General features: G+C 39.8%; 9 protein-coding genes across 10 annotated transcripts; 3 read left to right on the top strand and 6 right to left on the bottom strand.

Annotated features, from left to right (window-relative positions):
* Positions 1-608: 608 nt before the first annotated feature.
* On the bottom strand, positions 609-18,979 carry USP42 (ubiquitin specific peptidase 42). Its single transcript, XM_030958288.1, is given in 18 exon segments — positions 609-1,709; positions 3,951-4,243; positions 4,718-6,071; positions 6,074-6,213; positions 6,841-6,926; positions 7,289-8,017; positions 8,679-8,817; positions 9,240-9,340; positions 9,548-9,688; positions 10,073-10,184; positions 11,483-11,565; positions 12,109-12,179; positions 12,343-12,410; positions 12,577-12,679; positions 12,843-12,953; positions 14,038-14,238; positions 15,009-15,246; positions 18,811-18,979. Coding segments are annotated over 17 exon segments (4,002 nt in total). The 5' UTR covers positions 15,238-15,246; positions 18,811-18,979; the 3' UTR covers positions 609-1,668.
* A 99-nt stretch (positions 18,980-19,078) lies between these two features.
* On the top strand, positions 19,079-32,238 carry EIF2AK1 (eukaryotic translation initiation factor 2 alpha kinase 1). The gene is made up of 15 exons (XM_030958205.1): positions 19,079-19,463; positions 19,899-20,057; positions 21,279-21,415; positions 22,045-22,076; positions 22,537-22,636; positions 23,325-23,405; positions 23,779-23,878; positions 25,501-25,552; positions 25,841-26,228; positions 27,294-27,405; positions 28,866-28,972; positions 30,654-30,774; positions 30,889-30,968; positions 31,326-31,559; positions 32,033-32,238. The coding sequence occupies exons 1-15, from the start codon at positions 19,379-19,381 to the stop codon at positions 32,153-32,155; spliced, it is 1,911 nt and encodes a 636-aa protein (XP_030814065.1). The 5' UTR covers positions 19,079-19,378; the 3' UTR covers positions 32,156-32,238.
* Positions 32,239-32,411: 173 nt separating this feature from the next.
* On the bottom strand, positions 32,412-35,900 carry AIMP2 (aminoacyl tRNA synthetase complex interacting multifunctional protein 2). Its single transcript, XM_030958206.1, has 4 exons — positions 35,743-35,900; positions 33,974-34,180; positions 33,419-33,650; positions 32,412-32,934 (listed from the first exon to the last, which is right to left on the bottom strand). The coding sequence occupies exons 1-4, from the start codon at positions 35,863-35,865 to the stop codon at positions 32,549-32,551; spliced, it is 948 nt and encodes a 315-aa protein (XP_030814066.1). The 5' UTR covers positions 35,866-35,900; the 3' UTR covers positions 32,412-32,548.
* Positions 35,901-36,029: 129 nt separating this feature from the next.
* PMS2 (PMS1 homolog 2, mismatch repair system component) lies at positions 36,030-47,115 on the top strand. The gene is made up of 15 exons (XM_030958004.1): positions 36,030-36,168; positions 36,395-36,534; positions 37,138-37,224; positions 38,278-38,380; positions 39,052-39,235; positions 39,697-39,864; positions 41,156-41,253; positions 41,559-41,658; positions 41,914-41,998; positions 42,393-42,545; positions 43,560-44,454; positions 45,212-45,379; positions 45,844-45,944; positions 46,146-46,315; positions 46,700-47,115. Exons 1-15 carry the CDS (start codon positions 36,149-36,151, stop codon positions 46,841-46,843), a joined length of 2,616 nt encoding a protein of 871 aa, XP_030813864.1. The 5' UTR covers positions 36,030-36,148; the 3' UTR covers positions 46,844-47,115.
* An 849-nt stretch (positions 47,116-47,964) lies between these two features.
* On the top strand, positions 47,965-63,656 carry LOC115909136 (radial spoke head 10 homolog B2-like). The gene is made up of 19 exons (XM_030958232.1): positions 47,965-48,113; positions 49,078-49,379; positions 50,039-50,114; positions 50,337-50,405; positions 50,612-50,785; positions 51,297-51,382; positions 52,002-52,122; positions 52,810-52,989; positions 54,229-54,350; positions 54,899-54,999; positions 55,690-55,798; positions 55,883-55,962; positions 56,059-56,207; positions 57,011-57,118; positions 58,241-58,414; positions 59,629-59,680; positions 60,188-60,298; positions 61,365-61,560; positions 61,982-63,656. Exons 2-19 carry the CDS (start codon positions 49,111-49,113, stop codon positions 62,226-62,228), a joined length of 2,424 nt encoding a protein of 807 aa, XP_030814092.1. The 5' UTR covers positions 47,965-48,113; positions 49,078-49,110; the 3' UTR covers positions 62,229-63,656.
* Positions 62,462-74,823, bottom strand: CCZ1 (CCZ1 homolog, vacuolar protein trafficking and biogenesis associated). The gene is made up of 15 exons (XM_030958233.1): positions 74,618-74,823; positions 72,919-73,016; positions 72,703-72,796; positions 72,531-72,605; positions 71,452-71,499; positions 71,103-71,186; positions 68,987-69,162; positions 68,678-68,759; positions 68,481-68,542; positions 67,865-67,976; positions 67,253-67,286; positions 66,786-66,903; positions 65,102-65,260; positions 63,919-64,046; positions 62,462-62,807 (listed from the first exon to the last, which is right to left on the bottom strand). The coding sequence occupies exons 1-15, from the start codon at positions 74,714-74,716 to the stop codon at positions 62,752-62,754; spliced, it is 1,425 nt and encodes a 474-aa protein (XP_030814093.1). The 5' UTR covers positions 74,717-74,823; the 3' UTR covers positions 62,462-62,751.
* A 5,384-nt stretch (positions 74,824-80,207) lies between these two features.
* Positions 80,208-85,243, bottom strand: LOC115909119 (parvalbumin, thymic CPV3). Of its 2 annotated transcripts, none has more exons than XM_030958208.1 (5): positions 85,192-85,243; positions 83,038-83,105; positions 82,538-82,670; positions 82,008-82,117; positions 80,208-80,466 (listed from the first exon to the last, which is right to left on the bottom strand). In XM_030958208.1, exons 2-5 carry the CDS (start codon positions 83,096-83,098, stop codon positions 80,441-80,443), a joined length of 330 nt encoding a protein of 109 aa, XP_030814068.1. In that variant the 5' UTR covers positions 83,099-83,105; positions 85,192-85,243; the 3' UTR covers positions 80,208-80,440. The 2 variants fall into 2 exon arrangements, with proteins under 2 accessions (XP_030814068.1, XP_030814067.1); XM_030958207.1 differs by lacking the exon at positions 85,192-85,243 and adding an exon at positions 83,695-83,747.
* Positions 85,244-90,943: 5,700 nt separating this feature from the next.
* On the bottom strand, positions 90,944-93,079 carry LOC115909135 (parvalbumin beta-like). Its single transcript, XM_030958231.1, has 4 exons — positions 93,019-93,079; positions 92,283-92,415; positions 91,444-91,553; positions 90,944-90,969 (listed from the first exon to the last, which is right to left on the bottom strand). The coding sequence occupies exons 1-4, from the start codon at positions 93,077-93,079 to the stop codon at positions 90,944-90,946; spliced, it is 330 nt and encodes a 109-aa protein (XP_030814091.1).
* A 3,732-nt stretch (positions 93,080-96,811) lies between these two features.
* On the bottom strand, positions 96,812-103,764 carry LOC115908997 (parvalbumin, thymic). The gene is made up of 5 exons (XM_030958003.1): positions 103,690-103,764; positions 101,942-102,009; positions 101,029-101,161; positions 100,702-100,811; positions 96,812-99,478 (listed from the first exon to the last, which is right to left on the bottom strand). The coding sequence occupies exons 2-5, from the start codon at positions 102,000-102,002 to the stop codon at positions 99,453-99,455; spliced, it is 330 nt and encodes a 109-aa protein (XP_030813863.1). The 5' UTR covers positions 102,003-102,009; positions 103,690-103,764; the 3' UTR covers positions 96,812-99,452.
* Positions 103,765-117,620: the final 13,856 nt, after the last annotated feature.

Genomic DNA, 117,620 nt, shown 5'->3' with positions numbered 1-117,620 from the left:
GTGGGGCTCTGAAGGGAGGCACAGCAACAACACAAACTCCTTTTAGACACTTCTGCTGGAGTTACTCACCAGACAAAGGACAGGACACCAAACCTTGGAGCCAGAGGACAAAAGAGGAAAAAAAAGCCAGATACAGGACAGGAATGTTGGTTACTTTGCCATGTCACTTTATGTAAGTCACATAACTGTTGCCATAGGAACATTATGCAGGTACATTAGGCTTTGGCTTGATGGTGTTCTCCATGTACCAAAAGATTACTTTTAAGTATTTAGTGAGATATTAACCTTGCTCTTTTTTTTTCCTGTTTTGGTTTTGTGGTTTGTTTTTTTTTTTTGTCATACACAATACCAAGCTCCTGCTGAGCTCCCAGCCTGGTGCCTGGCTGTGGAAGCTTTAAGTTCAGAGGAGAAGCCTTCAGCATCCTTGTCCAGGCAGCTGCAGTCCCAGTTACTGATTTTCTTCTGTGGCTCACACCAACAGCATCTTCTCCCCTACACTGAGAGGAAGATGTGACTTCTCCAGTGGCAAACACACTCTGACAGCTGTCAGCTCCCATGACACAGTGCATGTTAAATAACTCAAGTAAAACTCAAGTAAAAATCCATTTTGACTTTGCTGTATTTATATACTATATAAATTTTACATGCTATATATTTACAGTGGGGCAAGTGCTTTTTATCTTTAAAAAAACAAAGATCAAACTTTAGACATCTCTGAACAACACAGCTTGTATAAACCAGACAGATTATTCAGATGAACTGTATTTAATACAGGTTCCCCACTCATCTCCTGATGCAGGACCAGTGAATAATAAGTGCATCACAGTTTGATAGCATTTAATAATAAAAATAAAAATCACAGTATGAATTTGTCTGTAACTAGACACTTTAGAGAGACAAAACAGACAACTGAGACTTAAGACAAATGACAGTATATTAAGAAAATGTAATAAAAACATATGGAACAATATACAAATAGTCTTGAGAGATACATTCAGAACTGCATATTTGTTGTTTCACAATGTCGAAAACCAGAAGATTTTCTTCAGATCTTGAATATAACTCAAATGTGAAGTAAATTAGTTTCTAGTGTCAGACCACAGAAAAAAAAAATGAAGCTCTTGCAAAACTTGTGAAGTTTTAAATAAGTCTTTAAATTAAATATACAGACTGTCAGTTGCAACTTTTATAATTCCTGGTCGCTCTTGCACCAGATGTCTTAACTTGGAGTAACATTACATGAATAACATAAAGTCAACCTGAGTCTGTAATTAAGCAGCATTTGAGATGGTCTATTCCAGGGCATTATCTCAGCTCAGTGAGATATTTATGTGGTAATTTACAATGTTCAGCAGTTGTAAAAAGTTTTCACCCTTTTGGATTAGAAGTATATTTTAAAAAAGAAAGTCTCAAGTTAAAAACTAAAAAAAAGTTCTTATATGGTAAAATTCTGTACAGAAATGTTAAGCACCACTTATGACTGGATTTTGTCTTGATGGTAATTGATAATAAATCTTAAGTTTTGATGGTCACTATTGGTAATGTCAGGTTTGAAGGTAAGAAGTCATTGAAGGTAAGGAGTCGTTGGTTTTGATGATAAGTTGTTGGTTTTGAAGGTGAAGGGTTGTTGGGGGTGGTGGTCAGAAGTCCTTGGGGTTGGTGGTGGGTTCAGTCTGAGTATTGAAGGCTTTCATCAGTCAGCTCCACATCTGAAAGGCAAAAGGAAACAAGGTCAGTCCTGCTGTGACATTTAACATTAAACTGTCTCAGGGGTTTGATTTCTAAAAGACAAGGCTCAAAGCTGCCCCAGCTCCATCTGCTCCCTCAGGACAGGATCCAACTGCTCCCCAGTTCTAGGCTAAAGCTGCAGAACTGTACAGAGCCTTAGGACAGAGCCACCTGCTTTAACAGCAAGTGCTGGACCTTGGCTGGATCAAATGCAATTGAAGTTTTGCCTAGAAAGCAGCATTGTTTTAGTAACAATCTTGTGGTCAGGCTGACCATATTGTACCCACAAGGGCAGAGCCTTCAGAAACTTGCTGGAGAGAACATGTAGGAAAGAACTGATTCAAAGCTGCTCCTTCCCTCCTCCTGTATAAACTTTGCTGAAAAAACAACTTCTCACTAGCTGTTTTCATCCTTATTAATTTATTCAAAATAACAGGAGTTGGGTGAAAAGGCACAACCTCACAATTCCTCAGTGGTTCCTTGCCTGTCCCTACCTTGAGACATTCAGTAATCTAAAAACACAACCAAAGCAGCTTCCATCCAACAGAGAATACTACTTGAGACCCACTTAAAAAAAAAAAAAACCAAACCCTGACATTCCAGAAGATGGAGCTAATTAACATCCACAGACTTGAGGAAATATTAAAATTCTCAAGAGTTAAACTGCTTCTTCCTGCCCTGGTGTCCCCCTGGTGTTGTTCAGCAATGAACAAACAGCTCCTTCTCCTTCTCCCCTGCACAGCCCAGCAGCCTCAGTGCCCTGCCCTAAGCAAGGAGATGCAGAACACGGAATTCCTCACCAAACCTGCTTTGGAAAACCCGAGTTTGCCACCTGCTGGCCACAGAATCACCAAGGCCAAACCACGACTGAGCATGAGCATTTTACTCTGTTTAGTGCCTGATTTATCAGCTAGAACAGACCCTTTTCGTGCAATAAGTGTTATTTTGGACATGAGTATCATAAAAGAAGTCTCCTTTTACACCATTAGGATTTGAAAGACCTCAATTCAGTTCTGAATTTTTTCTCATGAAAGAATAATGGGTGAACAATCAGCTTTCCCTCCACTCTATTTTTAGAATAGAACTTTTGGTCATCTGTGTCTTAAAATACAATCAGTTTTCCACAAATGCACTTCTTCTTTGCCTTGAGCAAACTTTTCAGTGCATGAATTCAGTGCACTAATTGTGGCAATTTGCCTAAGTGTGGAAACCCTTGAAAGGGATTTTGATTTTCCAGAATTTCAAGATCAAACTTGTATTTTTTTTCTATGTTGACAGTTTCAACATGACCAGAAATGAACAGGACTGTCACTGACCATTAACCCAATTCTTAAACTGTAGGTATAAAATGTAGACAATTTAACAATTAAACTTGCTTTTGGATAGTGAGCTGTCTTCTTCACTTATCTTTGAGTAAAACAGTTAGAGGATTGTTTTGGTTTTCTATTAAAATAGATCAGTAACTGGAACTGGTTTATGTCAGATAAAAGGCATTTAATAAGGTATTATTTCTATAATAAACACTTCTGTTCAGCAAAAATTTCATGGGAAATGTTGTCAAGTTTGATTTTAGATGTTGAATTTGTTGCAGTGTGCAATCATCTTCACTGCATAATTTTAGAGCTAATTAATTTAAACTAATTAATTTATCCACTGCGAGCCCAAGTTGAGATTATGACAAGCAACAGCTGAGAGCTCAGTGTAAATTTAGTCAGGCACACAAATTCATATTTGGGTTTTTTGTAAGAAGCACCAGACAGACTTTTTCAAATACCAAAAATGGGGAAAGAGCTGTTTCCTCAGCCCACTTCTATGTGTTGTTAAGTCTACACTAACAGAAAAACCCCACAACTGAATAAAACAATAGCAGGAATTTAACACTCTCCAGGTGTTAAATTGTGAAGTGTCCTCTGGAGGTTTGACAGCTGTGCTTAGGAGAAGGCAGAGCTACACGTGGACCAACAATATTTCAGTATTATCACCAACTCCTGTTATTCTGAGTGAGCAACCTCCACTGTTTCTATGCTATGAACAACTGAATGTAGTATTTTATTTAAATTATAGAATGGTTTGGATTGGAAGGGATCTTAAAGATCATCTATTTCCAACCCCCTGCCATGATGCTGTTTGGAAGCTGTGCTAAGACCCAGGGATTTCATCAGCCCAGCATTTAAAGATGGTTATGAAGAGCCAGGAGTCCTGCCACCATCCCAGGGCCTTACCTCTGACATACTCAGTGGATGCCATGGAGCTGTATTTCTTGCTGTCACCTGCACCAGAAGGCTTCTCTTCCTTGTAGGGTTGTTTACTGCCCTGGTTTCTGTATTGCTCACATAAATGGTCATCTGGAGGACGGGATTCTTCCTTCTTCTCCCATGTTTTCTTCTGGAAACGAGGATCTAAATATTCCAATAAGTCTTTCAGTTTCCTGTCGTGCTTCTTCTTTTTCTTCTTTTTCTTATGTTTGCGATTGTCATTGTCAAAGTGGAGCACAGAGCAATCCAAATCATAAAGTCTGAAGGAAACATGCAAGTTAAAAATAGAAAAACAGATGTGGCACTTGATGTATATATGAAATGTTATTTATTTACCACAGGTGACGACTTGCAGAGTGTCTCCTACTTTGTGGTACTTTCTGCATATCTAAGTTAATTTAGATGCAGCAATCTTAAGCCCTCAGAATGAAGGACAAGAGGTCGTGGTTTGTACACAAATTGTTAACAGGCATATGGGGGATTAAAAAAAAAATTAAAATTGTAACCTAATCAAGAACGGTGTGCAGATGTTATTCTGTCTACATTGTCCAGCTCTAGTGTTCTAACACAATTCAGCAACATCTTTCCTATCTTCTCTTGGCCAACCTAATAACATGATCCCGTCACATTATGACAGATAAGTTACTTAGAAACAATGAAAAAAAGGCAGACATGAGAAATACCCAGAAAATAATTAGGAAAAAATTGCTGATTATGCTGGAATCCTTGCTTACTTGTAATCCTTCTCTCGATGTTTATCTTTGGACTTCTTTTTCTTCTTGACCTTCTTATACTTTTTGATTCTTTGGTCATCTGTCTTTCGGCATTTCTTTTCTACGTCACTTCCACTTTCTTCATGGTGGGAGTATTTTCTTTTGCCATTTCTTAGTTTTTCTTTTTCGTTTTCCCGGGAAGAGTCCTCAAAACTGGAGTGAGCTGAGCCTGCTGGAAGCCCGTGCCTCTCACGGGAGTATTTTTCCGAGTGCTGCTGAGGTACTGAACAATGGTGGAAGTTTGCTCTGTGGCTGCTGAAGTGATGCACATCCTCCTCTCGGGAGAGTGTGCTGTGAGCCCATCTGCTTTTGCAGTGATAATCCTTGTGTGACCTGCTGTAAGCTTGGCTCAATTTGTCATAGTCTTTATCACAATGAGAGGACCTCCTCTCCCTACCATCCCTTGTTCCATGGGAGGAATAATAATCATTGTAGTACCTGCATTTGTCCCATCTCCGTGGTTCATCTTGATAGTATCTTTCTCTAATCCAAGGTCTGTCTCCTTTGGAATAATAATACCTATTCCTGTCTGTGTCTGTCCTTTCTCTGCTTCGGGATCTGTAGCGAGAATATTTTCCTGAGCTCCTGCCATTACTGGGACTGTTCCTTTCATTGTGGGAGGATCTGTACTTGCTCTCACTGCAATATTCCTGCTTGTGACGGCTTTGCTTGTTTGTTTCCATGCTGTGAGAGCTCCTCCTCCTGTGGGAATGATCATCTGGTTTGTTTCTGGTTTGCCTCTCCTTCTCCTCAGTGTCCGAGCTTTCTCTCTTCCTCCGGTAGTGCTCTTTGTCAGTTCTTTTAGAGTCATGGATTTTTTTCTTATTTTTTTTCATATGTTTATCATCATCTTCACATATTTTATTACTCAGTCCCTCATCTGCTCTAGAAAATTGACTTTCCAATACTTTATCCAGCTTTGTAATAGAAGAGTCATTAACAGGTGGTACCTCTACATAGTTATTAGAAATGTCCTTTGTATCTTGGCATTTATCTGTAATATCTAGAGATGCAAGTTTTTTAGAACTACATTCAATGTCAGGCTTTATAGAGGAAATTTGCCCTAATTTCTCTTTGCTCTCAGGAGATCCTTTGATGTACAAAGGATTTTCTTTTGAAATGAGTTCAGGTTCTTTTGATCTTCTTAGTTTGTCTTTATCTCTGATGTCTTCAGACTCAGACTGCCCAAGGAATTCACCTTCAGTATCCAAGGATTTTTTCCTAACCTTGTGCTGACCATTGATATTGAGATGTGCATTATCAGCTTTTGTTATAATACTTTCAGCAACTTCTTCTTTGGTAAAAATGGTTTCGAATCTGATTGAGTAAAAAGTTTCTCAACCTCACAGCTAAAGTTGGAAGGAACCTTCCTGGATTCTTCATAGGCAAACAGTGCTTCCATCACTACAGTATTTGTAACTCCATCATTGTCAGAAGACTTCTGAGGTCCAGAGACACTGCACAAAAATAAAAACATATTTTTAACTTGAAAAAGTCCATCTAAAAGATGTTAGGAGTAAAATTTCCTAAAAAAACAAAAGTAGCTAATGCAAAGCTCTGAAAGACATTGACTTTAGAAAACCATTCTTCCACCTCCCTCAGCCCCCATGGAGAGTTTTTCTTCTCTCAGTTCTGCAGGTCTTGCCTTAAAAACCCCATCCCCAACATATGCAACCCTCTCCACTTGCAGCTCTGAATCTCATCAATAGCCAGAACCACTGTATTTGCTTTTCCCCCAGTTAGAAAAAAGGTAAACACACAGATTTCCCACTCTCCCAAGTGGGAGAGCAGACTGTGGGAATTTACATTCACTCATCCCAGGATGCAAAAAAGTGAAAGAGAAATAGAAAAAGTATTCCTGACAATGGAAGAAAAATGTAAAAACATCCTGTGAAAGTTTTATAGGAGGCATCTGCCTGTATTTAGTATCAGGATAATGTGTGCCCAGTGCTGATGCTTGCAATACCAGATGTACAGTGCGGAATTCTTTGTACTGATGTAAATCTTTTAAGTATTACTAGTAGATGGGTAAAATAGTAATAAATTTGTATGAAATCTTGTTTTAATCAGTATAGTCATTTTACCTCTTTTCCTCTGACAAGCTGTTCAACTGGCTGTACGTAAGAGATTCTAAGATACCTTGAGGATCTGGTGACAAAGCTTTAGGCATCTACAATTAAAACACAGAAGTTAACAAATAGAAAAGAAAGCAATTTTTAGTAGAAAACTACTGCTGACAAACTTCCAACATTAGATGTTACACAAGATCACAGACACCTGCACTCTTCCCACTTGACATGTCAGCCCCCCCTCCCAAAAATGTATTTTATGAAACTTATGAAGTATTATCTCCCTGAACTTCTCTTATGACATATGTCATTTGTTAACTCAGCTCTGCAAATTCAGTGGGATAATAGCACAAAGGGTTAGAATAAAATCTGTGGTGTGTTTTCTTGGTATTCCACATTGTAGTGCCCATGAATATTGAATATCCCATAGGTGAGAAAGTGCAGCTGAACAAATGTAACTCACCGCTTCAAGCACTCCGTTTGCTTTATAGAAGAAAATCTCAGAAGGTTTAACGGGTTGGACTTGGCAAGTGGAATCATCAAGTTTCAGTCCATTTTCTTTATATTCATTATCTAAACTAATAGCACCATTTAGGGAATCAATTTTTGGCAGCTCATGCTGGGATCTTTCTTCAGCATTCTGACAGGATGAATGGGAATTATGCAATGTACGGACCACCTTCCCAATCAGAATCCCATTGGAAGAGATGACGTTGCAATGCCTTTTGAACAAGCCCTTTGACTCCTCGGATTTTCCTGAAGGCTCTGCACCGTAAGGGACCATGTTATCAGAACACAGCTTAGGGTTTCCATTCACTGCTGGCTCAACAAAGATTTCATCAGCAACCTCCTGCTTGGAGACATTAGTAGCAACTGACACTGTGGAGAGGTTTGAGGTAGGCTCTGCTGCAGAAGAGTTTGTAATTGTGGCTGAAGGAAGGGGCTTCAGATCCTCCTCCTCCACAGCGCTGCTGGGACACTCGGCCTGCGGCACCGCCGGCCGGGGGGGCAGCTTGTTGTGAATACTGATGGTGATCTTCTGGGCTTTGGAAGGGTCTGCCATTGAAGGCCTGGAAATGGCCCAGTTCTGAACACAAGCTGTTGGTGGAGCTGAAGACGGCCTTTTTACAGCAACACCAACAGTACTGGGATCCTCTTTCAAGGGTCCATTTCCATTTAAACGACTTGAACTCTGGATTTGAAGAGATTGTAAGATGGATATGTTCAAACACAGAGCACAGGAAGTTTTACAACATTAAATTCTCATACTAAATAATTCTACAGATTGCCTCAATACCTAAGAAGAAATTTCACCTTCCTCCCAATATACATGCATGTCCAACAGGTGTGTGTAAATCCTGCCTTTGGTATCAAATGAGCATCAGTTTGACACCCACCCAAACAACTTAACATTCACTAAAGCTATTAAAAAAATATTTATTTTCCTCCCCGACAACACTGGAATATTTCTGCTAGTACTCAGGAACAAGACAATTTGTAGTCTATCACTGTCTTTACTAAAGTGACACTGACGGGGACAGGGCAGATATTTACTTTTTAAATTTAAATTACTTAGGCATGAATAGACTACTTTTTGAAATTAAATTGTTTAGGCATTAATAGGCAACTTTAATTGTCTCAAGAGCACAGCTCCCAGGTTTTAGAAAGATGAGCTGGAAGCGTAAAGTAACAAAGTGTCATGGCTGCACAATTAAGGATTAGCCACTGTTTGAGTAATTCTGGCTCTAGCATGAGGGCTGTGAAGAAACCTGCAGTGTGGAAGGGAAACTAAAACTCAAAAAACCCCACCCTACACCGAAACCTGGTGCTATTACCTGCCCCCCTTGAATTACCTTGATCATGTGGGGAGGCAGCCGGGGTCCCATGAACGCAGGCTGCTTGCTGCTGGCCCCGCGCTGGCCCAGGAAGGAGCGTGGGTAGGAGGGCGCGGGCAGGTAGAACGCTCGCTCCCCCAGCGTCAGGTCATAGCGCCTGGGGACAGAGGGACACCCGAGCTCAGAGCTATTCCTTCAGCCAATTCTGGATTAAACCCATCCCATAATCTCAGCAACAGTGAATACGACACAAAAGATACATCTGGTACACTTAGGCAGGACTACAAACCGAAGATTAGATAATGGTTTTCCTACAACGACTGTCCTTTCCAGAGCAATGGTTCAGCCTCACACCATCTATGGTCATGATTTCACCTCTTTTCTAAACTGGCCAGCTACAGTGAGCACATGGAAAGCAGTGTACCCAAATGTAGAAGCTTAAGGTCAAGCAATGAAAGGTAATAAATGACATGCGGAATTTCCACTTAGACAGAAATATACAAATAAAAAAACTCCAAAACAAGAAAAGTATCAGCAACCTGACAATAAAAATGGTCTGAGGACATCTGGTGTTATTACCTGATATAAAAAAGTACATAAGCTTGCTGATTGAGAACTGTTTTGATATCAGAAAGCTCTACTGAGGCATCATTCATTCGGTACCAAAGTCCATTACCAGCCTGCAAACAAAGACAGAATATCTTCAGATGAATTGTATGTGTTCCAAAGGACATCACAGATAGAGCACTGCAGAACAAAGCATACCAAAACAAAGCAAACAAAGCACATGATGCAATGTTTTCTCTGAAAACCAGTGGTTACCAATAACACTTTAATTTCTTTGCCAGCACAAATTTTATCCTGTTAGAAGTTGAGCTGATCTCTACCTTTATGAAGCAGAGATAGTGTCCAGCATTACAGTTGAAGCCACTATGTACAAGAACTGCATACAAAGCATAGATGAGGGGTTCTCCAATAGATTGGGACATATATGCTCGAAGATCCAAATATTCAGGGTATTTTACATCCTAAACAAAGACAAAGAAGATTCAAAAGTTATCCTGAAATACCTCATGGAACAACCTGAAAAACACACAGATTAGGACTATATAAATATATTTTTCAATTCACTTGAAAATGCCTATTCTCACAAACAACATTTAATAACTTAAGCTGCAGGAAGCTATTTTCCACAGAATTAGCTCTTTACGGAGAAGGTATCTTCTTATGGTCACACAGGAACTCTATCAGTAATAAAAAAGAAAGTAACAGCCATGGTTGCTAAGTTGTTATATCAACTTCTCTTACACTGTAGTTTACTGCCTGAAATGTGAACAACTTTAAAATGAGTATTCATCTTTGAGAAATGCCCATCCCAAGAAGATAAAGCAGCATTCCAGCTGCAAACATACCTTGTTGATCTTTCCACCTGTAAAATTTGCAAATCTTTTCAGTGATATTGTGAGAACATTGGAAGAGCGATGTATCGTGTATCTCTTTGATGCTGGAACCATCTTTTTACACCTTTAAAACAAGCACAGACATATTTTTAACAGTATATTCTTTTCTCACCCAGAAGTCAAACAGCTTTTCATTTCTCACACATGCTTATGCTATTTGAATGATATTTTGCTTGTATAATATGTTGGGTCCTTTCTTAAATCCATAAACTGCATTTCAGCTTTGTTAATAGAGAGAACATAGCAGGATATTAGAGACAGCTCAACAGAACAAAGGATTTAGGACATTATCTCTGGATAGCCAAATAAATGCCTTTAGATGTATCTTTCTTATGTCAAAAGGTAAGGCAGTAAAAAATGTAAAGAAATCACTGGAAGGAAACAGCCATTCTGCAAGAGGCAGACAATATTGGACAATATTGAGTTTTCTTGTACTGAGATTGCCTGGAAAGACTGAAACCCTCTGCAACCCTTCAAAACAAAATTGTTAATTTCATTTGTTTCACTGCACACTCAAAGGAGGTACAGACTAAGTCCTGAAATGCAACCATCAGCACAAAGACTGAAACATGTCACTTCACATTGTCAAGAAAAGTACTGCTGAGTAACAAACAGAAAGGATTTGACTGCCTCTTTTAAAAGTGATGTCAAAATACCACGCACAGAATTCCAAACTGATGGAGAAAGCCAATGAAAAAAATAAGAGAGCCATCCAGAATAAGGAAAAAAAAAAGAAGTGGTTTATAAAATTCTGAAACTTGTATTTAGAGATGAAGGTTTCAGGCAGTAGTAATCTTTATTAGAAAAAATAATGCTAGAAAACAAAAAAGAAACTGAAAACTAACATAACAGTTTGCCAGCAAACTATTGACACTGTACATACACCAAATCTTTCTTTTCAAACTCACAAAAAGACTAAACTTCTGGATTTGTGTGTGACTAAGCTGGTGTTGCCTCTCACCCCAAATCCTTGTCCATATCCCTGCGCTCCAACTCACATTTCTCAGCCATGCCTTTTAACTTCCGACTATGAGGATTTTAGTGTGCAACTTCACACTCAGGGAGGCTGACAAGGCCCAGCACAGACAGTATTAGGAAAAGTTCTAATGTGAGCAATACAATTCTTATAATGTATTTCCAAATATTTAAACAGAAATATAAAAATTACTCATTTAGAAACAAGTGCACTATTTTCCAAACTTTGAATGATTTCACTATATTAGTTATGTAAACAAAACTGAATGAAACAGCAAGTCATCTCTGTCTTATTGCTAAACAAAGTCAAGAGATAACTCATCCTCCAGGTCATGCACTGCATTGAACATGTGACTTGTATTAAGGTGTAATTAGTAATAATCTTACTTGCTACACTTATAGCTGTTTTCACCATCCAGCTGTTCCGGTTTCACAAATTGTTCCAGAGCTCTGGTGACAGACGTAACTGCCTGCATGAGTAGAAAGAAAGTAGAACACTAAGTCACAAGAACTGCAAAATTTCAAGCACTTATAAGCACTTTACAAGAGAACCTTGCAAGTTTATACTTAAGTGGCCTACTGTGAACCAGCAAACACTGTGAAGGAGGAGACAGAAATGGAGTTCTCTGAGTATTTACCTCATTTCAAAATGATCCCACTTCAAAATAAGTAAATTTTGCAGTGCCAGGCAGTATCTGTGGTATGCCTTGGCATCAATAATGAGAACAATCAAACCCATCAGTCTAACAATAGATGTATATTGAAGTAGAATAATTGAGAAGTATGATTATATCATTGTTTGTGTAGCCATAATTATTATTTTTCCAGCTTAAATCCAATCCAAACATGGAAAACATTTCCATGGCTTCCACAGAACAACACAGTCCAATCCACCACCATCCACTACCAAGCAGTTTTGCTGTAACAAGATCAGTTTCTAAGCCAAATGACTTTATTTTACAAAGCTCTACAAGCATTTACACATCTCAGGCCACGCTCACACACATTCTTACCTTTATATCCAAAGTAACGTCGAGAAACGGCTCGTACGTGTCTGACACTGCTTTGCAGTTCAAGCACTTTACTGGAACCAAAATACAAATGCTTAACATCACGTGAATGAGACTAACTGCATTAATTTAAATTATTAATACACATTACTTTAGTCAAATGACAAACTCCTTTGCTACAGACAGACAAAAAGACAAAGATCAGTTCGAAAGACAGTAAAATTTTTAAAAAAGTACCTCGAGATCTTAGATATCCTCCAAATATCTGATAAATAAGCGTGGTGGCTTGAGAAGATCTGTCTAATCTGGAAATAAATTAGAGTCAGACCTCAGAAGACTGAAAGCACAGAGTTAATTCCTCAAACAACTTTTGGTTTTATGAAAACCTAGGACACAGATTTTAATTTATGATAGTAAATAAAGTAGTAAGAGGGGCTAGGAAAGATTTAAATGTAATTATTTTATGCTTACTTGGTGCTTCCATTCAAGCAAGCTTTCTGTAAAGCATCAACAGTGAAGCATAAGAATTCATGTGCATCCTCTTGACTGCCAAAATGGAAATGTTTTCCTATTCCTAATAAATAAGAAGGTTATCATATATTTATTTCTTATAGAATGAAAGAAAACACACATTTCTAAAATACCTCTTCTTTAAAGTAGCAACATTATTTACATGCATCACATAACTCGCTGTAAAATTAAAAAAAATAAAAATAAACCTATATCAAAATACTTACTTTTAAGGCCATTGATAACAGACGTGGGTTTGATAGCATTATTAGAGCAACACAGGACCTGGTTGATGTGACTTTCCATTGTGCACATCATACAGAATCCTTCTACATGACCTAGTGAAAGAAGAAAGTATCCCATTCCAGTCAAACACACATTGCTAAAAGGAAAACCCACCCCAAAACAATAATAATCTAAGTAGTGGGGGCAATGTCCACTCTCTGTGGTACATTCTCTTCTCCTAAGGTGTCAATATCCCAACAGTTTTGTGGCATTTTATTATGGAGAATTGTACAGAATAAAACTCCTTAAATCACACACCAGGCTGCTCAAAACCCCATCCATCCTGGCCTGGAATATTCCCACTGGAAGGTGTCCCTGCCCATGGCAGAGAATTGGAACTAAATAATTTTGAAGGTTCCTTCCAATAATTCTGCGATTCTTAACTGAAATAATTTTATATATGAGAATAAAACACAGTCAAACTTCTAGGAATACATATTAAGATACCAGACTAGAAAGCATACAGCTGCCTTAGGAAATAACTTCACATTTATGGATATAAAAAGAAAGCCCCCTAGGCTTAATAAAGTCAAGTATAAAATCAAAATTCAAAGAACACAAATTCCAGGATTTAAAATGTACAAACAATTATTTAGAATAAAATCAGCCTAAATTTCAATACAGTACCCCTCTAAATTTGTATTCGAGTTCATAAAAGATTAGCTTGTAGTGCATTATAGAATGTTTGGGTTTTTTAATGGGTCAACATTGAACATGTAATTTATCACAGTATTAGTGCACTGCAGTATCTCAGCTGTGAAGACTAAGAATCTTTAACGCCAACATCCTAAATTTTATCACCTTTCTACCAGCAGGAAACCCAAATGCCAAATGTTCATCAAATGCCTCACTTTACAATGCACTTCATTATTCACATGAAGCAAGAAATGATCTTTTCTTTAAGTTTTACCATGGCACATTAAATTAACAAATTCACTTTATATGCCTCCCATAATTCTGAGCTTCCTGTTAGCAAAATCATAGAACCATTTAGGCTGGAAAAGACCTTGAAGATCTCATTCATAAAAACTGCTTCTACAGGCAAAATAGGACAACTAAGAATTTTTTTCATAGAACCCTGTTTTTCTTTCACCTTTGGAGCTGTCCAACAGATTTACAGTGTTAGAAAATACTCACATGACTTGGTGTGCTCAAGTGAAAGCATGTAATTGGCAAGAGGAGGCGTGTAGGTCAAACACTGGAGAGTAGAATTAAGGAAACAAGTGTTGCCGAGGTTCTGCAGTCCAACTCCAACACTTTGTGTTTGCTGCCAATCCATACAGATTTTCTCAGGCGGAAAAAGAATTCTTTGTGGCGGAGCAATCCCATCATTAACAACTGCAAGAAATGGTGTTTCGAAAAGAGTTGTACTGGTTTTATTTAAAAGAAGGGTATTTGTTTAAAAAGTAGGATTCTGCAGGAGCAGCCTGAAGAACCAGCTCTACTCCAAAACACAGCAACACATGATGCACAGCTTTAACACTGCCACGTGAATTTGCTAGTCAACACCCTCCTTTGGACAACAGTTTATTCATCTGTTTTAAGTCTTCTAATAGAAGACACAAACTACCACTCTGATGTTAGCACTCGATTTCTTTATCTCTACATCCTTTATTCTCTTCATTAAATTATTGTTTTTTTCCTTATCATAACTTAAACCACAAACTTACACTTGTGGTTATGCAGTAAGAAAAATCAGACAGACAAACAAGTAAGCAGCACAAAAAGTAACCCCACAGATATCAGATCTCTTCCTGGGCAGTGTTATTATTCAAAGACTTGTGAATAATGGAAGCCATGAATAGACATGGTAAAATGTACTTTTCTCTCCAGAGGAGAAGAGACCTAGGTACATCCATGCATTATGAAAAGCTCCTCTTATTTGATTTTACATAAATAAAAAATACCTTACAAATCAATTGTAAATAGATAAACCCAAGTTCTGCAACACCTCTCCCTGCAGCTGCCTTAGGGGATGCATAAAACTGAAGTCTGTGGCTGAACTCTTGATTTGCTGTAGTCCCGTTTTATAGCAATGCAACAACTAAAATCTGCTTCTACTTTGGTTTTGTTTTTAACAAAAAGGAGGGAGGACAGAAGACACTTACCTAGATCTCTTTGGGCAAAAGGCTTTGATTTTTGAGATGATCTACAATAAATATGCCCCCCAGGACCTTTGTCCACAGAGACTTTGTTTGGATCTTCTGCAGGAGGTACCCGGCCCAAACTTGCAGTGCGAGACGTCATTTTTTTAGTACGGGGTTTCATAGATTTGTCAGAGCGTCTTGAGGAAGATTTTTTAGACTTTGAAGATTTTGGCTTGTTAACTATGGTCATTGTTCATATCTGTAACAAGGCAAAAGTTCTGTTTGGTATAAGAATGTCCAAAGTACTCCAAAAAGGAAAGACCAAGAGAAATCCTGCCCCTTAGTCTCAAAGAACCTGAAGAACTAAACAGCTAAGAATGATTACAAACAAGGGAACAAAACCCCAAAACACACCAAAAAAATTCCACCCAACGCACAACTGAATGCACAAAGTAGATTTTTCCATCCAAACTGCGTCAATATTTTTTTAACTTCTGCTGAGTTAATGATGGACGGCATTTCTTACACTTCCATGGGACTTTAAACCACTATAGTTACCAAGATCTTTTTCTTAAAAGAAGCTGTGAGCAGCAGCACAATCAAGTGCTGGCCTGGTGAGATCCAGGAGGAATTGTCTGGCCAACATCTTCCTGCTCCTGGGAACCACACACCCCTGATGACACAGAGCATGGGAAACAGCTCTGAGAAATCTTGGGAAAGAAGAGCTAGAAAACACTTGCACATTTATTTCCACCTGGGTTTCTCCTGCCCTTCCAAGAAGTATTTCTTTGGGTACAATTTTGGCAGCACTCCTTGTGGTATTTTGCACCCATCATTTACAATGCTTACTTATAAACCAAGAGGTTGAATTCAAAAGCATCTTTTTCAGTTCTACTTATGTAAAGTTGTTTTGCCAGGGAAAAACAAAAGAGGAATGTAAACTATAAAAAGAAAATGATGACCGCAACAGAAAGCAAAACAAATCCTAATCCTCAGCTTTCAAGAATAAAGGTAATAACTGATACTAAGTCATTTATAAAATGCTGATTACGTTTCAAGATGGTACCTCTTTAAATACATGTAATGTTGTGTGCATAGTAAGCTGCTGAATAACTACATGATCAATTATCAACTCCTATATGTAAATTTTTACTACTATCATACTCTATCATGTAGGGCCTCTTCAAGTTTAGGGAAACTATAAACTTAACTGAGGGTTTAAAGTATAACCTGCTTTGTAACACTAAAATAACTGGGAGAACAAAGCATGAAGCAGTTTCAGATTCATGGCACAACTTGATTGCTAATGATGAAACTTCCAGTAGATTAAACAAAGCACAGTAAATCGCAGAACTTCTAGTCCCACAAAAGACAAATCATGTGTGGAACCTTTAATTAGATTTTTTTCCCCTCTAAATTTTCAATTTAAAATCTACTGTGTACACATTTTCCATTTTAGTGATGATAATACATAAAAAATGGAAAATTCACTTATGTTACAGAAAAATGAGGACATCCTTGTCCATTTCAAAGACTAACATGACAGTTCTTGGGCTTAGTGATTTTCAGGAAAGACCCAGACTTCAAATTGCAGATACTGGTGACATCTCTTTTTCCTGATGGAAAGGGAAGGGGTTTCAACAACATAATGAACTTATTTGCAGGACAAAAACCAGAATCAAGACTGCAGTGAAAAGCAACAGAAGAATATTATCACAAAAAAGCCTTGGCCTTATACTGACCAATGACGGAAGCCTCACATATTTTTAAATTTATTTTTGACAACTGTGTAGCACTGATTGGTGCTGCTAATTTAGTTTTGACAACTGATTACCAGATATCAAACACTAGACACCTGCAAATATCAACAGATGTCAAAAATAACTAAGATTCACCACTTTTTCAAAATCTGTCAATATAATTAATTTGGATAGAACATCTTTTGATGAAGTAGCACAAACATTACACAGATATTTCCCCACTGTTCGCTGTAAATACAGGTTCTGCTCCTGTACCACTGCTGAACACAAATGCACATTGCCATGGGTATTGAGCTCTTTTCCCCTCTGCTATTCCCATAACAGACTTCTCACAGTGTGATACTGACGAGCAAAACAGCACAAACAGTTGCTTTCCTCCCATTTGGAGTGATGCATCAGCGTTGTTTAGATTCTTTTTTCGCAGTCTCATCACAACACGCATCAGTTAATACTCGGATCTAAATATTTATGTTTGGTCTCCGCTTTGCATACAATAAATCACAGCTCAGGAGGGTTTTATACAAGATCCCGTTCACAGAACCGCGTTCAGCCAGGGAGTATGTGTCTTTATCTCAGCACAAACCAAACACTTCCAGCAGCGAGTGTCAAAAAACAAGAGCGGCACACGGCAAGACCGAGGCACAAACAAGGAGCAGGAGGAAACTACTCCAGCAGAAGCGCAGGCAGAGTCACCCCGCTACATCACCGACCGCACCGCACACGCGGCCGGGAGCAAAAACAACCCGGGGCAGCGCAGAACACAAACACACGCCCCGCGCTGGTTTTACTTTCGTTACAAAATTAAAGGCAGCAGAGGCGAAAGTGATTAATGCTTTTACCCTGGCAGAGCAGGCGGCGGGGAGCGCTCGGCGCGGGGCAGCTCCGAGCTCCGTGTCCCGGGGCCGTTGCTTGTGGCGGGACCGAGCCCGGCGCCGCGAGCGCCCGCGAGCGCCTCGCTCCGGGCGGCCCCGAGCCCCGGAGCCCGCTCACAACCGAACCGCCCGCCCCGCCAGCGCCAAGCCCGCAGCACCGACCCGCTTTCCCTCGCTCTGCCCTTCTGAGGGGTCCCGCTTCCCGAAAACGTGCTGACACCGGCAATAAAAGGCCGCTGGCAGGGGCAGAGACGGGCACCGCACGCAACATGTCCGCACTCAGCGCGGCAAGAGCCCAAACACACACAAAACAAAACCCAGCCCGACACGCAGGCGAGGGGGGCCGGGAACCGGCCCTGAAGGAGCTCCCGCCTCGCCCTTCTTCCTCCACCCCTCACACCGCCCGGCCCCCCAGCCCCGCGGCTCCCCTCCTGTGCCATGCCGCCTCCGCCGCCCGACCCCGTGCTGACCTGTCCGGGCCCGCGTCCCATCCCGGCCCGGGGGCAGGACCGCGGCGGCGGCGCCCAACGGCGGCTCCGTGCCCATGGCAACGCGGGTGGGGGGGCGGCGAAGCGAGCGCGGAGCCCCCCGGGCACGGGTCAGAGGGGCCGCGGAAGCCGCCACCGCCGCGCCGAGCGGGAACAACGCGGGGCCAGGCGGGGCACAGCGCCGCTCCCGCGGCGGGACGCGGGGCCGGAGCGTCCCGGCCGCCCTCCCGCCTGCGCCGGGACGCGGGGGACCCACGCCGAGTCCCCCACGCCGACAGCGGCAGGAGTAGAAGGAAGGAGATGCGGGCGCCGGCGGGACCCCGGCGCGTAACGGGGAGGGCGGGCGGGCGAGGAAGCACCGCCGCGCCGGGGGGGGCCGGTCCCGCCGGCCCAGGGGGTGGCGGCGGCGGCGGGGCTGGGTCCCTCCGCCGCGTGCTGGGGACGGCGCCCCGCCCCGCCCGGGGGTCCCACCCCCTCCGGCTGCCCGCCAGCCAGGAGGGCAGCGGCCGAGCGCCCGGCCCGCGCCCCGGCGCGGTGGGTTGGGCTGGGCTGAGCCGGCTGCTCCCGCCGGTCGCTTTCCCTTCCCTTTCCCGGGCCGGCCCCTCCCCCCGGCCCATTGATTTCCAGGCGGGAGGCGCACGCGGTGCCGCCGGGCTGTGCCGGGGCCGCCGCCGGGCCCTACGCTGCCCCCCAGCCCCATTACCTGGCTCGGCCCCGCTTGACTCGGCGCTGCCGGGTCCCCCTCGCCGCAGCCCCCGCCTCAGCCCGGCCCGCTCCGCCTACTGTTACAGTCCGTCGGGGAACAATGACGTCCCTCCGCCGGCCTCTTGCATCCGGGGCCCGGCGCCGGCCGGGCAGGCGGGCGGGGGGAGGAGAGGAGGCGGCGGCGGCGGCGGGGGGAGCAGCGAGCGCCTCCGGGTCACACGGGGACCGGCACCGCCCCTGTGCCGCGGCCGGGAGCCGCTAGAGGGGGCTCGGCGACCCCCGGTCCGGGCGCGGGGCTCACGCGGGCTGCGGGCGGTGCCGGTCCCCGTGCGGAGGGGAGGGGACGCTCCGCTCCCCGCCGCAGACCTTCGGTACGAGCTCCTGCCCGCCCGCCCCCGCCTCTCGGGCCGAAGGTTCCCCTCTCGGGTTTATCCCTCCAGTCCATATTTTATCTCTCCGCGCCCAAAGAACGGCCATAAACGCTGGCCCGGCCCCCGGAGCCGCCCACGGCGGGCCGGGCGGGCCCCGCCGGCCGCAGCGGATGGGATCCCGGTGCCCGGCATGTGATGAGGGGCGGGAGGGCTGCGGCCATGCGGGCGCCGGTGCCCGCCATCGAGTTCCCTGAGGAGAGCCCGGAGCCGCGCTTTGACGGTAAGCGGGGCCGGCGGCAGCCCTGTGGGTGAGCGGGGAAATCACTCCTTTCCCCCGGCTGGCAGGGAGGGAAGGAGGAACCGTCGCCTTCCTCTTCCCGTCGTTCCCCGCCGCTCTAAGGCAGCGGCGGCCGCGGGGGTGATGCAAGAGCGGGCAGGCCCTGAGCAGCGCCCTGCCCTGAGGCCGCCGTGCGAGCTCCCCCTGCCTCGGGCTGGGGCGCCTCGGCCTCCCCGGGTAGCTGCTTTCCGTGCACACTTAAAAAAATTAATTAGGTTCCTAATTAGCCTCTTAAAGCTACTCGCTCAGTGGCAGCTCGGGTGCTGCCTCTTTGAGCCGGGGTTGTGGTGAAGCTGTGTCGCTGTACATTGTTTTCATGTTGAGGTGAATGGGTGTGCACTGAGGCCAAAGTTCATTCCTCTGACTGTCCTCTTCCAGATTCGGATGTGCCGGCGGAGCTGCGAGTTGCAAACGGGTCGCAAAAATTTGTGAAGTTCACTTCGACCATCCAGAACCAGCTGCTGCTTGTGTCACTGCTGGAGCATCTCTGCCACATGTACACGCACAACCCCGTTCACTCCAGGGGTTTGTTCCGAAGTTAGTAAGAGGAGTTCATCCGTGTCTCTCAAACTGCCTTACTGCAATGTGTACCAGACCCTTCTGTGTAGAGTTACAATGTAATACCAATACAAAGCTGTAGGTTTCATCCCGCTGGGACAAGAATGATTCTGTGAAGAGGATGAATAACTTAAATCAACTAAATTGGCAATGACACCTTGTCTTATTTTTGAAAACAGTAACAGAATATTGCTGTAGATATGAGGATCACACAGTCTGTTTCAGCTAGATCGTGTGAGTTGCATCATGAGAAGGGTAGCAGGGTAAATTATATTACTGTTATATGTAATCTAAAAATGCTGGTATTATAGGAATTTAATAAAATATTTATCAAGAAATAGTTGCAGTAGAGTCTTTGCTAAATATTTCAAAATTACATTCTGTGAAAATCTGAGTAAATACCTTTGCAATTTCTTTATTTTGCCATAAAGTCTGGATATCATTCAAGGAATTTGCATTTTTTAAAATACCTTCTTGGTATTTGACTTACCATGAGTATTTTGTTCATTTAGGCGTATACTTAGTGCATTTAAGAAAGCATATCCAAAGATTTTGTCCTCACTTTACATGACTATAGAAAATAAAATATAATGTGTTTTTCATAGTTCAATTTATGCCATTTATAACATCACAGTTGCACCCATCTCCAGCATTTCTGAGGGTTTGTTTGCCACAGTTGTTTTACTCCATATGAAAAAGATGAAGTGGTGGAAGGGACTGACTTCAATTCTCTATTATGAGTATGTGCACAAGTGTGTGGGTTTGGGTGGAAATTAGAAAACCTTGACATTACCACTTTTGTTTATAAATGCATCCTCATAATTGTGAACCTGCTTTGAATTTTTCTTTTCACTGATCAAAATCAGTCCAAAAGTAAAATGTAAGTGAATGGGTGAAAGTGAAAATGAAAGTGTTTGTTTAGCTCATCTGCTGAGGTGAGGAGGCAGAGGAGATGCAGTGACCCAGGAAGACATGGCAAATAATTGTATTTTGTGAAGGGATTCCCATTAAGCAGCTCTAGTTTGGTTTGAATGAGTTTTAATTGCTGAGGGTACAGGAACAGCACTAGAGTAGGAGGGATTATTCAGTTTTTCAGTCACGCTATCTTTCAAATAAGATTTCATGTTTAAAAACTTTACGTGGTCTTATTGGATGGCTTTATTTAATATTTTTCTGACCTTTCTCTATTCCTTTGTGCAGTTCTTCGTCAGACTTTCACAAGAACAGGGTTACTCTCCCCTTTTGTCTTTTGTGATGAATTTAGTACTATAAGACTGCAGCACAACAGAGCTATTACTGAACTGATGAAAGCAGCTAATCAACAAGTGCTTAAAGGGGTAAGCTTTGTTACATGTCTTTGGCAACCTCTGCAGTAAGGAGCTTTTGTTTAGGGATTCTTTTAATATTGGATTGGGTCTTTTTAATAATTATATAAAATAACTCCTTAGCTCTTTGGGATGGCATGCTCTGGTTCTATAGGTGCAAACCAGTTTTTGAAGCCATCAATATTTTGTACCTTGTTAAATAGCAATAATAAAGTAAGTAAAATGTTTATAAACAAAGGCAAGGTGTTACTAACACTCTGATATTTATATTAGTGGAGAGTATAGTTTGTGTGCTTGTACTGCACGCTGAATCGGACCTGCCTACTTATCTTGCTGCTTGAACTAAGCTAGTTAATTTTGTTTTAAGCACATTTTAGAGCCCTCATTTTATCCTGTTTGCCAGCAGAACTCTAAAAGGGCAGTAATCTCTCTAGCAGAGAGATGTTAACAGATTACCAGTGGGATAATAATACTTTAATTTGTTGAAGTTCTCTGCAGCATTTGAATGGCTGTCAGAACCTAATTTTCTTCCAAGGAGGTTGCAGTTTTTGTTTTGATGAAGCTGTCCATGCCACTGGCACAGCAGACCTGTTACTCTTTTTATATGGCATGTTTTTATGTTGGATTTTGTTGTTTCACAGGAACTTGATAATGGAGAGTCTCTTGCAATTGGGTATGTATTCAAAGCATGTAGAAATACTAAATTAACTCCTTCCCTAAAGTTCTTTGCTCCACTCTGAATTTAATTAATACTACATTTCATATTCTGGATCTGAAACAGAAAAAATGGTAAAAGTTTTCCCAAATTCTCAAAATGATGTGGTGATAATTCGTTCTTCAAAACAACTCTTGCAGTCAGTGCCACTGTTTAGGAAAACAAGATTTATCAGGCATCAATGTAAAAGAAATAATCTGAGCACTTCTGTTAAAAGAGAGTATGGATTTGTAGCACATGTGCATGCTCTTCAGTCTGCTGGTCTTCAGTATTTACTGAAACTCAGGCTGGTTCAGTATGGTAATGTCAAAGTACTTTCTTCTTTTCAAAACGTGAATAATATTTTTAGCATATGTACAGCTGTATCTTACTTGTAAGTCGTAATTTAGTTTAATGCAGCCTAACTTTTCTCAATTAGGGAAAAAGAAGTTCTCTTTGAAGCACAGACTTCACGATACTTGAATGAATTTGAGGAGGTTGCAAGGCTAGGAAGTGGAGGATATGGCAAAGTGTACAAGGTATTCTTTACCTCCCATATAAAACTACTCTGTTTATATCTAGTTTTTTATTGGAATTTGGAGTTACTCTTTTAGCTGTACTGCCAAATGTTTTTTGAATGCAAGAGATGCAAATCTGTACCTTAGAAGAAGGTTGGTGTTTCATTTCAAAAGCTGCTCAGTTGCAATTAAGTTTTGTTTGTCAGAAGCAGGATATATCAGATGTTTTACTTTCTGTATTTTGACCCTTTTAAAGTGAATGAAAGCTCCTTATTTGACATGTGAGTTATGATGATATATTGACTCTACACAGCATCAGAAGTGACTGGTCTGCACTCCCCAATACTTTAGTTGTGGCTACTTTTAAAAAATGAGCCTCAGTATGAGCATAAACTGTCCAAGCCAATGTTGAATTGTGTTAAGTACTTGTAGTGTATGGCCAGCCCAAGGTTCCCCATGAGATATGTGCCATGTGGAAATGACAAATGGGGTCTCACATATTTATTGAGGACCTGTTAAGCCATTATCAGGACCTGTCAGTATCCCTGTATGACAGCAGGGGACTAATGCCAGTTTCATTCCCTGGTACAGGTGATATTCCATAGGAGTGGGGTGCAGAAGTAAAATTTTAAAAAATAGTGGGTTCAAAAGGATTTAATTAATCCAAGTACATTAACATCTAATTTTCTCCTATTGCAATTGTTTTCAGGTCAGAAACAAGTTAGATGGTCAGTTTTATGCTATTAAAAAAATCAAAATTAAGAAGGCTACAAGAAGAGATTGCATGAAGGTATTCTTTTTCCTGTGTTTTGTCCCTGTTTTAACTCCTCTGTAGCTTATTCTGTTCTAGTTTATTAAAAAAATGTAGCTAATATAAGTTTTTATGCATTCTGGATTTCCAAGGGTTTGAGCCTATCAGTACCTAGTAGAACAAAGTAAATGAGATGCATTGAAGTCCATTAAAAGAACTATTTAATTACTTGAATTTGGTAATCTCTGCAACGATGAAAATAATTTTGTTTTAAAGCTTTCATTTTTTTGCTGTAACTGTAACAATTTCATCTCTTCTTTCTCTGTAAGAAACTTACTTTTTGTTACCTTTTATGTTTACTAAGCACGCAGAATAAAGGAGTGTCACACTGTGGGGTTTTTGGTCTTTTTAGGTGCTCCGAGAAGTCAAAGTGCTGGCTGGGCTGCAGCATCCCAATATTGTAGGCTATCACACTGCTTGGATGGAACAAGTTCAAACAGTACATCCAAAAGGAAAGTACAGCTCATTGTGTAATTCTTGCTTGCATCTTACAACCTCTGTACAGCTATTTGCAGGAGAGCGTTACTTCTCTGATAAAATGACTATTTTTTTCCCCTTCTTAAAAGAACTTAAAGAAAGGGAAATTACAGGTGATCGCCAGGCCCATCTGTGCATTCAGTCCCTCCTTACCAAATAATTTATCTGTTGCTTAGTGATTAATTTGGAACTGTGGAAATATCAGCTTTACTTGTGGTAATATATGAGGAGGAATTTAAAATTGTGTGAAGGTCAGTGAAAACTCGTGAAAACCTTTTCATGCAAGAAGTGGTGAATTGATGAGGAGAAGAATGAATACTGAGGAATGAGCTGCCTCAGATATTGGGGAGACAGTGATGAATAGGACAAAAAACCCACAAATTTCCAACTATGTTTTGAAGTCTCAGAGATGTAGCAACACTAGAATAAGCATCCCAGTATACTTCTCTTTGGATCTGGAAAAGATCTAAGAAAAACTGAAAGAACCTGGAAATGCATACTTTTAATGATAACCCCCACAAAAAACCTCTTTATTTTGCTTTTCAAGTTAGACTTTTTAAATTTGATGAATTGTGTTTCATAGTCCTGCGCTGACGAAGCAATTGGATTTTTTTGTGTATCAGCTGCTGTCTGTAACTGCTGAGAATTTATCTACTTTTATGTTAATTTTACACTTTCTTCTTGGTTCTTCTCTTCAGGTTCTTTCTTCTCAGCTCTTTGCACACTCTGTCCTTTGGTCCCTTTGTAACCCTAATCCATTGGTCCCTTTCTAGTCCTTTCCTGGAATGCCTTTAGCAATTAAATCTTTTGATCCTCTCTTAGTGGGAGGTTTGGTTATGCTCTGTATAACTTTATTGCTTTCCAAGTCGCTGACTTGTTGCCCAGCCAGCCATAATCACAGAAAAAAAAATGCATATGTGCATAGGAAGTTGACAGTAGAGTAAAACAGGCAAAACTTTTTAACCAATGATCCAGAGAATCAAGGGAAGCAATTGCTTAATGTTAGGGGTCCTTCATAAATATTTAATGGTGGTAATGGAAGTGCATAATGACATCTATAGGTAGCTTCTGTGGTACTTAATGGTTTCCTTTGTCTTACAAGATTGATGTTTTATATTTGCTTCTGTGTGCTGAAACAGCTTTTTCATATAAAAATACAATTTTAATGACAATTATTTCCAAGATATCAAGTGTCTTCAAAACAGCAGCAGTGTGATGTGAATGGTGATGCCTTGTGGAGCTGCTTCTTTAACTGTGTGTTATTCTATACATTGTAAACCCTTACTTTGAACAGGCTGACTTCTGAAAGATGAAGTCTAAGTAGATATTTATGAAAGCCCAGTACAACCCTTTTATTGACTCTGTACAACGTATATTTTCTTTTCATTTAAAGATAAATGAAATACATATTAGGGTAGCTTCTTAGTAGACTTAACAAGCCCCTTTTGCAGCAGCAGAAATAGAGGTAATCTAGAGCTATCCACAGGTAACAAAGTTAAATTAAGTGAGGTGCTCTAGCTTAAATGGTAATTTTTAGTAAATATGTGGATACATTCTTTGTTTTATGAAGTACCATATTTATGTTTGTATCCAACAGGCAAAACAATAATGGAGTTGCAGCCGCTAGTTTTGGAGCAAAAGAATAGCAAGTGAGTATTACTAATTTCTGTGGTAACATATTCAACTTTAACTTCAGCTGTGTATCTGAGACATTGCTGTCTGGGACAGCTGTCCAAAATACCTGCTGGTAGAAAGTATTAAATCAGCTGGAGCCTGCACTGACAGCTATGTAATCCTGGAGTTTTATGTGAGGAAGCAGCTGAGCTCTTACTTGGAATACTGTTTGCAGTTGGGGAAAACAATCAGTATGGTGTACCACAAATAGATGGTATGAAACTGGGTACTTATTTGGATTTCTCTACCTTTGTTATTTTCAGTGATCACTGTCACATCCAGAGTGTGGAAAGTGGTAGTTCAATTATCTTTGCTGACCTTACCTCAGAAGAAAAGAAGTCCTGTGACAGTACCAGTCTTAAAAATGTGAATAGAGAATCAGTGCAGAATATGGACGTAAGGAATGACTTTACAAACAGCAATTGCAAAGAGTGTGTGAAACCGAATAAAGGTGAATTATCCACAGAACTACAAGGAGGCTTTGGAAATAATGATAACAGTTTATCAGCTGATGTGGACAATCATTCAACATGGGGACCTCATTCTAGTCTGGATCAAGGTGCTAGCACTGAAAGTGAGTCCTGCTCTGAAAGCAAGTCCTGCTCTGAAGGATGCTCCAAAAATGAGGTAGCACTCTGTGGAGAGTTTGAGGTAAATACAGTTCTCTTTAAGTATCCTTATCTGCTTTCTAATTTTGTGATGTTTTTAAAGTAGTTCAGTAGACAGTAAAAATGAATAATTTATAACAATAAAATTAGAAGAATGGAATGACTGCAAGTAGAGCCAAGAGTTCAGACAAATTTTCTTATGTGGGTAACATCATTACAAGATTGCAGAGGAGCTGGCAAAGCTCAGCATCTGTGAGGAACTTTCCATGTGTTAGGCCTCTTGAGTCCTTTCAAAGTACCTGCATGAATAAAAAGTAGTACTGCTGCATTAAACAGCTTCATCAAAACTGAAAATCTTTAGCTTTCACTAGTGAAAGGTAAAGCAGCTATTAATATTAAAGTGTTTTGGTATGTCATGTGGTGTCCCTGCAGTGTAGGAGTACATGGGAAGGAGATAAAAGCAGATTGGAGCAGGGAATCACTTGTGCTTCTAAAACCTTGTTGTCATTTATACCATACCACTGATATGTATAACAAGCTGTTTTGTATAACAAGCCAGCTCTGGAATGCTTGGAATTCCCTCTTGCAAGAAACTCAGTTTTAGAGGTGTCTGCTTGAGTTGTCCAGGTTATCAGATGAACTGGTCCGTTACCAGAAACTGAGCTACATATTCATGGTAATAAATCAAACAGTTGGACTCAAAGGCCTTTTCCAACCTAAACAATTCTGTGATTCCATAAAATTCTGTATGAAGAAGTTGATTTTTTCTGCTATTTTGTATTGATTAAGCTGGAATAAACCTCTATTTAGTATTTCTAGAAGGTTTCAAACTCTAATTTGAATATCAAAGATACATCTGGCAGTTTTGTTAGCATTTATCATATAACAATTGTTAAAATTTGAGAAAAAAGGAAAAAACTCCCCAAAACTAAATAGCATTGTTGCATCTGCTTCTTGAGTGCAGTAGATTTCTAATACTATACTTGATGTCCTTTTGGTACTTGGTTTTGTTTAATAAATTTTGGGTTTGTTTGCATTAAAGAAAACAACTAAGGAAATACTGTTCATGTTACAATGGCAAAATTATGTACAATTCTTTTTCTGTTAGGTGGAGTATCACTTGATGCTTCATATACAAATGCAGTTGTGTGAAATATCCCTGTGGGACTGGATTGCTGACCGTAATAAAAGATGTAACAAGAGATCAGAGGACACTTCTAGTAAGATTCATCACTGTCTAATTCATTGTAAAGGATATAATTTTTTTTTTGTAATTTGAAGTGCAGTTATCTGATTTTATTTTACTTCAGCAGGTTATAATACAGATCTTTATTAAATCCTTTATTCACTTAATCGAATAGCAGCTTGTATTGAATTTGTGCATGATAGATGTTGGTAAAAGAATTGAAATTCCTGAGTTTTAGACAGCTCTTCAAAAAAGAATGACTGAATGCCTGAGGCATAGTTGTTACCCGGGGAGATCAGTGTCTGGGCAATACTCCTTATTTGGAACAGAGTTTTTTATTGACAGAATCTGCTGCTTCTCAGAAAGCTGGTTAAGGCTAATTTATCTGCTGCAGAAAATACAATTATATAATTTGATCCAGACAGGTTAATTTGTAATAGGTTAAAGAATGTAACATTGACTTTTTCTGAGAGACCAGGGGGTTCTCATGCCCTCCTACCAAGCAGTCATCAGTAACTGTTGACATTTGGAAGAACAAATCCAATGCTCTTAAAGCAGTAGACACTTGTTCCGTTCTCTGGGGTGGTTGTATAAAAGCAGCTTATGCACACCAGGTTGTAAAACAAAAGGTGTGATTAATGTTTTATCTTGGTTTTAATCACTATTAAGGTAAATCTGTTGTTTTCATTCATAGAGACAGGTTTACCAGCAAACTGTCAGCTGACTTCCACTAATCTCTCCTGTAATCATAATATCTTAGCTTTTATGAGCTAAATGATGATGTTCCTGGTCAGGAAATGACAGAATTATGATGACATTTGAGCTTGCAAAATGCTGTTTTCACACCTTTTCATGGAAAAGGTGAATATTATCATAGGTTAGACATGAAGAGATAGAAATCCAAATGTGAGTAAATGGTGAGTGTTCAAACAGACATGTTAAATATGGCTCATTAGAGCAGGGAGACAATGTAGTTTAATAAAATAATAATGTTGAAAATGGTCATAACAAGGAGATGCTAAGTTTATTTAGGACAGCTACAGCCAGAGGAGATTGAGGAATTTCAGAGGGTAGCACAGCAGCAGAAGGATTAGGAATAAAACAAGAAGAGTGCAAAGCAATACAGACAGCATGTCACTACGTAAATTATTATGATTTTATCTGGAACTGTATTTTTCATGCTAGGTCAGGACTTACATGAAAGTAAAGAGTTTGTTAAATTCATAATCAAATAACTATCTAATGGGGTTTGGAAGAATCTTTTCAGGAGGATATATGTTCATGTTCCCTGAACTTTCCTTTTTGGAATTTTGATGTTAGTGACTTTTGGCTGATTCAGAAATAATATCTTGAGAGAAGCATGGCAAAACCATATTTAAAATACATTCATTCTGTTAAAAATTGATTCCACAGCATAAATAAACATAATTCAACAAGAACACCACCATAATCTTACATAACTCAATAAAACAAGGTGAAATAATTTGTTTTAAGGTCCATACCATCTCGTGGATGTTTGCTGGACAATGAAGATTTTCCAGGAGGTAGTGGAAGGAGTTTGCTATATCCACAGCATGGGAGTGATGCATCGAGACATTAAAGTAAGTTAATCAAATTTCTACTTGAGGTTGAAGAAAACAAAGACAATTTACATTATGGGAGAATGAAAGCAGCTTCATAGTTGCATTAGAGATGACCTGGGCTCTTAAGAATTTAGTTGTTACATATGAGAAAATACATCATCTCCTCTATAGCAGTGCCATGCTTTCTTTACTATCAGCATAGTACTGTTACACTGACTTACAAGTGGATTTTCAGGTCTGGAAGTGTTTTCTCCTTTGAAGCCATTTTCCTGTCAGAAACAGGCATGATCAGATTGCTTTTCTTTTGTCTGTCTTTCTTTAACACGGATAGGAACTTAAATACCTAAAAAAATTATTTTAGGTAATTACAAAAATTAACAAAGCCCCTTGACTACACTTCAGTTTGCTAACTGCATACAGTTAGCTTTTGAAAATATATTCTAGTTGCTTGCTTACTGATAGACCTGAATAGCAAGGAAGTGAATGTGTGTTTTCCTACTTTGCTTCCTACTCAGGTTTTTTGCATCTGATACAGCAGCTGTATGAAGAAATCATGATTATTAAAACTTCACATGTGGAAGCTTGGAGCTACTTGAAATCACACAGTCTTCACTCTTGATTAATTTTCATTTTTCTGTCAACTGTTCCAGGGTGAACAGGTTTTCAGTTTGCCTCCCCATTTACCATCATCATGGCCTTATTGTCCAAAGTCTGGTAGTTATATAAAGAATTCCAGAATTCCATACAGTTACTGCAGACCTGGTTTTGAGCCAGTTCTCATGGTTTTCACCATATATTCTTCTAATGGTGATTTTGCAGATACCTAGCAGAGACTGTAATTTCTGGGATAAAATTCTAAGAAAGTCTTTCAGTGTGTGAATTTCTGAGAACAGAAGCCCAGTGGGTGGATGTCTTGGATATGTTTTTACTTCAGTGGATATGAGAAGCCTAGCAACTTGTTCAACAGTGCTGCATCTTTTAAGTTTGATCTGCACTGAATAAAGGAAAAGAATGGAGATTGCCCATCTCTTGTTAAACTATTCACATCTCCTTTATACACTAATAAAAGACCAACTATTTCCTTTGTGCCACTCGAACAAGTTGGGGAATTTTTCTAGGTACATAAAGCTTGCATTTCTCCTTCTTAGTAATCCTAAAACCAAAATATATGGATAAAAACTGTTTCAGTTTTCTGAGTCAGAGCTCTCAAGTCTGTCATAATTTCGCTTTTTTTTCATAGCAGCTTCCCAGAACCAAGTAGCATATTGCAGCTGCTTATCACACAGAAAAGTGTATTTTGGGTTGTATTATGTCTAGCCCAATAATATTTAGTCATCCTTCCTGCTACATCAGTTGGTCACATTTACTATCCACTCTTGCCTGTTCCTGTTCTGCAAATTTCCCAATTTCTGTTGGGGAAAAAAACGTAGTTAATGTTTTCACTAAATCTTGGGTTTTTTCTGTTTTGCTTTTCTTCCTTTTTTCCTTGTTCTAGGTATGTGGCCTTTTGGCCCAAATGGTGTTGCTAACACATGGTTTGGTATCAGCTATAACTATTTTTTCTCTCCCACTACTAAAAAATGTTAAATAGTCATCTTATACCTGTGAAACACTGGATTTTACACACTTTGAAATAGCTGAAATTCTGTAATTCCTTATATAGACGTGTTTCTACATTGTATTCTGTCTTCATTTGCAGCCTAGAAATATCTTTCTACATGGATCAGATCATCAGGTAAAAATAGGTGACTTTGGATTAGCCTGCAAAGACCTTCTTTGGGATGATGCAGACCAAGGGTTTCAGACAGAACGGATAAATGGTAAGAGAAGAAAGTGTCATGGCTTTCAGTGTTTAAGTTTCTATAGCATTAAAATCATTAAACTCTTACTTGCAAAGGTAACAACACTTGCTACGTCTCAATTGCCTTTCAAAGGACTGACACATACTTCAGGAGTGGGGACCTGCCTCTATGCCGCACCAGAACAACTGCAGGGATCTCACTATGATTTCAAGGTAGAGAACTTTGTTTTGTTTCCTCTTTTCTGTATTAACGCAATAGATAATATAAATAAATCAAGCTTTTCAATAGGAAAATACATAAACCTACTGTCACTCCTAGTGTTTTTGTTGAAACATTGATTTCAACTTTGTTCTTGTTGCTGTTAAAGCAAAACTTTTTTTCATCTCTTGAGAATGTATATCAATTTGAATCTGTGCTTAGAAGTCTCATGATACTCTTCATATAATCATGAAACTTATCATGAAACTTCACTGTTGTGAAACTTTTCATATAACGATTTTATGAGAAAAAGAAGCCCACTAAGTTAAAACAGCAATTATCCCAAAACTTTCTCTTCACCCCATTAACAGTCAGACATGTACAGCTTGGGTGTTGTCCTGCTAGAACTCTTCCAACCATTTGGAACAGAAATGGAAAGAACAGAAGTCCTTTCACATTTAAGGACTGGCCAAATTCCTCACACTTTCTACAAGAAATGGCCTATTCAGGCCAAGTATGTGAAACTCCTCACCAGTGCCAGAGCTACAGAACGCCCGACAGCGGCTCAGCTTCGGGACAGTGAACTCTTCCACACCACAGACCAGGTAACTTGTGCCAGTAACCCCAACCCTTCCAGCCTAAAGGAACATAAAAAGAAAATGCCCTTTGTATCCCTGCCTGCATTACATGTGTTTGGCTTTGAACTTAATCACACGTTGCTCTTAAGACTCTTTTTTCTGATGACAGTATTTAGGCCACTGTATTATTTCTGGTGTCTTTGCAATGAGATAGCTGGTCATTGACTTTAGGCAACTTTCTGAAGACTGTACAGTTGAGAGGTATTTTTATAGGTCAGAAAAGCTTTCAAAGCTTTTCATCACATCTGCAGATTCTTCTAATAATTTTTCCTTTCCATGCCCCACTGCTTTTTGGATTTAAGTTATAGTCACTTGAATGTAGAATAGCTGAGTGCTGCTGCACTGTGTCTGTAGTGGATTGCAAGCACAATTCAAGTAGGGAAATAAGGCTTTATATCCTTGTTTAGCTCTAAGTGAAGTAAACTGACTCTCATTTTCAGGTTATTTCTAACCTCCAACAGAAGGTGAGACAGCAAGAAGAAGAAATAGAGAAGCTGAGGGAGACAATAAGACAGCTTTCTGAAGAGCAAGATGAACAAACAAGACAAGGCTCTCCTGTTTAAGTACAGGAAGAACTATCCTTGATCGTGTGTTAAGTTATATAAAATGTTTCTTTTTTTACATAAAATACTTCAATGCATTTTCATTTGGCTGACTGTTCTTAAAAGAGATTTATCCTTTTGCCTTGACCAAAGGCTTCTGAGAAAAGAATCATGTTGCAGTGGAAAAACTAAGAGCACAGCCTGTATTTACATGGGATTAATTTACATACCGTAGCCATTGAACAAGAGTTACAAAAAAGGAAGGTCACACCCAAAAGGCAGCTGTAATGCTTTTATTATTTTAGGATTCTGTCCAACTGTAAAACCTAAAATACATCTCAGAAAGGACTCAAACATTACAGCAGACATGAGGTGGAGTAAGATTAAAACAACATCACTGTGAAGGGTAGGGGCTCACTTGAGTAGCTTCATCACAGAGCTGAAAGGTGCCAGATTCTCACAGGACTTCATCCACTTCTGCACGTTGGCCGGGGCGCTGCTGGCAGTGCCCGTCTGCTGCAGCACGCTCCACGCCACCACATCGGCCAGCGTCAGTTCACTGCCCACCAGCCATGGGCTCTTGCCCAGGGCAGCGTTCATGGAGCGCAGCACTGCTCCTCTCTCCTTGCTGCTGCCTTCTTTCAGCTGGAAGATGGCTGTGTCCACCCAGCTGTCGATCAGAGTCGAGGTAACTGCATTGTACTTCTGCCCAAACAGGGAAAAGAGAAATCGAGCGATGTTCCCCTCTCCTTCTATGGGGCACATGGTTTGAATGCTAAACTTCATTTGGGGTTTGGGAACTGAAATTAACAGAAGAAAAAAAAAAGTGAATCCAACATAGTAAAGAAATTAACTAGAACAGTAATTCCATGATGAACATTTGTGATGCCAGCACCACTGTTAATATCATTAACCTGATGAACAGTTTTCAGTCTTGTGGGATAAAGAGATCACTTTTTGAAAAATTCAGCCAAATCTCCCCCATAATTTCTAGTTACCTTATTTGTAGAAACTAAACAACATGAAAAAGCCCCCCAAAACCTGAGGGTACAAATAACCCTGTCAATGCCATGTGTATTTTAACAGCAATAACTATGAATAAGAATCTTTCTCTTCTGGCCCAGCATGGTTCACAGCTATGAAAAGAGAACAAAAATATTTCCTGCTTCTTCATATCCACCATGTCAGCACAGGGACAATGAAGCATCTGTGTGCAAGGGTTTATAGCACAAGTTTCATTTTCTCATCTATTTTAAGATACTGATCTACAAATTTCCTTCTTACCATCTTTCCAAATCAGAGTGAAGCCCAACTGATACTCGTGACGTGGCTGCTTCTTAGTCTGCTCTCCAAAGCATTTCAAGAGGTTTTCTGGCACACTTTTCACTGATGAATGTGTGTGAACAGCTGATAATATTTTATACCGTTCACAAAGCAGACTGTGTATCACTAACAGTGACAGTGGAGGTAGAGAAGGATTTGCATTGATGACAACATCTTTCAGGGCTCCATAATCCTGAATGGAAAGTAAAACATTCAGCAGGTAAGACACATTCCAGATCATACTCATAACTATTGCTTTCATTTGACACCAAAATTTACATAGTCATGCATGTGTGTATCTGAAATTCTAATGATAGTCAAGTAAATAAATTCAAGCCTGGACGTTTAAAACTTGTTTAAAACTTTAAACATCTTCCTTCCTCAACATGTAATTAAATGGTAATTGTATGTTGTGAAATGAGTTCTGAGTGTCCCAGGTTTTAATGCCCCCCTTCCAGCCCTGAAAATGGAGTGTTGAGAAGGTACCTACCAATGTAGCTGCTCAACTAAACTCACCTTTCCAAGCATCAGATCTAAATCTGCTCCATTTGTTGACAAAGGAGAAAATTCATCAGTTTGAATGATATTTGTTACATCAAAGTCAGCATCTGGGGTTTGTATCATCTTGGAGAGTCCATCCACAGCACTCTTCAGTTCATACAAGCGCTTCAGAATCTCTTCCTGGCGGGATTCAAGTGCTTGAAGTGATGGGTCAACCTCCTCCTACAGGAGAGGAACAAACAAGGCCATATAAACATTCATTCAACTCAGTGTCAAAATAGTCTACAGCTCACTTAAGTTTTGAAAGATTGAACACCTTCAAATAGCCAGACCATTGTGAATATCATGGGCTTATGTCTATCAGTAGTCTCTTGCCTGTATGAGTGTGGTGAAATGGCATATTTAATAAATTCCTGAAATCTTCCCGCTTAATAGATTCTTTTAAACCATTAGTTACAGCAAACTCTGTAACACAGTCAAGATCAGACAAAGAGTTGGCAGTGAAGTGCTGAACGATGACTGAAAAATCAAAGACAGCTTGTCAGGTTCTTTTCAGCCCAGAAGAGCAAAGTTGGTAAGTCTGTGGTACAGAGGCCAAACAAGGAAACTTTGACATATCAGGTAGTTAATAAAAGTAAAAAGCTCTGCAAGTTTAGATGGATGGTATATTGTGTGGATTCAGTCTTTGTTTCAGAGAATATAAATTATAGTTGAAAATAAAAGACCACGGACTTTATATGTTAATACCAATGCAGCTTTTAATCTGTATTACCTCACAAGCATCTCATCTTACAATCTCTTTTAAAGGAAGATGAAAAATATATTCCTGTGGCAGGTTTTAAGTCTACAAGCTTAAAATAATGTTAAAGAAAAATTTTCAAATAGCCTATTTCTAAGCATCCTGAATAAGGATTAAACAAACCCAAACTATCATGAATGAAGAGATAAACAAGGCATCGAAGTAAAATCTTTATATCCACTTAACATAATAGTCTCAAAGACAAGACAAGGGCAGACCTCTTAAGTGGCCATTATTTAGTTAGTACACAATTCCATACTTTGCAATGGGAAGGTATTTCATTAGCATTTCTGTTAAGTTCTGCCCCAAAGTTACTCCTCCTTAGCGTCTCCACCATCAACCTGGGTGAGGGCACAGCAAATCCAGGATGGCATCAAGCTAAAACTGGCCACAAGCGGCCTGTGAGAATGCCATGCATTCCTGGCACTGGAGAGAGGCTGCTCAACTAAACCTATGTAACACAGTATTTGGCGTTTTTGTCTTATTTAAGGCAAAAGAAACTGAAACTAGAAACTGAGGCTGAGGGTGTGTAGCTGGCTGGAAGCCGAGCTGAGGCAGCAGAGCGATGATGCAGCAGGACGGAGCGAGGCCTGCTGGGCGCTCTCCCGGGGCGGGCAGGGAGCTCAGCACGGCCATTCAAACATAAAAACCGCGGCAGGGACACACGCGAGAGCCCAGAAAAGTTAAAATGAGAACTACGGAAGGCTTTATAAACATTACAAAGAAATTCCTGAAAACGTTGATTTTATTTAACCCTCGGACGCGCCGCTTACGGCGAGGCGGAGCCAGGGCCCCTCCTGCGGGCTGGAGCGGTGGGACTCGGCCCCGGGAGCTCTCCGGCACCGGAGGATCCTCCCGGTCCCTACCGGAGCTGGGGCTCTCACCGGAGGGAATACCGGCCCAGCGGCCGCATGCCTGACCTCGCCAGGGCGAGCACCGCGGGCCGCAGCCCAAGCAGGTCCTTCCGCCCACCCCTCGCTCGTACCTGCGGCGGCGCGGCAGTGCCGGGGGCGCGGTGCAGGTTGGGCAGGGGGTACATGCAGCTGGGCAGGTGCTCCGCCAGCACCGCCGCGCTGTGCAGCGGCCGCACCTTGTACATCGCGGGCATGGCGGCTCCCGGCCCGCCGCGCGCCCGCTCCGCCACCGCCGGCCCGCCCGCCCCCGCGCCCATTGGCGGAGCGGCGCGTGATTGACACGCGTGACACCCAATGGGCTACGTGTTCGCCCGCCCGCCCTCCTGCCATTGGCCGGCGTTGGGCGGGGTTACGCCGCCGGGCCGGGAGCGGCGTCCGTGTGGGGCGGGCGCGCTCTGGCCGCTCCCGGCGCTGAGCGAGCGGGGCGGGAGCCTGAGGAGAGCGCGGCCCGTCCCGTCCCGCCCCGCCGGGGCCCTGATGGAAGCGGCTGTGCCCTGGTGAGTGTGTGCACCGGCCCGGCACGGCCCTGGTCCCTGCGCTCGCACCCCCGTGTTCAGGCGGCTTTGCTCACCTCACGGGAGCCGCGCTCCTCGCACGGGCCATACCCCGCGGTTCCGGCTTCCCCCGGTTCCTGCCTCCCCTCCCGGCTCGCTGGGGGAAGCCTGGCTGGGGTTTCTGCCCGCTCTCACCTATGCCCGTGGTTTGCTGTCCCTCTGTCCCCAGTCCGCAGCCCGCCGGGGCCATCCGGCCCATCGACCGCCGGTCTGTCCATCGCATCTGCTCGGGGCAGGTCGTGCTGAGCCTCGGCACTGCCGTGAAAGAGCTGGTGGAGAACAGCCTGGATGCCGGAGCTACCAACATCGGTAACTCTTCCTCGAATTTAATAACTTTCCATAGGCTTCGAAAGCACGTCTTTTTCCTCAAAACCGAGTGCATGTTAACAAATCTGGGCAAATATTTTCTGTTTGGGCAAAGCATCTTTACAGTGATTTTACACCTCAGGCTAATAAAACATTCTGATTCCCAGACTCCAGCTGCATTCCTAGCAGCATGTGAGATTGTGTTATTTAATTTATAGCGGCCCGTTTGGCCGCTAAAAAAGTGTGTGGTCTGTGCAGCAGTGGTCAGGCTGTGCCAGCTCGTGGCCTTGGGCTAGCCCCGGGTAAAGGCAGGGCTGGTTTCCAGAGCTTCCAGGATGGTGGCTGGGACAATTGTGAAGACTTTTGTTCAGACCCAAGTTCAGTGAAGCTGAATTATTTGGAACTACAAACTGGTTTGCATTAGATTGACCTAACTTTTGACAGTTGTCAGGGGTTAGGGTGTTTTTTTGGTTTTTTTTTTTCCTGTTATTATTAAATTTTGACATAGAAAGCTGTTATTTGAAAAATTGACTTCAAGTGCAGAATTGTTACAAACACCGTGTGTGAAGATAAAGAATTAAAATACTTTATGACTCAATTTTGTAGATATAAAACTTAAAGATCATGGGGCCGAACTGATAGAAGTTTCAGATAATGGAGGTGGAGTGGAAGAGGAAAACTTTGAAGGCTTGAGTAAGTTGAATTTTTTTTGTAATTTAGATGTGGGCATTTAGTTTAATCATATTTAATGGACACTTGGCTTTGTGTGTTACCTGCAAGACTTGAGCAACTCTAGACTGATCTTCTACAGTGCTCTTATGGTTATAGTTCTTCTAACACAGAAATAGTCTTTGGTTTCTTTGCTTATTTGAGTGGCATGAGCAATACAAATAGTCACAGAGGAGAAAATCCTATAGAAGTCCATGTGGATTAATTCATGTTTAATCGTTGGTCGTTGTTGAAGGAGTTGAGCTGTGTGGAAGGGGCTGCCTTGGGAAGGTGAATTATAAACTCGAGTATTTGCTGAAGGGGAACTGACATTGCCCTGACTGTCAAACTTCCCATTTGCTAGTTTGGAATTGCACAAAATGGGAGCAGAAACAATACTGTCTGATGAATCTAACTAGCCACTGCAGTAGAAGTACTGTCATTTCTTTTTTGATAAAACACCTGGGAATCTTTTCCCCATAGGCTATTCCTCAGTAACTTTGGTGCTCACTGTACATTTTTGGTTCATCAGAAGCTCAATGTGCTGCTGTTCCAGCACAGTGAAAGTTCAGGGGTGCTGCTGCTAGGTCAGTTTGTCACCTGATGACTGCTGCTGCACTGAGGGTGTGCATTGAGTCCTCCTCAGCTGTGGTGGTGGCTGGGCTTGTGCTTGTCCTGTGTGCACCATGCACAGCACAGGCTGCTGCTGGTTTCTTGCAGGGCAAAATCTGTGACAGGTCCAGCAGCAGCAGCAGAGGCGGGTGCTGTGTCCTGCTCTGAGGCATCTTGTAGAGCTTCTAGCAATAATGCTGAATAAATCTGTGATGTAAGTGTGAAATAGCAGGTGCATCTGAGGATTTTAAAGAGATCTTGTTTATAGGAAAAAGGGAAAGCAAGCAGTAGTTTGTCTTTAATTGTTACGTAAAATGCAGTGAATAATACAGAAGGTGTTTTGCTTCTTGATATGCATACAAAATGTACTTGCATAGACCAGTGGCACTTTGAAGTGAAATATAAATATGAAATATCTTTTTCCAGCTCTGAAACATTACACATCAAAGATACAAGATTTTTCTGATCTAATACATGTTGAAACATTTGGGTTTCGAGGTGAAGCTTTGAGTTCACTGTGTGCATTAAGGTAATTAATATTATTTATTAGTGGTAGGAAGTTACTATATGCACAAAACCACTGCACCCTTTAAGTTTACCATTATTGACAAAGTGGGGCTTTGGAAACTTCCAGTTCCTTACTGTCAGGTCTGTTTTGATCATTAGGTTGCATGATGTCCTGAGTCATATCCAAGCAAAATTATTCTGTGTTTCTAAGCACCTAATTGGTCATTTTATGTACAAAATTTAGTGTTACTTAAGGATGCAGATCTTTACAGGGTGGGATTGTGTATTTGCATGAGTATTTGATCCTCTGATGTAAAGCACTGTAATATTTAAGTGCTGGTTGTTAGGTTTTAAGGCTGTACTTAAATTTCTTTCAGACCAACTATACATTTTAGATCAGCTTTTGTACACAGTGCTGCTGGTATATATTAGAATGAGGAATGTAGTGTTCAGCAAAACTAGATTTTAACACACTGAGTTTTATAAGAGAGGGATGAAAGGGCTACAAATAAGAATGTGTAGCTAGGGAAATGTTACACTGCTCTAAAGAGCAGGTTCTTAGTTGTGTATGGGGAACAGTTATTTTAATAAAATTAATAGTATTGCTGTAGCTTCTGTGCTGCTTGTTATGAGGAATAGATAAGGTAATAGGGTGCTCAGTGAATAATTCTGTTGCCTCTCTCCTCCCACTAGTGATGTTACCATTTTCACCTGTCATAAGTCAGCAAAGGTTGGGACTCGTTTGGTGTTTGATCACAATGGCAGAATTACTCAGAGGACTCCTTTCCCACGGCAGCAGGGAACCACTGTCAGCATCCAGCAGTTGTTTTATACCTTACCAGTGCGGCATAAAGAGTTCCAAAGGAACATCAAAAAGGTAAGGTCAGAAATTCTCAATTCAGAGCAGTATTGTCCTCTAGAATTTATTCACTGCTGAATGAAATTCACTTCTCTGTAGAATGTACTGATTACAGACTATTTCATGCCTGTCTTACATCTTAATCAAATAACAAAAGTCTTCTTGTATGCTTTTCTCTTCTACTTTGCAATATTTGGATTTAAAGGTATATTTTCAGATTTTGAAAAGAATCCATATCATGATCACTTATCTGTGTTTTAAAACCAAACTGCTGTGTTGTGGCTAAATATGTCTGGTAAACATCCTGTTTATTTTTAAAGTACTATTTTTCATATGTATATATTTTAAATTTAGTTTGTAAAGATTTTAAGGATAAAACTCCCCCCTTTGTTAGCTGCAGATATTGAATGCATTGTTTATACATTTGTGTTTTAAAAAGAGATTTCATATGAATTTGAACTTTCTTTTTCCTTTAATAGGAATATGCAAAAATGGTCCAGCTGTTGCAGGCCTACTGTATTGTTTCCAAAGGAGTGCGGATTAACTGCACTAATCAAATTGGCCAGGGGAAAAAAAGCTGTGTGATATCCACTGCTGGAAGTCCCAGTTTAAAGGAGAACATTGGAGCAGTATTTGGACAAAAACAGGTATTGCTTTTATTATTGAAAAGAGAGAGGATGTAGCTGTAGAGAGGGAATTCTAATATCTAATAAGATGTGAGAGGATGGAGTGTTGGTCTGCAGCACACCCCAGAGGCTGACAGAGGAGAGACACCGCGGCCTCCACGGACTCTGAAAGTCCTGGATCTGCTCACAGATGTTTTAGAAATTATCTAGGAGATGGGTTTATGGCTTAATATCTCTCTGAAAACAGTTTTAAGAGCTGTTGTGTCAGCAAATGGACTGTGTGCCACAAGACCAAGCAATTTAAAAAAATCCTTAAAATGGTGTGATGTGAAAGTCTTAACTGGAGAACAGAAAACTGAGGTGTATCCACTTTGGCAAGCTCTTCCTATGAAACTAGGTTTTATTCTGGATAACCTTTAAATGGGATAGCTGTCAGCCCCTGTAAAGCTGTAAACTGTGATGCTTTCTAAGGAATAGCTATAAAAATAATTGTTATCCTCTAGATGACAGCAGAGTAAAAAAAAAAGCTCAAAAACATCCTTCCTACAACTGTATATTACAGTCATCAGAAATATTGAGTGGTTGATAGCTGCTGGCTGTTGATAAACAATTTTTCCCTCCACAGTGCCCCTACAGAGATCTCAAAGCCTGTTCATGCTGTGGCTGAAAGATGAGAGGGAAGATGTAACTTTGTCTTGCCATGTGGCGCCAAGCATGGTTGAAAATTGAGTGTTATCTGAATAGAATAGAATAGAATGTTGAGCTTACAGCCTGTTTTTTAATATTGAATGCTTAAATTGATAGGAGCTCCTCTAATGGCAGAAAAATAATAATGGCATGATTGGGAAAATGTTTCTGGTAAACGTAACTGTTCTTAGGGAGCTTGTGATTCAAATAACACATTTTTTAATTGTTTTATTTTGCTTTTAAAAGAAACTTTTATTACTCTTTTTTCCCTTTATTTTAGCATAAAACATGTTTAGGTCATATATATGTCAAACTGTCAATCATTTTATTGTTCTGCCTTTGTACATTTAATGTAAGGGTCTGTGAAATAACTTAAACACAGGTTGTGATATCAAAGGATGAAAACAGGCATTTCTTAGAGGAATTTTTCTGTTTCTCAGCAAACAGTGCTATTATCTTCTAGTAGGTTTGGATATTTTAAGTCTTTGTCTTGGTCAGCTCTTGGTCAGCCAAACTCACCATTTTTCTCAAATAAATTTTAAGGCTAATAAATGACAGTAAAATAGAAGGGAAAAATCTATATAGGTTTGATGTTTCACTTCCTTCCCCTTTTTTCCTTTTTCAGTTGCAGAGCCTTATTCCTTTTGTTCAGCTTCCTCCTAGTGAAGCTGTTTGTGAAGAATATGGACTCAACCCTGCTGACATGCCACAGAATCTTTATAGGTAATTAGGAAAGTACAAACCACTGCTGCCTGTGGCACTTTACCATAAACCAAAATTTAAAATAATAAAGTAAAAAAAAAAAGGTGTGATATATAGTGTTGAAAAGAGCCAAGAACAGCATCGTAGATACTGGGATGCAGTTTTGTGGTAGCCTTTGTCACACGAGGAACTGGGAGAGGAAATGTGTATTTGTATATTCACTGGTGCTGTATAATAGTGTTTCCTTAAACCCCTATAAAACACATTCCCCTCAAACATGCTTTTCTCATCCATTTTCCCTTGCTCTCACATTGTTTACCCAACAGTATTGGTGGCTTCATTTCCCGTTGTGATCACGGTGTTGGAAGGAGCACGACAGACAGACAGTTCTTCTTTATCAACCAACGGCCCTGTGATCCAGCCAAGGTGAGGGGCTGGTTTTATTGTCATCAGCCTCACTAACTCAATATTCTCTGAAAACCTCAGCATTAGTGCTCATGTGTATGTTTGTTTTTTGGTGGTAGAAGTTCCTCAGTCTCAAGTTTCTGTCTTAGTTGTGTCTATTTGAGTGAACAAGATCTTAATAATACAATATATGTTTCAGTACATTAATTAATGTACACTGGTGCAAAATAGAAGATCATATTTTTGAAATCTATTGTTTTTTCACCTTTTTTGCAGGTTGTCAAAATTGTGAATGAAGTTTATCACTTACACAATAAACACCAGTATCCATTTGTTGTCCTTAACATTGGGGTAGATTCTGGTACGTTCTGAGTAATTTTTAGTAACTTCAGTAAAGGCTATTACAATTTCTTCTTCAATGATGTTTGTATTTAGAGAATATTGTCATTTTCATCTGTATGACATCCTGCACTCTGGGGATTTTTTAATGCTCAGTTGATGAGGGAGAAATAGAATCTAGCTGTGGTTCCACTATTTTTCCCCTCCACCTTTTCTATACTCAAAAATAAGTTCTTAAGTGATGAGGAAGAGGTCATCTTAAATACAAGAAAACTTGTATCATGTGTTTGTTTGCTGGGATGTTGAGACAGTTAAATCTGATTTGCAGACAAAATGGCAAACAAAGCAGAACTAATTCTGTATAATAACATTGCATTTTATTTGTAAAGCAGTTACTTTTTTCTTTTTTTTTCCAGAGTGTGTTGACATCAATGTAACTCCTGACAAAAGGCAGATTTTACTTCAGGAGGAAAAGTTTTTATTAGCAATTCTAAAGACTTCTCTGATGGAGATGTTTGGTAGTGATGTTAACAAACTGGATGTCAATCAGAAACTTCTGGATATTGCAGGTAGGACACAAAATGTGGAAGTTTTGAGTATGACATATGGCAGAGAATTAAAGATGGAAAAAAGTGTTTTTAAAAACCCAAAAAAGAAACTAAAAAGAAAATTAAACAAAAAATAAAGAAGAACCCAAAGTTGTTAAGTGATTGTTATGGAAATGACACATGCCAGCGCAGCAGGATTTACAGTCAACTTTGTGAGGAAAAAATTCACACAGAATTAACTGATAATGCTTGCAAAAGATTTCTGCCAAGATACTAAAAGAGACCTATGGTTTTTTTTATGAGAATGTCTTTGAGAAAAAATGGTTAAGGGGTCATAAATAAAATATGAAAATTAAGTATGAGTTTATTGGGTTTTAAACTTTGATTCTTTTATGTTACCTACAGAAATTGATGATTCTCTTGTGACTGTGCAGTCTTTCAAGATTGCTTTCCCGAGTCAAGATCATCTAATTCTCTTCCTTTCATTCAACAGAGCCTCTCTAATTTTCCTTTTTTGCTGACATACAGAATCAGTTGTAGCCTGATTCTCACTGTTATTTTAAGTTAACCTTCGGTAAAATCCTTGTTGGACTGGCAGTTGATGAGGTTGAAGTCCTCTAATGACCAACAAATCCCATATACTCTTAAGTGCCTATTGTGCCAGCTCTTTAACACTTTGCCAATGGAATTTTATAGTGACCATTGAAGTGTAAGAGCAATTCACTTTTCATCGTCACTCTGTCATTAAACTCTTTTGATAATATAAATAAATTTGCTGATTGGGCTGATTACTGTTCCAGTTTAAAAAGAGATCACAGATTCATTCTCAGTAGTGTCATTAAATGTCTTCAAGATGTAACTGTTTCTGTGTTGATATTAATGCATTTCAGCCCTCATTGTCTGAAGCTTCAGGGCTCCTTTGAGCTATTTGCTATTTTTCTACCTCTTTTCATTCCTTTTCCTAAAGCACATAGTTTAATTTATGTTCCCAACTAACTTAGAATCTTGAAATACTCTGTATTCTGATTTCATTAGGTAACTTGAAGAAGACACTTCCTGAAAAGGCAGAAAAGCCTCAGGCAGACATGCTGTCTGACTCTGAGACTGAAAGTCCAGGTGGTGAAGGCAAAAGAACAATGACTCTTGCCAGATTAAGGGAGTCATTCTCTCTCCATCAAGCAACAGAAAGTAACTTTCAAAGCTCTAAAAAGGTAAAACAGCAGCACAGTTCCCCTAGACAAAGGTTACTCGATACCACTGGGGGTACTGTAAAGATTCAAAAGGCTGTCTTGACTAAGAAGGCTGAAAGTTGTCATAAATTGGACTCAAAGGTGTCAATTCCAAGGAGACACTTGAGAAAATTAGAAGATGCTTCAGATTCTGGATTCTGTAGTATTTCTGAGTCAGATGCTGGATGTAGCACACCAGAAGCTGGAAGCTGCATCAATAGTGAAAGTGCAATTAATTCTGAGGAAGAATTCTGTAGCACAGAAGAACAGATGCAGAAGGAGTGTCTTAAAACTGCTGGATGCAGTAAGAAATCATTGGACTGTGATGTTCAGGTCTTGGGCACTGAACCCGAGCTAGATCAAGTGAATGACTGGGCTGATCAGAACAAGTTTTCTCAAGAAGGAAATAGTTGTTCTCCAAGAGTAAAACGTTTTAAAAGCAGAAAGTTTAAAACTGAAGCAGATGATTCTAAGGCAAGTAAATATCCTGAAGAAAAGAACACTAGTGTTGATGTGCTGGTGGAAGTTAAAAAGAAAATTGTGCCTCTTGAATTCTCTATGAAGGTTTTGGCAGAAAAAGTAAAAAAGGTAATACAGCAACAACAGAAAAATACAGAAACTGAAAATTACAGAAGATTTAAAGCAAAAATTAGTCCTGGGGACAACAAAGTAGCAGAAGATGAATTAAGGAAAGAGATCAGGTATTTCTGCTTTCACTTGTTTAATATATTTTACTCCTCCATTAATAAAATTAGTTAAGGAAAAATGTAAGACCTGTCTTGAGGGTGGGCAAGAGCCTTACATGTACTTGCTAGGTTTGGGTCTATTTTTTATTTAATGTCACAAAAATCTATTTGATGAGTTATTTTACTGACAGAGCAGCTACTTGAACTAAATGCAGACAGAATGTGGAAGAAGACACTAAAAAGGCCACAAACTTCATAGATTTGGCTTAGATCAGCCTTGTGAATTGCAATTCAGTCAGAGAACCACCAAATGTCATGAAAGCACACCAGAAAGACTGCATAGCTCATATTCCTACCTTGTGTGAATGAAATTTGGTGAGACATCCCTGGAAAAAGAAGTTACATTCAGGTGGTCGGGACAATCAGTGTCTGTGATTTGTTAATATTTGGATTTAAAAAATGTGTTAGGAAAGTCTTCTAATTGTGAAAAGAAGGCAAATATGTCAGCTGCCTTCAAAACCACCCTGCCATCTTCAGTGTTACTTACCTGGGCTATTGCCATATTGCCTGCTTCTAATTTTGTTATCACAAATGGGGGAAACCTGCCTTAATGATGGATTTTGTTCTGCCAGAAATGGCCTCACGGGTCATTGGCAGTTTTTTTTTTTTAATAGAAAGTGTGTTCTGCAGGGGAGAAACAGAAGTTTTTAAGTTTTGCATGATAACTGATAAGGGTGTAATTTATAATCTCTTTCTATTTTTTTGTATACAGTAAAGAAATGTTTGCAAAAATGGAAATCATTGGCCAGTTCAATTTAGGGTTTATAATAGCAAAGTTGAATTCTGATCTTTTCATAATTGATCAACATGCTACTGATGAGAAATACAACTTTGAGATGTTGCAACAACACACTGTTCTCCAAGGTCAGAAGCTGATAGTGTAAGTATTCTCAGTGTTTAACAATAACATGTTTTAAGTTGAATTCAATGTTTCAGAAGGATATCTATGATTTATATTTATGTAGCATTTCACACCTTCAGAACACTTGAGACTCAAGTGGTTTTTATATTCTGTGTTTCAAAGAATCAATCCTTACATGAAACATCAATTCCATGGATGCAGTTGTAGCTATGCAGCAAGTCAGTGGTCAAACAGATTTCCCACAGTTTGGCCGGATATTGGAGACTGTTCCTGCAGCAAGGAATGCTGCCCAACTGACTTCATCTGCTGAGTAACACTTGGAAGCAACTGTTCAGTAGTGAGATTTTTTTTTTTTCACACAGTAGAGTGAAAAGTTTTACTACAGAGCTCTGTATTAAGTATTTCTAGGTTGTTTCTGAAATCTGTCTTTAATTCTCTGCACTGTGTATCTATGCAGCACCATCTTTTTTTCTCTCTTTCAGGCCTCAAAATCTCAATTTAACAGCAGTAAATGAAACTGTATTGATTGAAAACCTGGAAGTATTCAGAAAAAATGGCTTTGATTTTGTCATAAATGAAAATGGTGAGTTTGGATGAGGTTAAAAGGACATCTGCCATAGTTACCACTTTGGTTAGTTAGTTACATCTATCAAAAGATTAAACATTCATATATATGCACATCACATCATAATAACATTTTAAAGTAGTTTCTCAGCTTTTCTCTCAAGAAAAAAAGTAATTTCTTGTACTTCTCTGTTTCTTTATTGTCATTGAAACCTTCCAGCTCCTGTAACTCAAAGAGTTAAATTGGTATCATTGCCAACAAGCAAAAACTGGACTTTTGGGCCACAAGACATAGATGAGCTGATTTTCATGTTGAGTGACTACCCTGGAGTGATGTGCAGGCCCTCCAGGGTCAGGCAGATGTTTGCTTCTCGAGCTTGCAGGAAGTCTGTAAGTACTGTGCTTGATGTTTGTGTTCAAATAAATAAATACCACATTCCTGGTGTAGTACAGGTGGCTGTATCTGCATGTGTATTGCAGGGCAAGTTCATTTACTGCTGAGTGTCAACAGCTAATATCCTTCTTTCTGTTCCTCATGTTTTTATCTAGTGTACTTTGGGAAATATTTCTGCTAGTTTTTTTATTTTGTTCCAAACTAATGGGCTTATGAGCCCAGTGTTAGCTGTGTTTTGTCTTCTGATTGTCTGATTGAAGGTGTTTTTTATTTTTAATGCCTTATACAGAATTTGCTATAGTAGCTGAAGTACTGGTCTGGTCTGTGTCAGCTGGCAAATGGAAAAATGAAAGAATTCATTTTTTTCCCTTTGCTTGCAGGTGATGATTGGAACTGCACTGAATGTGCAGGAAATGAGAAAACTGATCACCCACATGGGTGAGATTGAGCATCCCTGGAACTGCCCCCATGGAAGGCCTACTATGAGACACATAGTCAGTTTGGACTTGATTTCACCACAATAAGTCAGTGTCTGTTTATTAACATTTTAAATTTTAATTCTTGGCAATATTTTGAGCTTTTATCATGATTCTCTTATTTTGAGTAAAAAAAATTTTAGGCAGTCTTCAAGTTGGAAGCAAGAGCACTTGGAGGCATTCAGCAGGGTTTCCTTGTCATCAATACCAACATCCTGGAATTCATGTAAATAACTTCTCTCTTATTGCAATTTGCTGTGTGTTGTACTTCTTTGAACAGCAATCACAACTTTTATAAAATAAATACATTTATATATAAAGATAAGGAGTAGCTGAACCTCATTTATAGAAATACACTGATTCTGAAAATGAAGTGGAATGTGAATTCACGTCCCTGGTAATGCTATAAACCAAATATTAGTTTTCAATATTTATACATCATGTATATGATAATTTTAAAGAAAATGAAAGTTACACACAAGTTTAAATATTTTTTTCTTATACCGAAGCTTGGTTTTGTTAGATAATGACTTAGAGCTTTAATATTGCATTTAATGATTAATTTCCCATTATCCGTGTTTAAGGCTTGAATAGAATTATAAGTCTGGCATCATTACTTTTAATTAGCATTGTCCCCTTCCAAATTCCAAACTTGTTTTTCAAGAACAAGTTTATCTTCATTATCTTTTTCTGATAATGAATGGGAAAAAAAGCTGTCTCACCAGGCACTGCCAGTCAGGTCAGTTCAAAATCTATCTCAGTAAAATCAAAACAGGTAGAAAATTATCTTTTTGAATCAGAAACTATTAAAATAGGTAGCTACGCTCTTCCAGTTCTGTAGGACCAAGATCTGACCCAAGAAATCTCTGTTTATGTATTATGTTCCCTTCACGCTCCATTTGTCGCTGATGGAGCTGCAGCCGTGATGCTGCTGCTGTTCCTCCAGTCTGCGCCGCTTCTCCGAGCCACGTGGCAGAGCCGTGGCCGTGGTACCCGGCGCGGCTGAGGCCGGTAACCTTCAGCAAATTGTCCGTGTTCTGACAGAACCGTGTGGAGCCGCGGTTCCGCAGCGCTGCTCCGCCGGTGCGGGAGCCAGCCCGGCCGGGCCCGGGCCCGCGGCGGCCGCGTTGTTATGGCTACGGCAGCGCTTCGCACTGCGCCTGCGCGGGAGAGAGGGACCCGGCCGCGGCCCCGTCCCGGTGCCTCTCAGACCGGGCTCGGTAAGGGCTCGGCACCGGTCCGGCCCCGCTGCCCCTCAGACAGGGCTCGGTAAGGGCCCAGCACCGGTCCCGTCCCAGTGCCTCTCAGACAGGGCTCGGTAAGGGCTCGGCAGCGGGCAGGTCCCGCCGTCCCTCAGACAGGGCTCGGTAAGGGCCCGGCACCGGGCAGGTCCCTTTGCCCCTCAGACAGGGCTCGGTAAGGGCCCGGCACCGGGCAGGTCCCTTTGCCCCTCAGACAGGGCTCGGTAAGGGCCCGGCACCGGGCAGGTCCCGCCGTCCCTCAGACAGGGCTCGGTAAGGGCCCGGCACCGGGCAGGTCCCGCCGTCCCTCAGACAGGGCTCGGTAAATGCTCAGCCGCGGCCCGGCCACGCCGTTCCCCGCTGGGGCGCCGGTGCCGGTTGAGGCTGTCCCTGCTCGGCCTTGTCGCTGCGGCACTCGCAGGTTGGGTTCTTGCACTACCAAGCGATGATACCCGGCTGTGGTAGGATTGCAGCTGTGCAGGCAGTCCTGTAACCTTCAGGTAGCTCTCAACTGGCAAAATAACCACAAGATGTGGTGGTTATACTGTGCTGTGGTTCAGTCTGCAACTCAACTTGGAAGCAAATTAAATCAATAATAGTAGTGCAGGTATAACTTCCCAGAACTTGCCTAATGCATATCTTTGAGAAATGGCTTTCAGCTTTTCAATGTAATTAATCTAATAGCTAAAGATCGGGTAAAGATGGAGATCTCTGTGTGGCAGAAGTAAGTCTACTGATAACACTTCCGTCATGGTGGTTTTGATGGCAGACTTGGAGGTAATTCACAGACATTGCTCCCTGTTAACCTTGTGGCCTGCCTGCCACAAGCTGACATCACTGGCTTGAGGAATTGCTGTTACAGAGATTACTTTAATACATGCATTTATAAGAATCACAGAAATACTTGGGTTTGTTTTTTTTTTTGGTTGGTGTTTGTTTGTTTGTTTGTTTGTTTTTGTAATTGTCTGTGTTTTGGGTTTTTTAACTAGTTTATAGGTTAAAAATATGTACGTTAGACAGAAAGAAATTTTCATTTTTCAGAAGGGAAGTACACACTGAGACAATTCAGTAGTTATGATAAAAGGCAAGAAGAAAGATGTCAAGAAGAAAGATGCTAAGAAAGATGGTAAGAAGGCAGCTGTTGAGAAGTCAGACGAGTCTCTAGGTACCCCAACTGACAGCAGCTTAACAACGCTGGGAGATTTGCGGAGTGACTCATTGGGCGAAGAAACTCCAGCAATTCCAGAGGCACCAGATGAAGAGCCAGAGGCAGAGGAACCACCAGTCCCACCTGTTACTCCCTTCCACGAAGAGCTTGTTCTTGCTCAAGTGATTATTGAAAGGTACACTTGTTACAAATACAGCAGTGAAGACAAGAACTCTCATTTAAGTATCTCTGCTGTAGCCAGTGTCATACAAACACTGATTTGAAGCAGAGAATCAGGTTATTCAGACCAAGTAGCAGTGGCACCTTAGGAGATGTACATGTGGAAGCTCATTCTTTTAGCTTGTTCACCTTCAGTGAAGTTTTGTTAAAGTACACAGATAACTGGTGAAGGAAAATATATTATGTAGTCTTAGTTGTTGCTGCCTTTTAATGCTTAAAGCTGCTCATATATCTTCAGAATGTCCTAAACTGAGGAAGCAGGTGAATGGCAATGTTAACAAAATCCTTTTGTATTTCAATATGATGTTTATGTGTAATGTGTATGCCTGACTGTAAGGTAGAAAATACTACCAATGTGGGTTTTTTTCTTAATTGAAGGAAATATGGGTCTGAGGCAACACAACAATTACGTGGAATGTTACAAGGAAGTTTCAAAAAATTGAAAATTTTCTTGTTGTTCATTATTCTATACAAGATGCATCAGCTGACCTATGTGTAGACCATGGTAAATCAAAGGTCATTTATGATCATTTATGTGATTATATAGTTATTTATGTGATTTAGATCTATTGGCAGTGACTTGAAATCTTCATCTTTAGTTTCTTTTCTTTGTAGCTATCAAGGTGAACAAGTTGATGAATTCTATGAGGGTGAAGGATTTATATGTTTTGAGGGAGGAAATACATACAAGGTGAGTGTATAAATATAAAAAAAAGTAGCAGAGTAAATTCTCTCTCAAGAGCACTGAGAAGCATTTAGAGCTCTGTTTAGTTTCTGGCATTAAAACTCTTGATTTGAAACTAGTAGTTGGAGGGGAGTTAACGTGTCATTCTTTTAAAATCTTACAGTCACTGTAGACTTCACCTGGGGTAAGAGTAAATCTGCAAATTATGTTATTCTCTTCATTTTGAAGGGTCTATTTTCTGAAGGGCGTATGAATGGAGAAGGGACTTACACATGGGCTGATGGAGTAAAGTATGAGGTAAAGTACAATTTAAGTTATAACTGAACACGGTTCCATGCAGTTAGATGTGCAAATTGAAGGAAAGTAGATATGTTGCAGTAATTGGTACAGTGGAGGTGGCAATTGCAGAGCTGTGGGAGTGATTTCAGTCACAAGCCTGACTTGTCCCAGAAGATTGGGAAACAGAGAGTCTTAGATTTTAATGTTGTCATTTAATCTTTCAGGGAACATTTGTTAAGAATGTGCCAACGCATTGTGGCCGTTATACCTGGAGTGATGGCAGTGTTTATGAAGGATCAATCCAAGATGGACTTAGGCATGGATATGGAATTTTCAGGAGTGGTACTCATCCAATTTTTTACACTGGTTTTTGGTGCAATGGCAAAAGACATGGAAAGGTCAGTAAGAACTAAATGAGAGCATGGGCTCCTTCAGGAGCAGCAAGTGTTACTGTGCAAAGGTTTTGTTCTGTTGCGTGGTCTTATGCTGTGTAGAGATTTGTTTTTCCTAGGGAGCTTTTCTGAGGTTGTGAATACAGTTAATATTGTGGCCATACTGTTCTGACTGGGTCAGAAAACTTATCTACCTCAGACTGAGAACTGTAATTAAGATGCCAGGGTTAGCTCTCTTAAAGTATTTCCAAGAGGTTTGAAAAACTGGTAGACTTTGATGTAATGTAATAGGATTTTTCTTTTGAACATTTGGTGTTTTCTAAGGTCTCACCTAATATTTATCAAAAGAGCTTGCTTTCTTTATTTAATTCTATCCCTTCACTTGCTTTCAGTACAGTGAGTCAATGTGACCCTAAGTATTAGAACGTGTTTACAAGCATCATATTATTTGTATGTGGTGTTTTATTCAGGTAGGTGAATATTTAGGTATTTAAACTGACTGTGCTCTTTATTTCAGGGTACAATTTATTATGATCAGGAACAGACCTCCTGGTATGCAGGTGATTGGGTAAACAATGTCAGAGAAGGATGGGGATTCAGACGGTAAATATGATAACACTTGTTCTTACCCTCAACATTTTTTATTTTTATGTGTTATGTTGCAGTTTCTTGTGTTGTTTAAAGTGGGTACAAATGCTGTAATTTCATAGTAGTGTGTACCCTCTGCAGTGGAATAAAAAATGTACAAAGTGCTTTATGATAACAAGACAGACCTTTAGAAGTTTATTTTTATGTGCAGTGTTTCTACTGACCATTCACGCAAAAGAATAGCTTAAGACAAAGTCCCAAATCAGCTTTGGTAAACCACAATTCAGCACTGAGAAACAAACACACTTGATTGATTTGAGCAGATAAAGCTGCCTTATGAATAAATGATTTATCTGTAGAATTATATATAAACAAATATTGTTAATGGCTATGGCAAAGACTTTTTGGGGAAAAAGAGCTGGTTAATACTTTGAATGATTTCTAAATTAAAAATAGGAGGTAAACAGTGGCTACAATAAAATCTGTGTCCATGTCATAGTGAATCAATTTTCAATTTAATGCTTATATTTAGCCTTAATAAATTATAAATTTATTAGCAATGAGGTTTCTCATAAATCTTCCATAAGATCAGCACAGAATTTAGTATGAATTAACTTTTATTGGTTTTTTGCAGCTACAGATCTGGAAATACGTATTTTGGTCAATGGAAGAAGAATCTACGACATGGACATGGAAAAATGATATGGCAGGCAGATAAGCAAGAGTATGAAGGAGAGTGGGAGTGTGGCCTGCAGGTATAACTTCTTCCCCAGAAACCCTTCTTTAGTTCAGCATCTGTCCACTACTCTATAGGAAAGCTAAGTAGGGAGTTTTGTGCAATATCAAAGGAGCTTTGTATGATTTTTGCCAGTTGAGTTTGCCAGTTGAGATAAAAAACATGTTCTTTATTGTAAATTGATTCTTATGTTAGCAATATTCAAATTGTTAAAGGATTTTGATTTAGTATTATAACATCAAAATTTCATTCCCTAGTGGAAAATAGAAACATTTTTCAATTTAAAAAAAGTTAAGGAAGTGTTTGTGACTTAGCTTGAGCTATGACTTCAGCAGTAGGTATATGTGGCAATTTATTTCTGTGTCACCTGTAAAATACTAAACCACACTGTTCCCTCTTGGAAAATTTTTATGATGGGAGACAATTTTGTGGCATTTTTAGTTCCTTCCATTTATTATTCTGTTTCAAAAAGAAGGTGAGTTACTTGCTCTGTCTTTTCACTCTGCTTAAAATTTAGGAGTCCCGTGCTAGAGCTTGTTCAAGTATGTGTTGATGCAGTGCATCCTCTGGGTGCTTCTCCTGTGCACCTTTGTAGGATCTCCTTCTGTCCCTGCTTTGAAGTGCTGCAGCCATCAGGTGGGGGCTTTTATTTCAGAGAATTGCCAAAGTCTGGATCTGTTTTTTAAGCACATAATTTTTTTTTCAGCATGGTTCTGGCATGCACACATGGTTTTTTAAGACAACAGACACATCGTTTAAGTCTCCTCTATGGAATGAATATTCGGGGAATTTTGTGAAAGGGGAGCGCCATGGACATGGGACATTTCTTTATTCTGATGGAACAATGTACACTGGAGAATGGGCACATAATAAGAAGCATGGCAAGGTGAGTATTGGCAGAACTACAGACAGCAGCAGAGCAAACTGTCCTGCTCTGTATGAGTGGGTCTCCAGATTTCTGTACAGCAAACTATATTCAGTTTGCAGTGTGGATGGAATCCCCACACAAAGGGTAGAGAGTTCACTGAAAGCAGTTGGAGTCCTTCCAAGGACTCCATATATTTTGAGTATACAGAGACATATATTTCACTGTGGAGATTTTCAGTTCAATAGGTGCATCTTGAGTTTTGCAGTGGTTGGTCAGAATTTCACACTTCCAGCGTGAGCTAATGGATTTCAAGCTGTCCTTGCACAGAGAAGTTCTTAAAACCTCTCATAAAACAGACTTTGAAAAAACTCTGAGTGCAGTGCCACATATGGAACCTAAGGAGTACAAACAAGTCTTTCTATATGGGGGGAAAATACTTTTCAAAATCAAACAGATACATAGTCAGTCCTTTATCCCAACAGTGTACCTATTTAATAGGTGACAAAATGCATTATAAAAGACAGTAGGAAAAATTATTTTGCTGTATTTTATTTCATATATTGCATTTTAGCCAAGATTCTGAAGAGGAAATTTGACTGAGAGAATTAGTGGTTTGGGGTTTTTATAAATCCTTGTTTTATATTTATATTATAATTAATCTGTCTGTAGGGCATCTTTGTCTTCAAGAATGGTGTTTGTTTTGAAGGAGAGTTTGAAAATGATCGTCCTGTGGAAAGACATGCTCATCAAGGGTCTGCTGTGACAGCCAAGAACCTGAGAGCCACTAGCCCAAGAAGGCATTTTAGCACTAGTGAGCAGCTTAACAAAACAAATTTTACTTAGTTCACATTTTGTTGTTCCATTTTAGTACAATATGAAATTGTTTGTACATACTCAAAGACCAGATATATTTCCTCAAAAAATTTAGATAGAAAATGGAGTCATGGCTTTTGCTTCCATGCTGTGTTTCTGTTAGTGAAGTGGCACATCCACACCACATCTTGTAATGAATGGAACTGTTGTGTGGAAGTTTCACAGCTTTTTTAATGTCTGCATTTCCTTTTGGTTAGGGGTTGATTTGACAGAATTGCCCTTCAGTTGTTCTGCTGTTGGTTGTGAAATCTCTACTTCTTACTGTGAAGGAATCTATTGTTCCAAGTCAGTAATATAAGAAGGAATAATACACATTTTGTTTTTCTGTGTGTGTATATTGAGCTTTGTTTTAGTTTGTTCTAACTTATTTTATTTGCTTGATAGAAAGGACCGCAATCGTTAATGCCTTGGGAAAGACTTCTGTTCTGGGATCAGATATTGATTTGGGTGTATCATCACTGCTTGCCTTGTTCCCAGATGAAGACAGAGGGAACGAATCACAAAAAGTATAAGTCTACTGTTTGATACTTTCAGTTTTCCCCTGTATTGTGTTTCATACTATTTTATTTCTGGTTTATTTGTGTTAAAGTAACGCTTTCCATTAAACAATTATTTGAAAATCTGAAAGCCATGAAAATAGAAAAGCAAAAAGAATGAATAGGCAGTATTGCCTCTTCTGAGCTTCCACTAAAAAAGGCCAATTAAAAATAGGTTAACATATCTGGAAGGGCATGGAGCAACCAGCTTTAGCTACTCTGAGGTTTGTCTGCTGACAGAGGATGATTTGTTTTTATCAGTCACCTAAACCCTCTGAGTTGAAGCATTACTTTTGAGTAATGCTTTTGTGAACTCTTAGCCAGGGATATGCAAAGTCACAAGGTCAAATAATCATCTGCCCAGTTACAGAATCAATACAAACTGGTCTCTTGCTTTGAGATGATGCTGAAAACATATCCTGCTTTATTTAGGTAGAACTGGCTGTGTTGAGGCATTTATCAAAATTGAGAAAAGCCTACTACTTCTACAGTACCTTAGGCTGTGCTTCTTCTGACAGCGCTTGCAGCATGACTATGCTGCAGTTTTGGAGGTTTCTGAAGGACTGCAATTTTCATCTCTGCTCCGTAACTCTCGCTGAAATAGATCGACTGTTGAGAGGTTTGTGTTCCTGGTGAGCAGGGTAAACTGTGGAGAGTTGGAGGGCAAGTTCTCCTGGCAGCTCAGCTCTGGGAGTTGTGGTCCTGAGTCAGTTCCTCTGTGCCTGTGAGTTCCCAGTGGATCAATTTACACTTCTCTGGGCACTTCTGGTCCTTAGGCGAGAAAATACAAAATTAAAATACGACATAAAAATTGCACTGAAGATCCATCTGTTCAAAATATGTATTCACCCCTGGTCTTGCCATTACTATTTAAGAGAGAGAGAGAGAATTTTGAGAGAGAAGTAGGAGAAACAAAATTATTTTTTTTTCAGTGTTCTTAACTTTGGTTTGCATGTAGTATTTTTTTGTCTTCCATAGAGCCAGTTAATCAGTCAAATCCCTTTAGACCTGCACTGTCCTTAGTATGTGAAGGGTTTAACTCCAGCTTTGAATCCCCTTTTATTTCTGTATATGCTGAGTGGATGCATTTCTAGAAAGAGAATTGTCCAAGATGCAGCTGCAGGTGGACAGTTCTCCCTTGAAATTTGTTTGGAAATGCTGCATTATCTGGTGTGAGTCTTCTGGGAGTGTTGTTACACTGTGATGGGTGCAGATGGAGAGGATAAGAAGGGCTGACAAATCAATATGCCTATAAGCATTTTAATATACATGAGAACAGTAGAAATTTTTTTTTCTAAAAATTTTTCAGGTGATCAATCACCTAAGGACATACATGATCCAAGTGATATATTACTGTTCAGAACATTTGTATGCTACCTTGTTCACCTGGCATTTCATATCTATCATGAAAAGTGCAAGTAAGTTTCATCTTTTAGTGAAATTTATTTCAGTGTAATCAGTTTGAATCTTCCCAGACAAGAGTGTTTTTGTTTCCACTGTAGAGATGAAGCTCCTCATCTGCAGAAGTGTTTCTTAGAAATGATGTCCAGGAATGTTCTGCCCTCTGCCTGTTGTGTCCAAGGTAAGCAATGCTATTTCTTCTCTGCAGAATTCATTAATTAGTATCACATGCATTGCAGTTTTATTGTTAATGTTATTTTTTCCCAATTCATTTTAGGTCTCTTATATTCTGGTGGAGAATTCTCATCTTTTGCCATGAACTATCTTGAGAAATGCTGGGAAATATATGAAGATTTCTGTAGACCATGTCCCAGACCTCCATTTGACTCCACAGTGAAGCTGAGGCAATTCCTCTGGATGTTGGATGTAATAATCTCATTTTGTTTTGTTTTGTGTGATTAGATCTGCTTTCTTTGTTCAGTTTATATGAGCCTTTTAAAATAGTCCCTGTGGCTTCTGCTCAGTTGAAAAGGTGGGAGTGAAGTTATTTGTGCAAACTGTCCAAGGAGCAGTAAAGGAATAGTTATTCTACTGTTATCTACTGTTATTTATGCACTTTTTCAGGATTTGAATTGTAATTTTTTACTCTTATCAAATCCTAGACAAATGTGTTTAAGGGAATACAAATATTTTTTCTGATCCCCACTGTCTCCCTCTGCCCCATCTATAAAATGTATATATGAACATATCCTATTGTCAGAACTCAAAGACTGACAGCTATTGAAATAACACCATAAACCATTTCAATAATGTATTTACTACAAGAAGAGCATGAGATTCTTTACTAAAATTCAGTAATTTGGGGACAGATTAAGATTACTATGAAGGTAGAGAACAATTCCCCCTGATATGCCTAGGGTTTGGGCGCTTCACTTTGTAAATCTGAGCAATTTTTTCATGAAGAAAAGATCGGATGGCAAAACTGTGATTTTTTTGTATTTTTGTTTATGAGATTTCTCAAGTTCTTTTGTAACACTGCTTTTGCAGTCTAGGGAAAATTCCCATTGGCTTCAATAGGACTAGAATTTCTGCTGTTAATTACGTAAGTGGAAGTATCATTTGAAACCACTAGAAATTTTGGCAAAGGCTTGAAAAGGAAGGGAAGTAGATTAGGGCCACATGGGGCATGCCTTAAGTGCCATTAACATGTGATATTTATTCTTACCCAGGATTTTAAACTTCTCAGTGAACGATTAACTGCTCCAAGAGTTCTGGAAATATTTGTCAAAGTTGGTGCCTCTGTACCTGATATCGATGGTATCAACCTGGAGCTGGAGGTGTGTATGGAAAATAAAACATAATTCATTGCTGCAGGAACACTTAAAATTGCTTTTAAGAACTGCTGTGAATGCTGTCCTACCTGCTGGAGCAGGAGGAAAATGAATTAATTTATTTAAAAAAATAGAGTAAAACTTGAGCCTCTATTTGTCTTCCTTTGTTCTGCTTATATCTTTTAGTTTAGCTTATGTACTTCTGTGTTTTTCTTAAGTACCTCAGCACAGTCTCAGCATACTTGACCATTCAGAAAGATCCTTAGGAGTGCCATAATCCATGCAGAGAAATCCCCTTTCCAGTGGAGGGCTGGTAGTGACAGTTCTGTCCTTGGGGAGCTGCCTGACAATGTGGATATGCGGTGATCACTGAGGGATTAATCACTGCACTGAGGCTGCTAAGGTGGATCAGTAGTTAACGTGTGAACCCACTGATCCTGAAAATCTGGTGATGGAAGAAACCTGATTAGTGACATGTGAGGTGCTGCCACCTCACTGTAGAAGTGACTGTAGAAGACTCTTGTGCTACCTGAGAACTGGCCTAGTACAGAGGGGTTTTACCCTTAAAGAATTAACTCTTACTTAGCAACAGTCTCTTGTAAATGACATAACTGAATTTGTTTTAAACAGGATCTGATAAACTGAACACACAGTGGAAGTCTTACTAAGGAACCCACTATAAACCCACTCAAGGTTTCTAGCAGCATCCCATGCAATTAAAATATGATGTTTTAGGTAATAGCTGTACTTGTGAGTTACTTGTTAGAGAAATTTCTCAGAACCCCAGAAACAACAAAAATCAGTGCAGTGCTTTAGGTCAATATGACTTGTATAAAGTGTAACACATAATATCCTCTATTCCTATTCAGGAATAATATCCTGAATATCCTTAATAATATCCTTAATATCCTTAACACATAATATCCTCTAATTCCTATTCAGGAATTTTTTCAGCTTTGTCTGTTTTCAGTTCTTCTTCAGAAAAAGGGATGTTTGTCTCGATAAATGAAACCAGGGGGAGACTTCACTGCCACTTCTGAGTTCTTTGCTGGCTCAGGTACATAGGCCTGTTAATGAAGAGATTTTGTAAAAATTAACTAATTTAGCACTGCCTTTGTTTTACTCTAGATGGTTTTTCTGGAATTTTTTGAAGCTCTTCTTGAATGTGCATTGGTGTATGTTACTGAGGATATGATCCTGAAGAAAGAAGCTCAAGATAATAAGAAAAGAAGTAGCTTTGAAATCAAGGAGCTCTCTAAGGAAACCTCAGCTGTGTCTCCCACAGAACATTCTCCACCCCAGGTAAAGTTGATGCAGACCTGTTCAATGTTATTACGTGTCCGCTGAGAGAGTGAAGTCAGGCCCTGAAAATGTTCTGTTTCCTGACCATGGAAACCAATTTCCCATTTTTGCATAAACAAATACTTGATTGGGTCCTTCTGCTTTTTCTGTTTGTTGGTACCTTAAATTTTAACATCAGTGTAGACAGTTTTAACACATTTGCACATTCTCCTAGATAACTGTAAATACACGTAGAGTACTTCTGAAGGGGAACTGACAGATTGGTTGGCTGGTGAAAGATATGTCTCTTCTGCATTAAGCTGAATGTCTAAAATTGTCCTGTAAAAATGGCATTTTTATGCCAGCTGTTGTATGTAGCAAGCCTTGCTGTTTGCCCACAGTTGAGCTGTCCTCTTTTTCTTTTTGCTAAACTTCAGAATAAGGTTGTGAGATGCTGCCTGTGACACTGGTGCAATTTGTCTATACAGAGTAGTTGAAGACATGAATTAGAATTGTTATTATTTGGAATTATGCACAAGATGAAAGTATTTTTATTAATTTAAGGAGTATTCACAAACATAATTCCACAGTCTCTGCGAGCCAGGAGTGCCACTGTACACCACCACTTCCCATTCTTTAGCCACTTGTTCCCACCCTGTGCACCCATTCCCTTGCAGCATCACTGCAAGCAGTGATGCAGTTGCACAGTGAAGTGGTCCAGTTAAAATAGTAAAAAAAAGGAAAAAGAAAAAGAAAAAAAATCTTAATTTAAATGTTCTGAGGCTAAAATTTTTCTTGTGTTACATTTCGTTAGTGCAGCAGAAGTATAATTGGTACTGACATAAATGATGACATTTCCGAGGCAGCTGAGCTCTGCACTCAGGAGCAGATGAACAATAGATGAACAATATGTAGAGCAACATGTAAGAACAGAGGAACAGGTCAAAGAACAGGAGCTTTCATTTTCTGTAGTGCTGTCTTTCCCTAGCTCTGAAATAGGATAATCCTACTGGCCTGGTTGGTATCGAAGGTAAAGTGTTACTTGGAAATACTTGAAAAGGTGAAACACTCCTGCATTATAAATATCTTGAGAAAAGCATGGTTGCAGGATGCATTTGGCTGGCAGAATGCTTTGGAGATGGGAATTTGCATGACTCAAAGGGACTTGGGATTTCACTTTGGGATTTGAACACAGGCCCAGACTTTCAGTAACTGAGTTTAAAACTTCTTGCCAGCCACCGAGACCTGGTGAAGACACAGAGCCTGCTCCTCAACCATCTCTACTGGGTGAGTACTGTATAAAGTGACAATAAAACTATAAAGTGGCTTGAGGAGATCCATTTTTTCTGCAACTTTCAAAACAATTAAACAGGAGCTGATCATGGAAACAGGTGATGTATTGCAGTTACAGAGGGCAGCTCCATTCAATTTGGCAATTACGACAAAGTTTATGTTTAGCTTTCCATGCCTGCTGTACACAGATGGCTGGGCAAGTTGGAATCTCTAAATTTTCTATGCTTTTTAATTAGAAACTATCACTTTTTCCTTAAAAATATTTTTTAAATCTTAATTTATCCTGTTCTGTTCCACTCATGTGGGCATGGAAACAGGAGCTTGAACTCTGCATGGTGCCTTCATTAGAAACAAACTTTTCATCATTTCAGAAGTATTTTAACCACAGGTCTGACTTTCAGGGCAGATGACAACCTGTATTTGTGCTGAAGATCAAACTTGGAATTTCATGTGCAGGGTTAAAGGCTGAGTAACTTTAATTTTCTTTCTTTGCAATATCAGAAACTCTTCTCTCATTTCCCATAACTCCTGGAGAAAGCAAAGATGATGTGTCATTGCCAAACAAGGATGTAAAAGAAGAACAAGATTCCTGCCCAGAAAAGGAATTGATAGGTAAAACAATCTTACTGTGTTAGGACTTAACACACACACACAAATCTCTTGTAGCTCTTGAATTGTGAAGTTTTATTTGTATAGGCAGATTTCAGCTTGTCACAAGAGGGCAGTAAATGAGCATTAATTCTGGAGGAAGATTTTCTAAAAATTTAAAATATTTTTTTAAATAAAATAAAACTTCATAATTAAATAAGACATTTAAGTACTGACTTACAAAGTTTCCTCAATTTTAGAATGCTACATTTCATTTGCAGGCATCTATGAGCTGTAATTGGTATTTGCTCTATGAGAAGCTCAAGCTGCAAGCCTGTCTGTGGAGTGTCTTGGACAAATAAAATGTAATACTGCCATGTCCCACTGCTTCTACTTCAAATAAGAATTATTATTAGTGGTGCACCACCACTAGCTGGGATAACATGCTTCATGTTAGGACAGGCCAACATTCAGGCAGAAGAGATGTTCAGTCAGAGCACTTTGATATGATGAGGGTTGTAGTTTTCTGTACCATCTTCCTTCCAGCTGATTAGCAGATCTCATCTGGGTTGGTTTTTGTGTTTGTTAAATGTTTTCTGCTGCTACAGAACTCAAATCCAAGGACAAAGGTAGACAAGGATCTTCGTGTAGTCATCAGCTCTTTTGCTGAAATCTGATGGGTGAAATGTTACACGTCTGAGAAACTGTTCAGGGCCCATCAGCTGGGCCTGGCCTGTTCCCTGACATAACAAGGGACACTGGCACACACCTCTGTCCTTTCAGCTGGTCATGTTTGTTCATCCCTCCCCCCATGCACAGGAGGCACAGATACTGAACTGTCCTCAGGTTACTGCAGAAGACTCTTAGCACAGGATGAAAGGGAAGAGTTCATTGTCTTTTTGTGCCATTCCCAGGGCCAGGTCATGAAGCCACCCCCATTCAGTTCCAAGTGTCTCACACCTTTCATCCTCTCTACCATGCAGAGGCCAGACCTTCCCTTTGCAGTGTCAGAGCTGAAATATTGTAGTCCAAAACACATTTGAAATAGAAGTGCCCTACTAAATAAACATGTTTAATTTACATCTTGCAGATGAAGCAAAAGAAGATAAAAATGAACAAAAGGAGCTGTGTAGTTTCTGGATGTGTCAGGTGGAAACCTTTTTCACAACTAAGTTGTTCCCTGCTTTTGAGCATGAAATAGTGCTGAGAGATAAAATAAAAGAAATAAAACCCCAGCATGCTGAATTAGCTGAGCTGAGAAAGATCCAGGCTGAGGAGCTGGGAAGGTGAGTGTTGAATCTTGTCTGGCAGTACTGTTATCCTTTATTTTCCACCAGCAAAATTATTGAAAATGAGAAGTTCAAGAAAGTACTATAGCTTCTTGTAGCTGGAAAACAAACTCACACAGGTTTCATTAGTAACATAGAGAATGTAACTCATGTGCTTTCTGCTATTGGCTGGAGTAAAAAATACAGGCTGCTTTCAGGTTACAAACATAGCTCTGGTATTTCCTGGCACTTGGTTCTTGCTCTGTGCAAGGGCAGTAAAGACATATTTGGACTTGAGGGGGTAATTAGAGACTTTCTGCTTCTCTACACTGTGGCAGTTTATGCTGCTCATACTCTGACTGGAGCTGGAGTTGCTTAGCCAGTGGAAACCTGTCTCCCTTCTCTTACAGTACCTTAAATTCAAATTTTGTTCATGCAGACTTATTGCTGAAAAAGAAGAAGAAGAAGAGGCAAGAAAGCAAGAAGCAGTTGCATTACAGGAGAGTGTCAGGCTCAGGGAACGAGCCTCATCATCTTGGGAGACACTCCTCTCCTGGAGAAATCTCCAGCTGAAAAAGGCCTCCAAGAGAGAACCCTCACCGACAAAAAGAGGCTCACGAGGCAGTGAGGCTAAGGCAGCACCCAGAGGTACCAAGGGAACTGCTGACAAAAAGAAAAAGAAATAAATCCTCTGCTGGGAACTACTGAAGCTTCAAGCAAGCACTCTTCAAATAAGGAAAAAAAACCAAACAAACAAAACCAAACCAAAACAACCCCAGAAGACCCACAGTTGTAGGAAGCTGTAAGAATGCCCCAACTGTATGCACAAGACTTGCTGGTTTCAGAGGGAGCAGCCTTTTACACCAGTTTTGGGTAAACTAGCAGGAAGTTACACAATGCAAATGAACATAGATGCTTCTAAAGTGTAACAATTATTAGTTTTATTTTTCAGCAAAATATTCACATAACATATCAGAATGGAATGGTACAGATGAGTTCAGACTGGTTTTTAATTAGTTTGCACATAAACATTTTTAAAATTTAAAAATTTTATGGTCAGAGTTTACAGATTTTAGTAGAAATTTTGATTCTTACAAAGCAAGTATTGCTTTACTATTGTCATTATTCCAGTCAATAATATGACTAATAACTTCTCATGTTGAACAAGTGCCTGACATTGACATCTTCAATAAATCAGCCCTTTGCAGATCAATCCAAGAAGAAAATATTATTAAACTGTGTTGCACAAAGTTTCTTCACTTCTTCTGTTAAAAAAAAACAACAAAAAAACCCCATCAGTATTGTATTTTACAGAAACCTCCTCAAGAAAAACCCTGGGGATTGTCATGGAGAATATAATAAAACTCAAACAGAAAAAGCCCTAAGAGTTTCTAATGTAGAAATACACTTAATATTACTCTCTCTTCAGTAGGAGAAAGTCAAGTCTGATGTCTCCCACTGTCTGAAAGTGGTTTAAGTGTAAATGATGGGTCTCTCATCAAACACTGCAACAAAAGCAGATGTGGCTTAACATATAGTTAAGGGAAGTATATGATAACCCCTTTTTCAGAGAAAGGAGGAATTAGGATATTCTGTTACAGTAAATCAAGTCTGCAAAACTTTTGCTTTGTGTTGTTTGGTAGACTGATAAACTTCCTAGGTTCATCAGGCACAGAAACACTCACTCTCTGTTTCTCTATGGTAGGTTTGATGCTGAAAGACAGTTACAGAGAGATTGCCAAGTTACACAACTCATTCCTCTTTTTAAAATGCTGCCAGGCTTTGGTCCTGGCAAGGTATGAATTCTTTCCCATTGTCTAAGGGAAAGATGTGCTAACAGGAGCACATTGCCTCCTGTTAGAATGGAGAGCCCTAGCATTGCTGCAAGATTCAAACAGATTTTTAGAGAAATAGCAATGTAAAAGCTTATTGCATCTTAATGTTAATTCTCACTCTTAGTCCTAGTAAATCATTCTCAAAACCACGTTAGAAACAAGACAGCGATGGATGAGGATCACTGACAGGACAACCACAATGTGTAAGTAACTAACCCTGCATTACTGACAAATAGATGTAAATATATTCATCTCTCAGCTGTAATACACTTTTTAAATTAAGCCTAAACTAAGCTCACAGTGCTGTTCTCTATTATTTGAAGGAAGAAGAATGACTGATTAATAATTAAGAATGTCTGCTGAATATTTATGCTGTCCTTTCACAGCTGGTAGTAGGCAGACTAAAACCTTAGGCAAACTCACCAGCTCCATCAAAGATCAGTCCCTCTCTAGATTTCTCATGAGATGGGTTGTATTCCTTCTCTAGGGGCACACATTTTAGGAGTAACTGTATTTAAAGGTAATAAGAAACAATCCTTACCATTAACTTCAATCAGATTTACATTTTTTTGATTCAAAATAACATATAGTTCTCGCTGGTCAGACTTTTTCCCAACTACCCAGTAATCACTCATTGCCTTCACAATAATTTCCTCGTCTTCATCAACTCTGAAAGAAGTTTTAAAAATTAAGGTGGCAGCAAGTTCATCTTCAACAACTTTATCTGTAATTGTTAGGACAGCTCAATGTCAGAAATTGTGGTTGTGCAGTATCAAAGAAAACACCAGTTCTAACTTGGCCATCATTCAGTCCAGGTTGAAGGCTTCAGAAATGGCTGCTTAGGACATGCCCAAATGTGTCAATCAGTAATTTTTTCATTAGCCAAACACTGCAGTGAAAACATTGAGAAAAGCGCCTCTCCTCCCTTCTGGTAAGGACACGCTTCACAGAATGAGGATTTGCTCCACAGGGACCAAACACTGAAAGCTGGAGATGGGTTGGTGATACTAAGCTTTCCCAGAACTGTTAAACCTAGACCTAAACCATACTCAGCAACTGGATATCTTCTATAAAGCTATCACCAACCTAGTACTTCCATAATATGATGAAACATACTTTCTTCATTTATAGAAAAATGGAAACCTTGTCCTTAAGCATAGTGGGAAAACAGCTTGTTGCTAATTAGAGTTAGGGGCATCCCAATCATTCAGCATTGTCATGTTCTTTCTTAACTTTTGTAGCGACAGAGGGTCTCTCCCACCTTGCAGCATGATACCCATTGACTAAAGCCACGCCATTTCTCTATCAGCAGGGCTGCAGTAACTGCAAGGTTTGCATTTCATCCTTTGTCTCATCCCTAGGAGCCACCAGCTGTGTCAGGGCAGATATGACACAGGCAGAAGCAGGTGTCCCTGTCCTTTACACTGCTTTCCCAGATTAGACAGACTCTTGTGCTTCCCATCCCATTTTCTATGACTACTCTGAAGCCTCCAATAGGTGAGATATTCTCTTTGATAGAGGCCCTGGCCCTCTTAATTTTTTGTTTCAAAGGACACTAGAAGTTTTTTGGTTTTTTTTTTAAGATGGACTATTTCTAACCAGCAGAAAATACTAAACATGAATAGCCAGCCATCAACAAAAAGACCAGAAAGGGCCACTGCTTTGCAAAGAAAAAAATCTGCTTGACAGTAGGAGTTACAGACTACTGAACAGTCAAGCATTACCTGGAGAAGTCACTGTTGATGTCACCGAGAATCTTCATGAGGTCAGGGTGAACAGATGCAAGTGATACACTGGGTGTTTTCCTCATGTGAATGGTACTTTTCTCTGCCAAGTTCATGTGATTGAAATAGATAAACTTAAATTGAGGTTCCTTCTCGGCCCTAGGAAGATTTAAAAAGAAGAAAAAAAGTGATTTGTGAATACCAACATGCTCTATAAGCACAGGCTTCCCAGAGACTGGGGAGTGACCCAGTGCAAAGCTAACTTACACAGCCTGGACTTATCTTCACACTGAAGAGACTTGTGGGATTGAAATTCATTTTAACACAGTTTAAAAAAAACCAAAAGACAACCAAGCTTGCAGAACCAGCCAGTGTTTCCCTTTCCGCCACTCAGGCTGCCAGTAAACACACACAGGGGAGTCTGAAGGCCTTGCCCCACTTCAGAATAGTAATTAATTTGCATTTTTCTAATGAGCTGTTTTTTCCTGGCCCCATTTTTTTCCTGCTGCTCTCCCTTATGCCAGTCAAAGCTGCTTTGAATGGATCTTGAGTCTTTAATTTGAGCAATAAGTCATCTTCTATTAATGTCTTTGTTACTTGTTACAACCAAGAGAACAAACTCTTTCTTGATCCAGGCAATTAGATTTTCCCCCACATCATTTGTGTGGGCCAAGCAAGAGACTATTTTCAAACTCCTCCCTTGGCAGTCTTCCTCCATTTCCTTTTTTATGAAGTTAATATTAAAAACCTAGAGCTGTAATTTTTTGTAGAAGTCACAACACATTCAGACTGACCAAAAACTGGCTGCAGCAACTGGTACTTGAGGCGATGCATTATTTAGAAGCAGAAGATACTGTGATGACACCGCTCACCTTAGCAAACAACCAGATACCCCTGCTCTCTGTCACCCACATGCATTAGTGTCAAGGAACTGTATCATGTTTTCAGGACACCATGGCATTAAACTTTTAAAGAGTTAAAGCTGCCAAAGCCAGTCCCAGATGACATTTAAAGACCCCAAGTTTAATGATTTAGTAGATTGGCACAATTTCAAGCACATCCTATTCTATCCTGTGCGATTTTGCTGATCTGGGATGGTACCACTGACTGAGTTCACTCACACATCTATCTTTGGTTGAATTCCTTTTATGTTGCCATATGGAACAGTGCTCTTGCTTCCCCAACTAATAAATCTATCAAAAAAATAAATGCAATTTTATTGCAAGTTAGCTCTAGTTCTAAGTGAAGGATATTTTCTAAAGCATTAGCATCCTTTTTCTTTTGACTGTTTTTAGCCCCTTAAGTAGTTACCTTAGTCTTGCAAAATAGAAAAATAAAAGACCCTTTCCCCTCACCTACTATACATGGCAACACTTCAAGAAGCAGTAATTCTGGAAAAGTCCTCAACGATAAAGCTTCCACGGCAACCAAATAACTTAGTCACTAAAATTCCCATTTCAGCCAGACAATAAACATTTGTTCCTAAATTAGTAACATCTGTTGTTACTTCAGGGAGACCCAGATATGCAATAACATGCATTTATAAACACTTAAGATGCAGAAGAGTAGACAAGCATTGCTTTAAGTACACCATTAATGCTTTCAAAATTTGGGCTCACTATTTAAGCAGTTCATTTAACCTAACTTTTCACCAACTAATGAGGAAAAGAAGTGTGATACAAACCCTGATATTCTCTTGTTGATGTTGTATTGTTCACATATGTCTGATGCCAACACTGTAAGCTGAGGCCCAACAATGCTGTCCAGTTTTCTGCAAAACTCCAGTGTGGGTGGAATTGAAGCTGACAGGCAGAGAAAAGGCAGAGGTGAGATTCTCTTCCCACAGCTGAAGGTACAGTTTCTGTAGCTGTTTTCTTTAAACATCAGCAAGAGTCCAAGGACAAATTTCTCCCACAATTAAAACCTCAGGGGTGATTTTGAATATGGCTAACTGAAGCAGTATTTAGTCATTTTATTGTGTAAAATGAGTTACTTGTACCACTAGAACAAAGATAAAAGACTGATAAAAGCACTCATGAAAAAGAGACTCAAATAACAATATGAGTATTTTTCAAGAGTAAAACAAGCTGCATGTCAAAGTATTTTACATATAAAAGTCTTGGCAAATAATTGATGCTAATAGGTACTTACCATCAATCATAAAGCAGACAGCTGCACTCATTGCCTGGAACAAAACAAAAGCAAAAAAGCCATTTACAACAGATTACTTGCACTAACTCAAATAAATGACAATACTTCAGAGAGGTCATATATGGGTGAGAAGAGATTTAAAAATCTTTTTTAAAGGTAACACTTCAATAGGATAAGCTTTTTGCAGTCCTGCACAACACAGGTTAGCTATGATTTTAAAATTCAGTTAACTGTTTAAGTTGTAGGGGAAAGACAAAACTTGGTAAAAATGCACTTTATACAAAGATACCTGCAAGAATCTCCCATTTAAGGTAAGAACAAAATATTTTTTGTTTTATTGATTAATCCCATATAAAGCAAGGCGTGAAATCAGTTAAAGCAACTGAAGGCTGGTATTTTGTTTGAATAAAACAAAATAATTGTTTGTTTTGTACAGGGTACAGGAGAGGGGAGAAGAGAGTTCAGGCTTTAAAGCTTGTTGCTGGAAATGCCAGTTTTCTGTCTCTTATAGTGCACCTTTCTACACAATTCCTAAGTACTTCACATCATTGTCACCTTCACTGCATGGAGATTCCTAATTCTGAGGAGTAATTGCAGAGGAAGCTGTAATACCTTATAAACAATTAAGTGAAGCTCTTCATAAGTGTCATCAGTGTTAACAAATATTTTGGGGAAACGGCATTTTGTTTCTGGATCATTAAGATTTAAAGGTCCAGTAAGAAACCTAGAAAATAATTCAACAGGTCAGATGTGATGAATACTTGTATTTCAGTTTCTTGACTTTAACAAAGGTTCTCCAAACTTGCCATTAGGAATTCTCATTATTAAGGATGTCCAAACCCATAATTATGCAAAATAATGTTGCCCACTTGCTTAAGTACAGAATTCCTCACTGACATGCAGAGTACACAGGAAGAACAAATAGATAAATCCTAGATTAAACTACACCTTTGTCTGGAGTGTTTGACTGAAAAGAAATGACTGGAACAATTCCCAAGTTTGTCATACAGTGCATTAAGAACAATGGGAAGAAAAATAAATCTGCACTAATGTTAATGAAGCATTTTCTCTTTTTTCCAAGGGTCAAGTTTTACATTTGCAGCAACGATTGTGCGACCCTCTGGCATGAACTGTGTGTGGAATATGTACTCAAAACACACACACTCCTTCCAAATGCTTTGCCCTGGGGGGAAGAAGGAGTAGATGGTGACAGTAAAACAAGACCTACCTTCCATAGTGTTGGAGATTTCCTGGCATTTCAGCACGTATTGGAGAATCTCTTCCCGCTAACTGAGGGGAAAAAGCACATACAGGAAAAACAGCTTAGAAACAGAGAAGAGAGATTTCTCTTTGGTATTTTAGCCTTTAGTACCAGATAAACAGGAACAAAAGACTAAAAACACCCAAAACCCCCAGCCCAGCTACCTCAGGCTCCATGTGCCTTGGAAACAGAGATGTCGTGAGATATTTGTACAAAATTCTCATGTCATCTTGCTCCAGTCCACTCCTAGAACATTGTGGGGAAAAAGAAGCAAATGATGTTTGTGCTGCAGTTCAGATCACACATTTTCCTCTAACTAGCTCAGACCAATGCCTTTCTTACTGAATGGCAGCCTGACTCATGTTTTCTCATTTTCATCCAACTCTGTCACTAATTTAAAAGCTTCTCTATTATGGCACTTACTGAAAGGATTAGAAATTGAAGAAACACAAAAGAATTACTGAAGTACCTACCAGATAAGCTGGTCATTGTAGAGAAATGCAGTGTACTTGACTATATTTAGGCTTTCTTCCATTCTGTTAATAAATGACTGAATTTTCAAGTAAGTCATTTTATCCAGTGGAAAGAAGCTGATTCCACAAAACACATCCAGCAGATCACAAGACTGTAAGTGCAGTGTCTGCAAGTACTGAGAGAACAATGACAGTTGGCTTTTAGAATTCAGAAAACTGCCAAGGTGTAGATTTAAAGAACAAATTTAAGTCTAATCTCCAACAATCCAGACTAAAAATCAAAGAAAAAAAGTCCTTTCAGTGCTACTTGTCTGACACATTCGTTCATGCGGGGACAGACTTTTTATAAAGGTTTGTAGTGACGAGGGTTTTGGACTGAAGGAAGCTCAATTTAGTTTAGACATGAGAAAGTTTTTTATAATGAGGATGCTCGCACACTGGCACAGCTTGCCCAGAGAGGTGGTGACTGCCCCATCCCTGGAAACATTCACAACCAGGTTGGACAGAGCTCTGAGTAATCTGATCTAGTTGAAGATGTCTGCTCATAGCAGGGAGCTGGCCTAGATGACCTTTAAGGGTACTTTCCAACCCAAACCACTCTGTGATTCCATGTGTGAGTGCATGAATGTGATTCCAGGCATCACTTTGCTTTTTTAATCATTATGAAAACAGCTTTAAGTTCAAGATCTTTTGAGAGTATAAGCAAGCAAAGCCTATCTTACTGATATTTAATTTCAGATGCAGTTGTAGAAATAGGAACAGATGCTTTCAATGTGTAATGGAACAAATAATTTCCATTATTGATTTTCTTGATAGACTGTAACATTTAGCAAGAGATTTCAAATGCTCTGACAAGTGGTCTGTGGAAGATGCTTTATCCAATGGCTCCCTCTACAGTCACTTCACATTACTGAATGCCCACAAGAAATACAGACCAACAGGGCGACAGATCTCTGGCACAGCTTGTGAGTCTCTCTGTTTTAGCAATAAAAATTTATTACTTTCTTTTTTGCAAAGGTCTACTTTTAATTTAGTCTGGACAGCAGCACACACAGGCTCATCATGGTACTCCCTTGTGCCAGTGGTGTTTATTCTGGAGTCTACCACAAGTCTTACAAAAAACAAGCAAGACCCTCCCCAAGTCCACAAGAAAAGCCTGTACTTTTGTTTACACTGTCACATTGTGCCATTCTAAAAATCTGTTAAAAGAACAAAATTTTAAACACCATTTCATAGTGTCTACACTCCATCATTATCAGAGATCTCAATACCACAAAAGCACAAACTACTGACAGCAGTCCTGGTTCCTTGCTTGCAAACAAGAAAAATGGGGGCAGACACTTTTCAAGTGTGATGAAACTTATCCTGTAGGAACTCAAAATTCTGCCAGATGAGACTACTCAGTCAGTTACTTTACATGAAAAATAGGTTTTGCCTTTCATCCTTTCACTAAAACATCAGCTATGAAATGACAGTCTGAAGAGTACTTATCATGCATGCAGTATTTCCTGAAGCCTTCTTAGGATTGCTACTAATTCTACAGAGGGGGTGGAGTAGGGGGGACAACTTAAAAAATTCATCTATTCACTATTTCACAGCACTAAAGGACTTTAAGCATGCAGGTTGCGGAATCTCCACCCCTGGATGTTTTCAGGTCTCAACCACCCAAAGCACTGGGCAGGAGAGTTTAAATTCAGTGTTACCCTGCTTTGAGTAGGAGGCTGAACTGGATGACCTCCCCAAATTCCTTCTAACCTCAATGAATCTTCAACAGTCACTCAAATAGGTCTGTACAAATGTTATCACAGTAACCAATTAAAACATTAAAGCAGAACTTTGAAAGAAGGAACACAATTCCATCAGAAAAAAGATCCAACAGTTAAGTTGTTCCATCAAGTCATAACCACACTCATGGTTCAACTCCACTTAAAGAAGCCACTCTGTCAGAAAAAGCAGGAAGTATTTGACAAAAATGAGTAACCACATACTTTGTGTTGACTCTACATCTTTCCCACTGCCTGTGTTTTATAGTCACATTGCTGCCACTTTTTCTTTTTTTTTTGTGTTTTATTTCCAGTGCAGAATCACAGTATGTGCCTGAAAAATGAGGTCTTACCCGATGGAAGAATTTCTCTAGTCTCTCCTTTAGCACTTTCACACCCCCATCTTCCATGGCTCTCAGGAATGTGCCATTGAAAAGCTAACAGTTTAAAGAGAAAAAAATCAGTTAATTGAATAATCATTTACAGAAATTTCTTGTAACTTGGTTATGAATATGGATTACAACACAACTCCCATTCCTTAACATACTCCAAACCAATCCAAATGTATCCCTTCTTTACTGAAAAAACATTTAGATTTGCAGAGTCCAGGTATAAATGGCAGCAGAGGCAAGAATTTACATGTGACTGAAGTATCTCATGCTCTTGTCTTGTAAAGCCTTGAGCCCCCAGTGTTAACCCTACCTTGTACATGCTGTAGCACTGCTGGAGGACTGAGCTATAAACCTTGTCCTGCAGGAAAGAGAGCACACATCAGTAGGAGCAGAGGCAGAATTACAAGTATTTTGGCTGAGCTACAGATAACATGTGTTTTCAAAGAGCCAGCAAAGACACAAATCAGAGAAATCATGTTCTGAAAAGTTAAATGGCATTGTCAGTCAGCATCTAGAAATGTCTCTGTACTTATAAAGTATGATTTCAATAAAGGGAGTCCCTTCCCCCATCACATTTAGTACCAAAAGCACCTTCAGTACTCATGCCAAGGATTCCAGTTACAAACAGTGCCCTTCCCCGAGGCCAGTGGTCAGTGAAAATTATCCTCTTTCTGATGGTTCTCTCTTCATCCAAATCAAAGGCTAAAGAATGTGGGACACTACAGCAGGTTTTATGGGGCTGACATCTTAACCCAGATCAAAAAGAGATAATTTTATCTGGCAAAATAGAGTCCCTAGGACTCCAATCCTTTTCTTAGGACACAGAGAGGAACAAAAGTAATGCACACTGTAATGAACAGGGGCAGGATAACCAACCAGCTTTTTAATTATTATCCCACCCTGCCAAATACCCTTCCTATATACAATTGAACAGACATAATGATTCTGCAGCTTGGAGAAGAAATCCCATCATAGTTATGAGCTTTTTTGGTTTCTCAGATTATTAGTAAATATTACTAGCAGTCTTAAGAAAGTAATGACATGTATACTGGCACCTAATAAAAATACATAGATTTAAGAACTTAATTAAACAAACACATCCTAAGAAATATTCACCTACTCCAAGCTAAATGTCTCACAGCTGTATATTTCACCAGTGTTTACTGAATGATCTTGAACTGTTCTCTGGATAATTCTCTATCTTGTGCTCTTCTTTAAACTTTACTGAAAAGTACTTTGCTCTTTTTCCATTTATGAAGATAGGTATAGATACATATAAAATCAATTTGACAGTAGTTCAAGAAGAATTAAACTAAGATGTTTCTGGATGGAAGTACTCTCAAAAATACAACATAACTCATTAAACAAAAAAGGAAAGTTCATTATTACCAGCAATTCTTCTTCCTGATATTCATAGACTGGCTTTCCATCTTTGTGTTTTTCTATGATGGGATTCCGTACAACCTAGGAAGTGGAACAGGCTGGTATTAGACAATGCAGAATGCATTGAGAACATTGCAGGATGGTGATTTAGGAATATGCATATCACGTGCATAAGTACCATGACCATCCAGAAGTTTTCTTCAGGTTCATGGAAAAACTGTCTATTCTTTTGCGTATGTAGGGATTTTGCAGGTTTTGTTGGGCTAAAGGTCCTGGAAAGAAAACACATAAGTAGATATGGATATTTATACACACAAAAAGAAGACATACAACTGAGATATTTAAAATACAGTGCTTGTGCCAAAACAATCACCCATGCAATCAGACTTCCTACCTTGTGAACTGCACTATAGCTTCACACAGCCCCACATTTCTAATTTTCTCATTCTTTTCTACTTCATTTGGATGATAGAAGAGAATCTTCTTTTCTTCCTAAAATTTGAAAAAAGAACCCAAGCAAATGCATTTTAACAAAATCAAAGAATATTGAGTTCATGGTTTGCTTGTTTTTTAATCCCTTAATAACCTAGGCAGAATTTTATTTTGTACCAAAATGGGCTTCTGTAATAATGGATAAAAGGTATATTAAGCACACTTAAGCAGTCAGTCATCCCATGATATGTCCAAGGACTTTGTACATTGAAGGCTATTGATATCACAGGCCCCAGTTACTTCTGGGCCTGTTCAAAGCAAGGCGAGCTTCAAAGCCAGCTCAAAGCATGACAAGCTTCAAAGGCAGCTCAGATTGCTCCAGGCCTTGTCCAGTCATCTGTTCAATACCTCCAGAGATGAGAATCCCACAACTTTCCAGCCCTGCTCTGATGTTAGATCACTCCACCTTGAAGAATTTTTTTTTTTCTATCTCATCAGAATTTCCCTCCATCCATCCTGATTATTTCACTTTAAGAACCAAACTCCATCATCTACTGCCATCCTTCAGGCAGAGACTGCCCTCTGCCCCCTTTCCACATTGTCTCTCCTCCAGGCTGCACAAATGCAGTCATCAAAGGCTCCTCTGGTATGCCACAGACTGCACCCCCTGACTGACTCAGGGGCTCTCCACTAGGCTATTTCAGTTTGCCAGTATTTTTCCTACTCTGGCAATCCCTGGAAGAGCACAGCACCCACTGTGCTGGCCAGAGGGGAAGCATTGGCTTGGCCGGACCTGCTGAGCCACTCTCCCTCCCTCCCACAGCCACAAGCGCTCACTGCTGATTCACGTAGGACCTGTTGTTCACAGACTCCCTGGTCCTGTTTTGCAGAGCTGCTCCCAACCAGTCCACCCGACCTGCCACGGTGAGCCAGAATTATTCCACCCCACACACGGGGCTTTGCTGAGCTCCAAGGTTCCTGCCGGCCCAGTCCCCAGCTCGCTGGGGGTCCCTCGGAACCGCACCTCATCCTCCAGCAGAACAAACAGCTTCCCCCGGGCCGGAGTCACCGGGAGCGTGCTGAGGGCACGCTCAGCCTCCTCAGCCTGTCACTGCTCTGGATGTAAGTACCTGCTCTGCTCAGAAACTATTAAAGCTGAGCATGAACCACACAACACGCTGTTACCTAAAGTTAGAGACTAGAGCTTCTTGACTCTCCTTACTAAGGGACACAATGGCGAATAAACACCAGCAGTAACTTGAGTGTAACTAAGTTAAACAGTAACCTTTCTACCGTATTGTATCTATGTCGAGAAAGATTTTTAGACAAAGTTAAAGTATCAACAAAACAGTTGCTGACTGTCCAGCTCCCCATCTACAACATACGCCCGGCTGTTGACAACACCTCTGTTACTGTTTCTTTTCGGTGTGAAGCAGTGACAGATCCCAACGGGGGCGGCAGTCGTCCCCGTCCCCGCGGGTACCCAAATGCCGGGTACGGATGCGGCGTACGCGGGCCGGGAAAGCCGCAGCTGCCGCCGCCTTTGTCCGGGGCCGCTCCGCAGGGACAGCGCCAAGCCCGCACACGGTGCGGCCCGGCCTCGGGCACGGAGGGACCGCCGCGCCTTCCCCGCATCCCCAGGCGCGACATCCCCCCGGTACCTCTCCCTCTTTGGGCCCAAGCTTGGGGTTGTAGATGAAGAAACTGAGAAGGGTCGGAGCGAGCTGCTTCTCCTGGCCGGCCGCCCCCGCCGCCGCCATCCTGAGCCTGGGGCCGGCAGCCGCCAGACACCATCGGGGATCGGCCCGAGGCCGCCGCGGCACCGGCCCCGCCGCGCTTCCAGCGGCCCCGGCCCGGCCGCGGTTCCGCCTCCGCGCCCCGGAAGCGCAGCAGCGGCCGGGAAGCGCTCCCGGCCCTGGCGCCCCGCAGCGCCCCCAACGGCGGCCGCGGGAACGGCGGGAGAGGGAGCTCGTGCCGGTGTTCCCTCAGCCGGAGCCTGTCTGTGCCCGGCGTTCCCTCAGCCGGAGCCTGTGCCCGGCATTCCCTCAGCCAGGGGCCGAGCCCGGTGTTCCCTCAGCCAGGGGCCGAGCCCGGTGTTCCCTCAGCCGGAGCCTGTGCCCGGCGTTCCCTCAGCCGGAGCCTGTCTGTGCCTGGTGTTCCCTCAGCCAGGGGCCGTGCCCGGCGTTCCCTCAGGTAGAAGCCGTGCCCGGCGTAGCCTCAGCCTCAGCCTCAGCCTGTGACTGGCGTTCCCTCAGTCAGGGGCCGTGCCCGGCGTTCCCTCAGCCGGAGCCCGTGCCCGGTATTCCCTCAGCCAGGGCCGATGCCCGGTGTTCCCCCAGGTAGAGGCCGTGCCCAGTGTTCCCTCAGCCGGGGGCCATGTCCCGTCAGGACCGCGATTCCTGCTGGGGTCCCGCTCAGCCCCGCCCGGCAGCCGCCTGCAGAGAGCTCCGGCCGGTGGGCCCGGGGGTTCCGCGGTGCCCCGGCCATTGCGCCCTGTTCGAAGCTCGAAACCACGAGCGGTTCACTCCCCTCTGGCTCGTTCGGAGCTGCCCGGCAGCTGCAAAAAGTAGAAGCGCTTTATTTTTAGAGGTTGAATCTGAGATTTGAAAGATGAAATCAAGCTTGAGTAAATTGAAGGAATTAGCATGGAGCATCACTTAGTTCAGGTAATCCTTTTGCCATAAATAGATATATTATGTCTATTCTGATTATTTTTCCATTTTCTGTCTGGCACATTTGAGATAGTGGAATTTAACTAATAAAATAAGCTTTTCTATTACTTTTCAATTCCCTTTATAATCAAATTCAGTGTGCACTAAATTAGAAGTAAAATGGCTACATGTATAGTTTTCTTCTCCACAGAAGTGTGAAGTTTAGGAATCTGAATAAAATAAGGTTACATAATTGCTTAAATAAACACCTGGGTAAGGTATAAGAGATAAAATTGAGTATCTTATTCCACCGAGTCATTTAGAAGAATGTACTAGTAAACTCTCTGAAATTGTGCCAAATTAAATCTGACACAAGGCAGTATTTCTTGAGTTTGTAATTTTTTTCCCTTCTGTTATTGTTTCAGTTCCTATCATCACTCTTAGTTTATATTTACTTTCATTGTCTTCCTCAGCCTCAGCAGCTGGTGTATTCCTTGAGAATCCAACCCAGTGCAGTGGGAGCACTGTGTGGAATAGAGATGCTCTAAGACTGCAGCAATTTAATATTTAATGTGTGCACTCAAAAAGTGAATGGTGTAAGGCAGAGAGGGATGACCACTGTTTCCCCCAGGGCTGCTGGAATCAGCTCCATCCCATCCCTTCTGCCTTGTGCCATGGCAGCAAATCCCACTGGAGTCAGCTGCATCCCTTCCCTCCTGCCTTGTGCCATGGCTCAGCTTGCAGTTTGGATGTGTGAGTTCCTGGGTATGAGTTCAGGCTCCTTTCCCTGGGTGCAGAGATCACCACCACCTTGGCTGTCACCTTTCCTGCCTGCAAACTGCCCAAGAGTGAGCAGCTCCTCCTTGACAGGCAGGAGTGACAGGACAGGCTGAGGCACACCACAGACAGAGCATTTCCAGACAGTCCACCTCAGAAGAGCTGTAGGAAATGTTTCCAAAGCTGCAGAGAGAGTCTGCATTAGGTTTTTGTGGTGTTTTCAGAGAGGTCACAGCAGAGGGTGACTCCTTCCCCTTGCCAGCAGGCAGGATGAAGGAAGACCCTGCTGTGCTGAGCTCCCCAGCATTTCCCTGAGCAGGGTCTGAGGAAGGATCAGGCCAAATGTGTCAGGATGAGATATCCACATTCAGTAAATCTCATTTCCTCCCCTACAGCTCTGAGTTATAATTCAGCAGTGTGTGCAGAACGGCTCTTTCATTGAGGTCTGTCCATTTGAAGGGTGCAACACACTTGAGACAATTTCTGGGAACATCCAATCAGGATTGAATATATCAAAAAAAAGGGGCCAAATTCCCCTCCTTGCTTCTGCTTTTCTGCAGGCAGTGGTAAGGTGTTGATCAGAGGTGATAATTTGCTTATACTACTGAGCAAAACAAGGAAATTCTTAAAATTGGTAGTATTGATTATCAATTTAAATAATTTCGTACCAAAGAAACTAGAAAACAGTGGTGACTGTAGATTTTTGCTTGTGTTTGTTGAAATGTTTAGCTGTGTGTTTGTTCAGGACTTAGCAAGATGGACACCTTGGGCTGTGACTAGGGGTGCCTGTTTACTGCTGCAATACAAACACTGCTGCAGGGAGATACTGTGGGGGTACGTGGAGCTGGGCATTGGGTACTCACTGTAAAGGGGGATTGCTGAGGAGGGTGTTTGCATGTCCAGCTTTTCCTAGGAAGGGAATTGATGTATGTGTAGTGATTGCTAACATAATTCTGCTCAGTGCAACCTCATCTGTAACTTGACATTGCTTTTGGTGGAAGTATGTGTGAGAATCTACAATGAGCAAGTAATAACAAATTCAATTAAATTATTACATTTCTAATGTGCACATTAACAGGGCATGAAGAAACTTCGATTGTGGTTCCAATTTCATCCCATCTTCTTAATTGTATGTGCAGTAACACCACACCTTGACATTTGCAAAGTGGCATCAGATCACCCCGAGTTTGAAATGTGATTCCCAGCCCATGATTATGTAAAATTAAACTGCTGCATAAGTACATTGGGAATTTGCAGGACAACCCCTGCATCAAGGGACAAACAATTAACAGCTTTATGAGTGCTCCCAATTTGTTTTTAAGAGTACATAGAAGTAAGAAATAGTACTGTGTAGACATATGTTTTGGTTTGTTGAGCCTATTTCTGGATACTATTTTGAGCACTTCCATCAGTTGTGTAGTAGGAGACTTCACAAAAAGGTGTACTATAAATCACTCTGGGTGTTAGAGCTGACAGCTTTAAATAAATACAGCTGACAGCTCAAATAGCTGCTCCATTGACAGTATGTGGTCTAAATGTGTTAACAAATGCGTGGACTCAGCAGTTTGGGATTAGTTTAGCAAATAAATTACCAAATAATGCTGTGATCCAGCAAAAAGCTCAATGCCTGTGTATGCCTGGTCTGCAGGCTTTGTTAACACTGCAACAGGCCTGTGGCACTGTGTGTGAAAACACAACAGTGCAGCTGGAGCTGGGCTCCTGCTGAGACAGCCCTCACATCCCCCAGGCTTCTTCTGAGTGATGTCAGGGAATGTGAGCAGCACTGGGGGTGTCCTGGTGAGTAATGGTTTAATAATGGATGCATTTGCTTTGCAGGACCAGAGATTTCGTAAAGGAAGGCAGTAACTTCACACTAGCCTGGGTTATGATTAAGAATACAAAGTTACTGAGTAGCAATTATTGAAAAACTGCTCTCATGCAAAACTTGAGATATTGAAATGTTTTTGTTTGTTTAATGTTACTAGCTTGCATCTGAAGAAAAGCTAGGAAGAGAAGATGAGGAAGGGGCTAGGCAGTTAAAAGAATTTCAGCTCTGAAGATGGATTGTATTAATAAGTTAATTATTTCCATTCTGAGCACTGCAAAAAATGAGAATTACATTAAGAATGATGTCACAGTTTGACACATTTAAGGCATGGCATTTTTCTGCTTAGAGGTTGACTAAAGCTACTGGGTTTTTTTATATCTTCATTTTAACTGTTCACAAATACAGTACACTGGCACAAGGTGTTAGGGGGTACAAAATGTGAACATGTAATAGCACGCTTGAGATCTGTATTTTAAGGGAATCATAAGTATTCTAGTGCTTTCTAAAAATGTATTTTATAGTAGTTGTGTCTAATAAATAATCGTATGCAATGTAAAAGTGGCAATTCTGAAAACCAGCTGCAACTTCTATTGCAATCTGTAAGCATGACTGCCAGTGATGGCTGATTTCTGACTGCTGCTTTCATTTCAAATTGTGGTGAATGCAGATTGATTATTATTTCCATCCTATTCATTAAATATATTCTTACGGTGAGCACCCATATCCATGTGTTTAATGGGGGTTAAAAATGGTCAGTATGTTTAGTTTTTCCTTCCTTGTCAGTCAATAAAACCCTGCCCAGGAGCTTTCTCAATTACAGGGGCCTGTCTGAAGCAGTGGGAATTCTACACACCATGTCTCTAGAGCTTTACTGGTGGTGTTTTGTTTTAGGCTAGGGAGCAGACAAGTATCTTTGTCAGTGAATAAATTCAGTTTGAGTTATTACTATCACATGTTTTATAGAGCATTCAAAAGTATGATTTAATGTTTCAAGGATCCCGGGGAAGTGATGTTTTAATTTTAAAACAAGTCAACAAGTTTTCCCTTACTTGAATCTGCTGGGGTGGGTGCTGTACTGCTGGGTTTTTAAGGTACTTTTTTTCTTGATGGGAGGCATGGAAAGATTCTTTAACTGCAATACTTTGGATGTTTGAGAGATCTCAGAATATCTTGAGTAGGGCAAGTGTATTTTTCTGTTTGGTGACCTGCTCCAGCATCCTGTTGCATCTCAGTGGAGAATAACAGAATTTGAACTTTGCCTCTGGGTTTCTTTGTCAAGGTCCACAGTGCAAAGGCTGAGACATTGAAAGGAGCAGAGTGCAACAGCACCTGGAAAATTCTTTATTTTACAGGCATTTGCCTGCCTGATGTAACACGATTAGTCAAGGTCAGGACACTTAATTGTCAGTGAAATGGAGAGCAGTTTGTTTGTTACTTACATGTGAACTACTCCAAGACCCTTCTGTCATCAGAGTGGTTTCATTGCCAAGGACACACTTTATTTCTTGTGACTGTCCTGTGACATCCATCTTGTGTTCTGAGAATGGCCATGCTCAGTTCGTGGGTCAGACCCTTGGCTTGTGTAAATCTGAAGAGTCTGTTTAAGTCACTGATACTCTAGAGATTTATATTCTAGAGCATATTTCATAATGTTAAAAAGTAGTATCAAAATCCAGTGTTCATTTTTTATCAGTTTGTATTATTTTTGGAAAATTGTGATGATCATATTAAATGTACTGAGTCTACCAGCTTACAAACAACTTGTATGTCAAATTAATGTATCGGAGCTCCTAGTCTTCGATAAGATCTCAGTGTTCTGAGAACTTAAGCTTAATCCAGAAGGGCTATTGTAAACAGAACTCCCAATAATTTCAAAAGATGTTCCATATATGAAGATCTGATAAGTTTAAGATCTTGGAGGGATTAACAGTTTTGGTTTAAGAATTCTCATGTTTCCATATAAGACTCAAAAAAATAGACACAGGCTACAGTATATGATTAATTTTTATTGGATATTTTTAAGGGAAGTGTCTGCTAAAGTAGAGGTTAAAACATGGTAAATAGTCCACACAATGAAAAAATCAGTAATCAGTGTTTCATTATGTTGCTAAGGCAGTGAAAAAATAACATACACTGTTAAGATAAATAAGGGACTCCTGATTTTCAAGATTTGGGAGTGTCTCCTGCAGATTCATCCCAATTCTATCTGGTTTGGTCCTTTTGAACCTCTAAGCCTGCACCATTTCCTGGAATTCTGTGAAAGATAAGAGAATATTTACATGAAAGAATTATTAACATGAAAGGATTAGGAATAAAGGATTAGTGGTTTATCAAGAGATTTAGAATAGGGATGAACATTAAAAAAGTTATCTAACTGATGACAATGACCAGGGAAGAAATGTGTGGATGAGAGGCACTGCCTAAATATCCTCTTCTAAACAACACTTGGAAAGGCAGTGTGTTTTGCTGATTTACAGGGCATAATTAAATCTTCAGGGGAGTTTTGGCCTTCTCTCTGCATAATACTGATCTTAGGCAAAAATAACGGAATGCCTTACATGGAATTTAAGTAAGAAGTAGTTAAGAGCTCAAGTAAAAAAAATGAAACGCAAGTCCATGTGTTATATTAATTGTTTGTAATGCTTCAGACATTGAGAATTGTTGATTTAGAGCACAGTCTAAAGCTAAAAACACTGTGCAGTTCCATGTGGTATGATCCTGGGGTGTTGAGTTATGCAATAAGATACTGTTATTTCAAAGATCTTTTAAATGTTTGGCTTCCATGAATTAGAGTATCTGATCAGTCCCATCCCTGAGTGACTGTATTAATATACAGATTGCTTCATAAATCATGTGTGTTTATTCTGGCATAGTTCCTAAGGAACTGGATTTAATTCCTTCCAAAGAAAGAAACAGGGGAGTTCTGTCCTGCTAGTGCAGTGAGCTGGGGAATCTGCACGCTGGCACATTCCCTGCATGCTATTCCCTAAGCCCCTTTCATGCTCGTCTGGGCAGCTCACTGCTCTCATGGGGCAAGCTGCCATTAGCTGCAGGCCTTTTGTGTGTGTGCTTTGTCTCCAAACAGGGCACACAGAAATATGGAGTTTGGAGATCAGGAGGTTTCTGCACCGTGCGGCCATTAAATCACACCAGTGTTTCCACATGGTGAGTGCAGTATGCTGCTTCCTTAAAGAGCTGCTCCTTCCTATCTGGATCTTAACCTGCCACTGGAATTAAAGAACAACCATCCCTGCACAGATCCTGTTCTGGGATCTCTTACTGGGGTTGTGACACTTGATCATTCTGTTATCCTTATATGCAGAGGAAATGCAGAGCTACATGCTGCATCTTGAGAATGATTTCAGTGCCCAGTGGCATTTCTGTGGGGCAGGAGCTGCTGGAAACGAGCTGATGTATGAGCTGTTTGTTCTCCTGTGTACAGCTGGTTCTTTTGTCCTTGATTTTACATTTGTGCATTCCAAGTGATGCCAGTGCTGCCTTACATTAGAATAAGTGGGAGGAGAAATAAGGGCCAGTTCCTTTCAGAGCAACTTGAAATATGGAAGTGAGTGGCAACAGGAAACTTCCTTAAGGTTTTTTTACTTGCTCATGCAGAAGGAGTTGCAGAGATGAACCTGTAGGATCAGGGTCCATTTCCACCCTTAAACAGGTTGCTACTCAAGGGTTTCAGTAAAATCACAGAGGGTACATTATTGTACCATCCATATAAAAGATAATCCCACATCACTCCAACCATCCTGAGGTGCCTCATTCTGTACTTAAAGCAGTCAATACCTTCAGCCCCGATTTTACCATCCCCATCATGATCTGCAGCTGCCAAGAAGGTCTTGGTTTCTGAGGCAGTTAACACTCTGGCTCCACACTCAAACCTCTGAAGGAAATACCTTGGGAGGAAACAACTTGGATTTAGATTTTCACACCATAGTATTTTTATGGTTGTTGTACAATCAAATAGATAATTATCTCTAAAAAATTTACCACAATAGCCAAGTACTGCTTTGTTTGGCAAACTAAATCTTATTTTTATGTATTTCTGCTTTATAAGCACAACCCTGATTGAATTGATTCTATCCACTATGAAAATCCAGCCTCAGTGTGCTCTTTTGTTCTATACTGAGCATAAAAGGCAGGTGTTACTAATTTGCTTTTCTTTGTAAAAATTATCTATTTACATTTATTTTTCACAATCTGCTGAAGGTTTTATCAACATTTAGCATAAGTTGTGCTCACATTTACTGAAAGTTCTGGAATGGAAAAAGTGCTTATTTTTTTAATATCCTCCAAGTAGTTAACAAAATCCTTACTTGAGCTCATCTTCCTCAATAAAGCCACTTTGATCATTGTCGAGAATCCGGAAGATCTCCTTGAGCTGGCTGCTACTCTTTTTAGACATCCCACTGATCTGAAAGAATTTTTTGGGACTAAAGGAATCTGGAGCTGAAAATAAATTAATAAAGAAATTAACCCCAGACCACTGCATTCAGTGTTCCTAAATGGTCTGAGGATGATACTTTGTTACAATTTAATTGTTCTAAACATGATCAGTAGGTGAAGCCTGTCAAAGAATGAATGAATTTGCAATACTGCCCCATACCCTACTAAACATCCAACAAAATCATGTGAGGATAAGCTCCAAATTGACAATATAAACCAGTTATGAACAAACATACTGTGACAGCTGAGTAAAGAGATTACAGAAATCTGTTTAAAGTATGCGCTTGTTCAGTATTCCTTTGGGACTGAGTAAAACTTGCCCCAGGTTACACAAAAGAAGAGATTTTGAGATTTTTAATTGTTTTCTCACCTTGGCAGTCCCGCAGAGCAGCAGCGATGTCAGAAGGGCTTAGAAGGTCTGTAAGGCTCATTTTAAACCTGTGCAAAATAGAATATTGCAAACAGAGTTTTGAAATACAAATGCATCTTACAACAAATTGGGTTTTTCTGTGTTTTGAAGATTACTATAAGGTCAACAAGAGTAGATGAATCACATTGATCAAAGTGACATTTCTGGTATTCCTTAACAAATTACAAGTTTTTGTACATTACTTCCTTAAAAAGAGCAGTTCAGAAATAATGATCATTAATGAGATGGATTACATTAACCATGTTGTGAGTTGATGATCAATATTTTATCATTTATCTGCAACCTGTATAAATACAGCACATATTTAAACTCTATATAACCATTCACCTAATAAATAGTCTTACTGGAATGCAGGGAATCTGGCAACACAAGTAACAATACATGCAGTTGGAAAACAAAAGGTAAGAAAGTTTACTTCTATTATCTCCCCCAACAGCTCTGAAGAATAAAAAGAAAACTGATACTTATCTATGTAAAGCCCATCCATGTGTATTCCAGCAATTAAAATAAAAACCTTAGAACAATGGTTGTTGTACTTACTAATGGTGCTGCTCTGCACAGTAATTTTATTTAATTAATCTCAAGTCAGATGCTCACCTTTAGAGTTTTCTCAGCTAGGTAAGGGAAAAATAGCTGAGGAGATACCAGGCAAAATAGTAATGGTGGCTCTGGCTTGCCACTCTGTCTTATAAAGGATTCAAAAGGTGACAATAACCACTGCTTATGTTACACTTCCATGGATCAAATGTTTGAATTGAGACTTGGCTCAAATTTCTTCCTTAACTAATTAAACTTTTCTTTCTATTTATATCCTAAGATAATATGGACAAAAAGAACAGTTTTTAAAAAATAAATCCACTAGTGCTTTACTAAGTACAACTCTGCCATCAAAGCAGCCTTTCAGCTCCAAGTATGTTCACAGGTAACCTCTGCACCTGAGAGTCACTCTTTGGAAGATGACTCCAGCAGTCAAATCCTTGTGAAAAGAAATGAATTTGTTTGTTCCCTGGCTCTGTTGATCCTTTGGAATGTATGAAGGAGGTTGGAGATGACAGATCAGAGGTGCCAATGTGTCATTCTGACAAAGATAACTTGTCACCAGGGTAGAGAAAAGCATTTCTAATTTGGATGATCTTTCTGCAGTAAGCTTCATTTTGTATTTCCTGACCATTTTCTGAATTACAGAAACCAGTGTCTTCAGTGAGAGAAAACTATGAGCTAGGTAAAGCTGAATAAACTGATCTTGTCATCAGTATTCCTTGGAAGATTATGTATAGTCAGTTGGCCTACTTAATAATCCATGTTGAATATTTTGAATATCTCAATATTTTCTATATCTCAGGGTTTCTGCCTGAGATTTACATGAAATCAATAATAGGCTTACTAGTTGTAGCAAGTTCTATAGGTTGTAGAAATCAGATTTTGTTAATGTGGAAATAGTTGTATATACATTTTATAACACACTCACACAATCTATTTAATTAATAACAAAATTTTAATTGTAGGTATAAATAAATGAGAGTTTATTATATATTTCAGGAGTATTACTTTTGGAACAAAAAGCCTTAAGAAAATTCATAACAGCAGATGGGAAGTTTTCCTTCTCAGACAAAAATCTGTTTCCATCTTTAAGGGGGTTTATATGGGCAAAATTCTAGGATGGAGATCAATAAAACTCACATGTATTTTGGTTAATATTTATTGTGTAGTAGTCAATTGTGGTATCTGAACTGATGTTCTCTTACTCCATGAACATTGTTTCATTTTTAAAGAAATGGAAATAGCATGGTATGCCAAGAGGTAATATTTTTATAGTAGCAACAGTTACTAATTACACTGTGGAGCAGAGTTATAAATATATCTAAGCCTTGATGTAAATTAATGGACTACAGTTGGTTTACCCTCCTTGGTTCATGACAGTGAGAAAAGTGTAAATCATAGCAAACGTTCCATAGCACTGTTTGAATTGGGATAGAGAAATGCAAGGTATAAGTAACAAAAAAAGCAGACATAATTTAATGATACTTTTAACTTTCTTGCTACCTATTTTGTATATGAAGGAACATGGCATAAATCACAAATATTCAGACTTACCTCTGGTCCCAAATGCAGCTGGCCAGGAACAACCAGGCACTTGTTCTTTTGCTTCCCGTAGGAAAATTTGTTATAGTGACCTGGAAGAACACTTTAGTGGTAAACCTAAGAACCCTGGGCTGTTGTAAATTAGCATTTTGTGATTAAAACAAATTAAACAGTGCTGGTTTGTACAAGCTGAAGCTCTGATCGCAGATCTTTTGGTATCCTTTGCATTTATCTTCTTCATTCAGTGCTATATATTCATTTTGCTTTCTGCCCGAGATTTCCATGGCATTATGATCTGTCAGGCAGTGCCTGTGGGGATGAAGTTCATTCTGTGCTTTCTCCAGAGCTATCCTGAAATAACTTTCATTCTCTTAGGTACCTTTTTACACTCTGTTGTATTCTCTCCTTTATGATCATCTCAAGTTAATATGAGTTTGAGCAGAAGGGTTCTTTTTTTACTGACAAGATATTTCTAGGGAAAAAGGTTTTTTTCAGCCCTCTATGACAGTGCCATAGGTGTTCCTTTACAGGAAACTTCCTTTGTTTCTGCTGGCTCCTACACAGTACTCATGAAATTGCTCTCTTTGTCTAAGAGTTTGACTTGCCATGCAATACTAATTATTGACAGTTAAGGAAAACAAGGGAATTGAAATGGAGGAAAATGACAAGATCAAGGTGAGCATATAATGCTCAAGCTCAAAATAGATCTGCAACTAATTTGGGCATTGTTTAAAAATATAAGCACCAAATGTTCAAAGAATGACATCTGGTTACCTCATGCACTCTGGCATAGCAGAGTGCTGAGCTGGTTTATGTGTGTTCAATAGTTGTAGAATAGCCAGAATTAGTACTATATTAAAATATGATCTCAAATAAAAGTGAGATAATTGCTATGATTGCTTTTGAAGAGATCTTTTAATGTTTGCAATTCAATGCTGGCAACAAAAGTGATGCTAATCCTGGCTGAAAGATGGTCTACAAAAGCCTAAAAGAGCTGAATTTCAGAATCAAGTTGATGTCATTGTACATTGATACAGGTGGGAATCTAGGGTTACTGGGTTTTATTTATTTATTAATGACACTTCATCTGAAGTACAGGTTTCCCTCCACTACAATTAGAATGCAATAATCAGGGGTTAGTATATTAAGGGATAATTTAATGAGATAATTGATTTTACATCTAAATTATTTGCCTGTTTTACTTCTTTCTTGGTTATGTGTTTACTTAGGTGGTTGTAATTGTGCATTCAAAAACTAGAGATCTATGAAAGAAGTTTTTTTTTTAAAAGATGCTATGCAAACAATGTAACACTATAATGAAAATCCTTAATAAAACAACCAGAACAACAGCTGCTAAGTAATGAGCAGTTAACAATAGCTCAAAATCTGACACAGAATCTTAGTATTGCACAGTTTCCAGGGATGTTTAGCACTCATTCCAATGAAATTCAAGAAAAAAAAAATCAATTTTCTTTTGGTTGTTTTGGGGATATTTTTTTACTCTACAAGAGATGTCTAAAAGTTCTATTGGGTTGATCATCTGAATATTTATGTACTTGCATACCTAGTGTTGTTTTCACCTGAGGTGTCTTTATTGAATAATATTAAAGCCTCTTTTTTTTCAGACTTCCAAAATCAAACTTGAAGGTGTTACTCTGAGAGATAGAGAATATTCATATTGATAAGTTCCTGCTAAGATTCTAGGTTCTTTAGGAATCTAAACATATGAAACAATTGTCTTCAAATCAAGTGCTATTTACTTCTCTAAGTATCAGAGGAAAGCTGTGTTTTGGTAAAGCATTGACAGGTTGTGGACTGGTCTTGTACCCTTTGTGTTCTGGTTTGCATAAAGTACAGAGTTAATTAGCAGTGGCAATCAACCAAAGCTGTGGCAGATGCAGAAGAAACATCGGCAGTTGTCTCAGGTGAGATCAGAGGAGAGGTGTTAACCTGAGACCAGCTACAAGAGTGTAAAGAGATGCTGCAGCAGCTATTCTCAAACCCACACAACTCCATCTTTCAGCCCTGCTTGTGTCAGGGCCAATGGTATCATGATCCTGGATAACAGATTCTGCCTTTGTAATGAGTTTGGAAGTAACTAAAATAGATACTCAGTAACCTCTGTGGTTGATAGTAGTGTTGATGTCTCAGTGGTGACAGCAGAGAATCTTAGTGTGTTCACAGCCATCATCATTGAAAAGGACCTTGACAACAAAATGAATTAAATCCTGCCACTTGAAGTTATCTATTAGGGCAAATGCTTTAGTCCTAGTGAAATAAAGAAATCATTACAGCATTTAATTTGAATTGTTCCTTGGCCATAATATTTTGCCATTCTTAACAGAGAAGTCTGAGGACTTGCTGTAGTATTTGACTTTTTTGCTACAATGAAGGACGAAAGCCAGGCCCCAGTGACAAAGCTTTCTTTCCCTGCAGCAGGTAGAGGACTTTACCCAGAGCACTGAGCAGAGATCTGGACTAGAGAACCCAAGATACAAGATAGATTCTGCAGCACAGTGGGTCTGGAGCTAAAGGAAAACAGGTACTTCTCTCACGTTAGGGGAAATCCCATGTGAACTTTCCTCAGTTCAAATTATGTTCTTATCAGTCTGTGGGAGTGAATTTGATTTCTGTTTGAAAATGACAGCAGACTAGACTAACATAGCTGAGTAATAGTGTCACTAATTCATAGAGTCTGGTCTGATAAACATATTTTTTCACTTAAAAAGCTGTCCTGGAAGATCTCTGACAGCATTTGATTTGTGTTTGTCTTTAAAAGCACTTGGAAGTTCTTTTGAGACACAGTAATGCAATTTTCTGTCTCTGACCCTAAATGTAATTGTCTAACATGCTTCTGTCTGCTGTCAGCATTATAGACAGTGTCAGATGGAGCCATCTTTTAAAATCTACATTGTTCAGGGTTTCTTTCTATTTTAGTAATAACTGTGCCTTAATGTTGGAGGCTGTGAAATAATCTGGATGCTGCTATTGTGCCATGTAAAAGATAAGTACAGTTCTACTCTACTGTTACCAAAGGCTCTTTGCACATGGCTGCATTTCACTGTGCCCCACAGTGTAAGGAACCATGGTAAAATAAACCAAATTGCACTGAGGTTCTTCCAGCCTCTTCTGTATTCACTGCCTGTTCTCATTGATTTCAGTGGGATTTCAGCCATTAATTTCAGCAGTAGTAGGATATGTAACCCTTAGTGAGGTTTGAAGTAAAATTACCCTGTAATTTGAGTTAACTTTATTGGAAGTAATCATCAAAAGTTGCTTGTTTAGCAGAAATGGGCTAAAGAAAGGAGGTTCAGACAAACTGTTAAAACACATGCACCAAACATGTGACAAAATTCCATTGACAAGAGGCAATCCCATATTTAAGACCTCCAAATGTCGGATTCCAGCAGTGTTGTTCACTCTATGGGAGCTGTTTGGGACTCTGTGTTTGTGGTCAGGTAGCATTATTTCCAGCTGAGGCACAATTTGAAGAGCTTTCTTAAATCCCATGGTAAGTAGTAACAAAAATTTCACAGTAACTGACAGCCCACATGAGGAAGAGAGGAAAAGAAACTGAGTGAGTATATTCTTGTGCAAAGAAAACAGCATTTTTCTCCTCTGATCTGCTTAGTGGTAATGCTGGAAGAGGGAATGGCCTAAAAACCTCTCTAGTCACAAGCTCCTCTTAACTTCTTGGAGTGATCACTGAAGCTGATACCAGACTTAACTTGTCATGAATTTTTTACTGTTCTTAATGGAATGGTAAGTGGTGAAATTGTCTTAGATTTGTAGGCCTAGCAGGCTAATCAGGGTGGAAGTAAGTGTGGTTAAATAAAGGAGCTGTCTGCTATCTCAGAAGTTATCTGAGCTGTCTGTGCCTTTCTCTCTTATTTAGCCATTAATGTTGGTACAATGCTTGAAAAAGTCTGGGTGACCCATATTGCACAATAGAAACATAAAACATAATACCAGCTGAGAAACAAAGCATTTTCTGACAATAATGAGAGCTTTTAGCCCTGCAGTTATTAATTCTTCAAAATTCCCTTTTTTAATTACTCTTCTGAGATGACATTGAAATAATGAATGTCAATTTGCTTGATGGATGATTCTTTTTTCACTCTTATAGAAAATTCTACAATATTAGGACTTGACTAATTCATTAGAGTTAATGGAAATATATTTTTGGCTAATGTATAGAGCATGAACACATTATTGAGTATTCATTAAAGTCTTGTAGACTGCTTTAACTTTGTGTAATATGATGATTTCCCCAACATTGTATTGATATTTCCTTCCTTCTCCATAATGTCTCATCATAAATATGTTGTGCATCATCAGCAGGCAATTTTGAAATTAAGATTTTTGATCTGCAAATATTGAAACATCTTCTTAAATGCCTCCAACAAATACAGTATGAGACACTCATACCAGTTTTTGCAAGAATGTCTTTTCAGGAGCTCCAAATTTTTTTCAAAGAGTATGTAGGAGCAACTGTAATATTGGAAGTATAATGTTTGGGATGGTTAAAGCCATCTAGATTTTTTAAAAGGCTGTTTGGCTGTATGTTTATTTTGGTCACATATCTTAGACAAAACCCTGATACACTGTGGTGTTTCATTAGGTACTATTAGCAATGAGTTCATTTTGTAGCCCATTTTGATTTCTCTGTGTGTTTATACTGTGACAAAATTGTGGTGGAATCATCGCACCCACGCTTTTCAACCAGAACCCTAACCTAGTGCACAAAATGAACTTCAATTAGTGAAAAACTACTCAGAATTTTGCATTCTCCCCATTCCTTATGTCTGTCTTTGTTATTTCAATCTGTCTGTAAAGAAAAAAAGATTAATGTCTTAGCAATTTTTTATGGCACTCTTCATTTTATGATACTTTCCCCACAAACATTGATGCATTTTACAACCCTGTGAGATGTGGGCATTGTGTTATTCTCAGTGCTGAGAAGAAAAGCAGCTGAATGTTGATTATTTAGGCAACATTCCCCCATTTGCTCTTATGGAGCACTGGGGACTGGTGTTTTTGAAGTGCTTTTTGCAGAAGTGGCAGGTGGGACACAGGAGAGTTCTGGAATTCATTTGAGCGCACAGAACTGTTTTAGCTTCTCGGCAGTGGAACAATAGTGCCATCGGGTGGGCATGAAGGTGAGGGATTCCTTGGGGAATTTTTGAATGTATTGCTATTTCAGAAATCTAAATTAATCCTGGATCCAGTTGATCTTAAATTGATGGCTTAATTAGTGCAAGCTTCTGCAATATACTTAGTTTCTGAAACACAATCACTTGCATAAAGAATGACAGAAAAACGTGTGGAATATTAAAATACCTCGATTAAATACCACTGCTACCAGTTACCAGAAACAGGTTTTACACGTGGACATTTTATTAATTCTGGGTTTTTTTACAACATATGCTAGCTATTTATGCAAATATTGAAAATTCAATGGCCCACAGAGATGCTTTCAATTTCTCCTCTTAATATTTATGTTTATATCCTTAATGCCCTAAATTCAGATGTGAAGAGTGGATTCCAGTTCAGTCCATCAGTGGCATAGACCTTCTGCTTAAAACACCTGGCAGCATGGCTTAAGTAGTGCTTGTACCACTTCAGATGTTTTCCAGCAATATGAAACCATTTGCCAACAATTGTTCATGACCTTTCAGGGTACAAAATGTGTAAATAAATGGTAGGTTTGCAATAGGGAAGATTGTTTATGGCACATATGTCTTGGTCTTTACTTGACTGCTGACTATGATTTGACCAGTGCTTGAAACTCTGTAAAAAAAGAAAAAAGAGTAATAAAATAGGACCTCTGTTTGTAATCACACAGCCCAAAATTTCTCTCCTAATTTTTAAAGTTAAAATGGGAAACTAATGCTACTTCCTCTGATAATCATTCCTTAAAGGCAGCACATTGTGTACTTGTTACAATAGATACTTAAGGCAAAGGAAGTGTTGCATTTAAGTGTCACATTGCATCACAGTTCACTAGCAAAAAGCAGTGAAATTATAGACTGAATTTAGGTTCCATTCCTGAAAGAATCTCCACAGATAGAAAAGGACTGACCACTTTAGCCAGGGGCAGAGTACAGACCTGTTTCTATGTCAGATCCTGTCCATAACACAGCAGATCTGAGCACCTCAGCATCAGATCCATAACATGCACTATGTGGAGCAGGGCAGGTGCCTGAAGCTGCCTTTAGGAAGTCTCAAAGGCAGGTATTGTCATTTTGATAAGGCCAGTCTTACCATCCACTCCAATTTTACCATCTCCATCACTGTCCCCTGCTGCCAGGAATGCCTTGGTCTCAGCATCAGTCAAAGCTCTGGCACTGGCTGAGAAATTCTTCAGGAAAAGTCTGGTAAAGGTGAGAGAGCAAATGAGAGAGACATAGTACTGAAAATGTTCAGTGTTTGAGTTGGTAATAGCTGCAAAATTTCAAGCATGATTCAGTTCTTGAGAACTATTTCAATGGTAAAACTTCCTCTAACTTCATTGAGGTGAGGGTAAGGAAGTAAGAGGATGCTGCTTCACAGCCTAAAAAAATCTTGATGACATCTTGGTTTCATTGAATTAAAAAGACAAAATTAAATAATCCTCTGTAGTGGCAGGATTCATCTTCCCTCCCTTGTTATCTTCCTTCTTTCTCCTAAGACGCAGAGTCTCAGCAAGAGTTTCTCTAACCTTACTTTTAACTTCAAAGTCTGATGAATGTGATCTGGAAGGTAGAATTCATGTGACAGAGGAAAGATGAGAGGAAAATGGCCCTTTGAATTCAGTCTGGTAAAAAAATCTTACAATAATAAAAAGCAGCTATAGCAGAACTGCTATTTTTATCTTCACAGTCTGTCAGTTATTGCTACATGAAACAAGTATTTTCAGTGCTGTCAGAGAGTTTCCCCATTGTCATCCAGCCTTGCCTTTGTTATTTGACTTGCAGCTCCTCCAGCACCAGCCCTCACACACGGGTGCACAAACACGATTGTCTCCCATCCAAAGGGGGAGGAGGAAAGGGAATATTTCTGATTTTATCATGCATTTTTAGTGATAAACCACAACCCTGTTGGTAACTTTTTTATTTACTTACTTCAGTTCCTCTTCCTCAATAAAGCCACTCCTGTCCTGGTCAAGAATTCCAAAGACTTTGGCGATTTGGTCTTTGGACTTGGAGTTGAGACCCACTTTGACAAAGAAGGTTTTGTAATCAAATGAATCAGCAGCTGAAATAAACAGATGGAAACAAGGAGAGATGAAGAAAAGTAGTCAAAAATCTGGAACAAAAAAATTAGCTTTTTGATCAAAAAGCAGCAAACTATTCTGCAGTACAGTGAGGGTAATTACAAATACCAAGTAACAGTCTTTGATTTTCCTGAGTTTATATCAGATAAATGGGATTTTTCCATCAGTGATGTCTCATAACTGGGAAGGTAATGAAATAATAATTGTGGTCTTCAGCATGCACAAACATACCCTTGTAAATAGATACTTCATTGAAAGACATATTTGTAGAACTTGGTGATAAATATTGGGCTTGTATTGAAATCAGCAGTAGTTTTATTATTATTCTCTGAAAAAACAGGATTTCTGACTCAGGATTCAGCCTTTGGGTTTTTTCATCCTTAAAAATGCTGCAGTGCACAAATGATGGTGGGTACCCGTAGCTTGGTTGGCCAAGATTAAAACTTGCATCTGTTCCATTATCTTGAGTCCTTTTTTTGGTTTTAGTAAGAGAGATTTTTCTGTTTCCATTGGGATTGGGACTTTGGGGTAGCAAGGAATTTGATAGATAAACTGCACAGCCAGATTTAGAACATAAATATTACCTTGACAGCTATGTAGACCAGCAGCAATTTCAGCTTCTGTCAGGATACTGGAAAGAGCCATGCCAAAAATACTGCAAAATGAAAAATACTGGGTAGAGTTGGGTAAAGTTGCCACTGCTCTGGCTCTCTGAGCTGTGGAGGTGGCCTTGAGGTGAGCCCAGGTCCCAGGGCAGAGCAGGTGAGCTGCCCTGCCAGAGCCAGCTGCTCCATCCTTAGTTCAGACACACATTGTGCATCTGAGTCACTGGTATTTCCAGTTAAATCTTCAGGTGTGCAAGCTGAGGACAAAGCCAAATGTATTTATAGAACTTCCTGGCATTTGGGCATCTTTTGTTATTTCCATGCATTTTTTGTGTGAATTATTGTGATGTCTTCTTAAGTTCCAGAGGAAAGATTGAACTCACCTGGCCACTTAGTTTTCCTCAAGCCAAGAAAAGAAAATATTATCAGGTAAAAGATCAGCAGAGTCCTCTTGACTTAATTCTTTTTCAAATGACATAGGGAAGGACTTATATAGACCTTAGTTAAGTCCTCTTGACCTTTTACAGAAGTCCTAGAGGCACGTGATGGCTTGGACACCCCAGGGGATAAGTTACTGTGGCTGACAAGACCTGCTAGCTAATCAGATTGATATTTATATCCCAAAGGAATGTGCATGGTGCTTTAGACAATATGAAAGGTTTAGTGCCATACTAAGTAAATCCTCTCAGCTTGCACATATTTTAGTGAAATGAATTTTTGAATGTATAAATGAAAAAAATACATATAGTTTTAATTGTTTAATGATAGCTAGGAATGGACATCTTAGAAGTAGACTTTGACTTTTAAGGGCCCAATCCTGATATGAATTATCCATGAAACACTACTCCTGCAGTTGCCCTAGTAGTCTTCAAAACATACTAATACTGATACATTTGTAATGGATATTTCTGATATACAAGTACAAGCTCAAAGACAAAACTTCAGCCCAAGTTACTTTTAATAAGTTGTTATATAAGCTTTGGTAGCTATAAAAGTCTCATCTTGACAGCATTTGCTCAGCAGTAATTAATTGCATGGTGCACATTTTAAAATCATCCTAGTAACTGTGTCCATTTACAAAATGAAGGTTGGCAGTTGCTCAGCAGGACACAGGAGAGTGGATCAGTTATGGCCAGGAGGGAAACAGAGCAGTGAAATCAGTGATATTTGCTTCTTCCTTGCTGCACTCAAAAGACAAACTTCTGTAAGGTCTCAAACAGCAGCCCAGCTCAAACTGCAGCTTTTCTTTTATTGGATATTAATAGAAACCCCCAGTCAGTTATCTAATGAAATTTATTGGAACTTAATGGACTTGAGAATAGTTGAAATTGGCCAGTGGTGTAAAAAGCCATTGGGAGAACATTTCACACTGACACACACATAAACATGGCTGGAGTGTTGCTTAGGTTTAAGTAACATTTGAGTGATGAGAACATTTAAAACAAAGCCTATCCTCTAATCATTATAATATATAAAACTGCTGTCTTTGAAAAATTAGGTACATGAAAATAAATGCAAAACCTCATCTATCTCAGTTCCCCTTGATTTCTTCCAGAGAGGAATTTTTAAGAGAAACACTGACTATGTTAATTCTAAACCCATGCTGTGTGGTAAATTGCAAATTGTGAAAACTAAATTTTCTGGATGATATAAGACCAACTGGACAAGTTACTTTTAAAGACATTTTATCCTGAACAGGTGGAAATATAAATTAAATTATTCCATCTTTCCATTGGGAATCTAGCTCTGCCTATGGGTTGGGTACCTAAGAAATAATCAAGAGCATGGCCTGGGATCAGAGAAAATCTGATAATCGTATGGGAATTAGTGATCATTCAAGTAAACGTTTTGAGGAGCCCACACTGAGATTACAAAGCATTTATAGCAGAGAGTTTTGCAGTATCTCTGTGGCAAACCAGCGCTCGCCCGAAGGTGGCACCAAAGACAGGCAAGTCCAGCTGTGACAGCTCTGCAGAACTCCGGGTGAGGGAAAACCGAGGACCAGGATGACAGCAGGATAACAGGAGGGTGTTCATCAGAGGGGGAGAGAGGAAGGAACAGGTGTTTAAAAGAAAAAAAATCTCGCCTAGCAAATCACTTGGAAGAACAGGAATATAAACAGATTAGACTGAAAAATCTGAGATAATTCCTGAGGACTTTGCTTTCATGATGATTTAGAAGAACAGGTTACTTCATCTGCCTAACAAAATCAGAGTTTACTGTATTTATTTTTATGTTGGCTAAATGTTACAGTCCATTATGGACATCATTAAAAATATAAAATAAATTTGTTCTGGAAGCCTGGGAGTTAAAGCAGGAAGTCAATGTCTAGAAAATACAGCTGATCAATATGTCATTGTGATGGAACTGATGTGATTCCATTTGGGTCAAATATTTGCATATTCTACTTGGACAGAAGTTCCCCTTTGAATTTAGGGTCAATAATTTGTAACTGCAGAGAAAGGCATTGTCCAAGGGTATCTTATTTTTCTATTGTAAATGGAGTGGTGATCTCTTTTTCTCTACTGAAGCTTGATATATAAAACTGATTTTCTTGTTTACACGAGTGTAGGACATGCTGACAAATGAATCAAAAGTTCTGGAGTAGCCATATCTCAGCTGCTGATGTGCTATATAGATCTTTGCTGCAGAAAGTGTACCAGAAAGGCCAGACCAATATAATGGTATCTTTCTGTGCTTATGATTAAAACTAATGGGGAAATAAGGTTTTATAAAATGTTAATGTTTAACACTTTAGGTCATGCTCCCCCGTATCCTCTTATTAAAATGTTTTGTAATATGTGAAAAATTGAGCATGGAAATGTTAGGTACGTGTCTGTTCAGGGATTTAATCAAGATGTGTCTATTTCAGTAACTCATTCCAGGAAATTAATCCAGCCTTGGCCCCCTCTGCCCACACTGTTTGTGTGAAGAGTTCCAGGCACCTCTGATGATGCTGCATCAAAGATTTTCCACATGGGCTGGCTGCTAACTCAAAGAAGAAACTGTACCAGTCTGTGTGTGCAATGAATGTTCTGACATCCCCTTGCCCTTTCTGTGCTCTCTACTTGTTAGAAGATGACTGAGATTTCAAGCAGTTGGAGAGCTGAAATTGAATCTCAAGTTTACAAATGGCTTTTGGATTGGGATTTCCAAAGGAACATGAAGTTAGGGGGCAGCCAGCTTCCACTAAACACCAGGAGGTTTTGTCTCACGCGTGGTTCTGCTCCTCTTTCAGGGCAACTCAAAATTTTGGTTTAAGGGAGATGGTGAATTCAGTGGCTGGAGCACTAGGGTGGGTTTGGGATTGTGACCCTGGCCCTCTGTATCCTTTTTCCAGGAGCTCATGTAGGACTGTAGATTTCTTTGTGTTTTGTTCCTGCTTAAAGGGATCATAGTACATCTTTATTTCATAAGAAGTATAGGGAGGATTAGAGATTAAACTCCTCCCACAGGGTGAGCAAGGGACTGAAGTGTCAGAGAACTCGCAGTCCTAGTGTTCAGATGTAGCACTCACAATTTGGGTTGCTCTTTAATTGTCTTAAGGGAAGGTAAAACACACAAACCATGCCTCCTTCATGCTGGGAACTATGAAGCAGTTTTATACTGAGTATTATAGTGAGTAGGATGGTCTTACTCTGAACCTGAGAGCAGGTGATCAATGTGAAAATACCAGGGGCTATTGGATTCTTTCTGATTTGATGTAGCATAAACAATTTCTAACAGAATTTTAGTTTTTAACTGTATAGTCAGCAGTGTTTTATTTGTTCGATTCATTCATAGCAGCTTGATGCAGAGGATTTAATCCTTACTTATCAGATTGCCCAGGGAGGTTATAGAACCTCTATCCCTGACAATACTCAAACTCATCTTAGTCCTTCCATCCCTCCCTTCTGAGGGAGTGATTGGACCACCAGAGACCTCCAGAGGACCTTTCTATCAGGAATTACTCACTGGTTCTGTACCTTAATTATGGTAACATTGTGATACCAACCATGTGCCTCTTTGGTACTTCAGTTGATATTCACTGAATTAGACATCCTGCAATTGAAGTTTTTCTCTAGCATGATTGCATTGTCAAATTCAGAGAACACTCCATGATGTTCCATAAAAAACTGAAAGCTGCCACTGACTTAAGTTAATTAAAATGAACCTTGCCAGAAAACGTCACATTTTTTGAATTTGTTTCCTTTAGTTGAAAAATGCTCTTTTCTAATTTGGTTAAAATGTGGATCCTAAAGCCAACAGAAACCTTAATAGAGAGTAGGTGGTATTTTTGCTGAAGCCTATGGGCTTTTTTTTTTAATTGAGGACTTCTTGGATTTTTATTATAATTCCTTTAAATGAAATGGCTGGATGATTTTAATGAGATTTAAAACACATCTTCTTTCCACTATTTAAGAAGAACAGATTTTCTTATAAGCATAGGTGAAGTTGCAGCACACAAAAGTATTTCCTGATTCTTGAAAGTGTTTCATTCCCCTGTGGCAGCACAAGGCAGTGATGTGCAGTTGTTCAGCATCTCTGAAATACAGGATGGGCCACTGTGCAGTCTTGCATTTCTTGCATTCCACACGAGAGTCTCAGAGGTGCAAGGAATGCAGTGTCAGGTCTGTCACTTCTGGTACTGTGTGTGCCATCTGCTCGTGAGCCAGTGAAGGATAGTTTAGTGATCAGCAGTGTGAAGAGCCAATGTATATATTACATCTGGGTATTGCTGCACATCTAGGTTGCCCTAGGTTTTTTCTTCAACAGGGAAATAATTAAGGTAAAAGGAGCCAGTCTCATCATTATGCAAAATATTTCAGTGCTGCAATTAAGAGCAGCTTTAATTTAAGCCCAGATTTAACATCAAAGGCAGTGGGGATAGAATTAGGATTTATATTCATTATAATTCTGCCAAGGCTTCAGTGAGTCTGATTGCTAGAATTCCTCTTTTGCATTAGGCATCTTAAATCGGTCGACCGGCTCTCTTACATGCCTGGGAATGAGGGAGCTGTGCTTGCCTCACATAATCATCTTGCAATTCATGAAAATGCCAACACTGGCTGTTACATAAAAGTTCCAAAGGCTTTGTTTCTGCTCTTCTTCAAAACAGCTGCCAAATCATAATTATCATTCCGTTTTAGTGAAGAGTAATAAAAGTACAGTCTGCTTGTGAGCTGGAGACACAGCATGGGACATGGGGAAGGAAACAGCTAAATCAGGGTGGGGAAATTTCTGACACACTCAGCCAGAGATGCACAACATCTACTCAGCCTGCTGATATCTGCATTTAGCCATGAATATTATTTACTTTGTCCATTAATGAAGACAATGCTATAATCAACTCTAAATCCTCTAAGACACATCTCAAAGGGAAGATGAGTTCTTAGTTTTCAGACTGAAGAAAACTGCTGATATTATGGAACATATAGAAAATAATTCATATCATAAATGAAAGACTTGAGTAATGGCCATTATTTAACAATGTAAGAGCTTTAAGGTAATCCAACAGCAAGATTGGCTGTAGTTTCATCTGTAGAAAACACAGAAATTCACAGATGAGGCAAATATTATTGTTTTGTACATGTTAAGAGACAATAAGCAACAGGCTCATGATTCATGGAAAAACCTCCAGGCCTGTGGCCCAGGTTGTCAGGGAACCATGACTTGTGGCAGTGTCAGAGTAGGATTAGACCCTTCTCCTCTATCTCACAGCTGCCTTAGATTTCATGAAAGATAAATCTTCTTAAGGGAGACACACATTTTAGGCCATAAACACGTTCTGGCGATACGATTACGCTGTGGTCTGCTACTTTATTTTGGAAAATTACCCATGAAATAATTCTGTGCTTTGAGCTAGGTGTGAACTCCTCTGAAATGTCTTAATTTTTTTCTCATATTCTCAGGGTTGGGACTTAATATGAATTATTTTTAGCTATCTTTTCAGCATTGCTTTTCCTCAAGTATCAGAGAATTAATCAGAGCTAAACCTCAATTAAATCAGTACAATTAAGCCTGAGAAGATATGATATGGTTTAAGAGCATCAAAACTGTGTCTGGTGAGTCAGCATGCTCAAGTATGAGGATGAAGAACCTAAACAAAATTTTTAAAAGCAGCTTTTTCTCCCAAGGGTCTTTTTGTTTAGCTGATTTTTTAATTGTCTTCTCCCCTCTCCCAGCCACAATTTCAACATTATCAGTGGTGGAAAATCACAAAGTGCCTTCTTCTTTACAATGGAAATGTAACAATGCCATGTGACCAAAACATTGCAAGGTTTCTCAGCAATCAGGTGTGTGAACTTCATGTGTGGGGAACTGTTAATGCCTGAAACAATATAAAAATGTACAAACACATGCTGAGTGCGAAGTGCTTGCTGGACGAGGTAATTGGCAGAGTCAGTCCAAGGCTGCCTTTGGTCTAATGCTGTTTATGCCTTCACCAGAGACTGGAATTCTGTCAAGGAAGAAAGTGAAAAAAGCAGGGAATGAAACTCGTTGAAAGTAGTTTTTTGACATCTTTAAAAAGATAGATAAAAATGACTAAAACTCCTAGGCATGGAGGGCTCCCAAAGTTATTATAACACTGCACAAACTACTGCTAAACTGAGATAGATTCTGGGGGCGTAACAGATTTTTCACTCCTTAAAAAGAGTAAGTGCAGAGAGGAGGAGTGTGTCTGTAAATTTGTATTTGTGGGAAATCCTGACTTAAAGGTAAACTATCTTTACCCCATTACAAACTCTGATAATAGCCAAGGAAGAAGAGCCTGTAGCTCTCAGTGAGAGGAGTTTTTTTGTTTTGTTATTCCAAATAAAAAATATCTGTAGTAACCTCCCAGTAACCTCCCAGAATGGGAGGTTCAATGGTTAAGGGCCAAGATCTGCAAAATACAATGCCCTATTTGGGGCTCATGAACAGAAGCTGCTAAAGCTGCTGCTAAAGCAAATTCCTCCAAGAGTGGATCTCTCTCTCCTCCCAAATCTGGCTAAGATTAGCACGTGTGTCTGTTGGAGTTATTGCCACCTGTCCTAGTTCAGCTGAGACAGCCCTGTTTTCAGTGACTTCATCTCTAATACATGATGCATAATGTCCTATTTTTCTGTGCTGCAGTTTCTAAAAGAAATATCCTGACTAGTTCACATCATCCCTGGGAGGTTTTCTTCAGGAATTTGATTGAGTTTCTCAAAGGACTGCCCAGTGAAATGTGCACTTATCAGACAATTTTCCAGTACAGAATCCTGTGCTGCACTGCTGCAGTTGCAACCTTGAGAAACAATGCCAGTCATATTTTACATTAGTGAATTAAGCACCCAAAAAGAGAAATGGCCAGAAGTGCAGAACATCCACTGCTGAAATAGAAATTCTGAGACATTCAGGTGTTCTGAATCTTTTAAGAATCTGACACATTGAGTCTATGGATCAGAAACGCTGCAGGATTAACCCCAAAGCTATCATTGATTGGAAGACCAGACTCTACACTGGGCCTAAATATTCTATTTCTGCAACAGAGATCAAATGGGAATAAAGCTATGAAAATAAAAGAGTATTTGCTCATACAAAAATTGTGTCAGAAAGTATCAGGCCAAAGTACTTGTGGTATTCTTCGTGCCCCAGTTTAAATGCAGCCAGAAATGTGTGCATTTTAAACCACAAAGTTTATCAATTTTCCAGTCTTACCTTCTACTCCAATTTTGCCATCACCGTCAGTGTCTCCTGCAGCCAGAAAAGCCTTGGTCTCTGCCGAGGTGAGGGCTCTGGCGTTTGAGGAGAAATTCTTCAGGAACAGCCTGAAATATAACAGGGGGCTGTGCTTGAGTTTTGTTCTCTGAAATGTCCCATAAGGTAATGTCTGCTCTTATTATCTGAGGGAATCCACACAGATTCAAGGAAAGACAAGGATTTGTGTTTTATTTTTAAAATAACATTGAGAGTTTCTTCAAGGCCCCTGGCAAGTTCTAAGGTTTTTTGTTGTTTAAAGAAATAGAGCAGCTGAACAGTACTTACTGCAGCTCTTCTTCTTCAATGAAACCACTCTTGTCCTGATCAAGGATTCCAAAAACTTTCTTTATCTGATCAGGAGTTTTGCTGGATAAACCAACCATGGAGAAGAAAGACTTGTAGTTGAAGGAATCATCAGCTGGAAGAAACAGAAGTTGTTAAATATTCTCCTTTGAAGTTGCTACTACTGTGTGTATTCCTTGTGAATATGTATGTCTTTTTTTAAGCATCAGCCTGCTCTCTTTCTCTTGTTCCCTAGTGTCGCAAAAGAGCAGATACAGTGGATAATAATTTCCCTTTTTAATCACTCTATGCCTGTGGTCATGTTTCCTTTCAGCCAGTTTGAAGTTTTCTGCTACAATGCACATTCTGCTATATTAGGATTTATGCAATGTGTCACATGCAATTAATAATAAATATTGAGAAGGTGCTGCTGTGACTTACAAATAACTCCTGTAATTCTTCATTAATTTTCACAGAGTCCTTACTTAGGTGAAGAATTTGATAGAAGAGTAAATAATTCACAGACAAACCAGATCTTTGAGTATTTGGAAAGTTGGCTTGATCTTACTGAGCAGCTCTTAAGAGAAGTGAGACTGATAATTGCTTCACAAATGACACTCTCATTCTGCTAGCTGAGGCTTTTTCTGAAATTTTGAAGGACAAGGCCAACTTTAAATTTAAGTCTTTAACAGGTTTAGACACTGACAGCTTAGTGTTAAGCCATCCCTAACTGAAATGGTGGTCATTTAATTGCTGTTCACCACTTGTGAGACCTTTTGGATTTAAGGAACTATACGGTAATGTAGCTTAGAAAGAGATCTCACAGGGAAGGAATCTGAGGGGAAAATGATAGGCATGTCATCTTAAGACATAAAAATGATATGCATCTTCTGTCTGCAGAGCGACCATTCCTTACCCTGGCAGCTGGAGAGAGCAGATTCAATATCTTTAGCAGAGAGGATGTCAGTGATGGCCATTGTTGAACTGTAAAATAAATTAAATGTGAGCTACTTAGTCATTAAAATGACTTCTCTCCTACTTTCATGGCTCTATTTGAAGTTCTGCAATGACAGTGTGTGATAGGGGAGACATTATTCATCTGATGGCAAGTGGAGCGCGCTGTAGCAGATGTCTGGAGCAGGTGCTTCCACTGAAAGCTGGGAATGAGGGAGGAATTCTGCACGCGGGAGCGTGGGGCTTCGGGAGGATCTGCTGCCTCTGCTGCGCCGGGACAGCGCATCCAGGGTGTCCAGCACCACACAACTTCATGACTTCTGTGTGGGTTTTCCTGGAGGTGGATTATTACTCAGTAAAACCCAGAGTGTATTTACAGCATACATAAGAGATAGGGCTGGTATGTCCCATAGAACTGTATCTGGAGTAAGTGTAATTGGAGTGTGAAAAATCTAGTGTTATTATCAATAGATGTAGTGACCTTCACAAAAATTAAAATATTAGTGTAGAATTAGTAATAGTAATTTTACTCATGTAAATTTGGAGGTTAAGTCCCTCTACTGTTTAGTTGCAATGATAAATGTGTCTTGCTGGGCTACTGCATCACTAAAATTCTACATTTCATGAGAGCTTTTTAAAAAAGTTTTTGTCAGTATTTCTGAGGTCCTTTTCTTTTTGCATTCCATATAAGTTATAATAAACCATATTTTTGCCCAGATTTTGGCATTTCAGTAGATTGTTGTCTTTAGAACAGAAGTATCATGACTTAATATTCATTCTTAGTAGAGTGGAGGAGGTGTTTTCTTCTGACACAGCAGCATTTCATTTGAGAAAATACTCTGTCCCATTCAGCCACCAACAGCTGCAATAGTTTGCCAGTGCAATGTGTATCACTTAACAAAAGGCTAAAATGCCTGAATTTCTAATAAATTTTTAGTGCATTGTGCAGTTACAGTTTGGTAAACTGCACACACCAGTGGAGACAGGTTACAGTTTAAAACTTGCAATGTTACTTTTAATTCATGTTAGTGAAAGAAGGGGACTAAGGCATAGAAAAGTTATTCTTCAAAGCCAAAAGAGAATAGAAATATATTTTCATTAATCCCAGCAGCATCATTCCTCCTGTCTAAGCATGGACTGAGAAGGAATCAACTAGTGGTACCCATTTATATTCTGTGCACTGGTTTGAGATCCAAACACAGGTTTAAACTTTCTCTAAAATATGAAATGGCTACCCCTGTACCTGTTAGTTTGCAGCACAAGAAATTGTCAATCATTTTAATTCCTTTCTGAATATCTCTGAGACGGTTAAGAAAGTGATGGCACCCATTCCCACTGATGGCAATGGATCCTTCCCCAGCTTAGGCAGCTGGGTTGCTTTTCTTTTACTACTGAATTATTTTGTCCCCGTGGGTTCTTGTGCAAAATACTTCCCCCTCTCAGCATTAGGCAATATAACTTTGAGCTCATCTGCTCACCTAATTCTCGCTGCCGACAAGATTAAAAAGGGGAAGAGTTGAAGGAAAACCTAAAAATCTCAGCATTTTTGACAAGGGACATCGTTTCTGTCTTGTTCCATCCTATGATCCAAATGCTGATTCTATTCTATGTTAGCTTGTAAAGATACAACATCCTGGAAGCTGAGATAAGAATAGATACTTTAATTTTGCTTTTGTGTTTCTTTGAAAGAAGAAGATCTAATCAGCTTACCTTTGTGGTCTTCTTGACTGGGTAAGGAAGCAGTCGGGTTGGGAGGAAGGTACTTGCAGTGTGTCTCCAGCACAGCTGAGCATGCATATATATACTTTAAGTTGTATACCATATACAGATTTTAGATTTCAGCGTCACGAAGGGGGAATGGTGTCAAATGAACTTGCCTAACTAATCATCTTGCACTATTTTTATCTCAAGAGAATACATATGATATTTGCAAATGAAACGAGATAAGTGGCCAGATAGGCAAAAAGAACAGAGTCATGTCAAATTTCCTCTGATTTAAGCAGAAAACACCAGCTTCTTCATGTGATGTAGGGCAAGACAAAAGCCCCCACTATCTGATATGCTTGATCTGAAGAGTCAGATGAAATGAAGCACAATAACTTCTGAAGAAGTGTCTTTAATGACTGTTTAAAAGCAATAACTTGTTATCTTACCTGTAGACGCTCTGTGTGATAGTTTCATTGCTGGAGCACTAAACAAAAAGAAAAAAATTATAAGTATCCTTTTAACTGTTCAGGTATTGTTTGCATAGCAAACCAATCAGGGGAAATAATAGCCATGTTATCTCCAGAATATCTGATCTGTTGTCATTTGGAAAAAAAAAAAACCACCACACAGTGAATTTGTTGCTATAGGAGGTAAAATAATATTATGTCAATCCATCAGAACAGTTGGTTGGGGGAGGGTATTTCATCTGCTCTGTTTCCAGAGAAAATCTTAGAATTCTGCAAGATTCTGACAACCTGTTTAGTTGCGTATGTATGAAGCAAAGGGGTTGTGATCTGCCCAGCTGTCTCTGAGACAAAAGTCTGTGAGCTCTACATGAAAGATCTTTGCTTTCAGAATAGAGAGGAAAATTTCAATAGCAACATCATCACTATAACAGTATCTGAAGAGTGTCTTTTCAGTTTTCAGCCTGTCTAGAATCCTTTTCAGAGAAGTGATTATTTTCTAGAATTGTTTGGCCAGTGCTGTTTCCCAGTGTTCCTCTGTGCTAGTTACGTTTTTCATGGATATTATCTGATCATCTCAGTTTTCTTCCACAAATGTTGTAGCCTAGCTGGGTGAGGAGCCTGTCAGCTTGGATCTCACTTGTGCCTTGAGGTAGCAGAACAGTGAAAGACAAGTCATATGGATGACAGCACAAGGTGTCATTATGGCCAGGATTAAGGGATGGCAAGGGATGACAGTGCAATTGGCATCACAGCTTGAGGTGGTGGTGCAGTAAGAGGTGGTGGTGTCTTAATGTCAGAGAGAGAATCAAGGCATCTTTTTTCCAAAGCATTTCCCTCTAAGATGGAAGACAGACCTAACCAGTCACTGAAGCCAGTCACTAATAAATCAGTGTGCCAGACAGAAAAGTGACAAATGGAGGGTACCTACTGGACCTTAGTGCATCCAGCACTGACAGCAGCTGATCAAATGGCAACAAAAGACCATTGCAAAAGATCCTGTCTGTGGAGGAGGTGCCATTTCATTTGAGGTATATAAACATAAAAAAAAAATACGGCTACAAGCTTTTTTTTCTTATTAAAAATTCTTCAAGTCTGTCCTCCACAGATAATTATTTTGCAGAGAAGATAATTCTTTTGTTGGTTAAGAATGGCTGTGGAAGATTTCAGCTTTCCCTGTTTTCTGAATGGGTTCTTGACCAGCTGGCGCTGAAAAATTTCAAGAAGAATTTGATGGAGAGATATTTAATGCTGGCTCTTCTTGTCACTGGTGACATCTGGTAGAAGGGTACAAATACCACTTTCCCCCTCAAACTCTTCTGAGAAATTACTTTTATTCTAAATGAGAAAAAATTCCTCTCCCTTTTACACACACCACCCTTTCCTCCCCCTCCAATTTGGAAAATTGTTTACATAGTGCCAACAACTGATGTGCAGTACGTAGGGTGTCCAACATAAAAACTGATGGCATGAAATGACCTAATGAAGCTAAGTTAAGAGGAAGGCCAAATTCTGCTGAAACTCTTGGACTGCAGGAATCTGCATGGGAATTTGGTCCCTGGTGTCTATTTCAGAGAATGCATTTGATTTTAGATGCAATGGCTTCTCATTTTGCCCAGAGCTAATTCCACATATGTTAACCCCTCGCCCCCACTCTTCCCTTTAAAAATAGCATTGATTGCTGTTATTTCTCTTAATGCCTGTGGGCTGTTGCCATTAGTTTGAACTTTATGTGAAGCACATAAGGATGCAGTCTTTAAAAGTGTGCTCTGTTTTCTGAGAGGCTTTGACAAGGTAATTTCTTTTGTGCCCTACGATTTTAAGGGTAAAGCATGCAGTCAAATGATTTATGGCTCTGGTCTGTTCAGCAGCATTCAGACTCCAGCAAGTTTTGGAGTCACTTTTGCAGTAAGATTGGAGGCACTAGAGATCCAGAACATGTGCACTGATGAAATGCATGGGGATCATGTAACTATTTACAACCAGCCTCCAACAACCATTTTCTTTTCAAGCCCTACATTAGAGATTGCATAAACATCTGTCTAGTCACTTTTGCTTTCTTAAATCAAATCCTGTTAGGAACTTTGCAGCTGCCATCCAGCTTCACAGGAGAACTGAGGAAGTATGAAAAAGTAAGGAAAAGATATTCCTTTCAGCCTGTCAGGCTGCCACTAAAAGCAGTTTTAAACCCTTGGGCTTGAGCATTTCTCTTTGCTCAAGGCTCTTCCTTCTGGAAGCATGGAGTTGTTTTATTCTTCCCATTTTTAACCTTAATTCTTTTAGCATCTGAAGCTGAAGATACCTTCCCAGGTTGAAAAGCTGTATTTTAGGTCGTCTTAAATTCTGTGATTGTTCTATAACTTATTCTTGTCATTCTTCTGTGAGTGCCAATATGAATTATGTGCAAGAGAACAACAAGAGTTGTGTGCCTGCTTTAATTTAAATAAGTGTGATTTAATGCCTCTTACATGCCTGAGATCATTTTCAGATGGATGAGATGAATGCCTCTGATAGGGGTATCCATGGTCACGAGTCAGGGAACAGGAATCACCTGACAAAATGTGTTTAACCTATTGTTAAATGGTTTGTGAGCAGTGAGAGTGGAATATTCATTCTACTTGTAATTTGCTTTGGGAATATATGAGATTAAAGAAGCTGTGTAGATGTAATTTAGTGTAATTATATTAATGCATCATGCTCCAGTCATTTGAGGAATGTAACTCCTGGAGAGATCTGGGAATATCCATGAGTGGTTTTAGGTTTTATTACTTAACCTACTATCGATAGACACCTCATAACTACTCCCCCCCCAGTAAAATACTGAATAAAGAAAAATGCTGGAAGGGTTGTTATGGGGAGGGAGGCTGTATGTGGGAAATACATCAAATAACATCTAGTTTATTCTTGCAAACTTGAATGAATCACAAAATTTAAGTAATGTATTTTTCACCAGCTATCATTCTAATGTCACATGGGTTCAACCTCTGAGGTAGATTTTCAGAGATACTAAAAATTTACAATGCAGCTTTTTAGTTCCTAGTGCCCTGTAAAATGTTAGTGTACAAAACTTTTTCAGTCATATTTTTCCTACATGCAGAAAACATAATTTTTAAGCCAAATAGATTGTTTACATAAATCAGACAATTTCTGGTCCTCCATATCTGAAATGGGAATTTCAATCCTGATTCCAACACTTGAAGGGAATATGGACCAGATGTAAATTCTATATAATTTCTGAAGCTGTAGTTCAAAACTTTTATTCCTGAATTTAACCTTTCCAGTTCACTTCCATTTGTGTTTCTTTCTAAAAGTGTTCATTCAGTGATGCAGAAAGAAAAAGGCCTTTTTTTTAAGAAAAAAATTCTCATAGACTGATTTCTGAGATGGTAGATTTTTGAGTTTGTTAAATCTGATACAATCATTCATAAATAGACAAGATACTTGAACTTCCAGATGACTCCATCCATAGGTTTAAATTACTTGCAGTAAGTGTCAGAAAATCTATAGAATCAATTTTCTTGCCCTAATTCTGAAGCAAAAAGCTTATTATTTTTGAAAGTGTCCAAATAGAAATGTCAATAACAAGGTGTGTGTAGGATTATCATGTTTTTTGAGTGGAAAATAAAATCAATTCTGCCAAGGTAATCTTTAGCTAAGCTGGAAGCAAAGAACATGTTGAAAACAGAACTTCTATTCAATATTTGATCTACCATATTCTGTTCTTGAGCTGTGTTCTTAAAATCCCGTGTGGTAAAATCCCTCCCCACCCTTGTTACAGGAGTTGTAACTTTACTCTGTGTGTTTACACTACGTAGCCTGGTGCAGTCCTGCTCCATGACTGTGGTTTATAAGCACTATAAATAATCTTCAGTTGCAGCAAGCTTTCAAATATAGATGTGTTTGAAATGAACTCAGATGTTTTTCAGCCTGTCTGTATGTTCTTGTATAGTCCTTATCCCAGTGTGTAAACAGCAGGTCCCACTATAAACAGAAACAGCTCCTTGGCTTGTGTAATTGCAGGAGCACCAAGCAAGAACTGGGTCATTATCTGTGCTTTGCTGATCTGGTATCCATACTGCTGAATAAAGCAGGGCCTTTGATTCTTTTGGCAGAGCTGCTTTTCAAGGAGGTATACATATGTGTATGTATATATATATTCCAAGGATACACGAGTTTCAAAAGCCCCAGATGCTGACTCTGAGAGATGTTTTCTGTGTGCACAAAGCCCAGATCCAATCTGACTTAAAGGTGCCCAGTGAGGTGTGACTTAATTCCCCTCTCCTCCATTTGCTGAGATTGGGAAATGGTCAGGACTTGTCCCAGCTCCTTCCAGCCTGGAGTGCTGGGCTTCTTTTCTATGCAAACTAGAGCATGATAAGGGGCTGGTGTGTGTTTGGGTGTTGTCCAAATGTGGAGTTCATGTCTCCAGGGCACAACACCCGGACCTAGGAACTCAGAAGCATTCCTTCACCCCTCATTAGACGTTGCCAACAACACTGACAATAATTAGAATGAGGACTACAGAAGCTGAATGAATATGGAAATTGGTACTAGAGACATAACAGCATCGGATATGAAAGCATCAAGTCTTTACAAACAAGAATCCATTGAGCATTTGAGAGCTAAGCCTGGTTTAATCAAATGGTGCATCAATGAAGTGATTCCACTGTTCAAATATTTGAAGGATCAGTGGGATGAAAAGACAGAAGCAGGCATTGTTCTTCCTATACAGTGCTGCATTTGTGCTGTAGCTCCTGAGTGATATCAGTGTCCAGATAGTCCAGTGATTTCAGGCTTTATTGTGTAGCATAGGACAACCCAGACAGCAAATGCAAGTTCTTTTCCATTTATGAACAAGCCACATTATATTCACTGTGGATTTTATTGGCAAATTGCTGCAGTCAGGTGTAAAGTAAATTACTTCAAGTTTCTTGCCCTGAATGAAAAATTAAATGTATTGTATTCAAGTTATAAATTCACCTAACAGTCTTTCCTTGAATTGTAATGGCCTCCTTCATCTGAGCTGAATTATAGTAATGACTGCACCTTGCTAAAAAGGTTACATCTAAAAAGGAATTTTACTAAACAGGAAGCTTAATGAGAAAAAGGCTAGAAAAGGCCAGGTGAATCTCTAGAGCAGGAGGCCTGTTTCCTTTGGAACAGAAATTCAGCCTGGCTGTACCTGGTTCATTGTTGCAGCAGAAAATGCCCTTGAACTGCAGAGGAATTGAGCTTGAGCTCCTGCTCACACAGGAGGAGGTAAATGGGGAGGTGCTTGATGCACTTTTGATTCTCTGAGAGAACTCACAATTTTTGAAGTATTTCACTTATTATTTTATTTGACTTTTGCATTTGGATATACCATACAGCAACATCCATATTTAAAAATCCAGATGGTGAGAGCAGAAGGTGTCTTGCTGATTCCCAAATTCTCAGTCTTGGCTTGTCCCTTTCTGAGAAGAGGCAGATGAAAGCGGGTGATAAGGACAATAAATGCCTAAGTACTTTGCTGAATTTCAGAAGTAAGAACATTTTGCAAATGTATTCTGTGTCCTACACTATGCTGAGCTGGGCTGCACAATCTGTAGTTCTGGGCAAAATTTGTCACGTAGAATTTTTTCTGGAAAGTTAATTACTTCTGTGGCCAATGCGATGTTACTGAAATTTGATTCTTAAATGAAATGTGAAGCCTTTACTAAGAAATGCTCTAAAGCTGTTATCTCAGAATACCATGGCAAGGTAATTTCAGAATACCAGATCCCAGCTACTTCCTGAAAGTTGCAGCTATATAAAACCTTACTGAGCAGTGATGTTGAAAAATGCATGTTAATCAGTGCAGATCTTCCCCATCACCTAAGCCTGTAATTGATGGTGCCATCAACAGCAGAGACAGTCATTTAAATTATGAATGCTTCTGGTTATGAATGATGGAATTTTTTTGGCATAGGAATTAAAGAGTATGCATTATTAGAACTGGTAGAAGAATTCAAGTCATGCTTTGGAGAAAAGTACAACGTTAGGCATGGTTTAACATTCATGAATATTTGGTGAACAAGCAGATTTTTCTATTAAAGATGTAGGTATTACAAAATGGATAGAGAAGCATCCATTGAATAAGGTTTGAAAGTTGTTCTAAGCCTTGTGGAAACTGATGCATAAGTTAAATTAAAATCTCTATAAGCAGTTCTCTATAAAATCTCTAAAAGTCAGTGCTTTTATGGATGCAAGCGACTGAAATGATCAGCCTGGTCTTTGTCAATTTGTTCCATTTTGACAGAGGCAGTCCTGGGAGTTTCTGGGCAGTGACTCTGCTGGGTCTGAGGGACAGTGACTCAGTGTGACCCACTGCTCTGAGACATTTGCTTGGACATCTTCTATAATCAGAATTATATTTATTTGCAGAGTACATTTCTATTTAGACCCCAAGTATATGGACAGCTCAGTGTATTAACAAAAGGAAAACATGTAAACTTATCTTGTGCTGAAATGGCCAGCAGGTCATCCTCCAAGAGGAGGATTTCCTTTGAGTGAGTGGAATTGGATTTCACCCAGTTTTAAAACTAGAAGTATAAAAACCACAATCTGATAATCAGGCAGCACTTGTATCTTGGTGTCCTAATTCTGCCAGTTCTTTAGCAACCCTCTAGAGTTTTTCAAGGAAAACTGCGTAAACAACAACAATGGCAAAAATAGCAAGGCTGCTCTTACAGAAACAAACACAATTAGTAAAATGGAAAATAAAGATGCAATCTTTAGAGGTTAAAAAAATATCTATAAACCTCCTGGAGACTGCAGTCTATGGGTATCACCTGTGTAGGGATATTGCCAGAGAGGTGGGATTTGAGAGGACAGACCTGGGAATGAGGCCATGGTGCTTTGGTTTTTGTTAGCTGAGGTTCCCCAGGAAGCCCAGTTGAAGCCCATGGCTCAGGAAGGTCTCAGCTGTCCCTAGGCAGTGAGGAACCAGTGCTGCACAGCACGCTCAGCTGTGCCTCTGGGCAGGAAAACAGCCTGAAATTCAGCTTTCCCAAGAGAGCAAAACCTGTTTGGAGACACTGTCTCATGACTGGACAGAGCTTGAGATTTTTCTGGCTTATTTAAAATAATCTAGGTAAGCCCCACTGCAATAGAGCAGCCATTTGTTCCCCTGAGGGGATGTGACATTGTCCCAAGTGTGAGCAGTGCCTGTGGGTCAGTTCCTACAACAGATTTACAACCCTGCCACAAGCAGCAGGAGTAAGGCTGAGTATCCCATGCTTGCTTGGCATGACATGGCTTGATGTAAGAAATACAGAATGGAGCTAATATAGTTACTAAACTGTTTGTGTCCGGGGAATGCCAAGCACATGCGGAGCAGATGGAAGAGATTTAAAAACCACAGAATTATAGATGAGAAATGTTAACAATTAAAGCAACAAACGAGATTTCTCTGTAGTCTCTTTCCTGATTATTTTGAAGGGTGTTTAGGTGAAAAAAGCTTGACATACAAAAGCTATTGTTAACTCCATTTACAATCAAATTAATTCAACTCAAACAATACTTTTCAAAATGATCTTTTCCATTCACTACAGCTTAGCAAAGGAAAATCAATGTGTTTAACCACCACTTAATTTAGAACATTTTAAGTTGTCTGATGAATCTGATAATTCAGCTTGTCCTCTACTGTTTCAGCTACTAAGGAAATTCCAACTAAGGAACTGCTAGATCAGATATCCTGTGTCTCAGGTGACCCAAAATCCCCATGATGGTTTTAGCACCATTCTTAAGAGAACCATGCAGACTTAGTGAATAAGAGACTTGTTTACCTGAATATGGCAGAGCATTTAGTTTAAAGGATATTGGCATCAGTATTAGAAAACTCAGAATTAAAGGATGATGTATTGAATATTCTTTGTTTTTGCTGCTAGTAGTGCAATTCATTAATAACTATTCAGTAGAAAACAAAAGAAGCTTAAATAGATCCTTAAAAAATAGTTCCTTCTTCTTGGTGGGAAAGTCTCTCCACCAAAATCATGAAGTATATCTCTTTCTATGACCCTTAAATGCTTTTTTCCCCTAAATTCTAGTTTCTAAGGTTCATATGTGTTCCTCCCACTGTGCTCATAACTGAGCAAAGCTGAATAATCCTGCAGCAAGAACTTGTGCTTGTGCTGCTGCTCACAAGCCTTGCGGTGTGATCTTGGCACAAAAGCAACAGTACAAAATTGAAAAAGACCACGAATTTTACTCTAGCCCCAGGGTTTTCTAAAAGCACAGGCTCTCAGCCTAGTTTGTGTTAAGACTGTTTTTTCAGATCACTGACAGGGTGTAAAATTACAGACTGGTCAATGCAGATAAAGCTGACACATATTTTCAAGCACAGTGAGAGTTTAGGGCTATATTTAACAAAAACACTGAGTTCTGTGTTTGGGGAATACACTCAGCCTCCATACCCAAAAGAGTCCCCAGAATCCAAATTCTCTCTAGCTTCTGTTGATCACATCCCACACACTGGTTTCAAATTTTATCAGATTGTGCCTGTTTAGGGAAAGAGATATGTTTTTGAGGTAAATACATGGAAGATGGGTTTTTTAAATGCATCCAATTTTTAACTCTCAAGGACTTAGTGTCTTTTCTCTATAGTGCTGCTAAAAATGCAGCCTTGGGTTTCCTTTTCATGCAAGGGAAAACGTGCAGTCTTGACAAACTTGAGAGAAGGGACATATTTTCTGATGTTGCCTAGAGCACATCTGTGCACAGAGCTATTTCTACCTTTATCTCACAGCTGATAATGTTAGACTTCTAGAGTTAGGAAGGAGCTGCAGACCAAATGCTGAGTTTTACAAATCTGTCTGTAAATATCACAGTAGAACTCCTGGTACAGTGAAAAACCTGGGCAAAGTGACTCCTCTTAACACTGAAAATTAGGTTCCCTCCCCAAACAAATGCAGTGCCTGTATTTTATCAACTTCTAAATATTTGCAATTAATATTATAATGTCCATTTCTTTGAATCATATCTGACAGGAATCTTGGTGGTAAAGGCTATTTTTGTTCTGGGGAGCACAGAGCACTTTTCCAGATCTTTCTAAGATAATTTGTATTATCTGACATTTCTGCAGGCAACATTTGCTTAGTGGTGAATTGGATTGTAAATTCTACAGCTGTGAAGTTGTAGGAAACGAGTCTTGGCAAATTTCTAAATAAAGCTCTGGTAAGGAGTGATTGGGAATGTAATGAATACAGATTGTGGAATCAATCTCTCAATGTGTTTTGATTAGGGTAAAGTGCATGTATAATAGGGGTTTTTATTGCACCACTAAATATGACAACACTGAAATTTATTATGTGCTCCTATTTATATTACTTTCTTTTGCTTTTCATTCTTATAAAACCTTTTAAATACAAAAGATTGTTTCTCTCTAAGTTCTTCAGCTGGGAAGATTTAAATACAAATAAAAAGTTAAGAGGCCACAAAACCAATGCTGAGAAACTCAAAGGTTTTATAAGAATGAAAAGCAAATAAAAATAATTTTTTCCCTGTGCATGGAAAGACAGGCTCTGTATGTGTGTGCCATGTCAGACTTTACTTTATGATTTTTGTATTTATAGCTTTATAAGAAGAGGATGCTCAGAGAATTGCTCTGGTGGTTTTATTCTGCATTGAGGAGTCTCTCTGATAAGGAGATTTTCTGGGCAAATGAATAAAGTTGAAATCTCAGCACATCTGACCCTGGGTAGTCCCACAGTCTGTCTGGGCCCAGCCATGTCCCTGTGTCCTTCTCCTCACACAGCACAGTAACAGTCCCTGTGGCTGATGAGGGTGGACACAGCTCTCTCAGAGGCTGCTGCTGTCATTCCTCTGTTGTCTGGAGAACAGGTTGCAGAGTGAAATTAACGTTCTCTGACAGAAATAAATACAATACACAGAAAACACAGTGTTCCCGAGTCCAAAAGAAAGAAATTCCATGGATTTCTACTGGGACTGGAGTAAGATTTAGTCTTGAAAGCAATATCATCATTTACAAATTATAGGGACAAAATTCTGAAATTTATAAATGCCTACTGTATGAGACTTCCTGTTTCCATTTAAGTCAATGGCAAAATTCCCATTTACTTGGGTGCCAACATGATCTGGACCACAATAAGCCATGTTTCCCATTAAAATTATGTTATAATTAATATTTGGAAATTGCTTAACAAGGTGGATCTGATAGCTACAGAAGATGTGCGTCATTGGAATGAATTGAATCTTTCTTTGTTTCTCTACTACTGAAAATTAAGTAGTGTTCTTGTTTTTACCAAGATCTGTAAATTTTTCATCCTGTACCTCGTCATGGTTAAAGCCATCTTAGTATACTTTGTGACCATTGTCAAAACACATGGAAGTTTCTCTTAAGGTGATGTTATTATCAGCCACATTCTTAAATTTACTTCCCAGTCAAAAGAGGAACATTTCAACACATGGCCAGAGAAATGGTAATTGTCAGTAGAAGGAGGAACCAGACACTCCTCAGGCAGCAATGGCTGCAGGATGCCCAGGAATGGCAGCAGGCATTTGGCTGAATAGTTCACATGGCTGAGTTCAGGAGCAAGGGCCTGCCCTGGCAGGGATCAACAGGACTGGACCCCACTCCTGCACCTCTGCAGCTCTGCCTCCAGGGAACACCTGCCTGTGTATGGAAATTGTTTATGCTTTTCAGAGAGAGAAATGCAAAACCCTGGATGCACTAGCTAAATTCTAATTCTGATGTGGATGTTGAGCCTCCCTGTGACCCTGGACAGCTGATATTTATTGTGTGCTTTGTGCCAGTTTGCCACAGGCATTTGTCTTTAAAAAAGGGTCAAAGGAAGAGGTCAAAGCTGAAAGGGAAAATTGTTGATACTGTCTCAGTGTATGTTGAACAGATTCTTATGCTACAAACTGCTTAATTGCAAGACAGATGATTCCAGGAATCAGATCCTACTCAGTGTAAATGTATCACAAAGATGCTGTTTCCATCACTTAAGATGCTGTTTCCCCATAAGCAAACCTTGGCTAATCTCTTTAACGGCTGAAAGGTTTGTGTGAACTCCACAGTTACTATCTATGATTTCTGGAGATTAAAAATGGTACTGGACTGCAGGCTAGTTGGTTTTGTTGTCAGGGTGGTTTTGGTGTTTGGTTTAGCTTTTAGGTTTTCTGTAAGTTCTTCAGTTTAGTAGAAACAGAATTTGAGTTACATTGGTCATGAGTCTTTGCTTATCCCTATATTGACAAAGTTTCAGCTTCTCCCTGATTAAGGGCTGCCTTATGGTAGATTTGGTCCATGCATGAATTTTCCCAGCTATCAAGATGGTATTTTATTTTAAACTGAAATTGTTCCATCTGATCTGCTATGCAAGCCAATAATAAATGGCAAAGTACTCAATTCAGAAAAATAAAATAGTGGGGATTTTTTCTGTACTTCATTTTGTTCTGTGCAGTTCATCTTGGGCTGGGGAGAGAAACAAATATTGTTATGGAGAGCAAAGAACAGCAAATATGTTTATGTATTTCTAATTTTGTCTTGGGTGTTGAGTTGCCCTGGGTTCAGTTGCATAATGATAAGTAAAGCAACTGGACACAATCCAGTGCAAAGTGATGCATGAAACCAGCACTTTTCCCCCCTAGTGTGTGAAAATTTGTATCAGCAAGAAACAGATAGTCTAACTTGTATGTAGCTGGAGAACTGCCTGCATTTTGATACCTACATTCTTTTAAAATGACTCATTCTTCAGTGCAGACACCAGATCCTGGTGCTGACACTGGGCTTCATTAGCCCTCCATCCTCTGCCTGCACTGGCGTGACCCCAGCAGGGCCACCAGGGAAACTGTGGGCAAGGCTGGGGGAGAGGCTTCTTGGGTGGGGATAAAGCTCAAAATTCCACCTCACAAATCCATACTGGAGCCAGGGTTAGGTCTGAACTCTGCTACCTTCTTGTCACAGCCCTGCACACCAGGTCCTCTCCACTGGAATTCCAGTGTGTGACTGCCTGGGGTGGTCTGGCTGCAAAGCCCAACATCCTGGTCAGCCACCTTCTGTCCAGGAGATGGGACAAGGCGCTGCCTTTTTAAGGAAAAGGCCAGTCATTGCTTTTCTGCTGCTAATCAAATATATTGGTTGTTACAGCATCAACAATTATTTTAAAAATCTCCACCTATGGTAATGATTTTGTTCTTCCAGCATGTTTCACCAGGAAAACCTGATATGTGACTTTCTGTGAACTATGTAACAGGAAATACTCATAAAAAAAAGCCTGTGGTGTTTAAAGGAAATTACATTTTTAAATAAATAAATTACCTTTAAAACAACCCTGAAGCATCAGATAGAGTAATCAAAGAATAATTTCTCTGTTTTGCCTTTTTTAAGAAAAGTAAGAAATGTAAAGCATTCTGGTTTTGACAGAGCACCCTAACAGCTACTTGTATATGGCATAGAATAATAGTATTTGTGTGAAAGGTGGAGGGGGAGGTTCAATTCTAGAATGAATCTCCTATTTGGTTCTGGGTTTATATTTTTTATTCCAAATCCATGTCCAATCTCAGGGAGGTAGGTCTTTCAGTAGGATTTGAAGCAGTGCAAGAATAAGTATGTAAATAAGTCAGGTTAGTGTCAGGAGTGGGGAATGTTTTAACTGTTGTTACAGACTAAGCTGGTGTGAAAATGTGGGTAAAGATCACGCAGATTTGGACTGTTGCTAATCAGCCAGTCAGCAACCCTGCACTTTGGTTTTTCACACTGTGACTCTTTTAAATAAGACACAAATGTACAAACACATTGCAGATTTATCTGTGGTAGGTGAAGATCTGGAGCCTAATTGTAATTAGCAGTAGCTGTTTGTGGCTGGCTTACACACCTCCCAAGGCTGAATTAGCAGTGGCAGAGCGAGCACATCTTCCCCACTGTGAGAGACAGCTCTGACCTTTGAGTGTTCAGCAGGCCTTTGTGAAACTGCTGGGATTTATTAATCACTTGGATTGCTTGGATTGACAAAAGGACAACTCAAAAGATGGTAAGTCATCATGAATGTGGGAATTCATCTCTGTGATCTCTGAATGGTGTTTAAAGGTTCATGATTTATTCCCAAGTGACTGAAGCAGCGGGGTGGGAGCTGAGGTCTTCCTGCTTGTTTTTTTTTTAGATGCATAGTATTTCACTTTTGGATGAGGTGTAACTTCAACTGAGCTCTTGGAGCTGTCAGCTGTGGAGTATTCTGCTCTTACAATGGTCCAAGGAGTGCTGAATGTTGGAAGTCATTGATGGAGCAGTAGAGGGATCAAGCTGGGCAAATTGCTCTAACTAAAACCAAAGCAGAAGGATAAACACTGTCTCCTCCAGTTCAGTTGAGCTATTCAGCAGTGGCTAAAACTTGTCATCAAGGCTGAGTGGCACAGTGCCACCCAAGGCTTTGTAATGGCTTTGGTGCTGCTGTGGTGCTCCTGGAGGGTGATGCAGAGCAGTGCATTATT

This window comes from Camarhynchus parvulus, chromosome 14 (assembly GCF_901933205.1).
Source record: "Camarhynchus parvulus chromosome 14, STF_HiC, whole genome shotgun sequence".
Classification (NCBI taxonomy): domain Eukaryota; kingdom Metazoa; phylum Chordata; class Aves; order Passeriformes; family Thraupidae; genus Camarhynchus; species Camarhynchus parvulus.
This window is presented reverse-complemented; position numbering and strand designations above follow the sequence as displayed.

Excerpts from the sequence above, each read along its gene's own strand:
- EIF2AK1 (XM_030958205.1), top strand. The coding sequence starts at position 19,379 with ATGAGGGGCGGGAGGGCTGCGGCCATGCGGGCGCCGGTGCCCGCCATC. Across the intron at positions 21,416-22,044 it reads ATCAACAAGTGCTTAAAGGG|GAACTTGATAATGGAGAGTC; the intron begins GTAAGCTTTGTT and ends GTTGTTTCACAG. Across the intron at positions 30,969-31,325 it reads GATCTCACTATGATTTCAAG|TCAGACATGTACAGCTTGGG; the intron begins GTAGAGAACTTT and ends CCCCATTAACAG.
- AIMP2 (XM_030958206.1), bottom strand. The coding sequence starts at position 35,865 with ATGCCCGCGATGTACAAGGTGCGGCCGCTGCACAGCGCGGCGGTGCTG. Across the intron at positions 33,651-33,973 it reads TAGATCTGATGCTTGGAAAG|GATTATGGAGCCCTGAAAGA; the intron begins GTGAGTTTAGTT and ends CTTTCCATTCAG. Across the intron at positions 32,935-33,418 it reads CACTCTGATTTGGAAAGATG|TTCCCAAACCCCAAATGAAG; the intron begins GTAAGAAGGAAA and ends TGTTAATTTCAG.
- PMS2 (XM_030958004.1), top strand. The coding sequence starts at position 36,149 with ATGGAAGCGGCTGTGCCCTG. Across the intron at positions 39,236-39,696 it reads TCCAAAGGAACATCAAAAAG|GAATATGCAAAAATGGTCCA; the intron begins GTAAGGTCAGAA and ends TTCCTTTAATAG. Across the intron at positions 41,999-42,392 it reads TAACATTGGGGTAGATTCTG|AGTGTGTTGACATCAATGTA; the intron begins GTACGTTCTGAG and ends TTTTTTTTCCAG.
- LOC115909136 (XM_030958232.1), top strand. The coding sequence starts at position 49,111 with ATGATAAAAGGCAAGAAGAAAGATGTCAAGAAGAAAGATGCTAAGAAA. Across the intron at positions 58,415-59,628 it reads CAGAACATTCTCCACCCCAG|CCACCGAGACCTGGTGAAGA; the intron begins GTAAAGTTGATG and ends ACTTCTTGCCAG. Across the intron at positions 61,561-61,981 it reads CAGGCTGAGGAGCTGGGAAG|ACTTATTGCTGAAAAAGAAG; the intron begins GTGAGTGTTGAA and ends TTGTTCATGCAG.
- CCZ1 (XM_030958233.1), bottom strand. The coding sequence starts at position 74,716 with ATGGCGGCGGCGGGGGCGGCCGGCCAGGAGAAGCAGCTCGCTCCGACC. Across the intron at positions 71,500-72,530 it reads ATCAGGAAGAAGAATTGCTG|GACAAGGTTTATAGCTCAGT; the intron begins GTAATAATGAAC and ends TCTTTCCTGCAG. Across the intron at positions 64,047-65,101 it reads ATCAACAGTGACTTCTCCAG|AGTTGATGAAGACGAGGAAA; the intron begins GTAATGCTTGAC and ends AACTTCTTTCAG.
- LOC115909119 (XM_030958208.1), bottom strand. The coding sequence starts at position 83,098 with ATGAGCCTTACAGACCTTCTAAGCCCTTCTGACATCGCTGCTGCTCTG. Across the intron at positions 82,671-83,037 it reads TGCTCTGCGGGACTGCCAAG|CTCCAGATTCCTTTAGTCCC; the intron begins GTGAGAAAACAA and ends ATTTATTTTCAG. Across the intron at positions 80,467-82,007 it reads TGGTAAAATCGGGGCTGAAG|AATTCCAGGAAATGGTGCAG; the intron begins GTATTGACTGCT and ends TATCTTTCACAG.
- LOC115909135 (XM_030958231.1), bottom strand. The coding sequence starts at position 93,079 with ATGGCTCTTTCCAGTATCCTGACAGAAGCTGAAATTGCTGCTGGTCTA. Across the intron at positions 91,554-92,282 it reads ATTGAGGAAGAGGAACTGAA|ACTTTTCCTGAAGAATTTCT; the intron begins GTAAGTAAATAA and ends CACCTTTACCAG. Across the intron at positions 90,970-91,443 it reads TGGTAAAATTGGAGTGGATG|AGTTTCAAGCACTGGTCAAA; the intron begins GTAAGACTGGCC and ends CTTTTTTTACAG.
- LOC115908997 (XM_030958003.1), bottom strand. The coding sequence starts at position 102,002 with ATGGCCATCACTGACATCCTCTCTGCTAAAGATATTGAATCTGCTCTC. Across the intron at positions 101,162-101,941 it reads TGCTCTCTCCAGCTGCCAGG|CTGATGATTCCTTCAACTAC; the intron begins GTAAGGAATGGT and ends TGTTTCTTCCAG. Across the intron at positions 100,812-101,028 it reads ATTGAAGAAGAAGAGCTGCA|GCTGTTCCTGAAGAATTTCT; the intron begins GTAAGTACTGTT and ends GTTATATTTCAG.